Source organism: Muntiacus reevesi, chromosome 18 (genome assembly GCF_963930625.1).
Source record: "Muntiacus reevesi chromosome 18, mMunRee1.1, whole genome shotgun sequence".
NCBI classification, from domain to species: Eukaryota; Metazoa; Chordata; class Mammalia; order Artiodactyla; family Cervidae; genus Muntiacus; species Muntiacus reevesi.
Genome location: NC_089266.1, coordinates 18,706,616 through 18,847,744, shown reverse-complemented (window position 1 = coordinate 18,847,744; position 141,129 = coordinate 18,706,616). Strand labels below are relative to the sequence as shown.

General features: G+C 48.7%; 5 protein-coding genes and 1 non-coding gene across 17 annotated transcripts; 1 reads left to right on the top strand and 5 right to left on the bottom strand.

The window, feature by feature from the left end:
• Window positions 1–4,227: 4,227 nt before the first annotated feature.
• MPP3 (MAGUK p55 scaffold protein 3) lies at window positions 4,228–32,644 on the bottom strand. The gene is made up of 19 exons (XM_065909283.1): window positions 32,541–32,644; window positions 31,670–31,726; window positions 31,311–31,429; window positions 31,066–31,143; window positions 29,738–29,818; window positions 29,355–29,492; window positions 25,739–25,820; window positions 24,140–24,225; window positions 22,298–22,372; window positions 18,715–18,911; window positions 16,651–16,715; window positions 15,013–15,033; window positions 14,413–14,454; window positions 12,804–12,968; window positions 12,628–12,708; window positions 11,210–11,303; window positions 10,569–10,677; window positions 8,849–8,971; window positions 4,228–6,727 (listed from the first exon to the last, which is right to left on the bottom strand). Exons 2-19 carry the CDS (start codon window positions 31,692–31,694, stop codon window positions 6,551–6,553), a joined length of 1,758 nt encoding a protein of 585 aa, XP_065765355.1. The 5' UTR covers window positions 31,695–31,726; window positions 32,541–32,644; the 3' UTR covers window positions 4,228–6,550.
• Window positions 32,645–52,347: 19,703 nt separating this feature from the next.
• Window positions 52,348–64,874, top strand: CD300LG (CD300 molecule like family member g). 10 transcript variants are annotated; one of them, XM_065910149.1, is made up of 6 exons: window positions 52,350–52,553; window positions 53,417–53,743; window positions 54,345–54,843; window positions 55,686–55,798; window positions 57,890–57,942; window positions 61,420–64,874. In XM_065910149.1, exons 1-6 carry the CDS (start codon window positions 52,511–52,513, stop codon window positions 61,531–61,533), a joined length of 1,149 nt encoding a protein of 382 aa, XP_065766221.1. In that variant the 5' UTR covers window positions 52,350–52,510; the 3' UTR covers window positions 61,534–64,874. The 10 variants fall into 10 exon arrangements, with proteins under 10 accessions (XP_065766224.1, XP_065766221.1, XP_065766223.1 ...); XM_065910151.1 differs by having other exon boundaries at window positions 52,351–52,553; window positions 54,456–54,843; XM_065910150.1 differs by having other exon boundaries at window positions 52,351–52,553; window positions 54,438–54,843.
• Window positions 64,875–67,931: 3,057 nt separating this feature from the next.
• On the bottom strand, window positions 67,932–68,003 carry TRNAC-GCA (transfer RNA cysteine (anticodon GCA)). Its single transcript has one exon. It is a non-coding gene; the product is annotated as a tRNA-Cys (tRNA).
• An 11,740-nt stretch (window positions 68,004–79,743) lies between these two features.
• On the bottom strand, window positions 79,744–123,678 carry MPP2 (MAGUK p55 scaffold protein 2). Of its 3 annotated transcripts, none has more exons than XM_065910645.1 (13): window positions 123,579–123,678; window positions 104,669–104,719; window positions 99,821–99,939; window positions 87,246–87,398; window positions 86,985–87,134; window positions 86,443–86,670; window positions 85,539–85,670; window positions 85,341–85,446; window positions 85,191–85,259; window positions 84,810–84,971; window positions 83,944–84,146; window positions 83,476–83,604; window positions 79,744–82,235 (listed from the first exon to the last, which is right to left on the bottom strand). In XM_065910645.1, exons 2-13 carry the CDS (start codon window positions 104,697–104,699, stop codon window positions 82,059–82,061), a joined length of 1,659 nt encoding a protein of 552 aa, XP_065766717.1. In that variant the 5' UTR covers window positions 104,700–104,719; window positions 123,579–123,678; the 3' UTR covers window positions 79,744–82,058. The 3 variants fall into 3 exon arrangements, with proteins under 3 accessions (XP_065766717.1, XP_065766716.1, XP_065766715.1); XM_065910644.1 differs by lacking the exon at window positions 123,579–123,678 and adding an exon at window positions 107,545–107,796; XM_065910643.1 differs by lacking the exon at window positions 123,579–123,678 and adding an exon at window positions 107,186–107,348.
• A 3,756-nt stretch (window positions 123,679–127,434) lies between these two features.
• On the bottom strand, window positions 127,435–128,085 carry PPY (pancreatic polypeptide). Its single transcript, XM_065910889.1, has 3 exons — window positions 127,895–128,085; window positions 127,615–127,686; window positions 127,435–127,459 (listed from the first exon to the last, which is right to left on the bottom strand). Exons 1-3 carry the CDS (start codon window positions 128,083–128,085, stop codon window positions 127,435–127,437), a joined length of 288 nt encoding a protein of 95 aa, XP_065766961.1.
• A 7,814-nt stretch (window positions 128,086–135,899) lies between these two features.
• Window positions 135,900–136,486, bottom strand: LOC136149950 (peptide YY). The gene is made up of 3 exons (XM_065910650.1): window positions 136,299–136,486; window positions 136,129–136,209; window positions 135,900–135,989 (listed from the first exon to the last, which is right to left on the bottom strand). The coding sequence occupies exons 1-3, from the start codon at window positions 136,484–136,486 to the stop codon at window positions 135,965–135,967; spliced, it is 294 nt and encodes a 97-aa protein (XP_065766722.1). The 3' UTR covers window positions 135,900–135,964.
• Between the last annotated feature and the right edge of the window lie 4,643 nt (window positions 136,487–141,129).

Genomic DNA, 141,129 nt, shown 5'->3' with positions numbered 1-141,129 from the left:
CATGTGTTTTAAAGCTGTGGTGTTTGTTGCATACACATTTAGGATTGCTCTATCTACTTGGTGGAGTGATCCTTTTACCGTTATATAATATTCTTCTTTGTCCCTAGTAATTTTCTTTCTCTGAAGTCTACTTTATCTGATAATAATACAGCCTTTTTAAATTATGCTTTTAAAAAAATTGTTTGCATAGAATATGTTTCCATTCTTTCCAACTACTTTTGTATACTTGTAGAGGACATATAGTTGGGTCATTTTTTTTTTTTAATTTTTGGCTGCTCTGGGTCTTCCTTGCTTTGTGCAGGCTTTCTCTAGTTGCTTTCTCTAGAGCAGGGGCTACTCTTTGTCGTGGTGCAAGGGCTTCTCACTGTGGTGTCTTCTCTTGTTGTTGTTCCCAGGCTCTAGGCGTGGAGCTTCAGTAGTTGAGGCTCCTGGACTCTGGATTTCCAGCTCAGCAGTTGTGGTGCATGGGTTCAGTTGCTCCACAACATGTGGAATCTTCCTGGGCCAGGGATTGAACCTGTGTCCCCTGCACTGGCAGGTGGATTCTTATCCATTGCACCACCAGGGAAGTTCAGGTCGTGGTTATTTTTAATCCACTCTGCCAATACCTTCCTCACTTTTAGAATATAATTATCTTATGTATTTCCTCTATATACACTGAACACTGCATCAGATGGTGACATAACTTTTGTTATCCAGAAAATACGGATAAAGAAGCTCAAGAGGTGAAGAATAACCTATTTACTTCTAGTTTTACATATTCAGTTGATTTTTTCCTTTCTGAATGTCCCAGCCTTCTGCCATTCTGTTAATCATTCTTTAAGGGTTGGTCTCAAGAAATTCTGTTAGTTTCCTTTTACTGGAGAATGTCTTTATTTCCTCTTCATTCCTGAGGGATAGTTTCATCACATTTAGGATTCAAGGATGAGAGTCTTTGCTGTCAGCACTTGATAAATGTCATGTCACTTTTTCGGGCCTGCACAGTTTCCTTTAAAGTAATATTAAAATAGAATTTGCATTGGTGTTCCTTCCCATTGTTTCTCCCTGTTCTTAAGTTTTGGGGTTTTTTTTTTTTAGTCTTTAGTTTTCAAGAGATTAATTATGATGTATCTTGGTATGGATTTCTTTGGGCTTATCCTATTTTGAGCGTATCAGCTTCTTGAATCTGTAGATTTATATCTTTCACCAAACTGGGGGAATTTTTGGCTATTATTTCTTTGAGTACTTTCTGGCACCAAAGTGCCTCCTCTCCTTATGGGACTCTGATGACTCTGTAAGGCTTTTTTTCCAGTTACTTGTTCACATTGCATAAATTTTATTGATCTGGCCTCAAGTACCCTGATTTGATCTTCTGTCACTTCTACTCTACTACTGAGTCCATCTAAGTTTTCAATTTTTCAATAACTTTATGTTTATATCATTTCTATATAGTTATTTTTCATAACTTCTATTTCTTTGTAAGATTTTCTGTTTTTAAAATTCTTTCTAGAGAGAATTTGTTATTGTTAAAGCATTTTTATTACAATTGCTTTAAATTCTTATTAGATAAATTCCAACATCTGAATCATATCATACTGGTATTGGTTGATTTTTTTTTTCTTATTTAGATTGGGGTTTTCTTGGTTTGTATTATGATGAGTAATATCTCATCACATTTCTCTCTCGTATCCTGGCTATTTGGGTGATTGTCTTAGGGGTCTCTTAATCCTATTTAAATCTTCTATTATAGCAGAGAGTAGTCCAGTTTAGGTGTTGGTATAAATTTCTGCTTCTTTTGTGTGTCTTATTTTCAATGAAGTATGGTTTTCTGAGCCTTTGCAATACTATTCTCGTCTGGTTGTTCTTTGGGGACTGCCAGGACTCCCACTCAGTCCCTTCTGGTGTCCTCTGCAGTGTGGGAATGTGCTTCCCTGGGCTGCACAGGGTTGCTGGGCTACCTTCTGCAGAGGGGTGGGCAGACACTGCTGGGCCTGGGTCTCCTTTTGTCACTGGGTGGAAGGCAGGGAGACATAAGGCTTCACTCCTGCTATGAATGAACTGGGCCACCTGCTGGTACCCTGGTGTGGAGCTAGGGCTGGGGCTCCCCAGTAGGTCTCTTCCAGGCTTCTTTCCTCTTTCCTGTCCTTTGGCAGAAAAAGCAAACTTTTCTTTCTTTCTTCCTGCCTCACTCCCCCCTTCTCTCTCTTCCTTCCTTCCTCCATTTCTTTCATTATTTTTCCTTCCCTGTCTCTGCTATCGGTGGTTCTGGGTTGTAGGCCTTTCCATGTCTCAGTTGGGTGTGGGAGATGAAAAGAAAGCCCAGGAAAGTCACCACATTGTTGTTCCTCAAATCCTGAGTTTCTCTACTCAACCCATTTTCTTTCCATCTTTCAGAGTCCTTTTATCATTGTCTTTTTAATAAATTCCTAAGGTTTTAAGTTGTATTTGGAGTTGTGGTGGTGGTGTGTACATACATGTCTGTGCTCAGTAGTGTCCAACTCTGCAATCCCATGGAATGTAGCATGCCAGGCTCCTCTGTCCATAGAATTTTCCAGGCAAGAATGCTGGAATGGGTTGCCATTTCCTCCTTCAAGGGATCTTCCCAACCCAGGGATCAGACCCAAGTCTCTTGTGTCTCCTGCATTGGCAAGTGGGTTCTTTACCACTGTGCCACCTGGGAAGCCATTTAGAGTTGAAAGTGAAAGTCACTCAGTCATGTCCAGCTCTTTGCAACCCCATGGACTATATAGTCCATGGATTCTCCAGGCTTAAATACTGGAGTGGGTAGCCACTCCCTTCTCCAGGGGATCTTCCCAACCCAGAAAATGAAACCAGGTCTCCTGCATTGCAGGCAGATTCTTTACCAGCTGAGTCACAGGGAAGCCCAAGAATACTGGAGTGGGTAGCCTATCCCGATCCAGGAATCGAACGAAGGTCTCCTGCATTGCAGATGGATTCTTTACCAACTGAGCTACCAGGGAAGCCAGATTTAGAGTTGAGGAGGAGGGAAAAAATGATTCTACATCATCTTGCTCTGAAACCATAAGCCTGACTTTTAAAGGAAGCAATGGTTTGAGACTGTATTCAGAGGACAGAAAAAAAAAAATAGATTCATATTGACTCCACCAGATACAGAAATGCTGCTTATTGTTTCTAAACTATATGATTCGAGAGGGCTTTGTGCATATGTTGGTCAGTAGTTAATAAAAACGTCAACAAATGCTTTCTTTTTTCTTTGACACGTGATCCTGTGATTGGTGGCATAAATGATGTAACTCTGGATAAGTGGATGTAAAACTGTGATGAGTCACATGTTTTAAAGCATGTATGTATTCAATGGTAAAAGCACAATTGGCCAGTGTTTAACATAGCTAAGCATCGTCTGTGAAGGACAGATGGTTGCAATTTTTAAAAATCCACTTCCTGCAGGGAGTGGAGTAGATGACAGAGAAGGTTAAAATTGCTGGATCAAGGATGGCAAACAAGATTAATTCACTTGCCGGTTCTGCTCAATTGAGACCAGATACTATATTCTGAAATATCCAAAAGCATTATCTACATTCAGCAAGGGAGTGCTGTGATCAATTAGTGATGTCTGCCATGGGTGTAAGAGTGGGTGGTGGCAGCTTATTTGCTCTACCCGTCTAACATCCTTAACCTAGATAAAAGCCCTCCAGAGCTCACCATATTCTCTCTGGTTGGAGACACAAGCAGAGACCTTACCAGCCATTGAGGGCCTAAGTGGGAGAAAAGGGACATATTGAAAGGTATAAAATAAGTAGATTTCTTGGCGTGAGACCCAGAAAGACAAACATGCAAAAATTTTGCCCAGAGGCTCAGAACGTATGTGCTATTGGCTAGAATGGGACTAGGAACTGAATTTATATATATTCCACCAATATATATTTGTAAACAGGTTTGTGTTTTTTTAAAAACAAGAGTTTTATTTTTATGAACAGCAAAAACACTTTACAAATGACCTGTCTCTGGGGCCCTATCCATTCTACTCTCACACATTTTGTAGCAGCCAAACAGCTGTCAACACAGTTTGCCTTCAGGGTAAGGAGGTTGCCTAGACAGGAAATAAAGCAGGCATCACAATTTAATGCCTTGCTTCACAATACACATGAAGAGAAAGATGAAGAGATGAAATAGTCATCTGACAATCATTAAGAAAATATTAAAAATAAGAAAATGCTGAGTTGTTTGAAATTTTAAAAAAAATCTGTTATTCAACCATTGTGCTCCTACAATGGGGGAAAACCACCCAGTTGGACCCTGCTAAGGGTTGGTTAGGATCTCCACCAAGGGACCACCCTAGAGGACTTTTCAAGAGTAATTTTGACTTACATGTCTTTTGCCTGAGGGCTAATTTTAATCCTTCTCTCCTGTATAATGGGGCTTCCCTGGTGGCTCAGAGGTAAAGAACCAGCCTGTGATGTGGGAGAAGAGTTTGATCCTTGGGTCAGAAGAGTCCCTGGAGAAGGGAATGGCTACCCACTTCAGTATTCTTGCCTGGAGAATTCCATGGACAGAGGAACCTGGCGGGCTACGGTCCGTGGGGTCACAAAGAGTCAAGACATGACTAAGCGACTAACATGTTCACTTTTTTCTTTCTCCTGTATAATATACACAACTTGGTATGTGCCACTCAGCTTCAAAGAGCAGCTGCCTTCCCCACCTGGTTCTATGTGGAACAGCTAAGACTAATTTAACTTGGTAAGAATCCAGTACTTTGTAAATACAAAGAGGTCCTCATCCTTTTGCTAGAAAGGTCTGAAGAATGTGATCCTGTTCCTCGGACCTACCAGGTTCATGAGCTATGTGAGTTGACCAAAAAGTTTGTTTGGGTTTTTCTGCAACATTGTAATGGAAAAACCTGAACCAACATTTTGGCCAATCCAATAGAAAGTGGAAAAGGTATCTTTGTATAAGAAGGCAAAATGGAAATTTCTAAACAGGCAGCAGATCTTCTCCTTGGTGCTTTGCACTTTACCTCGCCTCCTTTTTTTCTCATGAGGAAGAGCTCTTTCAGGAGCTGTAAGCAGCCTCTTTCCAGTCTTAGAAGTTGCAGCCATATTGCATATTATTGTAAATTCTAGCTGAGAGCACATTCCTCACTTCTAAGTCAATGGCTTAACAGGCAGCCTCAGTTATGGGGCCACAAAAGAGAGGCAGTATAGTGATTAATGACCATCATTGGTATTAGAGTTGGACTCTAATATTATGGCTCTGCCATTTTTTAAAGCTGTGTGAACTTGAACACATTATTTAAACTTTCTTAGCCTTGTTTTTCTCATTTGTATAATAGGGATGATAAGAATCCTACATCAAGGAATTCCCTGGCAGTCCAGTGGTTAGGACTCTCACTGCCAATAGTACTAGTTCAACCCCTGGTTGGGGAACTAAGATCCCACAAGCAATGCTGTGTGGCCAAAAAGAAAAAGAACACTACATCATTGGCTTGGTGCATTACCTACAAAGTCATGTAGGTAAAGGCCTTAGCGTAGACTCCTGGCACAGAATAAAGGTTTATATACATTGGCTATTAAAAAGAAAATTCTCTGAAGCTAAGATGTATCACAAATCTGTTGTGATATTAAACACTTTTGTTCAGAGACAACCCATCAGGCCCACACTCAGAGTCTATATACTTAGATTTTGATGGTCAGGACTGATTTATTGTGGTTTAGACATAGATGTGATGAGGGTAGGGCTGGAGGTGTGGGGATCATCTGTTTTTCCATGACCTAGCATGTCAGGAGCTCCTATAATCTGAAGGAAGGGACAGGTGAGAACCAGGGCAACTGTCAGTAACAAGAGAGACAAGTGACAGAACAGAATAAATCAAAGCAAGCAAGGGTAAATTTTTGGAGTCTGAGGATATATAGAAAAGGCACAAGCAGCCTTACATTCCACAAGAGTCCCTGAAAACACCACCGTATCATAGAATAGTACAATAATTCATGGTGACAGGGAAGCATACCTTAGTCTGTCAAAAAAGTTTGTGAATGCTCACTATTCAAGAAGGCAGAGAACCACATTTTCCATTGCCAGGCAAACAAAAACTTTCAAAAACTTTAAAAAGATCAACATTTTAGTGCCTGAAGACAGGCGAACTTCAGTTGCATGTTAAGTCCTCTTGGGTAAAACAACTCAACTTCAGACAAAGCCTGATAAATGAAGTGTCGGTCTGTTTATAAAGCTTAAATTACCTCTGCAAACTGGTACTGCATACATTCACCACTACCTCCCCCGCCAAAAGACAGTGGCTACTCAACTTTGGTACAGAGAATCAGGGTCAACTTGCCTGTGATACTTTAATGAATGACATGTGTTATATTGTGATATATACCCCCTTTTGACTTGTGTTTTCTGCTCCAAAGGAGTGCAGTGAAAAGCAATGGACAAAAACCAATGACAAACAAGACTTCCCACAGAGACTCTTCTTGAGGATGGAGTTTATGGAAATTTCTGCCCCTCTCACTTGAGATTCCTTGATGGTAGCATGGGGTAGGCTGGGCCAGGTGGTCTTCCAGGTCCCCTCCAACCTGGATGTTCTGGGATACAGTCACCTGACCCAACTAATAGGTACCCAGTGAGTGTCCTTGCTCAGCCTCTCTAAGAGCGCTCTGAGCTGGCTGTACGCACTCTGGAGGTCCTCCTTAACCAGTACAGCATCCACCAGGTGCCCATAATGCTGGTCTATGAAGGAGGCAGAGGCGGCCATCTCTTGCTGCTCCTCATCCTGCAAGGAAAAGGGGTAGTTAAGGAACAAGTGGGTTGTTATCCCCCTGACAAGTAATGGACCTACAACCTTTGTCTTGGGCAGTGCTACAACCTCTAAATTTTAAGCAATAAGTGGATGAATATGGCCCTTGAATAACCAACTGGGTACACAAGAACAGGGCGTAGTGATGCTAGCCTATCCAACGTCCAAGAAAAGTTCATGTATTGTAGCCATAATCACTGTTCGGTCATCAAAAGATATCTACTGAGGACCTGTTAGCTGATATGAAGTGCTTTGGGTAGATGCTGAGTCTATATCTGTGAGTATATATGTGTCACTATCACACTTCCTGTCCAAAGGTATTTCAAAAATAGTACAATTAAGGTGCATGGCAATTTGGTTAAAATAATTACAGGAAAGAACCATAAATAGTATTCACTATACAAAAGCCAAGCAAGCATTTCTGGAATCAATGAAGGTGAAAAGGAAAAGAAGTAATTTGAATGCCCTCAGAGGATACCTTAATTCACCCTGTAGAACTCAGTTCTTCTTTTCATTTCCTCAAACCAGAGCCAAACACTTGCACAGTAGACAAAGGAGAGTTATTTAAGAAAGTCTGGGACAACCCTGACTCAATGCCCCATTTCCTTAGGATACCTGACTTCTATCAGATTGCTTTTCCGATAGCTAACACTAAGGCATAGACAGCCAATGAGCCCTCCTTCACCCAACCTATGCAAGGGTCTGCATCTTCATTCAGAAATACCTCTAGTAACTAAAATTCCAAGCAGGTGGTTCACTGACAATGAACATGGGTTTTGGAAGACAGGAAAGTGGCAGGATCCACTCTTAAGTAAAGCTGCAAAGTGAAATTTCTCACCGGCATTCACCCACCTCCCTTTCTATCTCTTTCCAACCCTCTGTTGCCTTTTCTCCTCTGCTTCTAGGGCTCAGTGTTTCTATTCTTCCATGGTAGGGGGTGAGCTGTCTCCCCCTAAAAGGACATTCCAGAATATTGCCTCCTCCTCTTCTGTCACCAATCAAAACCAGATTCCTTCTTTAGTGACAGTGTCCATACTTTTGGAAAATATGTTCTAAAGGGCTAGGAAACAGTTTTTGCCTGCTACCGCAAAGATAGTAGAGACCTACAGAAAGGCTGAGATGATTTCTTCTTCTTACTTCTAACCCCCTAGGAGGGGGAAAAAAAAACTATTGAGTTGGCCCAAAAGTTCGTTCAGATTTTTCCATCACATCTTACAGAAAAACCCAAACAAATTTTGCCAACCTAGTAGATTAAATTGGGCCAAGCTTCCCAGTTCTTTATGGTATCTTGCAGGGCTCCTCTCCTACTCAAAAGCACCCTGCAGCATCCCACTGCTGCCCTTGAATCTAAAATTCTGCTTCTCCCACCCCCTTACACACACATATCCTATAGACCTGTCCACCACTTCTGGAGTTTCCTCTCCCCCGGGCACCCTCACGGTTCCTCCTGGAAGCATGTACCTATTTGAGAAATTATAAAAGGGACTTTTTCTTTTTGGCCCCTAAATCCCTCTATCTTCCTAATAAATGTCTGTCTCTTGAAAGAACTCAAGTAAACCTGTAATGGAGTAAAACATGTGACATTTGTTTTGCAGCCGTCAATCCCTTGAACCCTTTTCCTGACCTGTAAGGGTGGAACTCAACCACCTGCAGCTTCAGCAAGAGAGCCTCAGCCCTGAGCAGCACGTAGGGAAGACTCCCCCTGCTGCCCCTTGCCTCCATCTTGGATTAGCTTGCTGGACCTGAAGTTGGTGTTTCAATTAAAAATTATGCGGGTTTGACTTAGGAGTTCAACAAATTCTTGTGGTTCGCCACACTCAGATCAGGTGCCTGAAAGAGGTCAGTCCTTTATTTTCTGAGAGGATGCTCATGTGAAGGGGTGGAGGGTGGGAAACCCCGGTTAAGCCACCCCTGTGTGAATCAGGTGGTTCTTCCAGCTGCCCCAGCTTAAGCCTTCCAATCATCACATGACATCTGAGTCCGGGCAACAGGCAAAAACGGAAAGATGGTCTCATGCAGGAGGTACGTCTGCCCACATGCAGCTGAAACAGGCCCTTTTAGGCCTTGGGAGATGAAACGATAAACTCGAAAACTTACAAGTGGGGCTGCTGCATCCTCACAAGCTGGAGACATGGGTGGCGTCTTCCTTTTTTCCTGAACTGCAGGCTTTACAAATATAACATAGGGTTTAAATTCTGAGGTCCTCAGTTGTTGCAGTGCCTGAAAAAGAAAGTTCAGGAATGTTATGTACTTCGAGAGTATTTTATTGTGAAATGTATTTCTCGCATGCTCAATAACGGTGTGCTTCATCACATCACCCCAATGGCAAAGGTCCTGACTATATGGTCATATGACAGTTGACTTCAACCACGCAGACCACCTGCTCATTTTCCCACTCTTCACTATGACACTGGGCTCAGCTGGATGCTGGAAGCTCACTCGCTGAGGACAGAGATTCCAAAGCCTCAGTTCCGAGAGCTGCCATCTTTCTGAGCTCTGCCCACCCTCCCCCAAGCTCTAACTAGCCTTCATACTCCCTTCTTTGCCCGCCTACTCCTGAAGTAAGAACCAGCAGGATTCAATGTGTGTATCTATTTAGTCAGACGTCACCAATTTGGACTAGTGCAAAATTTGTGCTCCTTATGATATTCAAATAAGAAAAAGTCTGTTAAGCAAATGAAGAGACTAAGAGATCCCTTGAAGTAACTGTAAATATTTTAAAGGTTTTCCATATGCAAATTGTCCTGTTAATTAGCTCATTTTATTTATGATGTGAGGGCCTCTATTTGGACACACTGGTATTAAACTGCTATATATACAGTTTGCATCCCCCCACCCAAATCATAAAATCACTTCTCAAAAAATTTTTAAATTCAGACTTTTAATTTCAACTACCAACTTCCAGAAAGTGCAAATTAGTGAGGATTTTTCCTTTCCGGACATAAGGTGCTTTGGGGAATCTGTTTCAAGTCTAGCTCTGTAAAATAAAACCTAGTTTATGTGATAAAATCAGAACTCTGTTTCCACACAGGGGGAAAAAAATGCCCAGACTGAGTTCAAAGCTTAGAAGTTTTTCTCAAAGACAAGGTGAAAAAGATGGCTAAGCCCCTGCGGGGTGTGCGGGACTAGAAATGTTTCTGAAACACTTCACAAGGTCAAGTCTGCCCTTTTTCCCTTTCAAATTGCTCTCCTGACTGCCTCCCTCAGTGGTCCTTGAAACCACTGACTTCACTTGTTCTAGTTGGGAAGGGGGTGGCCCAGCTTTTATTGGTGCATTTATATCTAACTGACTGTCCAGAAGAGCCTGGCAGGCTACAATCCACGGGGTCACAAAGAGCCGGACATGACTTCACAACTAAACAACAACCCTGACTGTCACATCTAATGGACCAGTTGGTGCCATCATCTGCGTGATTTACTGCATGTAGTCTATCCCAGGTCTGTGGGCCACCAAGAGGGTCCCTCCAATTAAGGGAGTTTCTGCATAGAGGTGCAAATTTTGGGGTACAAAAACTTTCATTAGTCAAAGGGATACCCAAGGAGATGTCTGGGGTTTTATTTGCTTTGGTCACACCATGTGGCACGCAGGATCTTAGCTCCCCAGTCAGGGATCAAACCTGCACCCCCTGCAGTGGAAGCACAGAGTCTTAACCACTGGATCACCAGGGAAGTTCCAAGGAGACTCAAAGAGATGTTAACACTCACTGCTCTGGAATAAAAAGCCCCTGCACTGAGGTTGAATGTTCTGTAAAATGTATAACCCCCTAGTTTACAAATTCCATTAATGGAAAATTCCTAACTGGCCCCAGGAACTCACATCTGGCTCCACGTCCACCAAACAAACTTTGTTTTTGGCCATCACAACCCGAATGGCTTCCAAGCTGGTTCCGTAGAGGTTTTCCTTATATTCACCATGCTCCAGGAACCTAGAACACCAACCACCACAGGGGAAAAAATGGCTTTCAGCTCCCGAGCCTGCTTGAATTCACACCAAAGGTAAATGTGAAGTGAAAGTCGCCCAGTCGTGTTCGACTCTTTGCGATCCTGTGGACTATACAGTCCATGGAATTCTCCAGGCCAGAATACTAGAGTGGGGAGCCTTTCCCTTCTCCAGGGGATCTTCCCAACCCAGGGATCGAACCCAGGTCTCCCACATTGCAGGCAGATTCTTTACCAGCTGAGCCACAGGGGAATCCCAAGAACACTGGAGTGGGTAGCCTATCCATTCTCCAGTGGATCTTCCTGACCCAGGAATCAAACCAGGGTCTCCTGCACTGCAGGAGGATTCTTTACCAACTGAGCTATCAATGGCCCGCCACGATTATCACCCTCGCCCACCCCGGCCCCACTTCCTCTGCTTTTTCCGGGAAGCCTTCCCGGGAGGTCAAGTGGAAGATTGGCCAGATGAAGAAACACACAGCTGCACGGAGGCCCCACTGGCCCATCAAGATGACATACTTGTTGTGATGCAAGTCGGCCTCAAATGTTTGCTTAGAGACAAAGTGATACTCTACTCCTTCCTTCTCATGGCTCTTCCGGGGCCTGGTGGTATCTATGGAAGACAGAAGGACCACTGGGCAGCAAGGCTCGTTCCTTTCAGAGCTTCATGGCTGGTTTGTGTACAAACACCCACTTCCCTTCACCCAGGGTCCCTGTGTGCAGGTACGCCATTGATTTGCACAGCTCTGTGATGTCGGCAAAAGGAGGCCCCAGTTTTGCAGGTGAGGAAGCTGAGAGGTGCAGAGGTTAAGCCCTGTTCTGAGGTCCCAAGGCTGGCAGGGAGCAAAGCCAGGCTGAACACACTCTGTCTCAGGCCAAGTGTATGCCCCTAACCACTCAGCAAAACTGCCTCACTGATGCTTGCAGGTTTTAAAGAATTGCTAAAGGAATTCCTAGTCCTCTAAGTTTTTATTTCCCAATTGCTCCTCTTTTAAAAAATATTTTAATTTATTTATTTGGCTGCACCAGGTCTTAGTTGTGGCACACAGGATCTTCTGTCTTCACTTCAGCATGAGAATTCTGTTGCAGCATGTGGGATCTAGTTCCCTGACCAAGGATCAAACGCAGCCCCATGCATCAGGAGCTCAAAGTCTTAGCCACTGGAGCATCAGGGAAGTCCCTCCTAATTGTTTTTCTTTTTGAGAGCCAAAGAGGCAAAAACTCAGATGACCCTGCTGTATGCTTTTAATTCTTTATTCAATTATTTCTCATTTTGAGAGGAAAGGGGACATGAAGACAGTCCCCTTATGGACTGGATGTTTCTGCACAGCTGGCTCTTACACAATTTTAAAGCACAGAGTGCTTTCCCTCTGATTTCCATAATAGAATCAAGGTGCACACCTCTGGGGAAAATCAGATTCCCCATAGAACAAGGAACACACTCAAAGCTGTACACAGCTTTTTCCAGAGCATTCTGAAAGAAAAGAAGGGGGTCTCAGAGGGCAGGCACCCAGGGGATGCTCTGCACTTTAATGTGTGACCTCTTTGTCCAACCTCTGGCAAAGCTGCTAGGGTCACTTGTGACCATGTCCTTGGGTTAATACTTTTATTCACTCACTGATTAGATTCCAAACACTTTAGATGAGTATATGAGACCCTCTTGATCCATCCAGCCTCCCATTCAGCTTCATACCCCACCAATCACCCACACGAAGCTCCTCACTCCCTCACACTGCTCCTCTGGGTCACACCTTCAAACCTTTGCATTTGTTCTCTTGATACAGAGAACTCATTCTTCTCTGCCTGGAAAACTCCTACTTCAAAACCCAGCATAAAAGTCACTGCTGCTGAAGTCAAGGCCCCAGGAAATCTTTGCGTGCACACACATGTGCGTGCAATGCACATACACACAAACACACACACTCGGACCCTCTTACGTGGAATGGCAACACCAAAATGCTGAGGGTTCTCTGCCACCACCCTCTGTTTCAGCTCGTGTAGTCGGGCTCCCAGAGACCCTGAGAAACAAGAGAAAGGCTGCCAGGTTCCAGCTGGGCTCCCTGCCTTCCCCTCCAGGGAGGAAACCCGCCCATTCTCTGGAGATGTCACCTACCGATCAGAACCACCAGGCGGGGCCGCTCGCCAGGCTGGTGCTGGTACCTGGTCACCTCCTCGTAAGTCGGCAGCTCCGGAGACTCGGCCACTGCAGACGTCTTTCCTTCCTGTGGGCTTCCCAGTCTCTCTCTGCGGCCCAGCCGGAAGCTCCTCCGAAGACCAGCTTGGAGAGAAGGGCAGGAGGACACCGTGGCATTTGTCCCAGCATCTCCCTATAGACTTTCTCTACCTGGTCAGACCTGGAGGTGCGACTGAGACCCACTGGCCTCTCCCAACCACCTCCTGCTGGAGGAGGCACAGTAATATGATGAAAGGGGGACCACTTGGCATCCAAAATTAGGGTTCAAGGCTACTATCTTACTTGGCATGTGACTGACCCCAGGCAAGTCATCACCCCTCTGAGCCTCAGTTCCCCATCCATGAAAGGAGACACAAATCTATAAAAGCAATGGGTGCTCCTAGATTGGATCCTGGGTCAGGGGAAATGCTCTAAAGGACATTATTGGGACAATGGGGAAAATGTTGATATGAACAGCATAAATTAAAAAAATAAAATAAAATAAAAAAGAAATTCCCATAATTTGGTAATAGCCCTGTATTATAAGAAAATGTCCTTGTCCTTAGAGAACACATGCTGAGCTATTTAGGGGTGAAGGGACATGAGGGCCGCAACTAGCTCTCACATGACTCAGGGTGGAGGATTAAATGTGTATGTGTGGGACTTCCTTGGTGGTGCAGTGGTTAAGAATCTGCCTGCTAAGGCAGGGGACATGGGTTCAGTCCCTGGTCTGGGAAGATCCCATATGCCTCGGGGCAACTAAGCCCATGCACCACAACTACTGAAGCCCATGCACCTAGAGCCTATGCTCCACACCAGGATAAGTCACTGCAATGAAAAGCCCTCGCACCACAACTAGAGAGTAGCCTCTGCTTGCCGCAACTAGAGAAAACCTGTGTGTAGCAATGAAGACCCAGGGCAGCCAAAAATAAACACCTTTAAAAAAAAAAAAAGACTTAATAGTCTTAAAAATGTGTATATGCAGAAAAAGAGAATGATAGAGATAATACGGCAAAGTGTTACCGTCTGGTGAACCGAGGTGTAGAGTATATAGGAGTTCTTTGTACAATTCTCACAGCTTTTCATTAAGCTTGAAATTACTCCTGAATGAAAAGGTTAAAAACCCTTCACCTGTCTCTAGAGGCTTTTGAAAAGATTTACCAAAATAAAAGAAGCAAAGGTACTTCAGAGACTGGTAAAAGGCGCCACTGCCATATGGGGGTGGAAGAAATGCTGAATAAACTACAATTGGGGTTATGGTAATAATAAAATTGGTACTAAAGTAGGGGTCCTTGTCCAGGGTGCTGCTCCCAGTGGCTGGATGAAAGCTGCGGGCAGGCTGGGGACCCCCGGGCCAGGGCAGGCTCAGCTTGGCCTCTGGCCGACAGAGACTGAAGGGAAACATGGGTCCCACAGACTCAGCTGCTTGGGAGGGGCTCCTGGGTCTCAGGCACCTCTCCCTGGCCCAAGAGCCCGCGATGGGCTAGGTGGGGTGCATGGGTGGGGAGGGGTGTTAAGGCAGGGGCGGAGGAGAGCCCCCATTACTTACCCACGTAGTGTCCTTTGAAATACCCCTCACAGTCACAGGTCTCTGGGAATCAAACAGAGAGAGGGAGGCCGGTGAGCCAGGCTGGACACACGCCCCAGCCCAGAGGTACCCGGCTGCAAGTGGCCAGGCAGGACCCTCTGGGATGGAGCCTCAGAGGGGCTTGGGACAAATGCCATGTCCCAGTCAGCCCTAGGTAAACATATTCCTCTGTTTCACCCAGTGCTCCACGCTTAGGCCACAAACAGCCCTTCCAGACCTGGTAGGGGTTCGGGGTCAGCAGGCCCCATTCCAGCCCCTCTGAGTTAGGGCCCGTGAGGATAAGGAGGATACACTCGCCCTGCCCTCCTGTCTCCTGCCCGCTGCCCAGGCAGGTCACATGACCAGCCCAGCCAGAGTCCGGGGAAAGCTGGGCCCGTGTCCCCACCAGCTCTGCATGCCTGAAGGAGCAGATCGGTCCGGCTGGCAGAGCCGGGAGAGAGATGCCAGGAGGGATGCCTGAGGGGCACAGCCCCCCAAGAGGAGGGGGTGGAGGGGCTTGTTCAGACAGTCTACAGAAAAGGGACCTTGTCCATGCGCACAGGGGACAAATACCAGGCCTACCTTTGTCACAGGGCTCATCATCTGCGGTTTGCACAAAAGACAGATGGAGCAGCGTTAGCAGAGGGGAACCGGGAGGCCCTGCCACCAAGAGGCAGCCACAGCCTCGGGTCCTCAGGAGCCCTCCATCTGTCCCCTCTCTCTCTCCTCCAGCAAACCTGTGATCTGAGCTGCGGTGCATTATTCAGCCAAGACTTGCTCTAATTAGTCTTCCTGTGTGTGTCTCATTAGCGGCCCAAAGAAAGCCCGCTCATTACTGGCGTAAGCAGCCTCAGGGCCAACGTACTCAGCAGCCCCTCCGACTTGACAGCAAGTCTGGAAAGGCGGCCACACAGCCCAGAGAGCAGCTCGCTGAGGGGTGTCTGCGGCAGACCGGGACCTGCCCCCGCTTTTCTGGGGTTCAAGACTCGCCTGGGCGAACGCAGATGCCAGTGATGGCAGAGCACAGAGCAGGGCAGCAGGCCAGCTGTGTCCAGTCACCTGGCGTGGTTCTAAGCCCTCAACTTGGCCCCGAGCCCCACTCTCGACCCCCGGCTAGAGAGGCCATCCCCTGACGTTTCTTCACCACCAGGGGCTCTAACCTGGGGCTCTGGAACCCTGTTCCCAACCCCACTCCCTTGACCTCATGAGCCTCTGTTTAACTATCTTGGAAAAAAGGATGACCCTGACTCCACTATGAACCAGAGCTGTTGTGATGATTACAAGGCAAGAAGGTAAGTGTTTTGTAAAAGGTAAGAGCTGGACAGAGTAAAATTCCCAGGTAAAATACAAGACACTAAGTTAAATGTGAATTTCAGATAAACAATAAATAATTCCTTAGTATAAGTGTGTCCCAAACTACTTTATTTCTTTTTCCAAGCTTTAAAGTTTTTATTTTGTTTTGGGGTATAGCCGATTAACAATGTTGCAGTAGTTTCAAGTAAACAGCGAAGGGACTCAGCCATACATATACATGTAGCCATTCTCCCCCAAACTCCCCCCCACCGCATCCAGGCTGCCACATAACATTAAGCAGCGTTCCATGTGCTATATAATAGGTCCTTGTTGGTTATCCATTTTAAATGTAGCAGTGTTTACATGAGAATGTCCCAAACATTGCATGGGATATACTTATATTAAAAACCGATTCATTGTTTATCTGAAATTTGAATTTAACTGGGCATAATAAAAGTCCTTTACTTTTATTTACCAAATCTGGCTGCTAACACAGAGGCGTGAGATCACTCACAGCCATTTCCAACCCCTTCCAGCATCAGTGGTTCTTACATTGTCAGGGTCAGGGGGCCCCCTGGGGATCTAAGGAAAGCTGTGGAGCCCTCACAGACAGACCTCACAGACACAGCCCAACACACACCTGCACACGATTCTGGAAGCGGCATCACCATGCCCTGCAGTGTTTTCTATGGGCCCCCGATACAGTAGCTCCTCTCCAGGGAATAGCTCCCGCCACCTACCCCCATTTCTCCTCCTCACCCCTCTCCCCAGCCCCTCTCCCTCAGGAGGCCTGAGAGCTCAGCCAGGAGTACCCGCCCCAGCCCAGCGCGCGCTTCTTCCCCACATGACGTCCCAGGGCCCTAGGGTCCTAACCACAGCCCCTCTCTGAACTGCTTCCCTGAAGTGCCATCCTGCCAGCCTACTCACAGGGGGGCTTCTTGAGGCTCTGGGGACTCGGCAGGGTGCCCGTGGCTCTCCGGTAGTTCAGTCGCCTGTGGGGACAAAAGGGGATGGGCAGGCCAGTGAGCTGGACCAGAGAATCAGTCAGAGGGAACCTTCTGGAAAACTCAGGGAAACCAAGGCCTGGATCCCACAGTGGGGTACAGCCTGGCACTCCAAGGGCCTGCTGGCTTCACAATGAGTTCCAGTGAAGAGGGACATTTGCACCGGTGCTCACAGGTTCGTGAGGGAAAAGCTAAGCTTCTTGCTCTGAGAGAAGCTTGCCCAGCCTAGGATGGTCATTCACACACAGAGGGGACACAGCCCAGTGTCCATGGTCAGTGGCTGGTTGTTACTTTCCCAAAGCTGATTCTCAAGGAAAGGAAGCCCCTTCTCCATAGTAGAACAACTCTTGGGAGAAGCCAAGGGCAAAAGCTACTCTAATTTAATGCTTTAACCACCCTCTACCCAACCCAATGGAGAGCTCAGCCTGGCACTTTATGTGGCCTTCAGTGGAGAAGCGGCTTCTAAGGCCTCATCTCTGAGCTGAGAAAACACCCAGGGCTCCTGGAGGTGTCTAGATTTCCACAATTAAATGCAGCAAGAGCGCCCTCCCCCACAACCTGTGAAGCCAAAGATGCAGATGGGTCCGAGGCTGCCCTGAGGAAACAGAGCAGCAGTCTTCAAACCCCAGCCCCTCAGAATCACCTGGAATATCTGTTAGAACAAGAGCTCAGACTCTGGCTCTGGGGTCTCTGATTCAGCAGGTCTGGGGCAGGGCCCAGGCAGGGACTGGCTTTTCTAACAAATTCCTAGGGGATGCTAATGCGCCTGGGACCACACCAGGAGAGCCACTGAAATGGATGAACCCTGAGGTTTGTAGATACAGCGTCATTCCACACCCCTAAAATGGAAGAGGGCTACAAATCTCAGGAGAGGCATTGCAGGCATAAATGCCACACCCTCTGACCCAGGGTTTACACTTTTGGAAATCTAGCCTAAGGAATCAATTTGAAATATGAGGACCAGACTATGTGCAAGATAATTATTACAGCCTTGTAGCAGTGAAACATTGAAGAGAGCTTCAAAGTACAGCCACAGGGAAGAAGAGAAGTCATTTGAGGTATGACCTTTCTTCCATGAAGCCTTCCATGCTGGCCCAGACTAGGGCCAGTCGTCCTACTAAGACCTGGTATCCTCCACCCTCACACCCATCACATTTATATAAAGTGTTCATCTGAACCATGTGTGACTCTTCAGAAACCATAGTTGCTGCCTGTGAATAAATAGTACATCTCCTGATGAAATATTATATTACCATTAATTAATATTATATTGTGATTAATTGGGCTTCCCTGGTGGCTCAGATGGTAAAGAATCCACCTGAAATGTGGGAGACCTGGGTTTGATCCCTGGGTTGGGAAGATCCCCTGGAGAAGGAAACGGCTACCCACTCCAGTATTCTGGACTGGAGAATTCCATGGACAGAGGAACCTGGCAAGCTATATAGTCCATGGAGTCACAAAGAGTGGGATAGGACTGAGTGACTTTCACTTTCACACTCTTCACTATTAATTAATAGTATAGAATAAATACTGTTATTCTATAGTAATGTTGGAAACGTTCACGTCAAAATGTTAAGTTACCAAAAAAAGAAAATGCAAGACCTCAAATTCTATATGCACCACTCACATAACAGGCACAGGAAGGAAATTAATTATGCTATTTAGATAGTGGTGAGACTGGGTAATTTTCTTTTCCTTACTCTCCTCTCCTGTATTTTTATTTTTAATTTTTCAACTTGCCCTAAGTAGGCATTATAAAATATACATTAATTTAATAGTACAGATTTATATATGCTGACTCAAATCTCAAACAGCCATCACTACCGATGATAAGAGAAGAGCCAACACAAGCAAAATTGGTACTTTGCTTAGAGAAGGACACCCTGTGGGCACCCCCACCCCGGGGTTTGCTAGCAGAGATTTGGGGCTCTGTTATGCCTCCAACCACTCTAGAACCACACCCCCTTATAACATGCCCCAGACCCACCTTTCCTGGAACTGCTTGGAAGGGATGAGGCCAGCTCGAAGGTTGGTGTCCCCCACTCGCTTGGCCTGCCACCACGTGGGATCATCCTGACTCACCACCTCCAGGACCTGCCTGCGCTGGAAGGGTAGGCCTGCCTCCTGGCAGGGAATGGCCCGGTCTTCCCGAGGGTTGTAGTGGAAGAGGGCCCGCATGAACACCTGCAAGGGAGGAGCTAGGTGAGACGACCCGAAAGCACTGACGTGTCTATGCCTTATGGAAGGCCGAAGGAGGCTGTTCACAATTAGGAAGAACAAGCAATATCAAGAATAGAAGTCTAATCAGAAACCCACCACACCTATTTTCTTACTGTTCTTCAATCATTTTTAATATCCCACTCGAGAAATCCATCAAGAATCAAAAAAATGGAGACCTCCCTGGTGGTCCAGTGTTTAAGACTCTGCCCTCCCAAATGCAAGGGGCCCAGGTTCAATCCCTGGTCGGGAAACTAGATCCTCCACGCTGCAACTAAGGGTTCACCTGCCACAACTAAAGATCCTGCATGAGGTCGCAGAGAGGAAGGAGGATCCTGATTGCTGCAGTTGGGATCCAAGGCAGTCAAATAAATAAATAAATGCTTTAAAAAACATCAACTTGCTAAGCTATTTAAAAAAAGAAAGAATCAGAAAATGATTCATGGATTTTCATTTCCAACCTAAACATCTCCTTATGAACCTGAACTGCTGTCCTTACAATAGCCTCTCAGCCTACACAAAGCAACCGTTAGTCCTGGGAGCAAAAAAGCAAAGGAAAGCACAGTTTCTACCTCAAATGTTATTTCTGATGTGCTAACTGCCCCTAATGATGTCAGCAGCCATCTGTTAAATAAGTAGTCTAGATGTTTTGATAAGAGCACAAATATCAATGAACTACTGTTACCGATTCATCATCACTTTTCAGTGGGTAACTGACAGTCACATCTTTGACAGTTCAGTCCTGCCTCATCAGTCACATAATTGGCCAACCCCCAGCTCTCTTCTGTACCCAGAAGTCATCCCTCTTGAGAACAGGATGGGAACAGAATTTGGTCCCATTTCTTCATTCTCTTCTATAATTCAGTGGCATGGATTTATTTATTCCTACTTCCAAATCATTATGGCCCACTTGCTTTAACAGCAAATAGGGGGGAAAAAAGCCAGAGGTTTTCTTTAGACAAATCCAAATCCTTTAGGTGCCAAGCAAAGGATATTCAGTTAGACAATAGTACGAATTTTCTGGCCATATATTAATATTATGAGGACAGGGACCCTCATTTCGCCATACATGTCACCAGGCTCCCAGGCACTCAAAAGAAGGCCAGCCCTAACCAAGCATCTAACTAAAAGAAAAATATCCAAAAAGGATGGACTAAGAGATAGGCTACCCATTCTGTCCTCCAGGAAAACCATATCCTCTCCCTATATCATGTTAGAATCTGCAAAAGCTGAATATGGAGACCATACCAGCTTGTCCCAGGAAGAACAACCTTCCATCAGGTATTATGTGTGCCCCGGGATTCAACTGAAGGTGCAAATAAGAAATTGTCATATGAAAATGATTTCTTCATTTGTGTAAAAAAAAAACACCATTAAAGACATTGTCTTCTATTAATTGCCATTCATCAAAATATTTATTGACATCTTACTCTATGCCAAGTGTTTTCATGCCCTATCTTTCCTGCTCCTGATCCTGGGAGGTAGGGGCAGGAAATTAGTTTTCTTGAAAAATCAGCATGCTTCCTTCCATCTTCCGATGAGAAGTATGTAATTCATTATGTTCTCCTTTTTGCCTTGGCTGCCAGAAAGTTCAGATCCAAGTTTACTGGGAAGTCAGAGTAATGCCTCTTCCATCCGCCCTACCACCACTTCAGCTCAGGGCTTAACAATCTCTCACCTGGGCTTTTACAACAGACTCCTACCACTTGCCCTGGACCCCATCTCCACCCTCCTCCACTCACTGCCCTAGGGAGCTTTGTAAAACACAAATGTGATTTCCATTACTTCCCTCTCAGAACCTAAACAAGCAAAGAACACCAAAAAACTAAATACCTTTAGGAGCTTCTCACTGCCTATGAGGTTGTTACTTGGCCTGTGGGGTGCCTTCCGTATTCCCCGGGACCTTACCTTTTCGGGGCACCCCACCCTGACTGCCTGACGACTTCCTCCAGCCACTGGGGTCTGCTCTCCCCTAATCCAGGAGGGAGGAACTGCTGGGAATTAACCCCTTGGGTACAGCCTGGTAAGAGTTGGTGTCTAGATTCCTCCCCCACAGCTGTCCCAGCTCTTAGGAGGAATGGAGAAGGCATGGTCTACACGGGATGCCGAATTCTGAAGCAGGATTAAGCTCTGGTTGTCTGCGGTGGTAACTTGCTCAGAACACACCCTTTGTTGCACTGGCTGCCCTCCCTTCCCCAACCCTGTTCTGGTGTTTCCTTCGGTCACTGCCAAATAAACAATTTGCACTCAAATCCTTGCATTGGGGTGGGCTTCTGAAATCTAAGCAGGGATTATGCCAAAATTCTGAACAAAGCATTCAAGGCCATTCAGACAGAACCTTAACCCATCTCCCCAGCACACCCCACCCTCCTCCTGGAGCCCCACACAATGCACTTTCTCATGGACCTCACACTCCTCTCTGCCATGTCTGTGAGCCCCTGCTTATGCAGACCCTTCTGCCTGCCCTTCTCTTCTCCCTCTTCTTCTAGGTTCACTGCCAACCTCCTATTATGTGCCACCTTCCAAAGTGCCTAGGGACTTCCCTGGTGGTCCAGTGGTTAAGAATCCACCTGCCAATGCAGGGACACGGGTTCAAGCCCCAGTCTGGAAAGATCCCATATGCCTTGGAGCAACTAAGCCCATGTGCCACAACTACTGAGCCCGGGAGCCCTATGCTCTGCAATGAGAAGCCATTGCAATGAGAAGCTCGTGAAACACAACCAGAGTAGCCCCTGCTCACTGCAACCAGAGAAAGCCCACATGTAGCAACGAGGACACAATGAAGGGGGAAAAAAAAAGCGCCTAGAACTCTGCTGCAGTCCATGGGTCACAAAGAGTTGAACACAGCTGAGCGACTGAACTGAGAACTCTGCACAGAATTTTCCTGAAGCACTTATCACATAACAAGGAGACACTGGGTCCCCGGCCTCCCCTACTGAACCAGGAAACCTCTAAGCTCCTAATCATCCTGGTCTCCAGCATCTGGCAGGGCGCTTGGCACAGAGCAGGTGCCCACCAAAGGTAGGCTCCACCAGGAATTAAACAAATGGCAGTTACTTAATTGGGCCTGAAGCCGGAACATTTGGTATCTTCTCCTCTTCATGGCCTGGCTTTTCTACTTCAATTAGAAGAACTTTGTCTTTTATTAGTAAGCTACGTCAAATCCTGTTTAGAAGAGATGGGGTACAAACAAATGAATCACTAGGTGACTGAATTACAGGTCTCTACCGAGCACTTGCTCTGAGGACCAGATGGATGATCTCTTCCCGAGTGACTGTTTCAAAGACAGGGCTGGAGTCCCGCCACCCCCACCACCCCCCTTGCCCACTCCCCTGCCTTCAGCTCCCCCATACCTTGCTGTCCTTTAGGCGGTCTTCCTCCTGGGTGGCTGGGATGATTTTCAGGGTGATGGATCCCTGGGACTGCGCCTGAAAGGAGACAGCACATGACCATATCATCTCCCAGGTCTAACCCTCCAGGACATCACATGTTACCTCCCAGATCTGGAAACTCACATGCAGAAGGAAAGTTAGACATGCGGCCTCCCCTGTGACCCGCCCTTCTGCAGTGGCACCCAGCTGAATTAACTCAAGCATTTTTATGGGACAAAGGGACAGAACACTTTTCTCTTTTTTGGCCACGCCATGCAACTTGCGATATCTTCGTTCCCTGACCAGGGATCGAACCTGAGCCCCAGAGAATTGAAGGCGTGGAGTCCTAAGCACTGGAGCACCAGGAAAGCCCCCAGAAGATTTTAAATGAGAACTCAAGAACAATGCATACAACAAATACAGCTCTCCCTCTCCCTCCTGACCTCTAGTGCCCCCAAGCGCTGCCCTTCTTTTCTCTTGGGTTATTTTCACATCATCGTTCAATTTCATTTTCCTGCTTCTTGCCTGATTTGGGGCTGGTTCCCAACCAGCACTTCCCTGTTGACCTGCATCTTCCCAGTCGCAGGCCACTCCATCTTCCCCAATCTCAGGTCCCCCTCCCTTCTATCAGAGACAGATCCTGCACCCCACGTGGGGACCCATGGGGAAGCACATGTCGGCCCACTGGAGCACATCTCACCCAATGCTGTCCCTGATCCCGCCTCACTCTGGAATATGGGAGGCTGGTGCCCCGAACCAGGGGAAAAGGAGAAGGGGGCAGAAAGACTGAAGGGTCTGCCTATAACCAGGGTCCCCTATAGCAGGGGTCTTAAAGAGTGGGCCTCCAAACTTGAGATCCCATTTCCCATTGAGATCTCATTCCATTTCTACCCCTGCAAACCATTAGAAGTTAGCAAACAGTGCCGTGTTGGGAGAGGATGCCTGAGGATTATAGAGGTCAGAACTATGACACGGGCTTTTTATAATTTCAGTTTCGACTTGAATTCCCAGAATGGACTGAGAAGGTTGTTTCCATCCCAGCACTGGCTACCCTAGAATCCCCTCGTAGTTGTGAAGTACAATGCCCTCTTCCGGATGTTTACATCCTAATGACAACCACGTCTTGGTTGAGAAACCATCCCTACCCCTATTGTACAGGAAAGGAACTTAAAACTTGATGATTTGATGACTTGTCCATCAAGGTTGCACAAGGCACCCCTGGTAGCTCAGTTAGTAAAGAATCTGCCTGCCAATGCAGGAGATCTGGGTTCAATCCCTGGGTCGGGAAGATCCTCTGGAGAAGGAAATGGCAACCCATTCTAGTATCCTTGCCTGGGAAATCCCATGGACAGAAGAGCCTGGCGGGCTATAGTCCATGGGGTCACAAAAGGGTCAGACACAACTTAGCAACTAAACCACCACCACCACCAAGGTTGCACAACTGTAACATGATGGAGACAAGATTCTAACCCAGGACCAGCTGACCCCAAAGCCCTTGCTCTCCTGTGCTACAGCCTTTTACTCCATATTCCTCAGCTCTTTGGAAGAGGGGACCCTTTCAAGAGGGTCTTCTAGAAGGGTCCTCAGAAAACAAGGCTGTGGGTAGGGAGGACAGCTAAGCTGAAGACAGGGTCTGAGAGGCAGGTGGTCTGGACAACAACCCCCACCCCCTGCCCCAGTGCAGGGCACACGGTTAAGGTCACTAGGCCTGCAATCTCCCCATGAAAACAGAGAAACTGGGCTAGATCAGCCCTAGCTCCAGGAAGCACCCAGCTCTGGATCTCTGAAGAACCACCGCACCCCCAGCTCACGCATGGCACGGACCAGAATCTGGCTAATCTCGTCGGGCCGCTTGTGCAGGACTGTGATCCCGTTCACTTCCCGGAGCTCGTCTCCAACGTGGACCAGGCCTAGGAGACACAGGGGCTGACCGTCAGCACAGCAAGGGGGCCAAGGTTCCCAGAGTGTGAAGTTTTGGGCACCTCTGGCACCCACCTACAGAACCCAAGCAGGGGAGATTCAAGGCTTAAAGGTAGTGGATGGGACTGGGATGAACTTATCCCCAGGTATGCTGGGTGGCTCACCCCGAATCACAGCCTCACAGCAACCTGGTAAAACCCCTCAGTTTACAAAGAGTCAGCTGAGATTCAGAAAAGCGATGCAGCTTGCCCAAGGCCACACTGCTAAGAAATAATGGAGTCAGTGCACAGACGCAGTTACTTGGCTATAGAAAGCCTATGTTCTTTCTGCTGTCACCTCTGCTTCTTTAAAAATATCATTAACTCTTCCCCTTCCTGTGTGTACAGACATAACTCCAAGGACAGCCTTCTCCAATTTTACATGAAAACTGAAGGGCACCAGAGAAGATGGAGTCAAGAGTGTCAGGCACACCCGTCTGTTGGCCTCTGCTTTAATGGCAAGCAACTCTGCATATGGGCCCTATTTGCCACTCAACAGACACCGGTCCAGAAGCAGCAGCATCACCCAGGATGCAGGAAGGGCTGCAAAAGTCTTGGGCATCCCCCCCCCCCCCCAAGAGCTGCTGAGTCAGAATCTGCATTTTAACAAGACACTCGGGCCATTTCCGTGCTTGTCAATGGGAGGCACTGGTCTTAGGGCTCCCACCACAGTGGGCCCCAGGCTTTCGGGGGCAACACTCCCCTACACCAGGAGATCTGCCTCCCCACTTAGTCCTCCACACACCAGAGATTCTTTTTCTTTTAACTTTTTATTTTATATTGGAGTATAGTTGATTAACAATGTTGTCAGGTTCGGGTGTACAACAAAGTGGTTCAGTTACATATGTTCATGTATCTATTCTTTTTCAAATTCTTTTCCCATGTAGGATATTACAGAGTACTGAGCAGAGTTTCCTGTGCTATATACAGGAGGTCCTTGTTGGTTATCTATTTTAAATATAGCAGTGTTTACATGTCAGCCCCTAACTTCCTATCCCCCATCCCGCCCATCCTCTCGGGTAACCATAAGTTTGTTCTCTAAATCTGTGAGTCTGTTTCACAACAGTAATTCTTAACCTGTTTTCTACTCAAACAAATCTGGGCCATGAACACCCTCCCCGTGGTAACTGAGGCTGGCTAAGACAGCTGGGGTGTCAGGAAAGGGTGTCTTGCTCCCCAGTTAGGATTTACCCACCAAGCTCAACTACCACAATCCCCACGCTAAGTCAACGCACAAGCCCTCCTGATCACCCCCAAACGACTCCATGCCGGACCTATTTTCAAACAACTAAATTTTCTACTGGGCTTAGGAAGGAGAAGAGAATTCCAGTCCCACTCCCAGAAAGTAAAGCACACCCCGAACAGGTGAGCCAATGGGAGAAGGAAAGGAGACCCATGACCAAAGGTGGAAGGCTGGGGGGACCATAGCCATCACCATGGCCAGGCCGGCACTGACGCCACTCACCGCTCCGGTCTGCTGCACCCCCTCGCATGATCCTGGCCACCACAACAGCCCCTGAGTGCTCATCCCGCCGGATGGTGGCCCCCTGCATCAGAGACAGAGCAGGCAGGCCCCTGAGAAGCAGCCTCGAACCTCATGCTCTGACTCTCTGGACCGGAGAGAGCCTCCCCCTCCCACCCCTGCCCCTCCCTCTGCCACCCCAGGGGGGACAGCCCAGCAGGCACCCTGCCAAGGTGAGGGCAAAATAAAACCAACATCTCACGCTGTCACAGCCTCATGTGACAGGTGAGCGACAGGGGCACAGAGAAGGTAAGCAGCTTCAAGGTCACCCAGCTTTCTGGGATGCCGAATGCAGTGTTTCCTCTATCACATCACAGCCCTTGCCTCTTGCAAAGACATTTAATCATGAGGAGAATACGTGCCAGCAAATTCTCAACCTGCCTTGAGCCAATCACGGGGTTGCCAGGCCTTCTGTTGTTGCCAAGGGGAACCAACTATGCCCCAGCCGGGGCTTTGGGACCAGGACGTGTCCCCTAAAACATGGCAGAGATGGTGTCTAGGATGAGAAGGGCACTTAACGAGCTCTCATGCACCAGGCAGGCTGGGCTATGGCGGGGCAGGGCAGCAGTCAGGAGCTGGATGGCCCTGGGTGTGAATCCACTCTGTCATTTACTAAGAACAATGGCCTTTTAGCAAGAAAGCCTCTCATCCTCTCTGCAACTGTTTCCTCTGGGGTGTGGGAAAGCATTTGACTCTCAGGGTTGTTGCAAGGTTAACATCAGATAATGCAGTCCAGGCACTTAGTACACAGTAGGTGCTCAATATGGGCTTCCCCGGTAGCTCAGCTGGTAAAAAATCCACCTACAATGCAGGAGACTTCGGTTCAATTCCTGGATTGAGAAAAATCCCCTGGAGAAGGGGTAGGCTACCCACTCCAGTATTCATGGGCTTCCCTCGTGGCTCAGACGGTAAAGAATCTGCCTGCAAGGCAGGAGACCTGGGTTCGATCCTGGGTCAGGAAGATCCCCTGAAGCAGGGCATGGCAACCCACTCCAGTATTCTTGCCTGGAGAATCCCAATGGACAGAGGTGCTTGGCGGGCTACAGTTCATGGGGTTGCAAAGAGTCAGACACAACTGAGCGACTAAGCACAAGTGTTCAATACATGCTAACCACTAATTATTGGCTGTAAGTGCAAACACACTGGCACACTTAATCATTAACTTCATTTGAAGTCCTTAAAATGAATGTTGCTGGAAAGAGAGACCAGCATCTAAGAACCCTGTGGCTTCTTGCCCCTCAGACCATCAAACTTGGCAGCATCTCTATCCATCCTCTCCTCCTCTTCCCCAAGTCAGCCGAGGGGATCCTCCTGGCTAGGCTGGTCCCTCCATCTCCCTCCCTCCCTCTCCTGCATTCTCAATGCCCCCTCCCCAGTGGCTCCTTCACCTGGTCCTAAAAATATTATCAAGCCTGTCCCATCATTAAAAATGTGGCAGCCCCATCCAGTGGATGCCAGTCTCCATTCCTTCAGAGCAAGCTTCTCAAAGAGGCAGCACGCATCTGCTCTGACTCACTCCCTGCCAGCCTCAAGTGCACCAGCAAAAGGACCAGCGACCGCGAGCTGCCATCTCAATCGCCATGCTCAGTCTCCTCTCTCTGATCTTGATTCGCCCTTTCCCTGGAATGCTGTCTTAGCCTGGGCCCTGGTGACATCCCTCTCACTGTACTTCTCAGTGACCAACTGGTCTCCTTGGCTGAGTCTTCCTATATCTGTCTTTTAAATGCTGATTAAAGGGCCAGCACTTGGCCTCTCCTTGTCTCTTTCTATACATGCTTCACCCAGGTGGTCTCAGCCTCTCAGGTGGGATTGTAACCCCTTCTGGATGCTGGCAGCTACCAAGTCCACATCTCTACACACCTAAGCCTTTATCTCCTGGACATCTCCACTTGCGGGCACCCAGACCTGTTGAATTCAATGGATCCTAAGTTTCTCTTTATTCCCCCTTTTGAATCACGGTCCCACTGCCCACCTGTCATCCCAGCTGGACACCTTCGCCTTATATCCAAAATGCCTCCACAGTCTCCTGCCCAAACTGGGGCAGTCACAAAGTGACATTAGTTTTATTTCTGCTGTATTTCTTGGATTCCTCTTCCCTCTTCCCACAAACCAAGGTCAAGCTCTGCCTCTGAACCATATGTATGGTTCAGAGGCAAATAAGTCCTCTGCAAATAAGCCCCCTGCTTCTGGTCTCGCCCTCCAGGTGACTTTCTACTTCATAGCCAAGGTGATTTTTCAAACTGAAAATCTGACCATTTCTTACTTAAAACCCTTCAGTGGTCCCCCACTACCTTCAGAGTCCAGGCAAGCAACTGTGGGTGACAATCCAGGCTTTACACTCTCCTCATGATCTGGCCTCACCTCTGTCACGCCTGACCTCCAACTTGGCCAGTTCCCTGAATCTACCACACCGTTCACCTTCCCATGGCTCTGCTCATGCATTTCTACTGGTAGAATGCCCTTCTTCTCCCCCTTCCCTCTGGAAAAATTCTGTTCTTTTTCTAAAAACAATTTAGCATGGGCATCACCTCTTCCAGGACACCCCAGTTACCACCTCCTATAACTCTTAGAGGGCGACGACTAAGTCTGTTAATTTTTTTGGCTTTGCCATGGAGCACATGGGCTCTTAGTTCCCCAACCAGGGATTGAACCCGCAGCCCCTGCATTGGAAGGATGGAGTCTTAATCACTGGGCCACCAGGGAACCCCATAGACTAAGTCTTTATCCTCTCTGAACTGCCCGCACCTAACATGGTGCCTGGCACACAGGAGGGTTTGCTGAGTGGATGGATGACTGCCCCCATTGTGAAAGTAAAGAACCAAAAGCAGAGGAGAACCCTGGGCAGTTTGCAGAAGTGGTTCATCTGAGGTCACTCGGTGAAAGTTGACAGTGAAGAAGGCCAGCTGTGGTATTCTCTAGGGCACGCCCTCCATTCTCTGGACTGCTGCTACTTCCCTCCATCTAATAAACAAACCTGTCCCTTAGCTCGGTAAATCAATGCTGAACCGGGACCAAAACGATAACAATCTGTCAGCTGCAAAGAAGAATGGCTGCTACCCTAGGTTTCCTCGGAACTCAGAATAGAGGTTGGCCAACTTTTTCTGGAAAGGATCAAGTATAAATGTGTTATGCTTTGCAGGCAACACGGATTCCGTTGAGTCTGCCGTTGTCATGTAAAGGCAGGGCCCCCAGACGACATGTAAATGAACTGGATGGCCAGGCACCAATAAAACTTTATTTACAAACACTGACTGGGTTGGGTTTAGTTGTTGGATCATAGTTTGCCAGCCTCTGGTTCAGAGCATGATGATCAGGGCTCCCCTGAACAGTTGTGCAGGTTCTTGACTGCACAAAGGAGGTTGGCCACAGCAAAGGGAGGCTGAATCCACCCAGAGAAAGGAGTACTCTGCACACAGTGGTGTCACAGGGACTAGCGGCAGCCCTGACAAAGCTGCCATCACTTATTCCAAAGACTGCAGTGGGGGGTCCCTTCCTGGGTTTCTCAGTGGGTGGGTGGGAAACAGGGAGAGCATGGGGAAGAGAGGTGAGAACCACATACCAAGGGTTCCTTGTTTTTCACCAGGCGGACAATCTTCACTGATTCTTCATCAAAATCCTCGTCGATGTTGTCGGGCAGAGGGGGGAGAACGGGGTCAAAATTCTTCTGGGCAACTGTGTCGTGTACCATGAGCATGGCCTGTCATGAAAGCAAGATAACAGAAGGGCTAGCCTCCAAAGCACACGGGGGTCTGGGGGACCTGGCCAGGGGGCAGTGGTTTGGGGTCCCGGATCTCATGCCAGAAAGATGACCTCCCCAGACACTTAGGCTGAGGAACCCTAACTCCAAAATCTCCTTTCCTCAGTTTCACGGCCAAGCACTCCTCCTATCCCCACCCCAGGAGACACAGATGCATGGGTGGGCAGGGACTGTGGCGTGACTACCCTGAGGTGGGGGGTGGACAGCAGCTGGAGCAGCTCCCTCTCGTCGCTGTGCACGGAGGCAGTCTGCAGCTCCTCCATCACCTGCAGGGGAAGGAGAGAGAAGGCCACAGATGGTTGCAGGTGCTGCAAGCCTCCTGGGAGTCACCCAAGCAGAAACCCTGCTCCCTGGGTCCCCCAGCCGCGACTACAGCACCAGGGGGCATTGGACCCTCAGTCACCCCAGGACTGTGGCTCCCAGGGAAGTCATTCCAGGGATCAGAGAGCATGAGAAGCCTCTGTAGGCTAATCCTAATGGGAGCTAATTTATGAAGGCTTTCCTGGGTGCTGTTTGCCTCACGTGGATTAACTCTCACAACAAACTAGACGGAGCAGGTATTATTATTTGGCCATTTCACTGGTGAGAAGTAAATGAGAGAGATTAAATATTCTGCCCAAGGTCCCCAAGGTAGTGAGTGGCACCACCAGGACTTGAACCTGGGCTTATCTAGCTCTATTGTCTCTACCCTCACCATATTTTCCAGATGAGGAAATTGGGGCTCAGAGAGGTTGAGTGATTTGTTTAAGGCCACACAGCAAATATTAGAAGCAGTGCTGAGCCTAGGAGCCTGGCAACCTGACCTGCTCCTAATGGCATCTCACAGGCAAGAAAGGCAGGGAATCTGCCCCCATCCCTCACTAGGCTATCTGTTGGGGTGACGTGATTTTATTCAGAAACAGGCTTTAGTAATCAACTAGGATAGCTTTTTCAATCATGTGACACAAAGGACAGGTTCACAAGAAATAAGGAAGGATTCCTTTAAAAAAACAAGAAACCTGGGAATTCCTTGGCCATTCAGTGGCGAGGACTCGGCATTTTCACTGCCTGGGGTCCAGCGATCAAGGCCCAGGGTTCAATCCCTGGTGGACCCCACAAACCACACAGGAGCAGCCAAAACAACAAAAAACAAGAAGCTGCAAGTCCCTGGACCCAGGATGTCACACTGGGCCTCCACAAAGCACAGATATGCAGTGTGCATGTTTGACCTGTTCTTGTCGCCAGGCCTCAACTGTTTGGGAACTGCTCTCATCACAGCTGGGAAAACAGACTTTCTCAGGAACACACAGTAAGTGGGTGTCACCATGTCGCCACGGCCCCTGGCCCTGTCCAAAGCTCACCAGTTTCTCCCTGACTATTAGGAGGCCCAGGGAAGAGGTGAAGGGGAGGAGACTTTCTTCACCTTGGGGCTCCTGAGCCTGATGGTCCCTTGCTAAACAATGGCAAGCAGGCCAGATGAAGGAGCTAGGGGTGGGAGAGGGGCTGAGGCCAGAAGGAGAAACTGGGGGCTTACATCCTCGGCGAGGGCCACAGCGCTGTGCAGGACGGGGGTTGGACTTTGCCTCTCGTAATAGCGAAGCTTCTCGTGAATCTGCAAACATAGCCGAACTCAGGCTGGGGCCTCCCAAGGCAGTTGCCCAGATGTACCCTGGATGTCACACAACCCACCCACAGCTGTGAGGATGCCTGGGGCTGCAGACCAGGTCATTCAGAGGGCAGCATAAGGGAAAGACTTTCCTGGGGCAGAAAGGACTTTACCTTCATTAAATAACTGAGGCTTTTTTCACTGAAAACATCCCTCAGAAAGCCCATCTCTTCCTTGTGGTTGGAGTCAGGTCTCAGCTGAGAGGTCAGTAGTGCCAAGGTTTCATGCAAACCTGAGGATGGGGTGAGAAAAACACAGTAGAGTCAATTCAGTGGCTACTTCCTGCCCCGGGGACCCCGAGCGGACCCTCCAACCATACGTCAGCCCTGCCGGGGGCACATTTTCTCCCCCGGCTCTCATTCCCAGGGCTCCGAGCCAACACCGCTGGCAGCTGCTTTCTTTGCTGCCCCGGGTTGCTGGGCAGGCTCTTGTCTTCAGGACTGTGGCAGGCCCGGCCCCGAGAGACACTCACCAGAGTCCTCAGACAGCACCGGCATGTCTGTGCTGCTTAGATCTCTGCCTGTGGATTCTGGGAGAAAAAGAGGGGATGGGGTGGGATCTGAAACTCTGGCAAGCTCATTCATTCAACAAACAGTGATTACGCGTGTACTGTGACTGTCCATGACCAATTCGGGGACAGAAGGGATGGGAACAAATCCTCCACTCAGTTTTTTCAGAGAGGAAGGAAAGAAAACCAAGTTTGCTGAGTCCTCCCAATGTGTCAAGCACTGTCCTGGTGATTTCATATGACATTTTTCTTAATCTGTTCAAAGCCCTGAGGAACGGACGTTAATATTTCCATTTACCTGATGAAGAAACAGAGGCTGTGGAGAGGGGCGCTCAGTAAATTGTAGATCAGAATCTATACTCCATTGGCCCTTCCAGGCAGGTATCAGATGAGAAGTGGTCCCTGCCTGACAGCGGGTGCTCTCCTCCACAGAGCCCCCTCCTCTGTGGCCTTCTAAGGGGCCTCTCTCAAGTCTCCTGACTGTCAACAAGTACCTGGCTGGGCCTACAAGCCCCTCCTTCCCCACCATTCCCAAGCCCCAACCAGAAGCGATCCTGCCCCCAAAATAGAGCGTAGAGAGGAGGTGGAGAGAGGAGAGTCGTGTCTACTATGCCGGCGGGGGGAGCCCTATCTCGGCAGGCCCCCCAACGTGTTTTGCAGCACGTGGATCTCAAAAAGTCCTCTTCAGAAGGGGATAAGGAAGAGTAATGATTCATTCATTCCGCAAACATGGAGCCAGCCCCGCAGCGCCCGCCCGAGTCCCGCGGACACCAAGATGCAGAAGAATGGTCCCCGGCCCTCCAGCCACCGCCCCGCCCCCCTACGCCAGACTCACCCTCTGGCTCCTTCGAGCTGTGCCCCCCACTCCCCCAGGCAGCCAAGCACAGACTCCGGCTCGCTTTGGGAAGGAACCTGTGGGACCACAAGGAGCGCGGCTGGGAGAAGGCAAGGCAGGACCTGGGGGACGCTGGGGGCTGTCTCGGAGGATCCGGGCCGGCAGGAAAGGAGCGGTGCGCATGGAGGAGGGGGTAGGCGCGGAGAGGAGGCCAGGGACGGAGGGGCGGGGACTGAAGCCCCCCCACCCCCACCCCCGCTCTCACCAAGCTGGGGGGCTTCCCTGGGCCGCGAGGCTGCCTGTGCCTGAGAGGTGGGTCTCAGCCCATCCTCCCCTCCTGCCGGACCCCTACGGCTCCGAGTCCGTGGTCCATCGCCCGCGCCGGTTCCTACCTGGACGAGCCGGGATCTCAGCTCCAGACCCGGAGCCGCGCGGGTGCCGGGAGCCTCGGCGGCCGCTGGCTCCGCCTTCCCGGCCCCTCCCTGCCGCGGCCGCGCGGGCGGGGGTGGCGGAGCTGGCGGAGCAGGAGGAGGCGAGGCGTGGGGAGGAGGAGGAGGAGGGGGAGGGGGGCGCGCGGGGGGGAGGGGGAGGGGCGGAGGGCGCCCGCGGCGTCTGGCACCGCCAGTCCCCTGCCGGCCCCGGCTTCGCTCTCCCGCGTTGTGCCCCCTCCTCCGTATCCTCCCACCCGAGCCTGGAGGAGCTCCCTGCCTGTGTCCCCAGTCCGGGCACACAGCCAGCCTTCTGTCCGCCCCCGTCGCCCGCACATTACCCACCCCCGCTCCCCACCCCCGACACACACACACACCGGGTGCTGAAAGGTGGACGCTTGCTTAACACAGATTTCGATTTTGCAAACATTTATTGCGCGCCTTCCAAGTGCCAGGCGCTGTGCCAAGGGCTGGGGGTTCCGCGAGCACCCAGGCCGGGATCCTGGATTTGAGAGACTCCCCGGCCCGGAAAGGAGGACCGGTCAGACGCCAGGGCAACTCGCTGCAACAATACAACGATGCTGGGAAAGATTTATCGGTGCGCGGGGCCCTGGGGGAGCGGAGAAAGGGGAGAGGAGAAGTCGAGTCGGGAAGACTGCAAGGCTCGATTCTGCCCGGCTGTAGTAGGCGGGGGTGGATCTGCCGGGAAACGGCGGCTCGTGTGCAGGGGCTTCTCCTGGGGGACCTGCTCTGAAATAGCCCTGACCATCACTGACTTTTATTGTGCTGTCTCTATGCCGGAGATACTCCTCAGACCACTTCGCATCGCATTAACTCCTGTGCTAGAGACAATTATTGTTTCTGCTACGTGATTGAGGAAAACTGAGGCTCAGGGAAAAGGACGTGTCTGGAGCGAGAGGGTAGGAGCTGCGGGATGAGTGAGCAGGTGGTTGTAGGTATTTGAGGGTGAGGAGTGGGCCAGTGAACCTCCTCCCCGCGCCCCCAGCACGCAGCACGTACCCCGAGCATGGACCCAGGGGTTAAGCATGGGAGTCCATCTAGCGCTTCATCATGGAAAGGAAATGGATCCACAGGCCTCCACAGCCTGTGTGCCTGGGGAGGCTGTCAGTGGCAGAATATGTCATGATCACATTTCCCCTCCTTCCTCAAAAATTATCTACACCAGTGCTTCTCAAAATGTAATGTGATTACAAATCATCTGGGGGTTGTGTAGGGCTGGCGTGGCGCCAGATGCTGCATTTCTAACAAGCTCCCAGGTGATGTGATGCTTCTTGTCTTAGGACCTCACTTTGAGTAGGGAAAGACTACTTGAGACACGTTTTTACTAGGGATGCTTAGTCAGAGAGATATCATGAGCAGTCTAATATAGGGTCAGCTGACTTTTGACATGAGCACCAACAAATGTGCTGGAAAATCTAGATATTCTGGGATGGAGGAGTCAAGCCCAACCTCACACCACGTACAAAGTTCAATTTGAGTGGGACCATAGGCATAAGCATAAACTAAATTGAGAAAGCATCTAGAAGAACGCATAGAAGGATATTTTCTCAATCTTTTGGAAGCCGATGATTTCCGAGAAAGGACATAAAAAGCATGGACTCAAAAAATCTGACAATCAAAATTTTAAATTTCTGTTTATCAAAAAAAAAAAAAAAAAAGTCAAGAAATTAAATAGGCAATCAGCAGACTACTCATAATTTATATATGACAAAAGATTTGTACCCTGAACAAAGAACTCCTGTAACTCCATGATAAAAAGGACAAACAACCCAACCAAAAATCAGGCAAAAGGTATAAACACACACTTCACAAAAGATGATGTATAAACAGCCAATAAGCAAACATATGAGAAAGTGCTCAACCAACATTATTTGTCTTCAGGGAAATGCAGAGTAATCCACAAGCAGGTACCACTTTGCATACACTGGAGGAGAATGAGGAACACGTGAGGACTGGAAGCATTTGAAACCCAAACTGCTCTGTTACGAGTATTTCATGGTACAGTCACCTCCAAAAGCTGTTTGGCAACATCTTCAAAAACTTAAGCATACAACTCTCCCATGATGCAGCAATTCCACCTCAAGATATTTGTCTGAGAGAAATAAAACCTCTGTCTACAACACCTGTACTAGAATCTTCAGTACATCTTTATTCATAATAGCCAAAAAAGGGAAACAATTAAGGAAGTCTATCAACAAGTGCATGGATAAATCGTGGTACATCCTACAGAGGTATAGTGACTCATCAGTGAAAAGAGACTATCAACATTATTCAAAGATTATCCCCACAGTGCAATAACATGGGTGACTGCCAAAACAAATTATACTGGGTGAAAGAAGGAAGACACGAAAAATACATACTGTTGGATTCTTGTGGGGTTGTGATCTTGATGTTGTCACTGTACTCAGAGGCCTTGACTTGGCTGGCCCAGAAACTCAGTTTATTATTATTATTACTATACAAATTACCCCCAGAAGAGAAATACTAACAGTCTGACTTTAAGGGGAGGTGTCAAAAAATTGTTCCCTCAGGGAGCACCAGATAGTTCTGCAGAAGAACTCTACCAAACATTTAAGGAACAGTTATCCTGAACTCTTCTAGAACACAGAAATAGAAGGAAATCTTCAAAATTCTTTTTATGAAGTGATTGATAGCATAGCATTGATACCAAAATCTGCCAAAGAAAGCAACACACACACACATCAATCCTAGACACCAGTCTCATTTATTAAAAAAATCCTAAAAACTATATTGGGCTTCCCTGGGGGCTCAGACGGTGAAGAATCGGCCTGCTATGCAGGTTCAATCCCTGGGTTGGGAAGATCTCCTGGAGAAGTGAATGGCTACCCACTCCAGTATTCTTGCCTGGAGAACTCCATGGACAGAGGAGCCTGGTGGGCTGCAGTCCATGGGGTCACAAAGAGTCAGACACGACTGAGCAACTAACTTAAAAACTGTATTAGCTGACAATATCACCAAAACACCAGAAGAATAATACAAAAGTTCAAGTAGAGTGTATTCTAAAGTTTTAATACCTGGAAATTAAATGGCTTAATATCTGGAAAATCTGTTAACTCCATATAAGGTAATCCATTAATAGAATAAAAAGTGAAATTTTCATATTATTATGTCCATAGATTCTGTAAAGGCATTCATATATGACTTTTCAAATATGTCTTTCAGGGAATTCCCTCACGGTCCAGTGGTTGAGAATCTGCTCTCTCACTGCCAAGGGCCTGGGTTTGATCTTTGGCCAGGGAACTTAGATCCCACAAGATGTGTGGCAAGGTAAGCAAACAAACAAAAAACTTTCAAAACTGTATATCCTCTCCTACGTATATACCCAAGAGAAATGAAAACACCAAAACTTATACAAGAATGTTGAAGCAGTATTATTCATCATCGCCAAAAGCGTAAAAAATCCAAAGGTCCATCAATTGATAAAGAGATAAAGAAAATGTGGTATAACCAATCAATGGAATATTATTTAGCAATAAAAGGAAATGAAGGGATGTCCGTGGTGGTCCAGTACTTAAGAATCCATCTTGCAATGCAGGGGACACTGGTTCGATCCCTGGTCCAGCAAGATTCCATACGCTGTGGAGCAACTAAATCTGTGCACCTGTGCTCTAGAGCTGCTCCACAGCAAGAGAAGCCACAGCAATGAGAAGCTCACACACCACAACAAAGAGTAGCCCCTGCTGGCAACAACTAGAGAAAGCCTGTGTGCAACAAAGACCCAGCACACCCCAAAATAAAATTCATTAATTACTTTTTAAAAAAGGAAATGAAGTATATGTGCCACAACATGGAAGAACCTCAAAACATAATGCAAAGTGAAAGAGGTCTGTCCCAAAAGACCACATATTGTATGATTTCAATAATATGAAAATTCCAAAATGGGCAAATCTATAGCGACAGAAAGTTGGGAGAATAAAGGCTGGGAGGGATTGATAATGGGCGTGAAGTTTCTTCCTAAGATAATGACAATGTTCTAATTAGATTTATAGTGATTGTTTTACAATCTAAAAAACCATTGAATTGTATACTTTAAATGCATGAAATTTATGGTATGTAAATTACAGCTCAAAGTTGCTTTTGTAAAAAGTAAATGATCTATATCCTCCAAATAAAAGACAGAAACTGTCAAGATAGATTTAGAAAGACTTAACCATATGTTAGCTAGCAGAAACTCACTCTAAACACAAAGACACATGTGTTAAAAGAAAATGAATTAAAAAAAAGACTTAACTGGGAAGTACAGAAAACTGAATAAGGAATAAGAAAGCTGGAGTGACTACATTAACATAAGGCAAAGTGTTAGGCCCTCAGCCGTGTCCGACTCTCTTTGACCCCATGGACTGTAGCCTGCCAGCCTCCTCCATGGGATTTTCCAGGCAAGAATACTGGAGTGGGTTGCCATTTCCTTCTCTAGGGGCTCTTCCCCACCCAGGTATCAAACCCATGTCTTCTGCATTGGCAGGTGGATTCTTTACCACTGCATCACCTGGGAAGCCCCAATATAAAATAAAGTGGACTTCAAAACAAGGACTACTGCCAGGGATAAAGGGATAAACTGATGAGGGATCAGTTAATCAAGAAAAAAATATATATATGTATAAAAGAAAATGTATCAACCCCAAATGTGTGTGACTGTAATAGTCAAATCTCAAGGTGCCTAACCACCACCAGAGTAATTTAACATCACTCTTGGTATGTTGGCCAATATGGGTAAATGAGAAAAAGAAATAACAGGCATAAATACTATAAAGAAGGAGGCAGCACAGATGATACATGTTATGTGTAGAAAACCAAGGGAATTGACTAAAAGTAGAAATAGAAATGATGGGAAAATTAAATAAGATGTCATAGGACACAATTGATATTAAAATTCAATGACTTTTCTATGAACAAAAAGAATTATAATTCATAATGAAAGAAAAATTCCAAACTAAAATATTTAATCTACCAAGATTAGATTAAATACCAAGTTCTAAACTGCATAGGAAAAGTAATAATAGAAGACCTGTTGATATATGGTAAAGGACAGACACAACAAACTGCAACTCAGGGAAAAGTGCAGTTCAGTACCATAAATACATCAACTCATTCCCAGATAATCTCTAAACCCAGTGCAATCTCAATTAGAATATAAGGAGAGTTTGCAAAAGGAACTCATTAAATGGTACAAAAATTCATCAGGAAAAATATGCATTGGTGAGTAGCAGGAAAATTCTGAAAAGGAGAAGTTATGGGACTGGACTTGGGGGTGGGAGTGGCACTAGCCCTTTCAGATATGGAACATTTCTGAGATGAAAAGTATTTTTTAAAATTTTGTGCAGAAGAAACGATCAACGGCTAGACAAATAGAATAGAAAGTACAGAAATAGTCCTCATATATATGGTAATTTAACTTTTAAGAAAGATGACATTATAAATAAGTTGGTGGGGAGAAATTACTAAAAAAAAATAATGTAACTACTTGCAAAAGAATCAAACTGGACTACTTTCTCACACTAGATACAAAAATTAGCTCAAAATGGATGAAAGACAAATGAATCCATCAAACTTCCAGGAGAAAACCAAGGCAGCATACTCTTTAACGTTGGTCTTTGCAATATTTTTTTGGATTTGTCTCCTCAAGCAAGGAAAGCAAAAGCAAAAATAAACAAATGGGGCTACATCACAATAAAAAGTTTTTGCACAGCAGAGGAAACTTATCAACAAAAAACTGCCTACTGAATAGGAGACAACTTTTGCAAATGATATATCTGATAAGCAGTTAATATCCAAAATATATCAAGAATTCATACAACTCAACATTAAAAAAAAACTCAATTAAAAAATGGGCAGAGAACTAGAATAAACATTTTTCCAAAGACAAGATGTAGATGACCACAGGCACAGGAAAACAGACTCAACGTCACTAATCATCAGCGAAATGAAAATCAAAACCACAATGAGATATAACCTCACACCTGTGAGAATGGCTACTATCAAAAAGACAACAAATAAATGTTGGCAAGGATGAAGAGAAAAGGGAAGCTTCATGCACTGTGAGTGAGAATGAAAATTAGTGCAGCCAGTATGGAAGACAGTAAGGGGGGGGTCCTCAAAAAATTAAAAACAGAACCATACAATTCAGCAAGTCTACTTCTGGATATTTTTCTGAAGAAGAAAAAAACACTAATTCAAAAAGATATACGAACCCATATATTTAATGCAACATTATTTACAACAGCCAAGATATGGAAGCAATCTAAGTGTCCATTGATAGATGAATGAACAAAGAAGATGTGGTATATATGTGTGTATATATAATATATAATGAAATATTACTCAGCCATAAAGAGAATAAAATCCTGCTATTTGCAACAACATGGATGGGCCTACAGGTATTATGCTAAGTTAAAGCCAGACAATGACAAGTACTATATGATTTCACTTGAATGTGAAATCTAAACAGCAAAACAAATGAACAAACCTAAAACAGAGAAAGACTCATAGAAAAAGAGAACAAATAGGTAGATACCAGAGTTGGGTTTCCCTGGTGGCTCAGATAGTAAAGAATCTGCCTGCAGTGTGGGAGACCTGGGTTCGATCCCCAGATTGGGAAGATCCCCTAGAGAAGAGAATGCCTACCCACTCCAGTATTCTTGCCTGGAGAATTCCATAGACAGAGGAGCCTGGCGGGCTCCAATTCATGGGGTCACAAAGAGTCAGACATAATACTTCTACTTTCAGAAGGGAGAAGGTAGAAAAATGAATGAAATATGTGAGAGAGAGATTAAGAGGTAAAAACTTCCAGGTAAAAAATAAATGTCAGGGAAATGAAATGTACAGTATGGGGAATATAGTCAGTAATATTGTAGTAACTTTCTATGGTGACAGATGGTAACTAGACTTATCATGGTGATCATTTTGTAATGTATGAAAATATCAAATCCCTATGTTGTGCACCTGAAATTAACATAGTGTTAGATGTTTGGATGAATGAGAGATTAGAGCTGGAGAGCTGAGGAGAGGGCCGAGCCCCAGGACAGAAAAGGTGACTCAGGGCAGTGTTGGCCAAGATGATCGGAAGCCCAGCAGGGTCACCCACCCACAACTTGGTCAAGACACTCCAGCCAGGGCAGCTACAGATGGAACAGGAAGATGAGCTTGATGCCAGAGGAATGAATGACTTGGGTGGGGGTGTATCTTTGGAGAAAGAGAAGAGTACAGGAAGCGCACAGTTCAGTGGCCCCTGATCCTCAAAGAGGTGACAAAGAATCTGCTTCAGGCTATAGACCTGCATCCTTTGGTTTGGCATTCATCCCAGACACTGAAGAGAACAGGGAATAATTCCAAGAGGAGAAATGGGCTGATGCCCAGACATGGGGCTCACCAAGAGGGTAAGTCAGAAGGTCTGAATAAAGGGTGGGCTCAGCCAATTTACATCTCAGTGAGAATTAGGGAAAGTACCGTAACTTTGTTGGGGGGGGTGAGATTTTTTTTCGAAGGAGTTAATTTATTTATTTTTGGCTGTGCTGGGTCTCACGGCCTGGGTCTCAAAGCTGTCCGTGGGCTTTCTCTAGTTGTGACAAATGGGGGCTACTCATTGTGGTGCATGGGCTTCTCACTGCAGTGGCTTCTTGTTGCGGAGCACCGGCTCTAAGCACTGGCTCAGTAGTTGTGGTACACAGGCTTAGTTGCCCAGCGGCATGTGGGATCCCCCCGGACCAGGGATCGAACTCATGTTCCCTGCATTGGCAGGCGAATTCTTAAACACTAGACCATCAGGGAAGCCCCCCTTTTTATTTTTGGAGATTTCTGACAACTTTTTCCTCTTTGTTGTTTTCCTTACTCCATCTCCAAAAAAACACAAAGTTTAGATTTGTGAAATAAAATGGGCTCACGGAGCATAAACAAGACAATTTCACAAATTAATACAATGTGTTTTGGGGCTCCAAAATCACTGCAGATGATGATTGCAGCCATGAAATTAAAAGACGCTTACTCCTTGGAAGGAAAGTTATGACCAACCTAGACAGCATATTAAAAAGCAGAGACATTACTTTGCCAACAAAGGTCCGTCTAGTCAAGACTATGGTTTTTCCAGTGGTCATGTATGATGTGAGAGTTGGACTACAAAGAAAGCTGAACACCGAAAAATTGATGCTTTTGAACTGTGGTGTTGGAGAAGACTCTTGAGAGTCCCTTGGACTGCAAGGAGATACAACCAGTCCATCCTAAAGGAGATCAGTCCTGGGTGTTCATTGGAAGGACTGATGCTGAAACTGAAACTCCAATACTTTGGCCACCTCATGCGAAGAGTTGACTCATTGGAAAAGACCCTGATGCTGGGAGAGATTGGGGGCAGGAGGAGAAGGGGACAACAGAGGATGAGATGACTGGATGGCATCACCTACTCGATGAACTTGAGTTTGAGTAAACTCCGGTAGTTGGTGATGGACAGGGAGGCCTGGCGTGCTGCGATTCATGGGCTTGCAAAGAGTCGGACATGACTGAGCAACTGAACTGAACTGAACTGAAACATCTATGTAGCCACCCCACCTCAGAAGTCCCCGAGTGACCTCTGGAGATCACATCGTCCCACAAGGACAGCCACTACACTACCTTGACTTTTTTTTTCCCTACCTTGACTTTTGTAGGAATCACTTCTGCTTTCCAGTTTTTCCATGTAAGTATATATGCGTGCATGCATACGTGCTAAGTCCCTTCAGTCATGTCCGACTCTTTGCAATCCTACCGACTGTAGCCTGCGAGTTTGCCTTGTCCGTGGGATTCTCCAGGCAAGAATTACTGGAGTGGGTCACCACTTCCTCCTCCAGGGGATCTTCCCGACCCAGTGTTCAAACTCACATCTCTTCTGTCTCTGGCACTGGCAGGCAGGTTCTTTACCACTAGCACCACCTGGGAAGCCCAAGTATATATATCTGTTTTTACATTTCATCTAAATGGAATCAGTCTTTTATATGCCTGGCTTCTTCTACTCAACATTATCTTTTTTTAATGCGCTATCTATGTTGTCTGTAATGTGCATGACACTCTGTGGGTGTGTCTCTTTGCTCTTCATGGCATCTTTTGATGAACACTTTTTCATTTTAACAAGTTCTGATTTATCAGTCTTTTCCTCTGTGGTCTGTGCTTTCTGTGTCTGGTTGAAGAACTCTTTCTCTACCCTGAGGCCATGAAGATATGTTCTATAATCTTTGAAAAGCTTCATCATTTTTCCTTTTACATTTAGTCTTGTAATCTGCCTAGACTGACTTGTGTATGATGGGAGGCAGGAATCAAGCCTCATATTTTTCCAACATGTCCCAATAGTACTTACTGAAAAGAATACCCGGCCCCCATTGCTCTATTGTGCAACCTTTGTCACCCCTCTAATGTCCATATTGTACCTCCTTTGGACCTAGGGAAAATGGGTCATGCCGCAGGACACAGACTTTAGCACTTCACATATTATAAGCAACAAACACCTGTTAAAAAACATTGGCGGTCCGGTGGTTAAGAGTCCACCTTGCACTGCAGGGGATACAAGTTCGATCCCTGGTCTGGGAAGATACCACATGCCACAACAGCTAAGCCCATGTGCCACAACTACTGAGGACTCTAGTGCCCATGAGCCGCAACTGCTGAAGCTCATGTGCCTAGAGCTTGTGCTCTGCAACAAGAGAAGCCACCTCAACGAGAAGCCTGCCCACCAAAATGAAGAGTAGCCCACTCATCACAATTAGAGAAAGTGTGTGGAGCAACAGGGACCCACCACGGCCAAAAAAAAATTAAATAAATCTAAAACAAGAAAAACACCGAGTGTGTTTCTTCACATTTGGAAGAATGTGTAAATATTCTCATTTATCTATTTCCCATCCTTTTGTTTCTATCTGCTTCATCCTGGGTTGTTTCTTCTGATACATCTTTCTGTCTATACATCTTTCTACACTATAATCATTTCAGCTGTGTCTAATTTGAAACTCATCAGTTGGCTTCTTAATTTAAATGATTGTATTTTTTCAGTTCTAGAATTTTATGCTGCTCTGTTTCCAATCTGCTATGTCATTTTTTATACTTTCCAGTTCCCTGCCAAAAATCTCTAGCCTGACTTTTACCTCCTTGAACATAGTGAGGATGGTTGTGTCAAGGCTCTTCCTCATGTTTTCAATATCTGGACTCTTCAGGGGTCTGTCTCTGTTGTCAGCTGTCTCCGCTCACTCTCACTTATGGAGGCCTGTCTCCTCATACACCTGGTTATCCTTGATCATATATTGGGTTTTATTTGAAAAAAATTTTTTTTAATTATTGGAGGCTTATATTGATGCTATTTTCCTTCAGAAAGGATGTTTCATTGGTATCTTTATGATACCTAGAAGTAGGGGCCAGGAGAGTGTTACCAGACCAGGACCCTTTTATTATTATATTTATTTGAGTTTAGTTGATTTACAGAGTTGTGCCAGTTTCTGCTTTATAGCAAAGTGACTCAAATATATATATATATGTATATATATTCCTTTTAAAAACCTTTTTCCATTGTGCTTTATCCCAGAAGGTTGGATACAGTTCTCTGTGCTGTAACTGTAATAGTTAGCTTCTATCAACCTCAACCTTCCTGTCCATCCCTCTCCCTTCCCCACTCCCCCTTGGCAATCACAAGTCTGATCTCTATGTCTGTGAGTCGTTTCTGTCTTGTAGATAGGTTCATTTATGCCATGTTTTAGTTTCCACATGTAAGTGATATCAAATGGTATTTGTCCTTCTCTTTCTGATTTACTTCACTGGATGTGATAGTCTCTAGTTGCATCCTTTTGCTGCAAATGACATTATTTCATTCATTTTTAATGGCTGAGTAGTATTTCATTGTATATATGCACCACATCTTCATTACACATTCATTTGTTGATAAGCATTTAGCTTGTCTATGTTTTGGCTATTATGAATAATGCTGCTATGAATATAGGAGTGCATGTACCTTTTGGAATTATAGTTTTGTTCAGATATATGCCCAGGAGTTGGATTGATGGATCGTAAGGTATTTCTATTTTAAGCTTTCTGAGGAAATTTCTATTTTTAGCATACTGTTTTCCATAGTGACTGAACAAACTTACATTCCCACCAACAGTGTGGGAGGGTTCCCTTTACTCCACATCTTCTCCAGCATTTGTTATTTGTAGATTTTATAATGATGGACATTCTGACTGTCCCCTTCATGGATCACAGCCTTGTCGTGGCAAAGGGGCTTGAATAACTCAATGAAGATATGAGCTATGGCATGCAGAGCCACCCAAGACAGATGGGTCAAACAAGAGATAAGAAAGCCTTCTTAAGTGAACAATGAAAAGAAATAAAGAAAAACATAGAATAGAAGAGACTAGAAATCTCTTCCAAAAAATTGGAGTCATCACGGGAACATTTCTAGGAAGGATGGGCACAATGAAGGACAGAAACAATAAGGATCTAACAGAAGCAGAAGAAATTAAGAAGAGGTGGCTAGAATATACAGAAGAACTATACAAAAATGTCCTAATGATGCAGACAACCATGATGGTGTGGTCACTCACCTAGAACCAGACATCCTGGAGTGTGAAGTCAAGTGGGCCTAGGCATTACTACAAACAAAGCTAGTGGAGGTGATGGAATTCTAGCTGAATTATTTAAAATCCTAAAATATGATGCTGTTAAAGTGTTGCACTCAATATGTCAGCAAATTTGGAAAACTCGGCAGTAGCCACAGGACTGGAAAAGATCATTTTTCATTTCAATCCCAAAGAAGGGAAATGTCAAAGAATGTTGAAACTATCATACAGTTGAGCTCATTTCACAAGCTAGCAAGATTATGCTCAAAATCCTTCAAGCTAGTCGTCAGCAGAACCTGAACTGGGACCTTCCAGATACACAAGTTGGGTTTAGAAAAGGCAAAGAAAGCAGAGATCAAATTGCCAACATTTGTTGGATCATAGAAAAAGCAAGGGAATTCCGGGAAAACATCTACTTCTCCTTCATTGATTACACTAAAGCTTTTGACTGTATGGATCACAACAAACTATGGAAAATTTTTTAGGAGATAAGAATACCAGACCAACTTACCTGTCTCCTGAGAAACCTGTATGCAGGTCAAGAAGCAACAGTTAGAACAGGATATGGAACAACAGACTGGTTCAAAATTGGGAAAGAAATACATCAAGGCTGTATCCTATCACCCTGCTTATTTAACTTATATGCAGAGTACATCATTTGAAATGCTGGGCTGGATGAATCACAAGCTGGAATCAAAATTACCAGCAAAAATATCAACAACCTCAAATATGCATATACCACTCTAAGGGCAGGAAGTGAAGAGGAACTAAAGAGCCTCTTGATGAGGGTGAAAGAGGAGAGTGAAAAAACTGGCTTAAAACTCAACATTCAAAAAACGAAGATCATGGCATCTGGTCTCATCACTTCATGGCAAGCAGAAGGGGAAAAACTGAAAACAGTGACAGATTTTCTTTTCTTGGGCTCCAAAGTCACTGCAGATGGTAACTGTGGCTATGAAACTAAAAAACGCTCGCTCCTTGGAAGGAAAGCCATGACAAACCTAGACAGCGTATTAAAAAGCAGCGACATCACTTTGCTGACAAAGGTCCGTATAGTCAAAGCTATGATTTTTCCAGAAGTCATGAATGAATGTGAGAGTTGGACCATAAAGAAGACTGAGTGCTGAAAAATTGATGCTTTCAAATTGTGGTGCTGAAGAAGACTCTTGAGAGTCCCTTGGACAGCAAGGAGTTTAAACCAATTAATCCTAAAGGAAATCAACCCTGAATATTCATTGGAAGGACTGCTGCTGAAGCTGAAGCTTCAACACTTTGGCCACCTGATTGGGAAGAGTCAACTCATTGAAAAAGACTCTGATGCTGGGAAAGATTGAAGGCAAGATAAGGGAACATCAGAGGATGAGATGGACATGAATTAAGCAAATTCCAGGAGATAGTGAAGGACAGCTAAGCCTGGCGTGCTGCAGTCCATGGGGTTGCAAAGAGTTAGACACAACCTAGAGACTGAACAATAATAAATTCTGACTAGTGAGAGGTGGTAGCTCATTGTTTTGATTTGCATTTCTCTAATAATTAGTGGGGATTTCCCTGGTGACTCAGCAGTAAAGAATCCACCTGCCAATGCAAGAGATGTGGGTTAGATCCCTGGGTTGGAAAGATCCCCTAAAGAAGGAAATGGCAACCCACTCCAGTATTCTTGCCTAGGAATTCCCATGAACAAAGGAGCCTAGTGAGCTACAGTCTACGAGATCACAAAAGAGTTGGACAGGACTTAGTGACTAGAACTGCAACAAGAAAAATAATTAGTGATGTTGAGCATCTTTTCATGTGCCTACTGGCCGTGTATATCTTCTGTGGAGAAATGTCTATTAAGGTCTTCTGCCCACTTTTTGATTAGGTTATTTGTTTTTTTCATTGTTGAGTTGTATGAGCTGTTTCCATATTTTGGAGATTAAGCCCTTGTTGGACCAGGACCATTTAAAATTCAAGTTCAAAGCTTGAAGTTTCCTAGGACACCCAAAAGACAGGAAGCTGAGTGAAGTCCATGGTGGCTTGGTTTATTTGCAATTCATCCTTCTCCCAAAGTGCAACTCTTTGAGGTCCTAGCCTAAGATGATAAAAATACATACATAACAGATTCCTCATCTTTAGAGGGCCCTACACTCTTAGCTCACTTCTTCTAAATCAGTAAATGCTCCCAGAGGCAAAGGCAACTTGCCTGCATAGCTTATCTTTCTGGGTTTTCTACATGCAGATCTCAGCTTGGTAATCCCTCATGCTCTTGTTTGCTCTTCGCTGCTTGCTTGTTTTTTTTTTCTTTAACAAATAAACTTTACATTGGGGAATGACTTTAGATTTCAAAAACTTTGCAAAGTTAGTACAGAAAATTTCTGAATACCATTCATTCTGTTCCCCCTAATGTGTGTTTCCCTATCTTACATAACCATGTACACTGGTCACATCTAAGAAACTAACATTGATATATTACCATTAACTAAACTCCAGACTTTAATAGTATTTCACTAGCTTTTCTAATGTTTCCCTGGTGGTTCAGTGGTAAAGACTCCACCTGCCAATCCAAGAGACCTGGGTTCAATCCCCAGGTTGGGAAGATCCCCTGGAGAAGGAAATGGCAACCCACTCCAGTACTCTTCCCTGGGAAATCCCATGGACAGAGGAGCCTGGCAGGCTGCCAACCATGGGGTCTTAAAAGAGTTGGACACAACTCAGCGACTAAACAACAAGCAACAAGCTTTTCTAATATTCTTTCTCTGTTCTGGGATCCAATCCAAGACACCACATTGCAGTTAGTCTTCAATGTTTTTGAGACTATTTTAAAAATATGTCTGTTGCATCCAGCTTCTGAGAGAGGATGGTCCTAATTACTTCCATCTTACATTGCTGCTCTCCCCCAGCATTTCACTGGCATTCCTAGAAATGAAAAAGAAAATCCTTTAAACAGTCAACATAAGCAGTTTTCACATTTGTACAGTGGAGGAAGTTGAACAATTGAGTTTGCCATTGGCTGGGGACAAGGGAGCGGTAGGTGGAATAGAGGATGAAATGTATGTGAGAAAACAAAAAACTTTGTGTTGGCTTAAGCTACACCCCAAGGGCTTCCCTGATGGCTCAGATGGTGAAGAATCTGCCTGCAATGCAGGAGACTAGGATTCAATCCCTGGGTTTGGGAAGAACCCCTGGAGAAGGGAATGGCTGCTCACTCCAGTATTCTTGCCTGGAGAATTCAACAGACATGGGAGTCTTTGGGGCTACAGTCCATGGGGTCACAAAGAGTTGGACACGACTGAGCCACTAACACTTTGACACTTCACACACTCCAGAAACAAACAAACTGCAACTTCTTTAGCCATCTAATGTGTGGCTAAACACATTAAAGTCTATCTTTTGCTCACACCAAGTCTCTGCCACTGGCTTGGAAGAGAATCAGCTCTCTTCCAAGTGGTGACTCAGGGATCCAGGCTCTTTCCAGCCTCTGGCTCAGTCATCTTTGTTGGGTATAACACCTTTGATCTCTCTCCACACCTTCACTTATTTGACTGATGAATTGGAAGGAGGAACAGGCATATGTCACCCAGCCCTCTTTTCTTTACTTTTTCTTTAGAGCTGGCTTGCCTGCAGAGAGCATGTGTTCTGGGCTGCCTGTGACTGTTGTTTAGTCCCTTAGGCGTGTCCAACTCTTACGACCCCATAGACTGTAGGCCTGCCAAGCTTCTCTGTTCATGGGACTTCCCAGGCAAGAATACTGGAGTGGGTTGCCATTTCCTTCTCCTTTCTTCTGCCTGTGACTAGAGTCTTCCTAACTCTGAGGTTCAGGATTGGAAAGCTCCCTCTCTTACATCTAAAACCTGGTTACTGTACCTGTGTAAACACAACTTCAGCTTCTTTTTTTTTTTCAAAGATTCATGCATCATCTAAGACAGTGGTTTTCAACCCAGAGTAATTTTGCCTCCCAGAGAGACATTTGACAATGTCTAGAGAGTTTTTGATTGCCTGTACTTGGGGGGCAGAGAGGAGACTGACAGCGTCTAGTGAGTAGTGGCCAGAGATGTTGCTACACACAGGTTACCAACCCCCCACAACAAAGAACTATCTGTCCCCAAGTACCAATCGTGCTGATGTTGAAAGCCCTGATTCAGGGGGAACAAGTGACCATCTTAGATCAACAGAAGTGACTTAGTCCAAAGAAATTCCAAACCAGAGGGAATGGATGGGAGTGGCAAAGTGGCACGTGTCAATCTAGGCCCTTCTGGGGCCAGATTTTGTCTCCCCTCCCAACAGGCTTTTTCTAAATCCTGCCCAGCAACTGGGACTTCCATTTCAATCTGGGGTTTCTCAAATGGCTCAGGGTAAATTTGGTCCCTTTATAGTTTTCTCTGCTCCTTCCTTCCCCCTGTGTGTGTGTGCTGAGTTGATTCAGTCTTGTCAAACTGCAACCCTAAGGACTGTAGCCCGCCAGGCTCCTCTGTCCATGGGATTCTTCAGACGAGAACACTGCAGTGTGTTGCCATGGCCTCCTCCAGGGGATCTTCCCAACCCGAGGATCAAACCCGTGTCTGTTACTCTCTGCCACATTGGCCAGTGGATTCTTTGCCGCTAGTACCACCTGGGAAGGGACTCTAAACCTGGAGGCCTTTACTTGCCATCAGGGCCTGGAGCACTAGAGGGCAGCCTTCCTCAATTGTCCGCCAGTGCCGTCAGCCACTGGGCTCCCCAGCTTCTGGTGGGCTGCACTGTGGCTGTTTCCTCCTCCCCTCGCAGCTGCCCCGTCCCCTCACCCCAGCCATGGCACCAGCAGGCATGGCCGAACCACCTTTGGGCTTCTGGATGTCGCGAGGATGTACTGAGGCCTCCACAAGCCCTTTGGTCCAGGAAAACTTTTGCTCGCCTGCTCTCCTATCCTGGGATGGCAGGGCATCTCCTAGTGCTCCAGGTAGGAAGCAGGACACAAGTATCCTCTCTTCTCAGATCCCCAAACCTGTTGTGTACGGAGGGGTTTGTATCCATTGTCCACCCCTCATACACCATGGGGCAGGATCAGGTGCAGGGACCAGACCAGTGCCTCACTCCAGGGTCTTCTCCCTAGGATCTTTTCCTTTTTTGAAAGTAATTAATGCATTTACTTATTAAAGACATTAATTTAAAGGTATTAATACATTAATTTAAATAATGTGTTTATTTTTGGCTGCACTGGTTCTTCGTTGCTTCGTGCAGACTTTCTCTACTCACAGCAAGTGGGGCCTACTCTCTAGTTGCTGTGCTCAGGTTTCTCATGGTGGTGGCTTCTCTTGCTGAGCAGCGAGGGCCCTAGGATGGACGGGATTCAGTTGTTGCAGCAGGCAGGCTCAGTACTTGCACCCTGGAGGCTCTAGACCCCATGCTCAATAGTTGTGGTACTTGGGTTTAGTTGCTCCCTGGCATGTGGGATCGTCCCAGACCATGGATCGAACCCATGTGCCCTGCATTGGCAGGCAGTTTCTTAACCCCAGGACCTCCAGGGAAGTCCTGCAGCCTGTACTTCTAACGGACTTGTCAGACCTCCCTCTCTCCTGGCTAAGTGTGGAGCTGGTGGGGTGGAGGGGAAGGACATCATAATACACATGAAGGGAAGAGGGGGGCGCACAGGAGACACCACTCCCTCTCCCTAAAATAAAAATTTTGGCACACTGCCTTTATTCTCCCAAAATATCATAAATAACATGCTTTCTCACATACTTAATTTTAAAAAATGACAGTATAATGCCTGGGCTGTAATAGAAGGGGAAAAAAAATCAAAGGAAAACAATTTGTAACCAAATAACACATATTTCAAAGTGTTGAGTTCCCTGGTGGCTCAGATGGTAAAGCGTCTGCCTATAATGTGGGAGACCAGGATTCAATCCCTGGGTTGGGAAGATCTCCTGGAGAAGAAAATGGAAACCCACTCCAGTACTCTTGTCTGGAAAATCCCATGGATGGAAGAGTCTGGTAGGCTACAGTCCATAGGGTCGCAAAGAGTTGGACACGACTGAGCAACTTCACTTCTTTTTTCAAAGTGTTAATGTTGAGGCCCCATGACATAGGAATAACACAATGAAGTGTCAGATGCTTGCCCCAGCTTATAACAAATAAGTTAGGATTTAAGGAAAACAAGACCAGAAATTATTCTGTATGAGGACCAGCCCCCCAAAAGAGCTGATAACACTATTAAACACTAGAATTAAAATTATTTTGATTGGTGTTTTTAAAACTGTGATTACCTTTCATAGTCTGAGATCATAACAGAATTCTCACCCTTTTGAACTCCCGTCCCTGCCCATTAAACACCAGCAGCTCCCCCCACAATGTTGTGGAGTTAAAACATATCTCCTCATTGACACAACACTGTAAGTCAACTATTTTGTTGTGGCTTAGTCGATAAGTTGTGGTCCAACTCTTTTGAGAGCCCATGGACTATAGCCCACCAGGCTCCTCTGTGCATAGGATTTCCCAGGCAAGGGTACTAGAGTGAGCTGCCATTTCCTTTTTCAGGGGATCTTCCCAAACCAAAGAACCCATTGGCAAGCAGATTCTTTACCACTGAGCCACCAGGGAAGCCCCCAAATCAACTATACTTCAATGAAAAATAAAAGAAAATAAAACATAACTCCCACATCACCAGAATCACACACACAACAATCTCCCTTCCCAGAACCACTGAGTTAATTGATGCTTCAAATATTAGCCCAGCAAGTGGGTAAAAGTTCCACCTGTACATATGGAAATATATATGCCAAAATATTAACAGTGGTTTTCTAAGAAAAGAGGGGAATAACCAACACTCCCATTCTTCTCTCTCTCTCTTTTTCTTTTTAACATTTCGGCATTATGTAAAATTTTGCTTACAACATGTATGACTGGAGTCAGAAAAAACAACCAACAGAGCTATTTTGGAAAAACGATATGCCGGGACTCCCTCCAGCGTGCGTGTTTGTGTTGTCCCAAGAAGGATTCGGTTCCACCGTGGGAAACCTCGAGCTCACTTTTTAAAATGCCAAGAGAATTCAGTGCGCCTGGGGAGCCCAGCCTTTCTGCGTGGCCTGCAGGTGGCTCCAAGTACCCGCCCGGCCCAGCCGGACAGCTTCCCTCACCTCCGTCTGCACCGCCGCCTAGTGGCCGAGGGCGATACTGCGCCCTTCGGGAAGCGAAGGGGTCAAGGGGCAGGTGGCACTGCCTCTGAGTCCCTGCCCTCTGTACCATGGGCCATTGTTGAAAGTTATGCACCACGTCTGAGAATAACGGTCTTTTAAACGTCTAAAGCAAAATATACGTGTAAAAGAAAACCGGTAATACTGAAGAGGTTATTAAAATATTTATAATTATGTAACGCTATAATAAATGTGCTTTTTCATTAGCACTTTAAATAACTTACTGTAGTGGCAGATCCAATAACTAAGTGGGAAGGTGCACACACAGTATTTCATGCCATCGGTGACAAGTTGAAGTACTAGAGTCTGTGATTTTTAATTGGTGACAGTCACAGAATCCCCATGGACAGAGGAGCCTGGCGGGCTACAGTCCATGGGGTCGCAAAGAGTTGGACACGACTGACTAAGCACAGTACGCCCAGCAAACCCGACTCCTAAGGAAAAGATAGATGTTACTTCAAGGTTAGTGAAAGTAAAGATGTACTATTTTCCCAGCCAGATTCACGGACTCCCTGAATTCTACACACAGGCCCTCTGGAGTGCTCGGCGGTGAGCATGGGTAAGATCTCCTGCAGGAGTCTGGGAGAGGCGCTCCGTGGGTTTTCAGGGGTGGGGTCGGCGCGTGCTGAGGGTCAGTGGAGGGCACCGCGGAGGCGCCTCCTCCCTCTCCAGGACCCGCACGGCCCCTCCCCTCCCTTCCTGGTCTCCAACTGCCTCTGGAGGAAGTGAAAGCCCCGTGTAGCCGAGAGAGGAGCTCCCAGTTGCCCAGGCGTGCGCTCCCGAGTGGCCCGGCGCTCATCATGCGGCCTCTCCTCCTGCTATGGGGCTGCCTCGTGCTCCCAGGTGAGAAGGGGGCGAGGGTGGACGGATGTGGGGCTCATCTCCAAGCTCGCCCCCTGGGTCTGCTAGAGGGACCTCCTGAATCTACATTCGCTGTGGCTGTGACGCAGCCCCGCCGCCTGATCCTTCCAGGCTTCGCCCCACCGTACTCCTCGTCCTCAACCCTCAGAGGGGCCACTTGCTGTTCGTGGAACGGAGAGCCAGGTCTTCCCCCAGACCTGTGGGTCCTGGACCCCTCATGGCTGAGTGGCTGTGAGTGTAGCTTTGCCTCTTTTGTCTTCATTTCCTGACTCGGTGCCAGCCAGGGAGCTGAGAAGACACCCCTTATACTGAACTCAGCAAATATTTCTTGAACTTCTGCTGTAGCACTCACAACAACCCTGAGAGATGAACAATTATTCCATTTCATCAATTCACAAACCTGCTTTTCTTTTTTTTTTAATTTTTTAACATAAAATTTAGGATGTATAACTGATGTCATTTCCATTGACTTTTTTTTAATGTTACATGAAATCATGGTAGCTCTTAAATATGATGGCATCTTAATTCGGTGACATAGGACATATTATCTATAGGTGAGAAAACAGAGAGGTCAAGCAGTTTTCCCAGGATCACGCAGCTACTAAGCAGCTGTGCTGGGATTCAGACTCCGGCCTGTCTGAATCTAGAGTTCCCCCATCACCAGGCTTCAATACGCCAGGTAGGGAAACAGTAACAGCCCTGCCCCGAGGTCCCTCAGTGGCAGAGTGGAGTACCAGCTCTTACCAGGGTTGTCCCAAGAAGGGAGTGACTGGGGAAAACCTTCTGGTCTTGACCTTGGGACTTAAATCAGGGAATTCCAGCCTTCACACATGCTGCGGTTTCAGGTTACGGATCGGTGGTGGACCCAAAGGAGATCAGTGGCTTTGAAGGTGACACTGTGTCCCTGCAATGCACCTACGGGGAGGAGCTAAAGAAGAACCCAAAATACTGGTGCCGCGAGGCCGGGATCTTCCTCTCCCGCTGCACTGAGACTGTCTTCTCTGGAGAATACGGCCAGGAAGGAAGGGTGTCGGTCCACGACAACCCACGGGAGAACAGGTTCACGGTTATCCTGAGGAACCTCACCCTGAAGGACATGGGGAAGTACTGGTGTGGGGTCAAAAAACTGGGCTTCGATAAGACTATATTAGTCTCTCTGCTTGTCTTTCCAGGTAACAGACATCCCTCCTTCCCTGGGAGGGATTCAGGGTCATGGAGTTGGGGGCAGGGGAATTGCACCTCTCCACAATAGAGGACAGACTGCACCACAAAAGAGGGGTGTTCCTGAGGTGTGACCTGCTTGTTCAATACAGTTTCTTTCTTCTTTTTTTTTTTTTTTGGCTGTGCTGGGTCTTCATTGATGTGCCCAGGCTTTCTCTAGTTGCAGTGAGCACGGGCTTCTGACTACACTTCTCATTGCCGTGGTTTCCCTTGTTGTGGAGCACAGGCGTGTAGCCCCAGTAGTTGTGGCTTAAGGGCTTAGCTGCTCCAGGGCATGTGGGATCTTTCCGGATCAGGGATCAAACCCATGTCCCCTGCACTGACAGGCAGATTCTTAACCACTGGACTACCAGCGAAGTCCTCAAAACAATTTCATTGAGACCTCTGTTTGGGGTGCCCTGTAGCTGGGGAGGTTCTGAGTAATTGGTCCTAGGAAGACTAGGGCTCAGGGGTCAAGGGTCAGAGGTCTGAGGATGCTGGGAATCGAGGATCAGGGAAGGTGCTGAGGCATTGCTTTTGGACTTGTACCTTCTCCTGGTCTCCTCCTGACAGTCACCACAGCCAAGGTGGGGAAGACAGAGGCTGAGGCCTCTCCGTTCACAGGGACCTCCCTGTCCAAGCACACAGCAGCCTCTCCGTACGCAGGGACCTCTCTTCACCCAGCAACTTCTCCGTTTGCAAGGATCTCTCCTCACCCAGCAACCTCTACGTATGCAGGGACCTCTCTCCACCCAGCAGCCTCTCCGTTCACAGGGACCTCTCTCCACCCAGCAGCTTCTCCGTTTGCAAGAATCTCTCCTCACCCAGCAACCTCTCCATATGCAGGGACCTCTCTCCACCCAGCAGCTTCTCCATTTGCAAGAATCTCTCCTCACCCAGCAACCTCTCCGTATGCAGGAACCTCTTCTCACCCAGCAACCTCTCCGTATGCAAGGACCTCTCCTCACCCAGCAACTTCTCCTCCTGCAGGGATCTCGAAGCCGGTCACACAATTGTACTCTACCTCAACAAAGGACACCAGTTTTGTCCCCAGCAGCAGCTCCAAGTCCAGGTGAGCCCCAGGTGACCAAAGCCAGCTTTGGGGTCAGCACTAAACTATAAGATGCCTCTGAGCCAATAAGTACCCACTCCTCCTTCCTCTGGGTTGCAGCTGCTCACGAAGGGCAGATTCTGCACCATCCCACCCCCTACCCAGCACTACAGGGGCCGGCAGCCCTGTTGCCTTGGACATGCAGGCCCCCATGGCCCCCAGTCCCCACCTCACTCCCTGCTCAGTTTTAGGGAAAGCCACCCTAGTCCAGCAGCTTTTGCCGGAACACTTTGCACTGGGCCCTATGCCAAGCATGAAAACGTGGAACCAAACAATATGATTTTTTCTTACCCAACTGGATTCCCAGCTGGAAGGATTGGCTCTTGGGGGGTTATATACAAACTATGCTTCTCAGGTGGCATGAGTGGTAAAGAACCTGCCTGCCAATGCAGGAGACATAAGAGATGTGGGTTCGATCCCTGGGTCGGGAAGTTCCCCTGGAGGAGGGCATGGCAACCCACTCCAGTATTCTTGCCTGGAGAATCCCATGGATAGAGGAACCTGGTGGGCTACAGTCCATGGGGTCACAAAGAGGTGGACACAACTGAGTGATCACGCACATGTACTCCATTACTGGTAACCAGGCAACTGCTCACGGGTTCAGACCCTGCCGAAAGTGTCTCCTGGAGTTGGTGATGGGGTCTGAGGCCCCTTCCATTGGGACTAATCGGATGTTGTGGTTCCTGGTGCTCTCTGATCTCCTTGAGAGACATGAGGGATGTGACCAGGACTCAGAATAAGAATGCCCCGTGTGTCACTGACATCTGGTGACAGCCACCAGGCTCCTTCCATCTCACCCACAGGGTGTCCATCCCACTGATCCGGATCTTGGCCCCGGTCCTGGTGCTGCTAGCCCTTCTGCTGGCCACAGGCCTGGCCGCCCTCGGCAGCTGCGTGTTTCAGTGGAGAGAAAAAGGTGAGCCATGTGGACGGGAGGGGTGAAGGGCTGTCAGTCAGCGGTCTCCCTGAGACCCTTAATCCCCCCACGACCCCGGAAAGACCTCGTGGGACTCAGTGTGTGCATCTCAGACATGGGTGTCAGGAGCCCTGCTCCTCTTTTCTGAGGGACCCACAGGGCAGTCCATAAGCAGTTCAAATGGGGGAGCAAGAGACTGGGGGGCTCTCATTTTGCTCTGATCTGTCCAGTCAAGCTCATCAGCCACATCACTACCTGTTGATCCCATGAACCCATCCATGTCTGGTCTCTGCAGGTTCTGACCTTGTGTGAGGACTGACTGCAGGGTGGAGTGCTGGCTGGAGCGCTTGAACAGGATGTATCTTGAGGCCCTACACCTGCTGCTGGGTCTCTAGAGATGCTTAGCCCCTTTCAAGACTTAGCTTCAAATTCCCAGCTCTGCGATTTTTTAGCTGTGTGGTCTTGGGCAAGTCACCTAACTTCCTTGAGTCTCCCCAGATATATGGCCTACAGAAATAGAATAAAAGCCACGTATATGGTTTAAAATTCCCTGACCGAGTAGCATGGAAACATATACACTACCTTATGTAAAATAGATAGCCAGTGGGAATTTGCTGCATGACTCAGGGAATTTAAACCAGGGCTCTGTGACAGCCTTGAGGAGTGGAATGGGGTGGGCGGTGGGAGCGAGTTTCAAGAGGGAGGGGACATATGTATACCTGATTCATGTTGATGTACGGCAGAAACCAGCATGATATTGTATAGCAGTTATCCTACAATGAGAAATAAATAAATTTTTAAATAAATAAAATTTTAAATTAAATAAATTTTTTAAAGATTTCCCTCATAGTCACATACAAAAAAGAAGAAACTAGTGGTTAATTTTAATAATAAACTTTATTTAACACGATATATCCAGCACTTTATCATTTCAACATACAACCAATATAAAATACTAACTATATATATTCTACATTCAGTTTTTCATAGCGTCTTTGAAACACAGTATAATTCAAAGTGGTCACATTTCCAGTGCTCAATGGCCGTATGTAGCTCCTGAGGTGGAAGGCACAGATAAACCGGGTTTAACTAAAATAACAGTACTGAGAGATACCTTGTGCCAGGCACTGTGGTGTGGCTTATGTTGTTCTATCTCCTTTAATCTCAATACTGTGGAGTTCGGAACTGCTTATTACAAAACCTGGGCTTCCCTGGTGGCTCAGTGGTAAAGAATCCGCCTGCGGTGCAGGAGCTGCAGAAGTCACGAGTTTGATCCCTGGGTCAAGAATATCACCTGGAGGAGGGCTTGGCAACCCACTCCAATATTCTTGCCCAGAGAATGCCATGGACAGAGGAGCCTGATAGGCTACAGTCCATATGGCCGCAAAGAGTCAAGGTATGACTGAAGCAACTTAGTATGCACGCATTACAATACCTACAAATACCCCCATTTTACAGGGCAAGAAACTGAGGCACAGAGTGGTTAAGCAGTTTGCCCTTGGTATAGCTGGGAAGTAGTACAGCCAGGAAGCCAAATTTGCAAACTGGCAATGTTGTGCCAGTGCAAGTGGCCGTGGTGGGAAATGATGGGCCTGCCACCCACCTCCTCCTTGTGTGGCCCCCAGGAAGAAATGTCAACTCTGCCCATGTCCCTAGACCCACTCAGAGGAGTTGGGAAGAGCCCACAGGGTGAAAACATTCCAATCACAACCTCAGAGCCTCATCGCCCCTTGCCTCTCAAATTGCAGTCCCCAGCTGGCAGCAGTGGCATCCCCTGGTAGCCTGGTAGAAATTCAGACTCTAGGGCCCCAACCTCAACCTACTGAATTAGAATCTGCATTTTAATAAAATTTCCTATACACATAGTGAGGTTTAAGAAGCAATGACCTGAGCACACAGAATCACTTCCCTAGCCAGTTTCTGGCCCACACACGGGGATTTCCATGTACCAATCTCAAAAGTCAGGGTCACTGCCAAGGGGTTGGGCTTCTCTGCCGAATCTTCCTGCCTGGAAAGCCCCAGGTGCAAGGGGCCGTCCATCTCTGTGGGAGCAGCTCCCGGCTTCAAGGTGCTCCTTCCTGTCTCTTTCAGCTCAACTGGCCTCGGAGACACAGAAGAAGGACAAGGTCCATCTCTCCCACTTGGTAAGGAAGGAGGCAGGCCCAAGCTCAGATGCCCCTGAGGCCACAAGTCAAGACTCACCCTGAGTTCCCATTAGGTGCCAGCAGGTCTCTGCTTCTGGCCTAGGGCCCATTCTCATCCCTCTCCTTATAGCATCAAGAGAACATTGGAGCTGGATCCACAGCAGGTCTTTGAGATCATCTAACCCAGCCTTTCTCTAAGTTTGGTACAAACTCCCTTTCAAAACACCTGGGGGTGGGGGCCTATTAGAAACATTCTCTTCTACACCAGTCTCAACCAAATCCTCTAGGGGTGGGGGCCAGGAACCTGAATTTTAAACACAGCCCCGGGGGATTCCGACAGCACACTGGAATATGACTACCAATAGATGCTAGTCTGCTTTTGCAGAAGCGAGCACTGAGGCCCAGAGAGGGAAAACATCTTGCCCAGGGTCACACAGCAGGCGGTGAGTGGCTCCAGAGCTCTCGATCCCCATTTCTCCTCTTTCCAGAGCATCCTTTTCTGAGCTTCCTTGGTTCTGAGACCAAGGCGGTGTGCTACCCTGACGTTCAGACTGAGGGGCCAGGGGCAGGAAGAATGGGGGGGGGGGTCCCTGCCAGGCCCCTCCTTGACCCCTGCAAGGAGAGACCCCCCACTTTCCACATCAGCACCCCACAGAGAAGGTCACCCCTTAGAAGAGAGCAGCCCCGCCTGCCTCCCCCCCCCACCCCACCTGATCTCTCCTTCCTCAGCTGTTTACTGAGATGCCTCCACTCTGATTCCCTTAAACACTGGAGCAGGAAAGGGGGACTGCCATCGCCTTCTTTCCTGGCGCCAGCAAGGACAAAAGACTCAGAGCGGATCCCCCCAGGGAGGGCCTGCGGTGGGATGGAGTACTGGGCTGTCCTTTGCTTAGGAAGCAGCTGTTATTGTCACAGGAAGTTCAACAAGACCAACGGGGTGGACGGGAGTGAGAGAGAGGTCATGGAGATGGATGCAGGGGCTGACATGGCCACCGCCAGGACTCTCCTCCTGGCTCTATATCCCGGGGCTCGCCCCTCCCAACTCAGAAGGAGAGGCTGGGCTGGAGGGAGAATCTCCATGCTGCCTCACTACTTGTTTTTCTAGAAGCTTCCCAGGTGGCACTAGTGGTAAAGAATCTACCTGCCAACATAGGAGACATAAGAACTATGAGTTCAATCGCTGGGTCAGGAAAATCCCCGGACACAGCAATCCACTCCAGTATTCTTACCTGGAGAATTCCATGGACAGAGGAGACTGACAGGCTATAGCTCATAGGGTTGCATAGAGTTGGACACAATTGAAGCGACTTAGCACACATGCTATGCAGAAATAGAGGCTCATATACCTCTTGTATAATACAATCCAGAAAATGCCTCCACGCTTGCTGGAATAGCCCAGGGTCCACCGTGTGGGCAGAGGGAACTTTGAGAGATGCAGATGCTCCTGGGGCAGAGGGCAGTGGTCCTGGCCACAGCTACCTATGTGGTTTGGTCTCTGCCCCCCTGAAGCTCTTTCCTCAAATTCGGTCACCCCTGTGTAGGTGACATTTCTGCAGCTGTTGATGGTCAGTGGTCAGCAGTGGCTGGGTTTTGACCAAATCCCAAAGCTGTCGGCATGGGATCCATTTGAAATGGAAGTGACCTCGGGGGCTCTCTGGTCCAGCCCATTTCTGCCACGTCATCCCCACAGGCAGGGCTGGGGCGGACAAGGGCCACGAATGGCAGCATTTGTGACATCTCTGTCTTCCTCCCCCATGCCTTCAGGCCCTCATTCCCCCTAGTCACGTCTCACCTGAGAAACTCTGTCCTGACTCTTATCTTGTCGCCATCAGCCTGCAGGTGTCACTAGAGGGGGCTCACGCGTCCACCTCTACCCTCACCCCCCACAGCTAGGGTATTGCTCAAAGCCAGGGCCCAGTTAGTAGACAAGAGACACTGTCACTCAGAGAAGTGTGCATAAGGCCCTACCACTATGCATAGCATAGGAAACAGCTTGGATCTGAGGTCAAATAGTCACAAGTTCAAGGCCCGGCTCAGCCACTCACCTGCTGTGTGATGTCTGGCGAGTGACATCACCTCTCTGAGCCTCGGTTTTCCCATCTCTCAGGACTGTGGTTAGAACAAGTGAGATGAGCCATCTCGTAGTTACGCAGGAAGTGGGAGCTTCTTTCCTTGGCTTCAGTGCCCATCAGACCGTGGGATCTGCTCAGGGCAGCTGATCCAACTCAGGGCAGCTGTACCCTTAGGAGAAGTGGCTGTGGGCCTCGGCCAGCTCCAGCCTCTGCTCTGCCCAGCTGCTGGGCAAGAGAGTGAGCAGTAGAGGGCCCCAGCACTCAGACCTGAGGGCCCATGGGAGCAGCTGAGTGTCAGGAGATGGGCTGCCTCACTCGTTCTAGACTACCCGTCTTTCCTCCCTGGGCCTCGGCTTTCTCATCTCATCAATGGGGGAGTTGCTCAGATGGATGATTCCTAAAGAATCTTTTCCTGTGCTGTTTGTTATTAGGTGAGTCTTTGAAGTATCCAACTTGGCTGTCTCCAGCCTATGACAAAAAGCCTGCAGCCTGCAGTCTTCCTGCTTAGAGGAGAGAAATAGCAATCATGGAAACAAATTAATCACTGCAGGAGTTTCCAGTTGTCGAGTGTGATAAAACATTATCAGAAATGTTTATTATTTTCCTAAGGGGAATATTTCACTCTCTGTTTTACAGCTTGGGAAATGGGGCCCCAGAGAAGTTAGATGTCTCACCCAAGGTCACACTGAGACGTAGTCAATTGGCCGTAAGGACTCTGACTCCTAGCCCACCCCGCTGCCTGTCCCTCCTGCTGCTCCAGCTTGCAGCCCATCCCTGCAGCCGAGAACAGGCTGCTCTGACTGAATCTGTGTTTCAGGCTCTGGGTCCCAGAGTCCGCTGTAATCAAGCTTGCAGAGCCCACTGGGCTTCTTGCTAGCCCCAAGCCCTCCGCTGGCCCCAACACGGAGATCCGGTGACTGAGCCAGGTGTGGACAGAGGGCTCCGGGGGCCTGGAGCCGCCTAGGCTGGCTCCGCTCTAACAATGCAGGGAAGTGGGGGAGGGCCCTGCTCTCAGCGTCCACCCACCGCCCCCCCCATAACCAGAGTCTTGGCCATTTCACCCGGGAAGCCAGGGCTCCTGACTTCACAGCCTCTTTTTTTTCTGACCCAGAAAAATTCTTGAGTAGCATGATGGGAGTGACAGCTTAAAGAGTTCTGGGCTGGCAGGATTCCCACATCTGCAGTCAGAACCAGGCCTGAGGCCATAAGGATGCTCCCCCAGGGAATGGGGAAGTGGGGGCTGTGAAACAAAGCCTGGGGGGTCCTGGGGAGAAGGAGTGGTTAGTCCTACGTCTCTTAGATGGACAGAGGCCCAGAGCTTGTGGGAATGGTCAGAGTGAACCCAGTAGCTGCCTGGAGATCCCCCAGCTGGGCTGATTTTCACCCCACACTGTTGTCTTTACAGACTTCAGAGGACGACAAAGCCTCTTGGCGGGACCCTGAGGGAGACATGACCCGAGCCTCTACCCTCCCCATGTCTGGGGACGAGCCAGGCTTTCCAAAGTTCAGCTCAGTCTAGCCACCGAACACCCTTATTGAATCTCTGGAAGAGCTGAACTTGCACTAACTTGGACAAGCTTTCTGCTATGACTTCAGAATCCTCCTGCCAGAGTCCAGGTCTCTCCCCTACCCTCCCCAAGGTTTCCTCCTGCCCATCTCAGCTGACCCTGAAGGCTTCATCAGCCCTGGAGCCTGGTGCGGTGGCCTCACAGTTCCAGCTGGAGACTGGGACTTCCCCAAGATGGTCACATCCTTGGGCAAAGCACACAGCCACTGGACCTTCAAGGGGTCAGGCAGGGCTCAGGGCGTCTGGTCGAAGTTTGTATCTGCTATGGGGGGGTCCCCTGGGCCTGGGTGCCCAGTCACAGGCCCCTCCTAACTCCCCTTCCAGACCCCGCCTTCTCCTCCCTTCTTCCGTCCTCAGACTCAGGGCTGAGTTCTCCCACATAAGCTGGTGAGGAGGAGGGAGCCTGCAGGGTGAGCTTGGATCCTGGTTTCTCAAAGCCAGTGTGAGCCACCTGTGTTCCAGTCCTTCAGGAAGCTGGTTAAAAAGATGATTCTGGGGCCCCATCAAGAGCTGCCCAAACCAGGATTTCACTGGTGGTTCAGTAATTAGGACTCCATGCTCCCACTGTAAGGGGCACTGGCATTGTACAGCCGAAAAAAAGAAGGAAATAAACCAAAATCATCTCTGAGGCTGGGCCTGGGACTGTGCATTTCTTCCAAGTGCACCGGCGATTCTAACACTGGTGTTTGAGTACCAGTGGGCTGGTTGAGCTCTCAGGTCCCTCCAGCTTAGAGAGTCGACGCTTGGTGTGTGGAGTCTCCCCCTACCCCCTATAGGGCCTGCTTTGCCCACCACACCATGGCTCAGTCGAGGGCTTTCCTGGACCTGCCTGAGTCCAGGCTCAGGTCAAGTGCACATCGGAAAGACCGAGCCCAAGACTGGCCAGAGTGGTTGTCTATCCGATTTTGAGGTAGGAGATAGATGGGCTCCAGGCTAGGCATTTACAACTGGCCTCCTCCTATTTAGATTTTTTGGGGACGAGAAAAAATGGGCTTCAGGTCAGACACTTTCAACTAGCCTCCTGTTTGCATTTCCTGAGACAGGAGAGAGGTGGGCTCCAGGTTAGGCATTTATAGTTAGACTCCTGTTTGCTCTCCGAAATGGAAGTAACAATAGAAACGGGGTAAACAGCCAGGATTTGTCTCATGTGGACACTTCAAGATAGCAGTCTTGGCAAGAACAAAGAGGGACTAAACCTTGCTGGAGCAAAAGATCAAGAGATCCCATATTCCTCCTCCTTTAACCTCAGATATGCAGATGACACCACCCTTATGACAGAAAGCAAAGAACTAAAGAGCCTCTTGATGAAAGTGAAAGAGGAGAGTGAAAAAGTTGGCTTAAAACTCAACATTCAGAAAACTAAGATCATGGTATCCTGTCCTATCACTTCATGGAAAATATATGGGGAGACAATGGAAACAGTGACAGACTTTATTTTGGGGGGCTCCAAAATCACTGCAGATGGTACCCGCAACCATGAAATTAAAAGATGCTTGCTCCTTAGAAGAAAAGCTATGACCAATCTAGACAGCATATTAAAAAGCAGAGACATTACTTTGTCAACAAAGGTCCATCTAGTCAAGGCTATGGTTTTTCCAGTAGTCATGTATGGATGTGAGAGTTGGACTGTAAAGAAAGCTGAGCGCCAAAGAATTGATGCTTTTGAACTCTGGTGTTGGAGAAGACTCTTGAGAGTCCCTTAGACTGCAAAGAGATCCAACCAGTCCATCCTAAAGGAAATCAGTTCTGAATATTCATTGGAAGGACTGATGCTGAAACTGAAACTCCAATACTTTGGCCACCTGATGCAAAGAACTAACTCATTGGAAAAGACCCTGATGCTGGGCAAGATTGAAGGCAGGAGCAGAAGGGGACAGACAGAGGATGAGATGGTTGGGTGGCGTCACCGACTTGATGGACAAGAGTTTGAGCAACCTCCGGGAGTTGGTGAAGTACAGGGAAGCCTGGCGTGCTGCAGTCCATGGGGTCACGAAGAGTCGCTCACGACTGAGCGACTGAACTGAATCTGAATCTGAATGGGGCAAGGGAGGCAAAAGGAAGGGAGGTCACCCCATAGGCCTCTGGGCTGGAATCCATCTTGGCTGAGGGGTGCGTGCTTACCTAGGGGAGGGTCCTGAGACAAATTAGCCGGGGGGACAAAACAAGACAGTTGACCAGAGGCAAGACAAAGACCTGGATAACTGCCTCTTTATAAAGGATTTAAACTTCCCAAAGGCACGGCTCTCAAGACTCTCGGAGTTCACCCATGCTTCTTTCTGCATGTACTCTGCTCTTCCAATAAGCGTTTACTTTTCTCTTTACCTTCTGCCTCCTCTTCAGATTTCTTTCTTGTCAAGGCAGGCAAGGACTGGGGATTTAGGCCCAGTGGTCTAGCAGTTAGGACTCCTGGTCAGGGAACTAAGCCAGCTGCTGCTGGCTGCTGCTTACTGCAAGCTACTGTGCACTGTTGCGTGAGTCCAGAATCAGTCTTCCTACTCAGCATGCATTCCAGGCTTTGGAAGGAGGATGGAAAAAGTCTCGACTCCTTCCTTGTCAAGAAAGGATTGATTGCCTGTGGGTTCTGGCAGCTGGGAGGTGGGTAGGAAGACACCAAGCGCAGGTGGAGGTGGATATCTAACAGGGAGGAGGGGGACTTCCCTGGTGATCCAGTGACTAAGGGTCTGTGCTCCCAATGCTGGGGGCCCGGGTTCGATCCCCAGTCAGGGAAGTAGATCCCAAATGTCCCAACTAAGATCCAGGGCAGCCTAATTAATTAATTAAAATATCTAAAATAAATAAGCAAATAAAGGCGAAGGAGGGGACAGGACAGGACCCTAAGGGGAACCTGAAAGTAACCCTGAATTTGGTCCCCTGGAATAAGGGGAGGGGAGGTAAAGTAGCAGTTTCTATTTTCTTTGAAAAATGAACCAGGAGCTGCTCAGTATACAAAACCTAGAAATACGGGGAGATAAAAAGGAAAAAACATATCACTCATTGTCTCACGGCTACCCAGAGACCATCGTTACTGCATTTTATTGTTTCTTTCCAGAATTTTTTCTCCACATCACTTGCCGATGTGTTTTTACAAATTATTTTGTTATACAAGTTTATATCCGGTTTTTCACACTTAATTATTATATCATTAAGCATTCATGTTTTTGCATAAGGTTTTCACAAACATACAGTTTATCGGCTGCATAATATTTCATGTCAATTTATTTCAGTTCTCTCTCACTAGATACTTGTTTCTATTTTTGCTATTATAAATAAATGTGGTGAATCTTTGCACACTGCTTTGTCTGCATTTGGAGATTTCTTTCAGAAGGATTTGCATATGTGGACGTGCCAGATCAGAGGGCACAAATATTTTTGAAATTACTGAACAGCTTTCAGAAATGGTAAAACCAATTTCAGCATTTCTCAAAGTCCTCAACAGCCTCCACCCCTGCCCCTGTGGCTGTGGGAGAAGAAACCACTTATAAGGCCCCAGAAGAGAGGGCCTAGTGGGCTGGGCAAGGTGGAGCCGATCTTTTGACGCTAAGGAAACTCACCAGAAAGTGGCAACCAGTGCAGGGTGGGGGTGGGGGGTGTCACATGGGGAGCACTTCTTACCTTTTCCAAGTGGAAAGGGAGCCCCAGGTCTGAGCTCTGGGGACTCTGCCCAGGATCCTGGCAAAGTGTGTGCCCAAATATTGGGGGAGATAGGAAGCAGTAAGTTACAGGTGGTCTCAGAGAGACCTCAAAAGTTCCTCCAAAGCAGGCTCCCCCCATGAAAAATCCGTCAGCTAGAGGCTGGTGAGAACGGTGGCTTCTCAGGAGGGAAAGAACTTTCCCGTCCTCTCAACCTGTCACCTACAGCAGCCAGAGCTTTGGGGGGGACTCAGAGTGGTCAGCCAAGTCATCCCTGGCCCACCCCTTGCCCATTTTCAGACAATGTGCCCACTAAAGAGATTTTATGTCTTTTAAATATTTATTTATTTATTTGGCTGCACTGGGTTTTAGTTGTGGCATGCAAACTCTTAGTTGAGGCATGTGGGATCTAGTTCTCTGACCAAGAATCAAACTTGGCCTTCCTGCCTTGGGAGCTTAGAGTCTTAGCCACTGGACTGCCAGGGAAGTCCCAGACTTTATGTCTTTCAGAGGTAAAACTCTCCAAGGTAGCCTAGGATTGACATCCTCAAGATTCCAAGTTTTTATGGATTTATTAGAAACTTGAGCATCCTTCACAGACCCTGCCACACTGTTCTAGCTCCCAGCACTGTCACAGAGCCAGCCTGGGCACGGGAGGAAGTCCAGCTCCTCACCAACTGTCACTCTGCAGGCCCTCATCTTGATATATCTTGGTTTTATATTTGTACACCCAAATCTTCAGCTCAACAAGCTGAATTGCAACAAACCACTGTTCACCCATCCTGAGAGGAAGAGTTTCCAGCCTGGGAACCTGCTGAGAGGTAAAAATTAGGGGACCATCAACATGGCTCATGTTCTGTTTTGCCAAATTGGGACATTAACTATAATAATAAGCTATCCTTTATCATCTCATTTGTTTCTTTCAGAGAAATATTTTAACACCAAAAAGATTATTGATGGTGAAAATAAAGGATTTAAGATTTAGGTCCTTCCCTAAACTACCCTTCTACAAAGATTTAGATGCTGTGATCCTAATCCATTGAAAACTACTGAAGAGATTTTCTATAATCTTTCTGTTACAAAAGGGGAAGGATGAGGAGAGATAAATTAGGAATTTGGGATTAACAGATACACACTACTATATAGAAAAGAGATAACAAGGATTCACAGTATAACACAGGGAACTATACAGCGTTCAATATCTTGTAATAGTCTAGAATGGAAAAGAGTCTGAAAAAGACACATATAATATATATACTTTTCATAGAGGCCCTTTATTGGGTTGAGAAAATTCCCTTCTAGTCCTAGCTTACTGAGGTTTTTTTTTTTTTAATCAGAAATTGATGTTATGCAGGGAATCCAAAGCCAGAGAGTGCTCTGTGACAACTTAGAGGGGTGGGTTGGGGAAGGAGGTGGGAGGAAAGTTTAAGAGGGAGGGATCATAGGTATGCCTGTGGCTAATTCATGTTGATGTATAACAGAAACCATCAGAATATTGTAAAGTAATTATCTTTCAAATAAAAATTAAATTAAAAAAAAACTGATGTTGACTTTATCAATGATTTTTTCACAACTATTGAAATGACTATATGTTTTTTCTGTTTTCTCTTTTAGTCTATAAATATATCTCCATTCTTTGATTTTCTAAAATTAAACCAACCTGAGTTTAACTTGACTTGGTCAATACTGGTATGTAATTTTCTTTTCTTGTTAAGATCTCTACCTGGTTTTGGTATCAGGGTAATGTTCAAAATTCTTCAAGCCAGGATTCAGCAAAATGTGAACCGTGAACTTCCAGATGTTCAAGCTGGTTTTAGAAAAGGCAGAGGAAACAGAGATCAAATTGCCAACATCCACTGGATCATCAAAAAAGCAAGAGAGTTCCAGAAAAGCATCTATTTCTGCTTTATTGACTATGCCAAAGCCTTGGACTGTGTGGATCACAATAAACTGCGGAAAATTCTGAAAGAGATGGGAATACCAGACCACCTGACCTGCCTCTTGAGAAATCTGTATGCAGTTCAGGAAGCAACAGTTAGAACTGGACATGGAACAACAGACTGGCTCCAAATAGGAAAAGGAGTACGTCAAGGCTGTATATTGTCACCTTGCTTATTTAACTTATATGCAGAGTACATCATGAGAAACGCTGGGCTGGAGGAAGCACAAGCTGGATTCAAGATTGCTGGGAGAAATATCAATAACCTCAGATATGCAGATGACACCATCCTTATGGCAGAAAGTGAAGAGGAACTAAAAAGCTTCTTGATGAAAGTGAAAGAGGAGAGTGAAAGAGTTGGCTTAAAACTCAACATTCAGAAATCTAAGATCATGGCATCTGGTCCCATCACTTCATGGCAAATAGATGGGGAAGCAGTGGAAACAATGGCTGACTTTATATTTTTGGGTTCCAAAATCATTGCAGATGGTGATTGCAGCCATGAAATTAAAAGATGCTTACTCCTTGGAAGGAAAGTTATGACCAACCTAGACGGCGTATTAAAAAGCAGAGACATTTCTTTGTTAACAAAGGTCCATCTAGTCAATGCTATGGTTTTACCAGTGGTCATGTATGGATGTGATAAGTAAGTAAGTGAATTTGCTCAGTTGTGTCCAACTCTTTGCGAGCCCATGGACTGTAGCCAACCAGGCTTCTCTGTCCATGGGATTCTCCAAGCAATAATACTAGAGTGGGTTGCCATTTCCTTCTCCAGGGGATCTTCCCAACCTAGGGATCGAACCTGGGTCTCCTGCATTGCAGGCAGACGCTTTAACCCCTGAGCCACCAGGGAAGCCCATAGTTGGGCTATAAAGAAAGCTGAGTGCAGAAGGATTGATGCTTTTGAACTGTGGTATTGGAGAAGACTCTTGAGAGTCCCTTGGACTGCAAGGAGATCCAACCAGTCAATCCTAAAGGAGATCAGTCCTGGGTGTTCATTGGAAGGACTGATGCTAAAGCTGAAACTCCAATACTTTGGCCACCTGATGCAAAGAGCTGACTCATTTGAAAAGACCCGAATGCTGGGCAATATTGAAGGGAGGAGAAGAAGGGGACGACAGAAGATGAGATGGTTGGATGGCATCACCGACTCAATGGACATGGGTTTGGGTGGACGTGGGTTTGAGTTGGTTATGGACAGGGAGGCCTGGCATGCTGCAGTTCATGGGGTCGCAAAGAGTCAGACACGACTGAGCGACTGAACTGAACTGAACTGAACTGATGCTGAGAAGTGGTCCCTCATCTTCAATTTTCTGGAAGAGTTTACGTAGAATTGGTAAATGTTTTATATGTTTGGTAGAAATCATCAGTGAAGACATCTGGGCCTAGAATTCTCTTTGTGGGAAGGTACAAACTAGACATTATTGCTCATTGCTATTTTACATAGACAACATTAACTTGGATTCTTACATATTAGCTTTTCTTTTTAAAACATCATGTAAATGGTAAAGTCTGTCAGTTTTTATCTGAAAAACTCTACTTTATCAAAATTCTTGGAAGGATTTTGTTGGGTATACAATCCTAGGTTTACAGCCATTTTCTCTCGGCATTCTGGAAATAAATTGTTTTGTTTTCTAGCTCTAAGTGTTGCTGCTGTCAGACAGAGTAATGTGCTATTTTTTTTTTTTTTTCTCAGACTGCTTTTCTACTTCTTTTGGTATCCTGAAGTTTTACTCCTGGCTGCAAACTTCAAATTTAAAAATATGTATATTTCCTTATTTATTTGGCTGACCTGGGTCTTAGTTGCAGCACCTGGGATCTTTCTTGTGGTGTGCAGGATCTTTTTAGTTGTGGCATGTGGGATCTAGTTCCCTGACCAGGGATCGAACCCAGGCCCCCTGCATTGGGAGCTCAGAGCCTTAGCCAGGGACCACCAGGGAAGTCCCCAGATTTTTCTTGTTTAGTACAAATCCTTATATCTGTGGGTTCATATATTTCATCTGTTCTGCAAAAATATTTATCTTCAAATATTTATCTGTACTTCATTTTTTTTCATGTCTCCATTGATCAGGATAAAAAAATTTTAGACCTTACCTTTATACCTGCTTTTGCCATCTCATATTTCCCTTCTTATCTCTCTGCTATTCATTCTATTTTTTCAGCTCTTTCTTCTAGTTTAGTACTTCTTAAACTTGAAAATGCCTATTAATTACCAAGGAATCTTGTTAAATCTCCTTAAAAAAATGTTTGTTTGGCTGCACTGGGTCTCAGTTTGCAGCACTCAGGATCTTCGATCTCCACTGGGGCACACAGAATTTTAAGTTGCAGCATGTGAGATCTTACCTGTGGCATGTGGAATCTAGTTCCCTGACCAGGGATTGAATCTGGGATCCCTGCACTGGGAGTGTGGAGTCTTAGCTACTGGACCACTAGGGGAGTCCCTAAAATTCAAATTTGATTCAGTAGTTCTGGATAGGACCTGAGAGTCTGCACTTCTAACAAGTTCCCAGGGTGATGATGCTGCTAATCCAAGGACCATACTTAAGGGAGCAGCTTTTTTATTCACCCACCTCTTTTCAGTTGTGTTTGATTTGCTGTTAGCTCCCTCCAATTAGTTCTTGTTTTAATCGTTGTATTTTTTTATTTCTATAAGTTCTGGATGGTTCTCCTTCAAAACTTACCATTCTAGTGTCTTGTTGCTTGTTAATTTTTATAATGCCATCTTTTATTTCATTAAACATTTACACACACGTGGTTAGTTTACATTTTGTGCCTAATATCAGAAGTCCTTGGGCCTATAAATATATTGTTTATGTTGACTGTTGCTTGTGGTGGTCTGTTTCTCTGTGTTTTGTGATCTCACGTTGTAAGCTTGTGTTTGGATGAATCTATGGAAAATCTAGAGGCTGAAATTGAGGATACTTTCTTCCAGAAACAATTTGCATTTGCTTCTGTCCAGAGAGGTCCAGAATAGGATAGCAGCTTGGGACCAGGTCCCTAATATACCAGAATCTTAGGTTGCCTTACCTTGACCCTGGGTTAATATCTAACTTACCAAATGTGATGCTAATATTGGCATTTGCCTTTAGCACAACTCCACCTTTCCTGTCCATTCACCATGCCTAAGAGGGTTGTTTTGTTTTGTGGCCTCTTTGAGATTTCCCTTCCCACAAATCCCAGCAATGCAATAAAAATTGTTTCACATTGGATCTCATTCTTTAAAAGCACAAGGTCCCCCTGAGTTTTGATGTCTGAGTGATTTAGTGCATAGAAGCTTAGTTCATATTTTGAAGCAGATCCCTAAAACATTGTCTGCATTTTCAAAACAACTGAGGATTTGTAGATATGAAGATACATGCATGAGTGTACATGATCAGTCATGTCTGACTCTTTGTGACCCCTTGAACTGTAGCCTGCCAGGCTCTTCTGTCAATGGGATTTCCCAGGCAAGAACACTGGAAGGAGTTGCCATTTCCTCCTCCAGGGGATCTTCCCAACCCAGAAATCAAACCTGCGTCTCCTGCATTGCCGGCAGGTTCTTGACCACTGAGCCATTGGGAAAGCCTGTGAAGATACATAGGGACCGGTCTGTAGCAGCAAGTACAAAGGGAAAGAAGAGCAGCTGGAGAATGAGAGAAAGTTGTTTTTTGTTTGCTGTGCTGGGTCTTCATCGTAGCATGTGGGCTTAGTTGCCCTGAAGCATGCGGGATCTTAGTTCTTAGTTCCCATACCAGGGATTGAACCCATGTCCAGTGCATTAGAAGGGGAATTCTTTACCACTGGACCACCACGGAAGTCCTAAGAGAATTTGTTTTGTACATAACTTCTAACAAATGCTTGTGAACGTGCCTTAGCCATGCCCTGTAAGTGTCAAAGAGCATTCTAAAATTTAAAAATTAAATAAAATAAGTAAATAAAAGCACTAGGTACCTTGTTCACTCCACCTGAACTAGAACCCTGACTCTCCTTGTCCAGGCACCTCGTAAGGTCCTTTAATTTTTGTGCAACTCTAGGAAAGTGAAGAAACTCTCCAAAATAGGGTGGAGGTCTCATTTCTTTTCACTCTGATGAGCAGGGATTCAGGGAAAGATTTCATTCAGGTTAGAAAAATAATGGGGTGTTTCTTAACATCAGTGTGTGATGAAATAAAATTCATAATCACCACATCACAGTAAAGGATAATCCTTAAAAGATACATTCAGCTTAATGATAAACTTTCCTTTTGTTCTTAATTTTCTCATCTTGCTGCCAGTGAAAATGTCCACAGACTAACACTTGAGTACTAATACTACACAGCGTGAGGGCAGGTTTATGGGAAACAGCAGAGAGAAAGGAAGATCTCTTTCTGGAAGGGAAACGAAGCCCTGATGAAAATAAAAATGGGTGGGAGCAGGCTGAAACACTCAGATTATTTGTGAAATTGTCAGGCACTGTGCCAAGACTTGCACACATGAAATAAGAGAGGAGAAAAATACAAACACCCAGATACTGCCCACTCCTTGGTTGGGGACGGCGGTCAGAGTCGTACACTCATGCCTCACACCTGGCATGTTTGGTTCCCACAGCTCACTGCGGCTCCAGGATGGCATTTCTTCGAGGACATTCTGCTGCTCCCGCGAGCTGGACTCCTGCCAACTGAAAGATGTCCTTGGTTAAGTGGGTTCAATGAACCCTCTTAATCGTCAGCTCCATCTTCTGGCAACTGTCCATACATTTACCCTCAGGGCTCACTTCCTGATAGCTTTTCTGCTTGATTCCTTAGCCTAGAATAATTTTTCTAATTCACTCATGGCTGAAATCCTGAAAATGGCTATTGTTATTCATAACTATTACGGTCATTATTGAAATGAACAAGTAGATTGAAACATCTCTGCAGTTGACTGGACCCCTCCCAGGTGTGGGGATGTAGCTGGGAGTGTTTGTGTGTGCCTTTAAAGTTTATCTGATTTGGGCCAAATTTACCTTTATTCTTTAGTGTTGTCCCAGAAAGGTCATACTTCAAGGTGTTTCTAGGTCCTTCTTCATGAATTTATGCTGACGTTTGATTAAGTTAGTGGTAATAAAAAGAATGAAGCCTCTGTTCCTAACCAGTTTCAGAATTCAGAACTTACACACCCCGGGTCTACTTCCTCCCTGTAAAAGAGAGACATCACACTGCATGTTATAAAACCCTTTTCTGTTCAGAAGGACAGAGATCATTGCCAAACTCTTAAATATTTAAAGGAAGAAAATGTTTACAGATGTCAGCCGATTGTTTTTATTTGTTAAAAGAAAATGGTTTTCGCTTGATTACAATTGCATATACTAAGGCTTTGTGCCAAAGGACAAGAAAGCTTAGCCTCTGCCCTCTAAGAACTCTCAGTTATAGGGAGGCCAGGAACCATATAAACAATGGCCGCGGTGTCCAGATGGAGTCGATGGGGTTCTTGGAGGGTCACAGAGAAAGTGAACAGCAGGCACTTGAAACTGTAGCTTTGGGTCTTAGAAATTTTCTAAGGGACTTAGAAATTCTACAGTTCTTCCAGGGGCTTTCTCAATGCAGGGGGCATGAGTACAATCCCTAGTCGGAGAAGTAAGATCCCACATGCCACGTGGCATAGCCGAAAAAAGAAAAAGAAGTTTGTGTATGTAGGGATATGTCTCATGAGCAGTAGCAGGTAGGGTTTGGGAGTCTTAAAGTGTAACTGAAGCACGCAAGTTAACTGAGGCTGTGGATCCACTGGCCCAGGAGCCCATGTAGCAGAGAAGAAACGAGAGGTGAAGGCAGTGTAACATTTCAGAGGTTGGCTTATGGGTAGTCTCATTTCTTCCCGCTGTGTCTCTCTTAGAACACAGCTTTATCTTCTGCATTAAGTATATGGAGACACACCTTAACCCCGACAGGCAGTAAGAGGGGCAGTATCTTAATCCACGAAGTCTTAAATCTGGCCCCAAACCAGGGTGGGCTGACGAACTGAGGGGCGGGACACTCCCTTCCTAACTGGGACATTTGCGACTGGAAGGTAGAAGGGAATCAGTGATCTGTGCCTTAAGCAAAGACTCCATGACTGCCACCCTCCCCTCACATATGTGCATACACACTCGGAGCCAGGATTCTGGAGTAGAAGAAATTCAATATAAAAAATACCAAAATACCTATCCTTTTCCAGTGTGCAAAAAGCATTCATTCATTCATTAACTTATTAAACATCCCCGTATGTTTGAGAGTTCTCTCCAGCATCAGCACCTCTTGGAAATGCTTTTTGATGCCCCCAAGGGTTGACTGAGTAGCCATTTCTTGGTACTCCCATAACAGCTTCTCATTACAGAGTGTTAATCAGGACCTTCTTCCTATCTACTCCCTTAGACGCTGGGCCTCTGGATGTAGGGACCCTGCCTTGATCAATGGTGCTCAGTAGATGGTTGTTGAATGAATACATCCACCCCAACCTTATCCATGGTTTTGATTACCTGTGGTCAACCATGGTCCAAAAATATTAAATGGGAAGCTCCAGAAATAAACAATCTTGAAGTTTTCAATTGCATGCCATTTTGAGTAGAGTGATGATGCCAGTCCCAGAGTATCTTGGCTGCTAGTCACTAAGTAGCCATCTAAATTAGATCTACTGTCTTGCTACCACATTGCTTGTGTTTATTTTTCTCAAAATCACCCCAAAGCACCAGAGAAGTGATGCTGGTTATTTAGGTTTGCCACAGAGAAGCTGTAAAACACTAATACCTCATTTAACTGAAAAGGTGAATGTGCTCAACTTTAAAAGGAAAGAAAAAAAATCAAACACTGTGGTTGCTAAGATTTATAGTAAGAATGAACCTTCTGTCCCAGAGATTGTGAAGAAGGAAAATGAAATTTTTAGCTTTGCTCTCACACCTCAAAGTGCAAAAGTTACGGCCACACTACGTGATAAGTGCTCAGTTAAGATGGAAAAGGCATTAAATTCATACAGTAAGATATTTTGTGTATATGAGAGATCACATTCACATAGCTTTTATTACAGTTGTTGTTGTTTAGTCACTAAGTTGTATCCGACTCTTTTGCAACTCCATGGACTATAGCCCTCTGTCCATGGGATTTCCCAGGCAAGAATGCTGGAGTGGGCTGCCATTTCCTTCTCTGGGGGATCTTCCCAAACCAGGAATCAAATCTGTGTCTCCTGCATTGGCAGGCAAGTTCTTTACCGCTGAGCCACCTGAAAGGCCCACTAGGATGAGTACAACTTCCCAAAGTGGTTTTTAACATGCAACCGAGTTTGAGACCCTCTGCTTTGAACACTTGCTAATTCACATGTGTTCCATGAAGAGCAGCACACGGCATGATCAGGCACTGTTTAAATATGCAAAATCTCTGGTCCCACCCAAGATCTACAGAATCAGAATGGACATTTATTACAGTACACTGTTAAAATCATTTTATTTTATTATTGTTGCTGTTGATCACTTACTATGCCTAATTTATAACTTGAACTTTACCATAGGTATGTATATATGGGAAAAAACAGTATATATAGGGTTCAATACTATCATGGTTGCAGGCATCCACTGGGGGTCTTGGAATGTATCCCCCACAGATAATGGGTGACCACTGGACTTAAAGTTCATGCTACAATTTTTAAAGGAACTGGATAATTTATTAGAAGATATAATAGGGGGTAAAAAAATCTTGTTCACAATAGCAACCCCAGTGCAAAATACTCAACAAAATTCAGGACACCTATATAACTAAACCTAGCAAGGGATCTAATTCAAACTTTGAGATTTCACAGATAAGCAAAACTTCCAAAATATATGTTATCAACTTAAGCATTCAGAAATAAGAAAATAACTCTAGGGACTTTCCTGGTGAACAAACTTCTAAAAAAAAAAAGGATTCTAATGTCAGAGCCCTTTTATAAAAGGAAGACCATTTTAACTCCAAAGAGCAGGGAGAGGAGAGAGAATCTTGGGACAAAGGGCAGTTTGTGTTGTTGTTGTTGTTGTTTCTCTGGACACACAGTGAGGCTGGTGGGATCTTAATTCTCCCACCAGGGGTTGAGCCCAGACCCTTGGCAGTGAGAGCACCGAGTCCTAATCACTGGACAACCAGTGAAGTGCTAGTCGCTCGGTCATGCTCAGCTCTTTGTGACCCCGTGGACTGCAGCCCACCAGGCTCCTCTGTCCATGGGATTTTCCAGGCACGGATACTAGGATGGGTTGCCATTTCCTTCTCCAGGGGATCTTCGCGACCCAGGGATTGAATCCAGTCTCCTGCACTGCAAGCAGATTCTCTGGACAACCAAAGAATTTCCAAAATGGCAGTTCTTTGAGAGGAATGAATTTTCTTTAATAAGAAAGTCACCGTGTTGTCCTTTTTATCACATTGCCACTGCCTGGAAACACGCCAATCTAAACAGCATTGCCTAGCAGACAGGCCGCTGGGGACCCTGGGCTGGAGGGAGGCCTGAATATGTGGAGAGGCAGAACACAGTCCTGGATGGCGAGATTAAAGAGCCCTAATTCCTCCTAGATTGTTGTTCTGTCACTAAGTTATGTCTGGCTATTTGAGACCCTGTGGGTTGCAGCACTGTCCTCCACCATCTCCCGGAGTTTGCTCAAATTCATGTCCATTGAGTCAGTGATGCTATCTAACCATCTCTTCCTCTGCCAGCCCCTTCTCCTTTTGCCTTCAATCTTTCCCAGCACCAAGGTCTTTTCCAGTGAACCGGCTCTTCACATCAGGTGGCCAAAGTATTGTAACTTCAGCTTCAGCACCAATCCTTCCAATGAGTATTCAGACTTGATTTCCTTTAGGATTGACTGGTTTGATCTCCTTGTTGTCCAAGGGACCCTCAAGAGTCTTCTCCAGCACCACAATTTGAAAGCATCAATTCTTCGGCACTCAGCCTTCTTTATGGTCCACCTCTCACATCCGTACATGACTCTTGGAAAAACCATAGCTTTGATCATATGGGCTTTTGTCAGCAAAGTCACATCTCTGCTTTTTAATACGCTGTCTAGATTTGTCATTGTGGACTGTTTTAATGCAATTCCAGTTAAGATCCCACTTGGGAATACTCCGACAAAATGAACCTGGAGTTCCCCCTTCTAGAATAAACAAACAAGACTAAGAAAAAAAATAATTAAGAGAGTAACTGGAAACGTTCCTTACTATTAGGTTGGTGCAAAAATAATTGTGGTTTTGCATTGCTGAACTTTGCTGTTTGATATTGAAATGCATTCTTGAATAAATGTGGTTATGTTATACATCATTTTAATGTGCATTTCTTCCCCCCCCCATTTATTTTTATTAGTTGGAGGCTAATTACTTACAATATTGTAGTGGTTTTTGTCACACATTGACATGAATCAGCCATGGATTTACATGTATTCCCCGTCCCGATCCCCCCTCCCACCTCCCTCTCCACCCGATCCCTCTGGGTCTTCCCAGTGCACCAGGCCCGAGCACTTGTCTCATGCATCCAGCCTGGGCTGGTGATCTGTTTCACCCTCGATAATATACATGTTTCGATGCTGTTCTCTCGAAACATCCCACCCTCGCCTTCTCCCACAGAGTCCAAAATTCTGTTCTGTACATCTGTGTCTCTTTTTCTGTTTTGCATATAGGGTTATCGTTACCATCTTTCTAAATTCCATATATATGTAATATGCATTTCTTATTTTATGGTTCTGGTTTTTTGTTTTTGTTTTTTTTTTTTGCTAATGACATTACTTGCTGTTTATTTTACATTTGTTTTAAGCTAGGGGAATGATGTTAGACAAAAAGCAAATTCAAGAAATTTTCTTATTTGAGTTCAAAATGGGTCATAAAGCAGCAAAGACAACATGCAACATCAACAAAGCACTTGAGCCAGGAACTGCTAATGAATGTACAGTGCAGTGATGGTTCAAGAAGTTTAGCAAAGGAGACAAGAGCCTTGAAGATGAAGATCACAGTGCCCGGTCATCAGAAGTTGATGACAACCAATTGAGGAGATTATCGAAGTTGATCCTCTTAGAACTACACAAGAAGTTGTCAAAGAATTCACTGTCGACCATTCTATGGTCATTTGGCATTTGAAGCAAATTGAAAAGGTGAAAAAGCTCCATAAGTGGGTGCCTCATGAGGTGACTAAAAATTTTAAAAATGGTCATTTTGAAGTGTCGTCTTCTCTTATTCTTCACAACAAACCATTTCTCAATCAGATTGTGATGTGCAATGCAAAGTGGATTTTATATGATAACCTGTGATGACCAGCTCAGTGGGTGGGCTGAGAAGAAGCTCCAAAGCACATTCCAAAGCCAAACTTGCACCAAAAAAGTCATGGTCACTCTTTGGTGGTCTGCTGCCCAGCTGATCCACTAGAGCTTCTGAATCCTGGTGAAACCATTACATCTGAGAAGTATGCTCAGCAAATCAATGAGATACACTGAAAACTTCAATGCCTGCAGCTGGCCTTGGTCAACAGAAAGGGCCCAGTTCTCCACAACAATGCCTGACCACACATTGCACAACCAACACTTCAAAAGTTGAACTAATTGGACTACGAAGTTTTGCCTCATCCGCCATACTCACCTGACTTCTCACCAACCGACTACCTCTTCTTCAAGCATCTTGACAACTTGTTGCAGGGAAAACATTTCCACAGCCAGCAGGAGGCATAAAATACTTTCCAAGAGTTCATCAAATCCTGAAGCGTGGAGTTTTACGCAACAGGAATAAACTTATTTCTCATTGGCAAAAATGTGTTGAACGTAATGGCTCCTATTTTGTTAATGAAGATGTATTTGAGTTTAGTTATAATGATTTAAGGATTTCCCAGGTGGTGCTGGGGGTAAAGAACCTGCCTGCCAATGCAGGAGACACAAGAGATACCGGTTCAATCCCTGGGTCAGGAAGATCCCTTGTAGTAAGAAATGGCAACCCGCTCCAGTATTTTTGCCTGGAAAATCCCATGGACAGAGGAGCCTGGGAGGTTACAGACCATGGGGTTGCAAAGAGTCGGACATGACCGAGCGACTTAAAAAAAAAGAAAGAAAGAAAGAAAGAATTCAACTGTCTTTATTAGGAAAATACCTTGCTGCCAATTTGGAACTAAAAGGAAATTCCCTCCACCTCAAAGGTATGGCTAAAACAGACAGGCAGTGGTTGGCAGATTTGGCTACATATTAGAATCACTAAATGGCAACCCACGCCAGTATTCTTGCCTGGAAAATCCCATGGACAGAGAAGAGCCTGATGGACTACAGTCCATGGGGTCGCAAAGATTCGGACACAGTTGGGCTGCTAACACTTTGACTTAGAATCACTTGGGGCACTTTAAAACATACTGCTTCCCAGGTTCCATTCTTAACCTCAGAGAGGTTGGTTAGACCCTGTTTCCTCTTCCGGAGCACTGAGAAAGACTACATTTCCCAGCTTCCCTTGTAATAATCCAGGCGACTAGATCCCTGAATCATTGTTAGGAGTGCCACCCCATCTCCATCAGATGTGATGTGAACAAGAAATGAATAATAAAGTTGTTAAACTATTAAGCTATGATCTTCTGATTGTTAGTTAAAACTGATAGCCTTTCTTGAATTTCTGATTTAATTGCTCTGAACTGGCATCCAGACAATTGTTTTTTGTTTTTTTTTTTAATTCTCCAGGCAATTTTAATGGGTAGCCAGTGTGGAGAACCACTGAGGTGGGCAGAAATACAAGTACAGAGTTGCTGGTATAGTAAAGAAAGACTGAGTTTCCAGGGGTGCCCCAGGAGATGGGAAGAAGTTTGTCCACAATGAGAGAAAGAAGGAGAGGGACCAGCGACATGAAGGGAGGACCCAGGGAGGGACAGTTGGCTAAGAAAACATTCCCTGAGCTGGGAATGGTCAAGGGATATTTTGGAATTGGAGTGTTTAATATTCGGTTCTCAATTCTCGTCAGAGCTGTTAGGTGGGTGATATGAGGCCCCATGGCTGTCTCCAAATCACCAGTCAAGTTGGCCCCACACTAGTCCCTGTGTGAGTGGATGCTTTGGAGAAATTAAAGGAAGGCAGCCAGTCCAACATTTGGTCGTCATAGAAGGGAACAGCCAAAGCCCTTCTTGAGAATGTTCAGTGAGCATCCTAGGATCCCCTGAGGAACTCAGGTGGGAAGGAAGGTGGACCCCTCAACCACATACCCATGGAGACATTGGGGTGACATTTCAACCACTCTCTACGGCCCCTGCTGCTCAGCACCTAGAACCAATCCTAGCATTACCCCAGGAGAAGCCACGACACCTTACAGAGGATGAACCTGAGCTCCAGAGAAGGAGAGGAACCTGCCTAAGACCACACAGCAAGTTCTGGGTAAAGCTGAGTGGATTAACTACGGGTTCTCCGGGTTCCCCGGCCCCCACGGATGCTCATAGACTCCTGGATACAAGCCTTTAACCAGAGCATCTTCTGGGGCTGGGGAGTGTGGAACAGTGGGACATCACAGAACACAAGACCTGTCACTCCAGCTCCCATCCCAGAATCATCTATGCTGTGCTCCCCCCACTCTACACCTTTCCTGAAGCCATCCACTCGATCCCAACAAAAGACAAACAGAGCCCAGAACCTTTGCTTTCACATTTAATTAAAGGAAAGAAAACCAGTCAGAGAGAAAGCTTGGGAATTAGATGGCTGAGGGATGGGACGGGGGAAGGACAGCTGGTCTGGGACTGGGTGTGGACAGGGGGACAGGGCCCTCATTATCCTGAGGTTCCTCAATACAAGCGTCCACAGTGGGAGGGGGAGGATGAGCACACACACCTGTTCCAACCCAGCCCTGGTCCCTCAAGCGGGGCTGAGGCAGGGAAGGAAGGATGCTGTTCAGAGAGGGATGGAGACAGGAAAGGAGGGGCCCAGCCCTGGCCCTCAGGCATCACCAGAGGTGAACATGGAGATTCACCCTGAAGAACCAGGTATCAACTCTTTAGCAAGATGTCCAGCGCCCATTCCCATCCAAGAGGATGGTCTTCTAATCAGGGCGCTCTGGAGCGTAATCAAAGGGCAGGGGGTGGCTGCCTCTATTCCCAAGTCTTCTGAGTGAGGTGGGGATGGATGAACAAAGGACGCCATGGCCCCGGGCCAGCAGGAGAACACCCATTTTCCTCCGACTCCCAGTCTCCTTGGGCTAAGGGTTAGGGTGAAGCAAGGGAGAGCTGAATGAAGGATAAATTAAAAGAAAGTTGACTAATGGGAAAAGAGGAAAGTAGAGGTGCATAGTGGATGCAGAGCTATGCAAATGAGATGGGAGCAGGCTTGACTGTCACATCCCACTTGTATACCTAGGCAAATGCAAATGAGATCCTTAATATAATAAATATATTTCTAACTTTGTAATAAATATTCTGTTTCTTCTCCCTCCCCTTCCCTAAGAAATGGGCACACAGTGGTTCAGGGGCCAGCTTGGGCTGACACTGCAGCGAAGACAGACTAGACACTCAGGAGAACTGGGGAGCACAAAGGCTGGGGGCAGGGGGAGTGGGGGAGGTCCCCTACAAGGACAGGTTCACCCCAGGAAAGGTCACAGAGAAGGATGAGGGATGAGATGCCTGGGGAAGTCGAGGACAGCATTCTTTTCTTAAAAGGGATTCTCGTTTTACACCGGCGCCCTCCCCGAGGACTGGAGGGCAGGCATTTAGGGTCAGGAGACAATAGCAGAGTTGGAGGGAGATAGCCAGGGAGGGCCAAGCCTCTGGAATCTGGGAAAAGGGTCTCATAAGAAAGGGGAGCTGAAAAAAGGGGGCCCCCAGAGAGTAACCTCCAAAGCAAAACTACCTTTTGCTTCTCCCTCTCCCAAAACGAAGCCTGACACACACACACACACCAGTGGCAGAAACAGACCAGGCACCGCCGCAAGGGGAAACAGAAACTGTGCAGACTTCAGGGCGAATGGCGCCCCCTAGAGTCACGCGGGGAGCCTGCTGGGGCACAAATGTCCTCCGAGCCCACACCTCACGGCCCGGCCCTCACCGGGCCTCAGCCCTCAGGCAGCGCTCATGCCACCTGGACCCGGCCAGAGAGGCCAAAACGGGCAACAACTACGGACAGGGAGCTCAGACATCCCCCGCCACGCGCCACGGAGGGCTGGGAGTTCTCCCGTCAGAAGCTGCAGGCTCCTCTCCTCACGGGGCTTGGCCTCCAACCCACTCCAGCCTGGGCTGAGCCCAGGGCCCCTGCCAGCCTTGCCCTGCGGGGAGCAAGAGCTGCCCTGTCAGGGTCACCTTGGAGAAGTCCGTGGAGAGACTTCGGCAGTGAAAAGCTGTGGATGAGGGAAGGGCAGGGACCCAGCCCCGTTCCGCGGGGGGCTGAGAGCCGCACGGCTCCCTGGCTGTGGCAGCTAGCTGGTGCTTTGGCTCCTCCAACCTCTCGGACGGCACCAAACTGGCACCACCGCCCGGCCTGCCTGGTTGCCAGGGAGTCATGTACCCCCCTGGTCACAGGGAACCAGCCTAAGGCCTGCTCCTAGGCTGCAGAGGTTGAGAAGTAGGAGGAGCCTAGGGATGGGGAGGGGGTGGGGCCGGTCCAGAGGAGGAAAAGTGATTGGACAGGGGACTGGTGGGAAGGGGGCGGGCAGTGTACCTATGACCACGTGGTCCCAAAGCGGCTTTTCTCTCCTCTGGACTGAGCATTATGGAGGTGACTCTGACACCCTCCTGGGCACGGTCTGGCCCCCAGAGAGGGACATCCGGTGGCCAATGGACGTAGGGAGTGGGCAGCACCTGGGCACAGGGGTACCCCACGAACACCCACCTCCCTGGCAGTACACGCCTCTGCACTGAAGCCAGATGAAGGGTCGAGACCCAGGAAGAGCCAGAGCGCCAGGGACGGGAGCTGAGGATGGGGGCTGGGGGGTCACGGGTGGGAAGGGGACGGATTCAGGGTTTGGTTATGACCCAGAGAGCCGAGGTCCAGGTGAACAGGCTCAGTACACCCAGCTGACAGGCACCCACTGGGGCTCCGTGCGCAGCTTCTCCATGGCGGCCTGGAGCTCACGGAAGGTCCTCTCCAGGTTGCTGTTGACCAGGCAGAGGTCGAAGTAGTGCCCGTAGCCCCTCTGGATGCGGCTGCTCTCCTCCACTGTCCGCCTCAGGTCCGCCTCCTGCCGGCACAAGGGGGCCTACCCCCTGTCAGCGTCTCCCAGGCACCCCCCCACTACGTAGGGGACCCAGAGCCTGCATCATCTAGGCCCTTCCCCAGAGCCCAAAGTACCAACCATGGTGGCTCAGAGTTTAGAGCCCCTCTCTGGGGAGGCAGCAACCCCTCCCTGCATGCTCCATGGCAGCTCTCCTGTAACCATGGACAGGCAGATGGGTAGAAGGAAGGAAGGAAATAACCTTTAGGAAGTGACAGGCTCAACACTAAACACTGTAACCTGCATAATCTTCACTACAGCTCTGCAAGTAGGACCAATTATTCCCATTTAAACAGAGAAATCTCAGACACACAGAGGTCACACAGACAGCCAGTGGCTGCACAGGGTCTGCCTGACTCCAAAACCAGTGCTCTCTTCAGTCTGAATAGGCCCCCTTACCTAGGCAGCCTGAGGGGCACATCCCTTGTGTGGCCCGGGACAAACCTGGTCCCAGACCCAATCCAAGCTGGTGGGGCAGAGGTGGGAGAAGAACTTGAATACTGACTTAAATAACCCCAGGAGGGAGCTCTAGGACTGGCCCAGCTTTGTCTGAGGGGCTCCAGTAGGCCCTGTTTGTGTTCAGGGGGGGCCTGTAGCAGGGCGGGGGCTTGGCGCTGCAGCCCTGGGGAGCCCAGCCCAGACCTTGCTCCTGAGACTGAGCCTGAGAGCTGCAGTACCCAGGTGTGGCCAGCAGAGGGACCCCTGGGTTCAACTCTCTGCAAACTGCACCTGCAGGGGAAGCCTGTTCTCTGGGGTCCCTGGGAGCTAAGGGGTGCCCTGGAGTCGTGCAACACCTGACTTGAAGCCTCTCCTCCATGCACTGCCTCCTCCCTAATGCTACCTAGTCCCTCCAGCCAGCCTTCCAGGCTCTAGCTTCCTCCCTCCCTTCAGCCTTTTCCCCAGCTCTCAACAACCCACCTCTGCCCTCCAGCCCTCTGGGCTCCCTAGAGTCAGCACTCTGTTCGCAGAGTGGACTGGGCAGGGCACCTGGCAGAAGCTCCCGTGCCCTGGACTAGCTGTGTTCCTTGCTCAGACCTCCATGTCCACACCTATAAAGTGAGAATTGTTAGTCCTACTTCACTGGGTGGGTGCCTGGGGTAGGCGCCTCTCCCCTTGAGGACACCATCTGCTTCTCTTCCTCAGCTCTGGCTGACTCCCATGCCCAGGCAGCCGTAGGCCCCTCCCACCATGCCTCAGAGGGCCTCACCGTGAGCTGCTTGGTGGACACCCCGCTCTCCAGCGCCGCCCGGTTCATGGCCCGCAGGGTCTCGAAGTCAGGGGCCTCGATGAACACCACGTAGGGGACGAACTCAGCTGTTCTCAGCACCTTCACTGCCTGCAGAAGAGGAGGGCCGGAGTATATCCCCAGGTACATCTGGGGTGATGGGGTGAGGACAGGTACCTGGGAACAGAGGAGAATGAGGTACCTGGGCTTCTAGAACATGAAACCCAGGAGTGAATGGCAGGACAGCTGACAGCTGGCTGAAATGGGTGAACTGGGGGAAACTAGAAGAGTGGGGTGCAGGAGGCTGAGAAAGGGGTTCTGGGTGGGCTGTCGCCCTAGGAGTAATTGAGGGGTTATACTGGGTTGCGTGAAAATATATGGGGAAATACTGGGGGCAAGGAGAATACCGAGAGGTACCGAGCAGGCTGGGAAGGAGCGGACCAGCAGTACCTGGGGGTTGACATCCAGCACGCACACCCGGCCAGCAGCCACCACGCCCCGGATGGAGTCGATACGTGTGCCGTACAGGTTGCCCTCGTATTCACCATGTTCCAGGTATCGCCCAGCACGGATGTCGGCCTCCATCTCCGCACGGGACACAAAGCTGTAACCCTGGCCTTCCCGTTCTGAGTCCTTGGGCCTCCGGGATGTGTCTAGGGGGAAGGAGGGACTGATGGGCACAAGCAGGACGCATCACCTCAGACACAAGGGCTCATGTTCTCTGAGAGCCAAGAAGTTCTGTGCCCTCCTGCACATCTGGCCCTCGCCCTCAGCATTGGCACCCACAGACTCAAGATGTCCATATTGAGAGGACCTGCAGAGATCGCTGCTCTAACCCCGTGTTCACAGATGCAGGGCTGAAGCCCAGGGAGGGCAATGTGCAGCCCAAAGCCACACAGCAAGGCCAAGCACACCTGGAGTCAGCGCTCAGGTCCCTGCCTCTAGGAACCAGGAGCTTTCACACCCCAGCTGCCTCTGTCACCAAGAAACCCTGTCTTATACAAGCCCACGCACAGATCATAGCTCTGTTTCACTATGGGCTTTTAGCCCAGCTGGGCATTTTTAGCAAGTGAAACGTGAGGGAGGGAAAGGCAAGGCTAGCACCGCCCACCTGGCCTGAGACAGCTCTCTGCGCCCTCCCAGTCTGCAGTTCCCACACTCACCCACAGAGGGCGCACACCCTACACCTCTCACCCAAAGGTATCACTTCACCTGGGGCAGATGCCCATTGAGAGGACCAGCCCTGGCCCCCAAGACAGCCCCCGCTCCCTCGCCCCCAAACCCCCCCCCCCCAGCAGGACCCGGCTCCCACTCACAGGGCACTGTGGTGCCGTAGCGATCTGGATCCCACATGATGAGTTTGTTCTTCAGGCTGCGGCGACCCACACCCTGAGCCCCGATCAGCACCAGGGTTTTCCGGCGGAAGGGGGGCATGCGGGCCACCTCCTCGTAAATGAGCAGCTCATGGCGGTCAAACTCTGGACACAGGGAGATGGCACTGCTCATCAGATGGAGGGGGTGCGGCTGGGCTCTCAGGGAGGCCGAGGGTAAGAAGGCTGGGGCCAAGGGCAGCAGGGAGAAACCACGCAGGACTTAGGGACAGGACTGGCAGCCTCAGAACCAAGAGATGTACCAGTTATTGGTGGGGAAACGGGGGCACTAGAGGAGGACGGGGGAAAGAGGTGCCCAACACCCACCTGCATTCTTGGTGGTCAAATACATCATTCTCTTCTTTTTCTTTCCTGAAAGGCTGCCACATAGGGTCCCTGGACATAAGAAGATGGACCAGTGAGGCCAGGCAGGGCCACATCAGATCTCAGATTTGGGGTCTTGGGGGAAGACTGTACCTGAGGTGGGTGTCAGTTCCAGGTCCCGCTTGACAAAGGCTTTCCGCTTCTCCTCCAGCAGCTGGCTGGGGATGAGCCCTGCACTGCCCCCTTCCACATGGCATGCCTAAAATAACCGTGAACAAAGATCTGCTAAGTGAGCCCTCACCTCCCTGACACGCTATGCCTGGGGAGACTGCATGGGCGCCCAGCACTCACCTGCCACCAGTTGGCATCGTCCTGGTTTACAATCTGAAGCAGGTCCCCAGCACTGAAGCGCAGGCCTGCCTCCTTGCAGGGGATCAGGCTGTCTCGGGTCGGGTCATAGTCAAAGTGGCATTTCACAAATACCTGGGCCGGTGATTTGCCGAGAAGAGTTAAGGGCAGAAGCAGGGGGAAATTGGAGGGGTCGAAGCCCTGTCCCGTTGCCATCCCCTACACCCAGAGTGGGAACTGGGAGTATCACACAGTCCCCCTCTTTTCACAAAGAGAGAGCCTGGCACTGCCCATCTAAAGGCATGATGCCTGCAGGCCTGCCTAGCCCACCTCCCTGGTACCAACCTCCCTTTGCATCCAGAACAAAAGGACTCAGAAGCACAGGGTATCTGCTCAGGCCTGGGGCATGCATGACCCTAATGCAGGACCCCTCTGTCCCCCCTACAACCTCCCCTCCCCCAGAGGAGAAGGCTTTGACAAAAAGCCAGACAACCAATAGAAGAGAAGGGCAGAGCAGCGAAACCTCCACAATCCACCAACCAGGAGGCAGCTGTATGGGACACAAGGGACCACCCAACGCTGAGCACCCTCGCATACACATGGCACATAGGGGGCTGCAGGCGATGTAGGAATTCACTTGTACACGTGGGTAACCCAGGCTTTAGATGTGGGCATGTCCCTTGCACATGCGCACGAGTGCTCAAGCCAAGAGCAAGAATGCAAGTGTGTTCACAACGTGTACAAGCCTGTAGGTGGCTGGATCTGCCAGGTCCCGCCCCCCACTCGCTCTGAGCACACTGATTGAAGAGGAGGCGCTCCCACCCGGAGGCCGGTGACCCTGGTCACTGAGAGGCTCAGCCACCCCTTGGGCCTTGTGCTGGGGGTGGGGCTTGGTGGAGGGGCCCACCTGGCGGGGCAGATGGGGCTCCTGGTAGCTGGGCAAGATCTTGAGGATGACGCTGCCGCTGGCGCTGCGCAGGAGCTCCTGCAGCGCGCGGGGGTCGCTGCCCACCGGCTGCCCGTTCACCTCCTTGATTATGTCGCCTACATGTAGGAGTCCTTGCTGGGCCACCATGCCCCCATGCAGAATGCGGGCAATCACCAACTCGCCACCTTCCACGCGGAATGTCACGCCCTGGGAGACGGAGGGCAGGTATGTGAAACCCCAATTGCTCCAGGTCAGAATCTTCAAATGGGTGTCTTAAGGGCCCTTCCATTCTACCCTTCCACCCCCACCCTCACAGCCACTTTCTCTGCCATCCTCTCCCCAAACTCTTCACCTACAGGAGCACTAAAGGACCAAAAGTGGGCAGAACAGAGATGTGTGCGCCCGACCCTGGACAAAGCTGACCTTGTCTTCAGGCCTCCCCTGACCCGACTTGATCCTGCTGCTTACTCTCAACCCCCACCCCCCACGATTCCCCCTCTGGCACGGCCAGGCACCCTCACCAGATGCTCTCCAGCTGTCTTGCGGATGCCCACCATGCGCACAGCGTCGGGAGGCACAGGCTGGTTGCTGAACGTGGGGTCCAGGCCAGGGCTAGGGGGTGGTGTCTCATAGGTCTTTGAGGCCACAGAGTCATGTGTCTCCAGCAGGGACTGGAGAGGTGGGAGGAAGGGGAGGAACCATGGGAAGTGCTCTGAGGTCCCTTCCCATCCCAGTCCTAACTTCCTGCCAGCTCCATCCCAGGACCTGGGAGAGGACCAAACCTGGAAGTGGGGCTCCTGGAGGATGCGGGCCAGCTCGGCCGCGGTGCTGCTCTGCTCCGCCAGCTGCGCCAGGTCCCGTAGGATTTCCTGCACCAGCTCCAAGTTGTTGTCCCGCACTGCCTCCAGCTTCGTCTCCTCCAGCCGCTCATGGGCCTGGGGGTGGGGGCGGAACAGGTGAGGTCTGATGCCTCCCCAAGGGCCCCAGGGTACCAAACTGTGCCCCCTCCTCCATTCCCAGGCATCTTCCCACCCCCAGATCTGGACTTTAGACCCTACCCACAGCACTGCTCGTGGTATTACGAGCCTCACTCACTCAGTTATAAGCACACTCACAAATATGCACATGTGCCCTGCTATCTCCTTTCTCCCCCAAGAGCGATTGGGACCCAGTTTAGGGAAGAGAGAATCCAAAAGATAACACCTCATTTCCATCTCTTGCCACAGAGAGCCATTAATGTCATCAAACTGTCCCCAGCCACCAGAACCCCATAAGCATCTGAGTTCAAGGACAGCTTCTCCCACCCAAAATCATGGTAGGGTGGGGTCTTGGACACCCCGTGGCCCAGGATAAGGAAGCCAGGGAAGTGATGTAGCTTGTCCAAGGTCACAGGGACTCATACTTGGGTCTCTAAGCCTTGAGCTCAGTGTTCCCAGGGAGGAAGGGGACAAGATGTCAGTACATGGCACCAGGAGAAGGCTCTGCACCTACTTGTTGCTCAACTGACTCTGGGCTCCATGACAAGATGCTCTGAAAAGGGAAAAGGAAGTCTCTGCCAGTGACCAGCCCAGCAGGGAGAGTTATGTTAAGTGGGAAGAAAAGAGTCCCCTTTCAAGGATATACATGGAGACTTTTTTTGCCCTCTGAATCATTTGTAAGATAGTTGCAGAGACAAAGTACTTCACCCCGAGGTACTTCAGTATGCATCTCCTAAGAACAAACAGGATATCCGGTACACAAACTACAATACCATTATCACATGCAAGAAACTCAACATTTGCACAGCAATATAATATTGTCTAATAGATAGTCCATGTTCATGTCACTATTGCCTCAAAAATATTCTATAGGGCTTTATTTTTCTGATCCACAATCTAATCAAGATCAGATGTTAACTTTAGTTGTCACATCCTCTTATTCTCCTTTAACCTAGAACAGACCCTTTAGTCTTTCAGGACATTTTTAAAGAGTCCAGGTCAGTAGTTTGTGGAATGCCCCACAGCACGATTTATCTGTTGTTTCTACATGTTTAGACTCAAGTTAATCTTTGTGGCAAGAGTTCTATATAAGTGATCTTAAGGTTTCCCCACACTTTGAGACCACGTGACTATTTGGTTCCCCAATAATCATTCACTGATGGATTTAGTCTCCATTTATGGGTTTTTGCCTGAATCAATTGTTATTATGTTGGGGTTGCAAAATAGTCATTATCTAATCCCATAATTCCTTCTACATGCATTAGCTGGCACTCTATTATAAGAAAGAGCTCTTTTTTTCCCCTCCCACTCCTCCTCCTTCTCTCTCTTTCTGCATCACTATGAACTTTTTTATTCAGTGTCTTCTAATCCATCATCATTGGTATCTTCATTGTCTCAGTTTACCCCAAATTTGTCCAGGGGAGCCCGCAGCACGCCTTTTGACTTGTTCCCATTATGAGCGCCTTCTTCCTTCCATCACCAGCTCACCTTGTACTTTCCCTACTCCAGATGTGGAATCAGCAATTTCCCCACGGAAACCTGTTTCCTTTTGCTGGGGAATGGTATTCAGAAACCAAGATCTGGGCACTCAGTGCTCACTGATTCTGGGTGTCATTACTTCAGTAGACATTAGCTGATACTGACCTAATTAAAATCAAACTCCACACGATTTTCCTTGCCTTCTCCCATTCCATATTTGTATCTCCCTTCTCCTTTGGTGAGAATTTTCTCCCAAGAACTTTAATATATTTACTTACTTATTCTGTCCTTCAATGTTCAGAAAGTTTTAGAATTGCTAAACTATTGCTACTACCTATCACCTTAGGTATCACCTTCTGTATATTTTACCCAAGTAAAATTCAAGATTTATCTGCATTCTTTTTGTCCCCAGAATAGTTTAAAAAACTTACAACGTTAATGTAAATATTTTATATCTGGGCTGTCTACTGTGGTAGCAACTAGCCACACGTGGCTGTTGAGAAATATGACTAGTACAACTATGAAACTGAATTTTTAATTTTATATCAGCATTTTAGCTGAAGTATTTTAATTTAAATAAAGTATTTAAATAAGTACCTACATGGGGCTGGCTAGTGGCTACTAATATTAAATAGTACAGGCTTAGTAAATATCCCACTTAAGGCATATAGTCAGAATTTTGTGAAGTTACTTAAATTAATTCCTTTTTCTGTCCTGCTAACAATTTGATATATGAACAGATTCACTTATCTGCACTTAATTTCAGGGTTAGATTTTTTTCATTCTTTTTAAATTTAACCTTATTTAAATAAATAAATAAATAAATTTAACCTTATTTTGAATATGTACAACATTCACATGGCTGCAATCTTAAATCTATATAAAAAGTAAACTCAAAAAGTCTTATTTCCATCTTCATCCCTTCTACCCCATTCATAACAACACTCTAAAAGGCATCATTTTCATTAGAAAGTAAACTCAAAAAGTCTTATTTCCATCTTCATCCCTTCTACCCCATTCATAACAACACTCTAAAAGGCATCATTTTCATTAGTTTCTAGTTTATTCAGTAGGAGCTTTTTCTACAAAAATAAATATTTCCCTTTCTCTCTTATATGAAAGGTATGTATACTCTGATACTTTGGGGTTTTTGTTTGTTTAAGTGGTTTGGTTTGTTGTTTGGGTTTCTTTTTGTTGTTTTTTCTTGTTTTTTGGCTGTACCACACAGCATGCAGGATCTTAGTTCCTCAACCAGGGATCAAACCCATGCAATGGAAACAAGGTTTCTTCACCACTAGACCACCAGGAAAGTCCCTGTTTTTTTATTTAACAATATGCCCTGGAATCACTCTGTGCTGCTCCATGGAGATCTTCCTCTATTACTGTTATCTTTTAATCACTGCATGTGCATGATTTCAAGACTGGAGTACCATAATTTATTCAACTACTCTCCATAGGTATGGAGGTTGTTTCTAATATCTTACTATTGCAAATAAAACTGCAGTGAATAGCCTTGGCATGGCCATTCTATATTCATGGAGTAGATCTTTCATGTAAATTCCTAGAAGTCTTGCTGGGTCAGGCAGTAAATAAATATGTGGTTTTGTTAGATATTGACAAACTCCCCTCCACGGGACATGTGCCACTTTGCCTTCCCACCAGCATTAGAAGAGAAACTTTCCTGAAGCCTTGCCACCAGAGTGTGTGATCAAACCCTTGAATGTCTGCCAATCACATAGATGAGAAGCCATCTCTCAGTGGGGCTTAATTTGCATTTTGCTTATTATGAGCGAAGCTGAGCATCTCTTCATATGTTTAAAGGCCATCTGTATATCTTTTTCTGTGATCTGTCTGTTCATATCTCCTGCCAATTTTTCCATCAGATCTTGTTTTTTCTTTTTCTCACTTCTTAAAACATTCTCTATATTAGGAAGATATGCCCTTTATCTGTAATACCTCTTGCAAATATTTTCCCCCAGTTTGTCATTTATCTTTTGACTCAGCTTATGTTTTTTTGTCACTGCAAAAATTATGTATTTAATTTAGTTAAATTTATTAATATTTTATGCATCCAAATTTCGAAGCATAGTTTTTAAAAAAAGGCTTTCCTTTACACACAGACCTATGTTTTCTTCTAGGATGTATATGGTTTGTTTTTTCGATCTCTGAGCTGCTTGGAAGTTTATTCTGATGAATGGTGTGAGGTATGGATCTGCTTTGATATCTTTCCAAATGACTGTCCAGGTATTATAACACCATTTAATAAAAATCTGTAAGAAAATTATTGCTTAATTTTCTATGTGTAATAATGGTAGTGCAAATTTTTTTTAAGAACTTTTAACTACAAATATTGAAATACTTACAGATAAAATTATGTCTGAAACTTGCTTCAAAATAATTTAGGAGAGAAGGAGGTGGAGGTATGGATGAAATAAGACTGTTCTTGAGTTGTTCAGTGTTGAAGTAGGGCAATGGATGATGGGGGTTCTGAAAACATTTTTGAAAATTTCCATAACAGAAAGTTTTTCAAGCCCATGAGATGAGGAAATTTTAACATCATCTCATAAGGATACTCTGAGGATTTGATGAGATAGACACAGTGCTTGGCACACAGCAGTTGCTCAATAAAGGCTAGCTCCTTTTCTGTCTTCTCTACCCCAAACAGGCCAGGGAAACAACTTCCCATATAGGGGGGCCCCCTAAATCATCCTCCCCTGGGAGGGCAGCCTTTCAGACTGACTCCCACAGCCCAGCTGGACACAGCGTTCCTGCTGGGGAAACAGACAACTGAAGGAGCAAAGAAGTAGTACTCAGAGACCTGTTACACCTTGATGATCCTCAGAAGCCAGAGGGCAGAGAAATGCCCCAGAAGTTTCTACCAAACGCTGTGTGATCTTCAGTCATTAACTCAGCACAACCCACGGAGGCCCTGGCTCTGTTACCAGTGTCTAGACAATACTAAGAGCCCAGGGCCGCAGGAACTGTGCTTCAAGAATAAACAAAGGCACTCAGACCTGCAGCTCCCTCACCATTATCTGGCCAGGCTCCTTCCAGATAATGGCTAGCTCTGGCCCAGGTGACATGAGTAGCCTAGAGGTTGTCCATTTTAGCTTTAGCATCTTCTGCTCTATGGATGTGGGCATCAAGTTGGAGCCCTCACCTAACCAAGCAGGAAGCCAATGTGTCTTCCAAGTCATTACCTCCCTTCTTTTACTTAATGACCCCTCACCCTAGGCTGATCCATTCCTACCCCTGTGGCTGCCCCTGGAGATCTTCCCCACAGACAGAAGAACACAGCTCTCCAAGCTCAACCTTCATGGGCCAGAGGAAACTTTAAACATTTAATCATTCCTATACAAAAGAAACACTACCAGCAGGCTGACTGACCAATACTGAGAACACCCAACATGTATCACAATTTGCAACACTCTTTGCTGGGACTTTGAGAACTCAGAATTGGATTAATCATATCCTTGGCTCATGATATGTTCTCATCCTTGGTTCCTGCATGACTTGTTTTTAGTTAGCTGCTATTAAACTAGGTACTTTTGTAATAATATAACAAGGATGCAAGAACCCATCACTTAAACCATAAGGATCTTGACACTATCCTACGTCTAAGCACATGCCCCCCACACCCATCCACCCACCTCCCCAACTCAGAAACCACATCTTGTTTCCCTGTGTTCATCATGCCCTGGCTTCTCATTTTATATAGTTTTTTTGTATCTATACATATTCAATATATTCCTCAAATAAGTACTGTTTTTAGTTATTTTTACTTTTTAAAAAAAGGGAATTGTGCTATATATAATTCTTGAAGGCCTGATTTTTTTCACTTAGTATTAAGTAAAAAATTATTTCACTTACTATTTTTTGCAAAGATTTGTTCTGATTTTTCATATTAAGTGAAAACATATTCACTTAATATTATTTTCCATTTAATGTTATTTTGCTATGATCCATTCTTTTTTCCCATATTCCATTAGTTTGTTCATTTTAATGGCTATATTATATTCCATCATGTGACTATGCCATATTTGATTCATCTCCTCTGTCTCTGAGAGGCCTCTGGGTCATTTCAGGTTTTTACCATTCCAAATGGCAATGAAGAAAACTACTAGAAACACTCTGGTCTGTGTCTCCTGTTGCACATATGAGAGTTTTTCCCAGAAGCAGAACTGCTGGGCCAAGGAAGTACTGAGGGCTCAGTCGTGTCTGACTCTTTGCAACCCCATGGACTGTAGCCCGCCCGGCTCCTCTGTCCATGGGATTTCCCAGGCAAGAATACTGGAGTGGGTAGCCATTCCCTTCTCCAGGGGATCTTCCCAGCCCAGGGATCAAACCCGAGTCTTCTACATGACAGGCAGATTCTTTTACCATCTGAGCCACCAGGGAAGTCCAAAACTTATTTGATAGTAAAATAACACACTTAAAAGACTTTCCATTTATTTTTTCTATAAAAATAGTTGTAGATTTCAACACTCCTCTCTTAGTAATCAGCAGAAAAAGTAAATGGAAAATTCGCAAGGATATAGAAGATTTTAAAAACACTATCAACAAACTTGACCTAATTGACATTTATGGAGCACTCTACCCAACAGCAGCAGAATCTTCCTGGTACACATGGAATAGTCCTCAAAACAGACAATGTTTGGGATCATAAAACAAATCTCAAATGACTCCATTTTTTAAACATTTAGTCATATCTAATATGTTCTCTGACATATGGAGTTAAATTAGTAACCCATGTTTACAATAGTCAAGATATGCAAACAACTTAAGTATTCATCAATAGATGAATGGATAAACATGTGGTACATATAAACAACAGAATATTACTCAGCCATAAAAAAAACAAAACAATGCCATTTGCAGCAACATGGATGAATCTAGAGATTATCACACCAAGTGAAGTAAGTCAGACAAAGGCAAATATTAGATGATGTCACTTATATGTGGAATCTAAAAAAGTCCTACAAATGAGCTGATTTACAAAACAGAAACAGACTACTCACAGACACAGAAAACAACCTTATGGTTACTAGAGGGGAAGGGGAGCAGAGATAAATTGGGAATCATGGGATTAATAGACACATACTACCATGCAAAAAATAGATAAAGAACAAGGATTTACTGCATAGCAAAGGGAACTGCATTCAATATCTTGAAATGAATAGCTATAATGAAAAAGAATAAAAAAGAGTTAGACATATATAGTGAGATAGATAAAACTGAATCACTTTGTTGTACACCTGGCACTAACACAGGATTGTAAATCAATTATACTTCAATAGACATCTCATTTAAATGTCAAAATGATGGTAAGATTAACAGTAGAAAGGCCATTTTCCAATAAAGAATCTGAGGCTCTAGCAGGTAAAATGAATTCCTTTTCACAACTCCTGGGTGTACAGCAGAGATGCAAGTCAAAGTTTCCTGAGCGCCCCCACAGTTGTGGTGTCACTATCTGGGTGCTTGTTTTTAGAAACTGTTCTCTTGCACAGCACACACTATAATATTAGGAACACGAGGGCCCACCACCAGGAAAGCAGTTTTTAACATCTGTGGTAACCACTTGCTTAATTCTGCTCTGAGAAATCACCCTCAGCGCAGCATACCCTAAAGCTCCTCACAGGCCAGAAACTTGGGCCAGGTTCACACCCGGCTGACGGAAGAGCTGGTTCTTAATCCCAAATCTGCCAGCTGCCCATGCAGAGTCAGACGGAAACTGCAAATGCAGAAACACGCCACAGCCTTTCTTTGGAAAACTTTTCCCTCCACCTTTCCACTCCAACTTCTCTGATCAGGAGATAGAATTCCCACTTGAAGCCCAGACTCATAATTAAGTAATTCAAAATCTGAAAGTAATTCAAAATCGGAAAGCATGGTGAGCCAGAGGGTAAAGGGACTCTTCCACCTGAATTTGGCCACGTGATTTGCTTTGGCCAATGAGACGTAAAAACAGAGGCTTGAAAAGTGCCTAGGACTGGGGGCTGGTCTTTCATTGCTGCTGAGACCACCATGGGAAGCAACCTGGGCCACCCTCCCAGAGGATGAGACACCACACTGTCCCAGACAGGGCAGCCTTCCTGGCTGAGTCACCAGTCACATGACTGGGGCTGTTCTACCCCATCCCAAATGAGCAAGCCCAGACCAGAAAACCACCCAGTCAATCCACAAAATCATGAGACACAAGTCATGCCACTATGCTGTGGGGCGGTTTGTTACGCAGCAAAAGCTAACTGATGCACTGGGCTCCCCACCATGTCCCCTGGTCAGAGTCTCCATCTTGGTGACCCTCCTGGCCCCTCATTCTTTTAAGACCCCACCTTTCTTCCCTTTCCGCCACCACCACAGGACTGAGTCTTCCCTCTGAATTCCAGTCCAGTGGCCAAACACTTCCACATCCATGACCTCCCTCTCTCCTGACCACAACTCTGAGAGGTAAGTATCGTTATCCCCGTTTCTCAGAAGAGACGACTGAAGCTCAGAAAGGTTGTCAGTCCTACTAAGGTCACACAACCGACCAATGAATCTGACTTCAAACACTGTTTATTTTCCTCTTCATCTCATGCAGCTTAGTTCACAGGCCTCCAAACTGGCAGCTGTCCCCACTGATAACAGTTTGCCTAAATTTCTGAATGTCATCTGCCTTTGATTCCTCACCGTGGCCTTGCCTGTTGTTGGAACACCTGCTACTGGGTCCATGTCAGTGCTCCCAGATGTCACCCACCTGCCAGGACCGCCATCTGCTCTCTGTAGCCAACCCTATGGATTTCCGATCTGCCTGCCAGAGTTGACTTCCTTCAGAGCCTGTAACTCTCTGGGTGTGTCCCCGCAGGGCCTGCTCCTCCCTGGTTCCAGATCTACCCAAGGCAGCCCCTCCCACATCGTCTGGCACCTCCCCAGAGAGGAGAGTCAAGTCTGTGTCATCAGGAAAAGGGAAGGAGGTGAAAAACTATCACACGGGTTTCTACCTGGGCTCCACTCCTGTGGGTTTCTGGGCTTCTAAGCTTTTGCTGCTATATCTTTGATCAAAGTACTTTGTCTAATAGGTTAGAAATTGATCTGTGTATACATAATCATTAAAATGGGTGAGAAGGAGTAAGATGTAGGTCTGGTAGTCCAAAGCAAGTCATGTGGTCAAGCCCAGATTGAAGAGTGGAGAAACTCTACCTTTTGATGAAAGGACTGGCAAAGTTCCATTGCAAAGGGTCACATGTATAGGGGTCGGAGGAATTTTTCCTGAGCCAACTCTTTGCAACCCCATGGACCATAGTCTGCCAGGCTCCTCTGTCCATGACGATTCTCCAGGCAAGAATACTGGAGTGGACTGCCATGCCTTCCTCCAGGGGATCTTCCCAAACCAGGGATCAAAACCAAGTCTCCTACATTACAGGCAGATTCTTTACTGTCTGAGCCACCAAGGAAGTTCTTACTGAGCTCTGATGCTCCCTTATGGAGATTCATTTCCTGTTTGTTTCACAGCTAGATGGAGAGAACATTCCTGGAGAAGGAAGTTTACTTATGTAAACTGACACAGTACATTGGTAACTTATCCATCAGGCTGTGGTCCCAGGACGAGGACATTGCTGAGCTCAGTGAGAAAATGACAGACTCAGGGCTCCCTCAGGAGAAGAATAACCTATCTGACATTTCATTGCCATCACCCTAGCACTGTGTCTGGCCTTGGTGAGCACGCAAGAGATATCTGTTGAATAGAGGACGGATGACGGAATGACCAAATGAATAACAGAGCCATCCAGCCATCAATCTCACCTTTGGAGAGCTGTCAGATGGGTTCCAAGAGGCCACTAGAGACGAATGCTATGGAGGTGGGGACGGGGGGGGGGGGGTGGGACGTGTCCCACTCTGGAGGGTTCTGGCTAAAGGACCTTCTAACCCCGAGGTTCTGCATCCCGAGAGAGCCTCCTTATTTCACTGGCTGTCATGCTGTAGAAGCAATAGCTGGAGTGGCTCAGAGATGGTGTGGTTTAATAAATCATAAATCCAACTGTGAAGTCAGCTTTGGAAGGTTATAGATGTTGAATTTCAAATGCAGGTCCTCAGCAATTCCACTGCCAAGTGTCCACCCTAGAGAAACTCTAACCCACGTGTAGAAGCAGATGGATGTAAGGATGTTCACTGCCGCACAGTGCTTAACAGAGACAAGTCAGCAACAGCATACCTGTCTTTCAGTAGGGGAACCAGAAAACAAATACACGGGGCTCTGTTCACATACTGGAGAACTACACAACAGTCCAAACGAATCTATATCTCCGTGCATGTCAGTAACTATATTACTTATATGAACTAGAAATCTCAAAAACCATAGCTGCTTCCACTATCATTCCATTATGTAAAGTTTAAAAACACATATAACAGGGGCATGTAGTTTACATCTAAACACATATGTAGTCAAGATGGGCAAATATTCAGGGGCACGGTATCATCAACTCTAGGCACGGGTCACCTGAGGGCAGGGACAGCAGTGGAAATGAGGAAAAGGGGAGAGGCATTCACTGGCTTGCGCTTTTTATTTCTTAAAAAGAAAGAGCAAGAACTAAAGCAAACATGATCAGCATTCACATCCTGGAGGTGGGTACTATGTGCTTTTTCTGCACACTTTCTTGTATTCATTCATTCAACAAACATTCAGTGAGGACCTATTATGTGCCAGGCACCGTTCTAGGCTCTGGGGACACAGTAGCAAACAAAGCCGACATCACTGTCCTCAAGGAGCTCATATTCTGTTTGAAACATGCATAACTCCTTGTTTTGATTTTTAATGCATAAGTCCAATCCTTAGCCACTGACTGAGAGGCAATCTGCCTTTTTCCAATCTCCTCCAATCGGCTCGGTTTTCCCTTCCCCAGAACCTCCCACTAGCATCTGGTCCCCTTCCAAGCCCCATGCCAGGAAAGGTCACAGCTGTCCTGTGACAGTCCCCACCTCACCCTGGGGAAGACCCACCACCTAGCTGTACTGCCCCGCCCCCCACCCTAGCCATCACTATCATCCAACTTCCTGGTCACACCCACCACCATTTACCGGAAACCCTGGGGCTGCCTCCAGTGTCTGCCCACCCTCAAGCCTGTGTAGACAACCCATCCCACACCCGACCCATTCATTCCTAGAAATCTTTATCACTGATGGCCTCTTTGCCCCCCATAGCCACATTCAAAATGTTATCACCCCCAGAACTGCCCTCCTTGGAAACCTTTCACTTCCCACCTTCCTCTCTGACTCCGGCCGTCTCCTCTTCCAGCTGTATACTCTCTCCCCAAACACTGACCCCAGAGAGCCCTCAGGCCTTTGCCTCCAGGTTCTCCCTGCCCTTCTGTTTCTTCCTGGCCACTCTCCCCTCCCCTCCCAGCCTCAGCTCCAGAAGTGATGCTCTGAGCCACTCTCACCTCTCCCTGCATCTCAGCCTCCCACAGCCCCCATCCAGCACAAGCCCTGGACCAAAGCCAACCTCAGTGTCTCTGGACTGAGTCACCCCCACCCTGGATTGATGATCTGGGGCCCTGTTGATCCTGCTCCCTGACTTTTGGTGGGTTCCCTCACTCCCCTTTAGTAATTATTAGTTGAACCTTCACTTCCAAATCCCACCCTCCACCCCCACTCCACTCAACTCCTGATCCTTAATTTTCAGCTGAGAACCGCCCACCCCCCTGAGAAATCTGAGCAATTAACATGATTCCCTGCAACTCCCAGCCTTGCCTCCAACACAGCTAGTGGCATCTTTCTCACCTCCTCTGCTCCTCCTCAGCAAAGGGGTCACCCCCTCCCCTGGTCCATCCTTGCTTGCTGTCTCAGTTGAAGGTGGCACCAGCCCTTCCCCAGTACAGAATCCCAAGTGCCTAGCTTCCCCCACCCCTGACCGTCCATACCCAAGCATCAGGTACTGCCGATTTATTTCCTAAATATTTGTGTTATCATCCCCTCCCTCAAGAACTGTTACCACAGGTCTAATTCAGGATGATACCCAACTCCAGTCTCTCCAGCTTCAGTCATGACCCTCCAACCATCCTCCCTGTTGGCTACCAGAGGGATGCTCCCAAAACATCCATGTGCCGTCATCACACGCCTGCTTAAAATCCACAAAAGACTCCAAGTTGCTCACAGGGCATCACAAGACGATGCCCAGGCCCCAGGCACAGCTCCTAAGGCCCTTCATCAGCTGCCAAGAGCTGCCAACATCTCCACAGCTCACACTCCCTGTCTCACACCTAAAGCTCCAGCCTCACATCAACAGTTACAGCCCCTGTACGTTTCTAGCTCTCTCACCTCTGTTCCTGTTGAAGTTCTTCTCATCGCCTGGAATGCACTGCCCCTCCTCCTCAGTCTCCAAGACTCAACACAAGTGACCCTTCCTCCAGGGTGGCTTCCCTGCCCACCCTGGGTTGGGTCAGGCGTCTGTCCTTTACCCTCCGCAAACACCTAGTCCATCTGCCTCTATCACGGTCATCACCAAAGTGGTTAATAACTTTCTCTTTCAGTGAGTCTCTCCCCTGCCTGGTATGTGGCGAGTGACCTTAGAAAGATGTCTGCACAAAACGTCCAGAGGCAGAAAGATAAGCAGCCTGAACTTTAGAGATTCTACAGCGCAGGCATGCTCGTTCCCAACCAAGCATACCCTCCATAAGCTGGCAGTCACCAAACATCCATCCACATGGGCACGTCTCCACACTCAACAGTCAGGAACGGAGGTGGGCCCCCACCACCTACAGTGGTTCAGATTGATCACCTGGGCATGGATGTCCATGCATACCCCCCTCCCAGGGTCACAGGTGCCACCTGCCCCATTCCCAGGGCTCCCTGTGGCTAACATCCCAGCCCCTGCTATGCCTCCCCAGGCGCAGTACCCTTATGTCCACCTCCCTGGAACACACTACCTTGGCCAGGGATCTCACTATAGGACTTTCCATAATGCCTCGAAGGAAGATCAGGTCCAGTTCGGCCGCTCCCGTGGCATTGGGGAGAGATCCCAGGTTGTCCAGGACTTGCTGCATGGCTGGAGGGAAGGAGCAGACAGTGAGACACACAGGCGCCAGCTGAGCACAGAGGACCCAAACACACCATAAGAACCCCACCCTCTTACCCTCCATCCCACAGAAGACAGCCCCTCCCCGCAGCACATCCTTCCTTGCCTGGCACTCCAGGCCCTAGAATGCCTGGGGCAGAGGCCCTAAGAGGGGAAGGACAATTTCCTTGGCCTTTCTCTAGGCCCTAAGTAATACTAGCCTGGGCAGGTGGAAGGCTCCCAGCACCAGGAAGTGGACTTAAGAGGTGGGGGGAGGGGAGAAACGGATGCAGATGTCAGGTTCCAGTTTCTGCCCTAAACCAGAGAACCACATGATTCAGTCTCTGGATGGGCTGAAGCCACAGGACTCAGCCACCCACACGTGGTAGGCTCAGGGGTGAGAGAGATGACGCTTGGAACATGTCGCTGGAGTGCGGCCCTGGAGTCAGCAGGCAGCCATGCAGGAGGTCAGGGCCTACCCGCCATCCACTACCAGCTGTGCCACTAATTCAGGGTGATTTTGCACAAGTCGCTGTCCCCCATGAGCCTCAGTCTTTCCTTCATGTAAAATGGGTGGGTTAAACTGGATGGTATCTACAGGCCCTTCAGTTCTGAAAGACAATGACCTGGAAATTAATACAGATCATAGGAAGCCAAGGCTGAGGCCCAGGACACTGGTAGAAGCTGGGGAAAACAGGCACTCTGGGGCTTGGGATGGCTGTAGACATCCCAGGGCAGAGGTCAGACCAAGTCATCCTAGGGATCAGCAAACCCTCAGCCTGGGATGGGACATCAGCAAGGGGAGAACACCTGAAGCTGAGCCACTGCTGAGGGGCTCAGCCTCAGGTAGGGACTGTCTTCCCCCACCAGCAGAAGTGTGAGCTACAGGCTGTGGCAGGTTCTGGGGGAAGGAAGGCAGAAGCAGAGTGTGCCCAGCTGGGGGCAGAGATGGGCAGGGGGTATCATTACTCTGCCACCCTGCCACCCACGCCTACATCTGCATAACAGTACCCAAGCTGGGAAGGAGGGGGTGGGTACAGTCCCTGGCACCTCTCACTGTTCTCAGCCATGCCCCCTCCTCCAGGAAGGAATGGGGGTGGGCTGGAGGAGGCTCTGAGATTGGAAGCTGGCAGCCACTGGTCAGGGACCCTTGGCCTCCCACCCTCTTCCCTCTCATCTTCCCTACCTTTTCCACAAATGACATTCATGCCTGCCCTCCAGACACCTCCTGCTCATGTCTGGGCTTGGCATTGGTCAGAAACCTGCAAGGTCCTCAGTGGCCTCAGAAAGAGGGCAGGGCAGGAACCCTTCCCACTCTGCCAGGATATCCTAGGACCCTGTCTCTCCCGTCATCTTCACACACAGATTCCCAACCTGCCAGCTATGGGAGGGGACTGAGCCAAGGGAGTTGGTGCCCTCAGTCCAGGTCAGCTCTCCTGGGGGACCGCGCCCCGAGACCCTTAGGCTCTGGAGAGCCTGCTCCTAGGGTATCCTCTCCAGATGCCCTAAACCCCTCAGGACCAGACCCCATCCTCGCCACTCCACCTTTCCCTACCTTCCCTCCGGAGCTCAGCTTCCTCAGAGGAGCCCAGGGATATACCCTCCAAAGACGCCCCGCTCCCTGGGCTGCCGGCCATGGCTGACCCCCTCCGGGACCGGGACTGTGGAGTAGCCTCCACGCCGCGGCAGCCTTCCCAGCCAGAAGTGGGCAGCGCTGGAGGAGGTGGGACTCGGGGAGCGCCCTCTGCAGGATCAGCCAATAGTAAGGCTCAGCCGCCTGACCGCCTTGTTGATTGGCCAAAGCCCCGACTGGGAGCAGACAGGCGGGAGGGGGCCGTGCAAGAGTTGGGAGGGGACCATGGAAGGGTTCTAGTCCCACGGAGGCCAGATTCCCCTGTTTGAACACCTACCACTAAAAGGGGAGGAGGCGGCTGAGGAAAGGTTTCCGGCCGGGGGGTGGGGGTGGGGGTGTCGTTAAACTTGCCCCCCATCAAGACTGGAGTGGTGCTCAGAGACACTCCCCTCCCAGAAACCCAAGGTAGGTGGGGACTTGGCCCCATCTTATTCCAGTCCCCCTCTTCTAGAAGTCCCTCCTCAATTACACCGCTGGCCACCTCCTCCTCGAGGCTTCCGACCCCTCCTCTCGGTCCCCTCACCAAGCCCAGTTTTCTTTACACTGACTCCCCTCAGGATCAAAGGAAGCCCCCAAGAACGACTCTCCTGAGGAGGCAGTGGCACAGCCCTCAGACCCCACATCTCAGGAGCAGCTTCTCCATCCCCATCTCCAATTGCGCCCCGCCCCACTTGCTTCAGGGGGCAATGCCTGTGGGCAAGTCAGGCATCTTGAAACTGGGGTACTGGGGACTTGGGAAAAGGTGAGGGAGTATTCATGCAGCAGAGACTAGCAAGGGCAGGAAGGGAGGGGTTTTGAAAGCTACCCCAGCCCAGGGCCACCATTCCTTCCTTGAGACCCTATACCCTTGAGGCCACCACTAGGCACTGCCGCTGCCACCAGACTGCCATTCCCTGAGGAGTGGCACAGGGTCACAGCACACCCTGGTTGCCATGGCAGCAAGCAGGATTACACACTAGAACATTAACCCAGAGATTTAAAGGGACAGGTCCACCTGAAAGCCCCACATCCCAGCCTTAATTCAAAGAAAGGAGGGAACCCGGTGAAGAGGCAGAGCTTCAGTCTGGAGTCCAGGGGCAAGGTGTCTAAACTCTCAGCCCATGCCAACACCCACGCATCTCCAACCCTCAGGGAAATAACTCCTCCACCTTACTAGAAATGGAGTTAGGGTCTCTCTGCAAGAGGAAAACACCCACATCATCTCGCTCCCTCCACAATGATAGTGGCCATATTGATATGCGGATCAGGGTAGAAGGACCCTGCTAGCTTCAATCTCTGCAGAGGCCAAGGCAAGGATCTCTGGGGGAAGGTAGAGGGGAGGGGGCGTGAACTTGACCATAGGGGCAAGAGTACAGCTGTCTATCAGACCTGTGAGAAGTGTAATGACCACCAAATGAGAAGGGGCAGAAGCCAGCATTAGAGTTTTGAGGCCAGGAGCCAGTCCACCCCAGGGCAGGCACAGAGGGCCACCTGAGGGAAAGACAAAGCTTCTGGCCTTTAAGTCGCCCACCACCTCTTTACAGAGGAAGAAACGCAGCTTCCAAGAGGTTAAGCAACTTGCTTCTATCTTTCTCCCCTTGGAAACAGAAAGTCCGTGACACAACACCCAGGGGAGCGGGTGCCCCAGGAGTCCTCAGAGGAAACAGACCCTCACACCTACCTCCTGAACTCCACTCCCTACCCTGTCCCCCACCCCACCAGGGCCCATCAAGTGGCCTGCAGCAGGGAAACCAAAGCGCTGGGCCTTCCCCTCCCTCTACACCCCTGCCAGGCACCATTAATGGGTTTACTGGACAGCCCCAGATTGACAGGCCTTTAATCACAGGCTCAGGGATGGGCTTAATTAACCCCTAAGCAGCTTACAGAGGGGCCCAGGCAGGCTGGAGCAGTAGGGAATGCACTGAGTCCTCCAAGGCTGCAGCAGCTAGGGGACATTGGGACAGTCTGGTCACTGCATGGAGAAGAGGCCTTTCCTGGGGGGACAAGGGTGTCACAGTTTAGTTCGGGCCCCTCACAGGAGCCTTCACTTTCCTGCTTCAGTTTTTCAGAGGGGAGGACACAGAGGAGTCAATCTAACTGAACTGGAAGGTCTGGAACATCTTGCAGAAGCAATAGCAGCGCCTAGAGAGAGGGAAGGGGCTACACGGTCAGGAGGCACCCAGACAGGGATCAATCAGAGAAAAACAAGAACAGCTCACAATTGTTAGGGCCCTCTGAGAGCCTGAGCACAGGGCACTTCACCTGGTGGGTCTCTGCATACACACAGGGTGCGATCCCTGAACCCCTGGAGTGGAATGCAGACTTCGTGCATAGAAGCCTTTGTCTATGATGAAGGCCCTCAGTTTGCATCAGATTCTCAGTAGGATTCAGGATCAATACAAGTTAAAAACACTGATCTCGTCCCATCACCTCATTCCACAGATGGGGAAACCTAGGTCCTCAAAGCGAGGTGACTGACTCAGGGTCACAGGTTAAAGAGGTAATAACAACTCAGTAGCACAGCATAGTAACTGTGACTATCCCTAATGGTAACATGCTTTCCCTGTTACAGCCTTTGAGTTTCACATCACCTCTTGATAGGGAAGAGACACAGGCTCCAAGGATCTAAGCAGATTGTTCCTGAGGCTTCCTAGCTTGTCTGGGTGGCCCACAACCTTGCCCTAAAACTTCCTACAGAACTAAGCCAAGGCTTCTCGACCTGGCATTCTCCACAGCCTAGCACACACACACTCCCATGTGTTGGTCCACTTTACCTATCTGGGGTGGGGGGGGCACTGCAATGTGGATGTCTCCAGAGCAGGCATCCCCCTCCATGGAGGTGAGTTGTGCTCTGTCTCCAGCCCCACCCTGGGGCAGGTGCAGCAGGGTGATAGGAGTTGCCCAGAGGAAAGGCTGAGCAGCTGGATGGAGCAGCTGCAGCAGGGGTCTTAGAGGGAGCTCCTACAGTTTACTGTAGGTCTTACAGTTTGCTCTTACAGGGAGCTGTGGCAGTGCCTGACTGTGCTCCTCAACCTGCCTGTGCTCCCCAACCTGCCTGGAATCCTCTGAACCACTGATATAACTGACATCCCTACTCCCACTTCTTACCTGTCTCGGAGTTGGTGGCTGCAACCGGCATGGTGAAATCAGCAAGGGCTCCTGGAGGAAGGGAGAGAGGAGGTTGAGAAGGCAGAAGGGCAAAATAATGGGGAAGGAATTAGGAAGGACCTCCCCCTCAGGATGAGCCAGTGGGGTAGGGGAGAGGGTACCGCCCTGACACTCCCATAGTTCTGGGAGGCCAAGAAGAGCAGACATGACTCACCCATCTCTCCAAGGAGGAGGAGACAGAGGATCAGAGAGGTTAGTTCATTTGTCCAAGGTCACAAAGCTAATAAAGAGAGTTATGGGGACTTCCCTGGTGGTCCAATGGCTAAGATTTTGGGTTCCCAATGCTGGGGACCTGGGTTCGATCCCTGGCCAGGGAACTAAAACCCACATGCCAAAACTAAAAATCCCACATGCACAACTAAGATTCAGTGCAGCCAAATAAATGAATAAAAATATTTTTTTAAAGAAAAGGAGAGCTACAATGAAACTCCAGATTTTATGACTCAAAAAAAAAATTGTTTCTGCCTACCATCTGTCTTTTTAATTTTATTTATTTATTTTGAGAGAGAGAGAGGATGGGGAAAAGTCCAGTGTGAGTAAAAAGGTAAAAAGTAAGAAAATGGGTGTTCCCTGATTTTAAGCTCCATGGGTCAAGAATCACATGTGTTTTATTTTACCTCTGGATCCTAGACCTAGCACAGTGAAGATGCTCCATAAACATCTGTTCATCTGTCTGGCAGAAATGATGTCATACCTCACTAGGGCCTCTCTTGCTTCCTCTTTCTCCCTCTACCCCTTCTCAGCCCAGAGCTGGGACAAGGAGAGCAGGGGGCTCTGGGCAAAACCCATCACGGAATTTAAAGACCCAGTTTCCATCCCAGGTCCTCCTGGGGTTGGATCCCTTATTCTCCAAAGAAGGGTGCAGGTGGGTAACCCACCATCCTTCATCCCTTTGCCTTTCTGGGCCTGTGCCGCTGGAGAAAACCCTAATTCTCGGTTGCCATGACAACAGGAGGCGCGCTGGCTCCCAGCATGGGTGGGGGAGTGGAAGAAAGCATCTGGCAGTGCCCACTTTAGGACTGAATGCTACTGGGCTCTGGGGGGCGGGGAGCCACGATATCACCTCCTCCCTCTTAAAAGGTCACTAGAGTGACCACTACCTGATTTTAATGAAATCCTTTCTCCTCCTATCACCTTCCCAGGCCTGGGCAGGTCATCTGAGCTCCCTGATACTTGTAATTTCAAGTAGCAGAAATTACAAAAGTGGAAGGATGGCTCCCCTTCCTCCTGGATCTGCCCCTGAGGACAAGGAACAAAGGAGCTTTGGGGGAGAGGAAGGACATCCCCTGTCAGGCTAGCACCCAGGCTGGGAGCAATGCCCAGGATCCACTGCGCCAGCTAGTGCCCTGGGCACAACCCCTGCCACCCCTATTCCTAGAGAGCATCAGAGAGGGATCCCTTTCTCCCCACCCCCCAACCCCACCCCCGGCCCAGCCCTCGTCCTGAGGACCTGGAACCTGCAGCTCTCTCCAGATGGTACTACTTACTCTCCCAAGTCCTACTTCCCCAGAGGGTGGAGGGTGGGAAGAGGCAGGGAAGATCCGGTCCCCAGAAGTCTTGCTCAGCCTGCCTGGGTTTTCTCCCTGAGGAGTCGGTTCCCACGGGCATTGGCTAGCTCTGCCCTACCCCCACCCAAGCCTCTGGGAGGGCGGGGCCGGCTGTGCCCACAGGAGAACAGCAGTGCCAGGCGAGCCGGCCTGGCTCCGAGTCAAGGTCCGGAGCCAGGCAGCTGAGAACTCGCACCTCAGCTTCCAAAACCCTGGGCCCACGTGCCCTCTCACCCCTATCTCCAGGCTACCCATACCATCCAGGGTCGGAGGCCGATGTGGGCCCACCGAGAAAGGGGGAGGTTTCCTCCAAGCTCTGTCAATAACGCGTACAAAGAGATATAGAGAAGAAAGGTCCGACAAAGGAGCTTTGAAGAGCGACAGGTCGTGGGGAGGGGTAGACAGACTGAAGGATGGGGTCTAGCGGCCAGGCGGGCCGGCACGCACCGACGATCAGAGCGCCCCCGCCCCAAGAGCCCAGCCCTAAAACGCTGGGCGCTAGGACCTGGGAGGAGGGGGGTGTGTTGCGAGCCATCAAAGAAGACTCTCTGCGTGCGCGCCCGGCGGAGACTAGGGGATGAGGTCACTGAATGGCTGCACACACACACCCCCCCCACCCCCGCCCGCGTCCTCACGCTCCCCGCTCCGAGTTGACCTAACTTTCTGGCCCTGACTCCTCGCTCCTGTCACCGACCCCTTCCCAGGTCTCCAGATCCCAGTCTTGGCCCCCGACCCAGACCCGCCCCCTCTACAACCTGGGAGGCGAAGAAGCAGCACACCCCCTTCGCAGGACCCCCTCCCAGGAGAGATTGAGGTGTTAGCCTCCCTAGGTGGCAGGGGAGCCAAGGGGACGCACACAACCTCCGTCTTGCGCCCCCACCCCCGGAAGAGCTAATAACGCGGTTCTTACGTAATGCCCGGCTCCGAAGTCCCCAGAATCCGCACAGTCCCCGGAGAAGCCGCACGGACACTCGGGCCCCCGCACAGCTCACCAGGCTCTGTGCCTGACGTCACGTAGGTGCCCTCACCGCAGGGGCGGGGGGCCAGTGTCCTCGGGCAGCGAGGTCTGATCTCTCTCTAGGAGCCCGGAGAAAGGGGGAGTGGGGGCGGGAGGGTGAGAGAGAGGGGAGGGGCCGGAGGGTGAGAGAGAGGGGAGGGGCCGGAGGGAAGAGGCCAGGAGAGGTGTGACGCAGAGAAAGGGCCCCAAGTGCCGTGCCAGGACCAAGAGGGCCCTAGGGTGGGTGCTGGCCCGGGGACCGGGGGGCCTACCTGCCCCGGGAGAGGCCCCTAGCTCCGGTGGCTCCCGCGCAGCCCGGCGCTCCGCGCTTATTGCTTGTCAATCGCTACCCCGGCTCTTAAAGCGGCGAGGCCTCCTCTGCGCGAAGGGGCGGAGACCGAGAGAGGAGGTGAGAGGGAGGTGGATACGGACGCCGCGGGACCACCCGCAGGAAAGTGGCCTTTCCGAGCAGCTAGTGGGTAGGCGGGGAGGTGGTGACTTCGGAGACACCTCACTGCCCACGATTCCCCGACCCGCAGCTGGCTTCCTACTCGGGGAAGCAAGGACTGGGACCTGTACCCACTAGTCCCTCGGCGTCCAGCGATTCCCTTAAAAGGGCGATGGTAAGAGACCCGCCCCCTTCTCTCAGGTTAGACCCCCGTTCCAGTTCAAGGCTTGCCTCACCTTTCCTCATTATCCTGCTTCCCAACTGGGTAAGGGAGCAGGAGGAGTTTAGGGAGACCCCTCAAGGAGCAGGAGACCCACCCCATAGGACCTCAAACTCAGGAGTAGTTTTTAAGGATTCATTGGTGGATACCTGGATCCCAGACTCGCTAGGCGAATTTGCAAAAAAAAAAAAAAAAAAAGGTGGGGGGGGGGGGGCGGGGGTCGCTGAGACCCTATTTCAAGCCTGGACCGGACAGCTGGTCCATACCCCAGTCTACGGAATACAGAACAAGGTGACTCGCTATCCTTCTTTGTGGTTCCATCTCAAGAAATAGACAAACCCAGTTGCCCGCCTTCACCCCAGCTTCTGGCTCCACTGTAGACCTGCACTTAGTTCTAGCCTTGGAGTACTGAAAGCTCAGCCCGAAGATTACGCTTCGCTAAGTGCGCGGTGCATTCAGGGTCAGCCAAGGTAATACTCTGGCTGCGGTATTCCCCGCCCTGCACCCTCTCCAACTGCTTTCTAGAATATGCAGATCTCCTAAGATCAGAAATGCACTGCATTCTGGAAACTTGCTTGGAAATCTCAGAAATGGGTTTAACTTGGAAACTGATCCTGGAAGCAGGGGGGACTGGTCCCCTTGTTGCAGGAGACTCAGCTTGCCCTGAGCTCCAGCGATCATACGTTTGAGTATTGTTGTTTAGTCACTAAGTTTTGTCCGACTTCTTTGTGAACCCGTGGACTGTAGCCCGCCCGGCTCCTCTGTCCATGGGATTTCCCAGGCAAGAACACTGGAGTGGGTTGCCATTTCCTTCTTCAGGAAATCTTCCCAACCCAGGGATCAAACCCGCGTCTCCTGCATTGCAGGCGGATTCTTTACCACTGAGTCACGGAGAAAAGTCAGGTTTGAGTATAGGTAAAGAGTCTGCCTGCGGTGCAGGAGACCTGGGTTCGATCCCTTGGTCAGGAAGATCTGAAGAAGGAAATGGCAACCCACTCCAGTATTCTTGCCTGGGAAATCCCATGGACAGAGGAGCCTGGCGGGTTACAATCCATGGGGGTCACAAAGAGTCGGACACGACTGAGCGACTAACACAAGCACACAACACAAGCCACAAAACCACTGGCATGCTCTACAGAAAGCCCTGAGGTTTTTCAGTGGTCTCCTCCCTTATTACTGAGCAAGGACAGGAAAGTTAGCTAGCGACCCCAGATGGCAGGGACTGGAATTACAGGCTTCCGTCTCCAACCAAAGAACTTGCTGGAGCAAAATGCCATCTGCCCTCTCTTCTGCCTTCAAACCAAAAGATCTTCCTAATTCAACTTAGGAAGAAGTCCCCGGGAGTTCCCTGGTGGTGGAGTGGCAAGAATCTGCGTCACCAATGCAGGAGGCCCGGGGTTCGATCCCTGGTCGGGGAAATAGACCCCACATGCTGCAACAAAGAACAGGAGTAGCCAAATAAATTTTTAAAAAAAGAAGAAGTCCCCTTCCCATCATGAAAGCTACCCTCCACTCTAGCCTGTCCACCTGGTATTTGGTGGTGGGGAAGTGGAAGCATCTTGAATCTCTCCATAGTATTAATTACTTCTCAGTCAGGCAACTATTACCCCATAGCAACATACAGCAAACTTTTAGTTTCATTCAAGATCCACAGAACAAGGATCCCTGATTTGGGCCCTCTAGGAAGATGGAGCCGAACTCATTACTCTTACCAGCCGCCTCCTCGCACTCCCCTGCCCCCCATTAGTCAGTCAGCAAGCATCTCTCTTATAAGGGCCTTATAGAATGCCAGCTCCTCACATCTGTTCAAGACCTTACAATTGATAAATTGTTTAATTCTCACAACAGCCCCATGAGGTTACAGAGAGAGGAGAAACATTTCCTGATACAGAGTAGGATGCTCTTATTCTGGTTCAGATAGGGTGCCAGCCTCACCGATACTGTCAGATACCAACTACAGGGCCAGCATCAGTGATTCCTGAAGGTGGAGGTCCGGAAGGGGGAATGTCAGACACAAAAGCTCTTTCTAGCGGTACAACTGAATGTCATAATAGACATTCATAATAGACACACATAATGTGTTCTAAGCAGGGCCCCAAAGGAATGAGGGTGTTACTGATGGGATATAGGGTAGCTGGAGCAGGAAGCAGGTTTGAGGGGTCCACAATGCATTCCATGGTAGTTAGAGACTGCCCCCTCTGCCGGTGGGATGGAGGAACGGAGGGAGTAAGGAGAAATGAGGCGGTGGGGGTGGGGAGGAGACAGGTGGAAAAGTGAGAAGAATCAGTCCTCTTCCTCTGAGGTCTGTATTTAGCTCGGTCTTCCTCCCTGCCTCCGCCCCAGAGGTCACAACGGTGCAGGCAGTGTCTCTGCTTACCCTCAAATAGAGATATTCCTCTGGTGGATATTCATTCCAAGGCTTCGGGATTCAACGCACAGAAAGAGATAAAACTAGGAGCGGCTGTTCTAAATTTTCAGCAGAAGTGAAGTGAAGTGAAGTAAGTCCCTCTGTCGTGTCCGATTCTAGTCCATGGAATTCTCCAGGCCAGAATACTGGAGAGGGTAGCCTTTTCCGTCTCCAGGGGATCTTCCCAACCCAGGGATCGAAGCCAGGTCTCCCGCACTGCAGGCGGATTCTTTACGGGCTGAGCTATCAGGGAAGCCCTAAAAGAGCCTATATTGAGTGATGTTGCACTTCCGGTGATGACCAGCAGGGGCCGCCAACAGTTACCCCGAGTCTCTTTCTACACCCACCCGCTCCGATACCTTAGCCCACTACCGCAGAAATTCACCAGTCTTGTTTTAGAAGCCTTTTCTACTGTCTGTATCTCTCAGTTAAAACAAAAAAGTTTAGAACCATCACTGTAAGCATACTTATATTTATATATTATTATATGCATGCTACTGAACTATTAATATATATATTAAAAATCACACTCAAAAATTCTAACGATTATTTTTAAACTATAAATAGAAGTTCCAGTATTTTCTTACCACACCCTAAAGGATCATCTGATGCACCCATAGGTGCACAGGTGCACCCCCCACTTCGGAAACCAAATTTCTAAAGAAAACCAAATTTCTATGAGAAAGGATGGTCTTATTCTGTTCCAGATAGGGTGCCAGCTTCACTGATACGGAGTCAGATACCAACTTCAGCACTAACATAACCCAAGCCTCAACAGGGCATCTGGACAGCTAGCTGTGGCCCCCCCTCCAGGATCAAACCAAATTCTCCCTGGAGAACCAAGTGTTCTGGGCCCTGACTCGCATCAGGGCCTCAGACAGCCTGAAACCCCCTCCACCATCATCAATCACCCGTCAGCCACACAGCAACCGGCCCTGCCCCCACATCAGATACCAGTCTAGAGGTCCAAAACTTCTCCCAGAAGCCGCTGCATTGCCCTCCTCCCCCGACCCCACCCCTGGTCCAACATTTGCACTTTGCCCTGCCTCCTTGCTTTACTCTGCCACAACCCCACGGGGTGGGATGTTCTGGAACTAGAGAGCTCTGCGTTGAAATCCTGGCTCTGCCATGTGGTGTATGTGTCCTAGGTCAGTTACATAACCTCTCTGAGCCTCAGTTTCCTCATCTGGACAATGGGGATAACAGCCTCCACCTTGGGAGAGGGCACGGAGTGGATGCCACGGTACCAGGCAGACAGAAAACGCCCTATAACTGCGGTTCCTTCCTGGGAGCAGGTCTGAGCAGGCTCGCACTAGGCGCCAGCTGAGAAGTGGGTGGTTAGTCTCTATCTCTGGCTGTCTGATGTGCCCATAACTGACCTCAGGTCCTCCTGGGGAAGACGGTGGTCCCCCCAGGGCTTCTGGAGCCCCAGGTATCTGATACAGACAGCATGTCCTCTTCCTTCCTGCCCACCTGTTAGTGGCATCTTGCCTAGTCCTAACTGTGCCACCCACCACACTTATCCTCTTTCCAGCGCCCAACCGAGGTGGCAAGAGCTTTGCTTCAGGCACCATGTAAGGGGACCAGGCATAAGCAGTCCATCGACAGAGTAGGGATGAGCTCACAAAAGGCTTCCCTGGTGGCTCAGATGGTAAAAGCATCCATCTGCAACGTGGGAGACTTGGGTTCGATCCCTGGGTTGGGAAGATCCCCTGGAGAAGGGAAAGGCTACCCACTCCAGTATTCTGGCCTGAAGAATTCCATGGACTGTATAGTCCATGGGGTCGCAAAGAGTCAGACACAACTGATCGACTTTCAGTTTCACTTCACAAAAGGCAGTGCAGGCTCTGGGCATGGGAGGAAGTCCTGCTATCTACCCCAGTAACCCAGTGTCCATTGCTGGAGACTCCCACATGCCAACTGGGCCTCGGCGTGCCCCTGCAGACCCTGGACAAGGCAGGAAGGTGGGAGGGTCAAAGATGAAGGAATGAAAGGAGGCCGAGTTTAGGAGAAATGAGGGAGATCTTTTCTTTCCTCTGAGTCTGACGTACCTGCCTCCTCACATTTCACCCCACTGGTTAGATCTGCATTCTTCGATTTTCAGAAAGCTTGCTCATAATTCAAAATTTTATCTTGCAATTGTGAGCTGATACTCTGTGCTCTAAACATCATCCCTGCCAGAGCCACTATTTGTAAGCACGCTGCCAGGCACAATTCCTGTCTCTTCACATGTGTTCATTTCTTTGATCCTCATAATTACATACCGAGGTGGGGGATACCATCACCCCATTTTACAGATGAAGAAACTGCACACAGAGAGGTTAAGCAATTTGCCCAAAGGCATTACGTTGCTAAGTGGTAGAGCTGGGATTTGACCCCAGGTCAACGTGGCTCTGCTGTATGCATGCTGCTCCTCACTTCATAGCTACTATTATTAGCTTCCTTTTACAAATGAAGAAACTGAAAGCCAGAGAAGTTCAGTGACTTGCCCAAGGTCACCCAGCAAGCAAGTGGCAGAGCCAGGCTTAGTAGGTTTGGTTAGTAAAGAGATTTGCTTGGTTTCTCACCAGTTATTCTTCAATTTCCAAAAACATGGTAAGTCACAAAAAGAGCTGAACTTAAATTACATTTAAATTGGACTTAGTTTAAGATCACTCATATAATTATCAGCCTTAAAAGAAATAAATACTTAAAAGCAACTGTAATCTTCCTTGCTAATCCTTAGCTGTTATTCATCATAGCTTAATCTAATCTTTAATTTATCTAAACTTGATTACAATACTAATGCGCCTTAAATCTTTTATTAACTTGGCATCAGATACTGGATTGAGAAAGGATTAACAGCTCTTGGGAGCACCTGGCAGGGATACCATACTGCAAGAGTCTTCTAGTTTTTGGAGAACACCATCCACCTCCTGCACAGAAAACATGGCCATTTGGCCTTGGTTTTTTCATCTGTAAAATGGGAGGATTAGTTAACTAAAATCCCTTCCGACTCCATCCATCCATGTATCTCAAGAGATCACCTTCCACTCTGCTCATCAAGGAGATAAAAACCTTCCCAACAGGGATTTCCAAAAAGTAGCCTCTTGATAGATATTTTTTGAAATATTAATTATTCTACTAAATAAGTACCTATTCCCATTCCCTCATAGCTCAGTTGGTAAAGAATCTGGCTGCAGTGCAGGAGACCGGGGTTCCTGGGTCAGGAAGATCCCCTAGAGAAGGAAATGGCAACCCACTCCAGTATTCTTGCCTGGAGAATCCCATGGACAGAGGAGCCTGGTGGGCTACAGCCCATGGGGTTGCAAGAGTCAGACAAGACTTAGCGAATAAACCACCACTGCCGCCCACTACTGTAAAGTTCTTTGAAGATATTTTTTGAAATATTAATTATTCCACTAACTAAGTACCTATTCCTACTACTGTAAAGTTCTTTGAAGATGTTGACTTCATCTTATTAACTGCTGTAATTCCAGCCCCTAGTGAAGCGCCTGACGTCAGGTGGGTGCTCTGCTAACTTGCATGCAGGCTCTGGGGGCGGGGTCACACAAAAGAAGTTTGAAAAGTTCCCAGGGTATTCCAAGATACAGCCAAGGCTGGGAATAGGTTCAAGGCAGGGATTGTCAGCGGAGATGTAGCCTGAGGCCCTTGGGTGTGAGATTGGGGCTACAGCGTGGACAGGTGAGGACTGCCAGGTGACTAGATGCAGAGATGACCCCCAAGCCTCTTTTCTGGGAAGGCAGCTGTGAATGTGGCAGGCACTGGTGACAGCAGCAAGAGCTGAGGGAACTCAGGAGAGGGAGATGAATGTACCCCCAGAACCGAGAGAAGAAAAGAGGCCACCAAGAACTGATGCTCCCATCCGTGCTCTCTTATCCCACCCTGTGAGGGGAGTTTAAGTTTGGTGTCTAAGGACTCAGGAGCCCAGAGAGGTCCACGACTGGTCTCTGGCCACACCCAGCTGGGGGCTGCAGGGTCTCTGGTCCTCACTGTCCCCAGCACAGCATCTGAGAGCAGGGGCAGAGCTGATGCCCTCAAGAGGAGTCAACTCACTCAGGAAGACTGTCCCTCTCCTTCCAAAACTGAAAGTGAAAGTCCTACTCTTTGCCACTCCATGGACTGTAGCCCGCCAGGCTCCTCTGTCCATGGAATTCTCTACGCAAGAATACTGGAGTCAGTAGCCATGCCCTTCTCCAGGGGATCATCCCAACCCAGTGATGGAACTCAGGTCTCCCAAATTGCAGGCAGATGCTTTACTGTCTGAGCCAAAAGGGAAGCCCTCCTTCCAAAGGGACATGCAAAAATGATTGATTGATATCTGCGTGATGAAAGATGTTTCCTTGTATCCTGCTTTGTGTGAAAATTGTATAAATCTTAATTATGTTGAACTGGTTAAAAAAGATGTTTCTTTTTATGAATTTTAAGAATATGTACTTTTATGTTTCATTAGACTCTGTTTTTTTTTAATTGAGGTATGGGTTTCCCTGGTGGCTCACACAATAAAAAATCTGACTGCAACGCAAGAGACCCGGGTTCAATCCCTGGGTTGGGAAGATCCCCTGAAGAAGGGAATGGCAACCCACTCCAGTACTCTTGTCTGGAGAATTCCATGGACAGAGGAGCCTGGTAGGCTAGAGTCCGTGGGGTCAATAAGAGTCGGACACGACTGAGCGACTAACACCTCCACTTTCACAGTTGATTTACAGTGTTGTATGAGTTTCTGGGGTACCGCAAAGTGATTCAGTTATAAATATACTCTTTTCCATTATAGGTTATTACCAGATATTGACTATAGCCCCCTGTACCTTAGAGTAGGTCGTTGTTGTTTGCCTATTTAGCATTTTTATTAAGTCAGTGCCAAATTCTTTCCCACTTCTCCTGGGTCCGATGTGAAGCTAACATTCCTCTTAGAGGCACCCCTATTTGGATGGGAGATGGGGGCTGGGAAAGGGACATATTAGGCATTTGTTAGTTTGTAATACTACGGTAAGGGAGCTGTCTTCCTTCTCTTCTTGGGTCTGGGGATGAAGAACAGGAGGGACTTCTCTGCCAGCAAAAATTCAGTCAAAACAGCTCCTCCTCCATGTATTGTGCTATGTGCTAAGTCGCTTCAGTTGTGTCCACCTCTTTGTGACCCCATGAACTATAGCCAGCCAGGCTCTTATCCATGGAATTCTCCAGGCAAGAACACTGGAGTGGGTTGCCATGCCCTCCTCCAGGGGAATCTTCCCAACCCAGGGACCAAACTCCTCCATATATTAAATTAACCTTAAAAATGCATTCCAAAACACACTGGATGTGGACAAATACTGTTTGATTCCACTTATACAAGGTACTGGGCTTTCCTGGTGGCCCAGACAGTAAAGAATCTGCCTGCAATGTGGGAGACCTGGGTTCAATCCCTCGGTTGGGAAGATCCCATGGAGGAGGGCATGGCAACCCATTCCAGTCATGGCAATCCACTCCAATGTTCTTGCCTGGAGAATCCCATGGACAGAGGAGCCTGGCGGGCTATAGTCTATGGGGTCGCAAAAAGTCGGACATGACTGAGTGACTAAGCACAGCACATACGAGGTACTAAAGTACCTAGAATACGGTCAAATTCATAGAGTCAGAAAGTACACTGGTCGATCCCTGAGGCTGGGGGTTAAGGGAGAAGGGAGAAGAAAGGGGAGTTAGTGTTTAATGGGGACAGAGTTTTAGTTTAGGAAGGTGAAAATTTGGGGAGATAGATGATGGTGAGAGTTGCACAATAATGCGAACGTATTTAGTGCCACTGAACCGTAAAGTTAAATATGGTTAAAATAGTATGTTTTACATTATGTGACTTTTACCACAATAAAAAGCTTTTTAAAAAATAAATAAAATACAATTAAAAAAAGAAAAAACAACCCAGGGATTTCCCTGGTGGTCAAGGAGTTAAGAATCTGCCTTGCAATGCAGGGAATGCAGGTTCAAATCGTTTGTGGGGGAGCTGAGATCCCACATGCAGCTGGGCAACCAAGCCCGCACACCACAGTCTGCAGTGAAGACCCAATGCAACCAAAATAAATAATAAATATGTTTTTAAAAAACCCAGCTCCTCCCCCTCCTCTGCCTGCACAGGCCTCAGGAGTCACGCACGTGGGCATCTCACCACTGCTCACGCTGACAGTGAAGCCAGAACTGGGCATCCCGTGGGACTGAGAATTGGCCCAAGATGGAAGGTTCTGGAGGAGGCAGTTGTCTGTGGTGGTTTATGAGAGAATGTAGCTATCAGGTTAAGAAATCAAGTAGGTTACATATTGAGGCCTCAGTAGTAGGCTAAGTATTCGAATGACAAGAATGCAGATAATATCATCTTAAATTGAGGCTGGGAAACTAAACGCTGGTTGGGAAATTACTGGTATTTTGTCTTACAGGAAAGATGACAGTCAGCTCACTAGTTCTCACTCTAGTCTGGCCCAGGGGAGGCCTCCCTCAGCGAGAGTGCATAGAACAGATGGTACACCAGCCCCATGGGAAACAGTCTGGCAGTTCCTCAAAACGCTAAACAATGAATTACCACATGATCCAGCAATTCCACTCCTAGGTGTGGACTCAAAAGAAATGAAAACCTGGGTCCACATATAGCAGTATCATCCATTATAGCCAAAAAGTAGAAACAACCCAAGTATGTATCAACTGAGGGATGGATAAACAAAATGTGGTATAGCCATGAAATGGAATGTTTTTCAGCTAAAAAAGGAACGTGTGTTGTAAAGAACTTAACTTTGCAAAGTTGACGGCTGGCTGTCTAGGGCTGGGAAGGATACAAGGTGACTGCTAAAGGGCATGTAGTATCTTCTGGGAGGTGATAAAAGAATACTCTGAAATTGATTGTGATGACAACTGCACAGCTCTGTGAATATACCAGAAACCAGTGAACTGTACTCAGTAAATGGATGAATTCTATATGAATTATATCTCAATAAAATCTTTGAAAGTGAAAGTGATAGTTGCTCAGTTGTCTCTGACCCTGTGACCCCATGGATTGTATCTCACCAGGCTCCTCTGTCCATGGAATTTTCTAGGCAAGAATACTGGAGTGAGTAGCCATTCCCTTCTCCAGGGGATCTTCCCCACCCAGGGATGGAACCCCAGTCTCCCGAATTGCAGGTGGATTCTTTACCGCCTGAGCCACCATCCCCCAATAAAAGAGTGTGAGTGGGACTGAAGTTCCTAGAAGGAGAACCTTACTGATTTCATGATGTGCCCCAGTGCCTAAAACCCCTGCAGGCAGACAGGTTATCAATGAACACTGTGCAATATACATGCCAAGTGGGAACTTCCCTAGTGGTCCAGTGGCTAAGACTTCATGCTGCCAATGCAGGTAGCCCAGGTTTAATCCCTGGTCAGGGAACTAGATACCATGTGCCACAACTAAGACCCGACGTAACCAAATAAATATTTTTTTACCAGCTTGTCTGCTAGTAAAAAAGCACTCTTTGCCCCCTTCTGATGTCTGTGTCAGAAGCTTTTTCTATCCCTTTTTCACTGTAATAAAACTTTTGCCACAGGGGGGAAAAAATGCTAAGTGACCTCTTGAACTAAAGCAGGACCCTGAGGGCTCCCGACCGGGATTTTCCAAACCACTCCCCTTTGCTTAAACAAGAACTGTTTTTAGAACACCTGCACCCCATCTCTGCTTTGGGATCCAGTCAAAAGGCTTAGCTAGATCAGGTCAAGGCCTGTGGCCTAAGAGTGAGGTCAAGACAAAGAGGGTGGAAGGATATCCAGAAGATTGAGCTACTGAGTCCCAGGCATGGGAGCAGCCCCGCCAGCCTCCCATGAGTTAGCCCAGATACCCACATCATCAAAGAGATTCCTTAAGGCAAAAGATTTGAGTCTGAAGCTATCAGCTCCATAGGCTGTGAGGAGAGAGCTAGGCCTGCCCCCTTTGGAAGGAGTCTCAGGCTTGAGCAAAAGGGTTTGGATGTCATTGCCAAGCTCAGGCAAGAAGAACCAGACTCAAGATCTGGCTCCCTCAATTCTCTCCGAGGTTCTCTGATCCTTCCCCGGACGAGTTTGGCCCCTTCTGGGAGGTGGCCGGCCCTGCCCTCCCTCATCACTCTGGAAATATTCAAAGAAGTGAAACTCACATCCTGATTTTTCATATTCTGTCACTCAGACAAGGTAGTTAACATGCGTTCTCTCAACTAACCCCAGGCATCTGTTCTCCAGGCACTGGTCCCTATCCGTGGGATGGGGAATGACTAAGGCACCATTCCCTCTGCTGGAGTTCGGGCTGGCATAAGAACCAGACGTGGGCATCACCTGCCAGCAGACCCCATAAACACCATCACAGTCACCAGAGCAGAAAGAGAAGCCCCAGGAGCCCAGAGCAGGGCAGGGAAGGGACCAGGGAGGCCTCACCAAAGCAGAATTGTCCCTGGGGCAGGGGGGCAGGGGTGTTTTACCAGGCAGAGGAGCAGAAACAACTCATCCCAGACAAGCAGCAGCACAAGCAAAGGTGAAGGAATGTGAAAGAGCAAGGCTGTCTAGGAGACCATTGGAATCCAGCAGGCAGAGGGCTAGACAGGTGCAATGAGCCAGGAACAGTGGGAATGTGGTTGAAGAAAGTGGATTGAAAGACCAGGGGGAAGATAAACAAACTGTGATACCGTTCACAAAGGAAGAGTACCACTCAACAAGAAAAGGGAACAAATGGCCAAGATGCCTAACACTACAGAGAAATGTCAAAAACGTGATACTGAGTGAAAGAAACCAGACACAAAGAGAACACACTGTTTGATGCCATTTATATGAATGGCTAGGGACAGGGAGGCCTGGCGTGCTGCAGCCCGTGGGGCTGCAAAAAGTCAGATACAACTTAGCAACTGAACAACAACAGTATGAATGGCAAAACTAAAATAAAATAGGCAAAACTAATCAATGGAGATCAGATCAGTGCTGGCCTGGGGCCATGAACTGAAAAGCAAGAGGGAACGTGCTGGGGTGGTGGAAATGTTCTGAATCTAGACTGTGGGGGTGACTACATATTTGTCAAAATGCATTCTGTTGTATATTTTAAATGGGCAGATTTTTGTGTTTAAATTCTTCTATAAAGTTTTTACAGGTTTTTCTTTTTCTTTTTTTTAAAGTAGGTTGAGTTCAAATTGTGAAGGACTTTAGACATCATGCTAAGAAGACTGGACTTTATCCAGGAAGTGATGGGAAGTTTTTCAGTTTTCTTTGGTTTGGTTCATTAGTCGCTCAGTCGTGTTGGACTCTTAGCGTCCCCATGGACTGTAGCCCACCAAGCTCTTCTGTTTATGGAATTCTCCAGGCAAGAATACTGGAGTGGGTTGCCATTTCCTTCTCCAGGGGATTGGATCTTCCCAACCCAGGGATGGAACCCAGGTCTCCAGGACTGCAGGCAGATTCTTTACCATCTGAGCCACCAGGGAAGACTTTGGTTGCAAGCAAAAGTCCAACTCAAGCCAGTTTAAGCAAAAGAGGGAATTTCTCTGAAGGGTATGGGGGCGACTCACAGAATTATAGGCAGATTTTCAGCTTAACGCCTGAGGAGCTTCCTCTCAGCTTTGCCTCCCAATAACCCCATGACCTAGCTGTGTGTACCGGCCATAGCTGAGGACATCGTGCTCAGAGAAGCAAAGTGACTTGTCCAGGAACATACAGTCAGCAGGCAGCATAGCAAACTTGGAGCCCAGGTCAGTCTGATGCTGATGCCTGTGTCCTGCCTGGAGGAGCAGGGAAGCAATCACTCGAAAAGGCCCCTGGGAGAAACAGCCAAGCAGATGGAAGGATCCTGGGAAGCGGGAGGGAATGTGACCAGCACCCCCACGGGAATTAGGAGCAGTAGACGGGTGAAGGAACTGGGAGGCAACAGAGCGGGACTCAGGACAGCAGACGGTTGGAGGCCGGAGGGAAAGGTAGGCATGCACCTGGCTAGGGGCAGCTTTCCAAGAAGATGGGGCTGCTCCTCCAGATCCAATTAGGTAGGTCTCAGAACTTCTCTGTTTCCTCACATGCAAAAAGCAGTTAACAACACCTGCATGGATCATCAAAATTATAGCTGCTGTACCAGAATGCTCCTCCTGGTACCTGGCACTGAGCTGCTGCAATGATTATCAGTTATCAGTATGTAACTCTATACTCACAGAGTTACTGTTAGTGACAACAATACAGAGTTCTTTAGGCCTCCTCCCCCAACCTGCTCACCCCATCGAGCATTTTCTCTTATCCTGGCTCAGGACGGAGGGGAGCCGAGCACCAGCCCTTGAGCACCAGAGCACCAAGCACCAGAACTTGAGGGTTCCTGGAATGAACTAAACCCAGAAGAGTGAGGGACTGAAGCCCTGGGTGCCTGAGGAGGAGCCCGGGGATCTGTAAGGGCAGCCTGGGTTCTCACAGCCAGCGCTGCAAGAGGACACATACTAGAGATCTTTTGGAAACGGGGTATCAGAGCTGGGCTTGTGCATGCATGCCAAGTCACTTCAGTTGTGTCCAACTCTTTGTGACCCCATAGACTGCAGCCCACCAGGCCCCTCTGTCCATAGGATTCTCCAGGCAAGAATACTGGAGTGGGTGGCAATGCCCTCCTCCAGGGGATCTCTCCAACCCAGGGATTGAAGCTGTGCCTCTTACGTCTCCTGCATCGGCAGGCAGGTTCTTTATCACTAGTGCCACCTGGGAAGCCCTGGGCTTGTGCCTAAGTGGAATAAATAATAACCTGTTTGTTGGGATTTGAGGTACACTGGCTCCTCGATCTCTCCTCTCACCTGTATTGTGGAATCTTATCATAGGAATCTCATTTCTTCTCCTGGAGATCCTTGGCTCCATGGAAATGTAGTCCTGGTCTCACTTGGGTACTGAGCCACCCCATGAATTTCTATTACGCTGACACTGAGTTTCTCACCACTTCCCCTGAGGGAGAAAGGCAGATGGAGGTGGGGAGAGGGGGGAGCATATCTCTGAGTGGGGGGCCTCACACTGGCTAGTCGCTTATTTGTGCCAGGAGTTGTCCAAGGGCTTCAGCTGCATCATTGGACTCAGTTCTCACAACAGCTCTGCGCTGCAGATGCAGCCAGCGCCATCACACAGACAAGGCTGCAGAGGCTCAGGGGAAATAATGTCCTGTGATCACGGTCACATGGCCAGGAAGTAGTGAAGTCCGGATTCCTACCCAGAAGCCCCTGTTCTTCCTACTGTGCCCCTTCTGGGGATAGGGTGGGCATGAAAAAGCATCAGCCTATATTTCACAACCTTACCCCAGAAAAGCGGCAATGCTGAGCAGTTGGAGAGGCTCTGACAGGTCCAGACAGCCAAAACTCTGTGACCTGAGGCAACCCAAGGCCTGAGTTCCTCCTTCAGGCAGGCAGCCAAGATCTACCACCCTTCAGAAGGCTCTGCGGATCACACAGCAGGGGCTCCAAAGTGGCTGAGCAGGCCAGAAAATCCTCCAGGATGAGCAGAGAGGTCTGCGATCCTGAAGGCAGAAACCTCAGCTTCACTGCCACGCACCCTCCCACCAGGCCAGAGGCCCAGAAGCCAGGAACAGGGGCGCTGAGGCCTCACAGTAGCCCTGTGGGGAAGGGAGGCATCCTGGAGGCTGCTAGATGGTAAGGGGCACCTGGCCTCTCAACATAGCTTCCCTCCTGTGCTCAGTCGCTCAGTCGTGTCTGACTGTTTGCGGCCGCATGGACTGTAGCCCACCAGGCTCCTCTGTCCTTGGGGATTCTCCAGGCAAGAATACTGGAGTGGGTTGCCATGCCCTCCTCCATGGAATCTTCCCAACCCAGGGATCGAACCCAGGTCTCCCGCATTGCAGGCTGATTCTTTACCATCTGAGCCACAAGGGAAGCCCTCCTATCCCTGAAAATAGCCTCTGGGAAAAGCACTGCCCCCTTTCAACCCCAGAGACAGTTCCTCCCTGGGATCTGTAGGTGTGGAGCAAAATTACCTTACTCCCCAGTGCCCCTGCCTCTGCCACCCACACCCCTGGGCCTCTGGCAGGGACTGTGCCCTGCTCAGGACAGCTGGCAGCCCATGTGCTTCCACCCCCACCCTCTCCCTGTTCCCAACTCTCAGGTTATGACACAGGGCAGGAGGAGGGGTGGAGCCTTAGAGGGAAAGAGGGCATGGATGCCGAGGAATATAAAGAGCCAGGGAGGTCCTGGGCAGAGATCCTTTTGCTGTGCCGATCTGGACCTGCCCAGCACCATGGTAATGCCCGGTGGTCCCTGTCAGCTGTGCTCTCCTGGAGCTTGGGATAGAGACTGGCACCCAGAGGCCCTCCTCAAGCCATTGAGGGCATGAAGGAGTGAGGCCAGGGCAGCCCCCTCTGCCAGGACAGCTGCCAGGGTTGCCTGTCCTTGCTTTGGGTGGTGGGGAGGAGGGGAGTTCCTGGTCAAGAGAGGGTTAACAGTCTCACAGGCTCCAGCCATAAGTAGCATGTATATGGGCATCATAGTGTGTCGATCACTGGATGTGTCTGAGTGTTGCCAGCACAAAAGTCTCTGTGTGTGTCGGTTGTGCATGGGGACTCTTGGACCATCATCCCTGTATGCAACTGTGTTAAATCTTTCATTTAACACGTACTATTGAGCACCCGGGATTCCCTGGTGGCTCAGATGGTAAAGAATACGCCTGCAGTGCTGGAGACCCCGGTTCAATCCTTGGGTGGGGAAGATCCCCTGGAACAGGAAAAGGCAATCCACAACAGTGTTCTGGCCTGGAGAATCCCACGGGACACTAAGTGTCAGGCACTGTTCTAGGTGCTTGTGATACATCGGTAAACAAAACAGGCAAAGGGCCCAGCTGCCCATCGCCTTAGCTGCCAGGTGCTTACACTGGTGGAGGGGTTACCACTGGGGATTTACTCACTTGAAAAAAAAAGCATAGAATACAGTAAGTTAGAAGTTGCAAGAGAGGGAGAATAGAATAAGATGAAGAGATGAGTTGCAATGTTAAATAGGGTCATCCGAGTAGGGTCCATTTAGAAGGCGAATTTTGAGATGGAGGGGAGGAAGTTGGTCATATGGATATCTGGAGGAAGCCTCCAGGCAGAGTGAATGGCATGTCTGACACTTTTGAGCAACAGCAAGGAGGCCGGAGACCCAGGAGTGAGGCGAAAAGGAGTTGCAGAAAGTCAGTGAGGTCACGGAGCTGGCCAATGGCTCTATACCATCCCGGTGTGTCCATCTCAGGGTGTACCTCCCAGTCCATCGCCAGGGTTCCCGTGTACCTGGTGCTTTATGTCCATCACTGTGCGTGGCCAGATGTGCACCATTCGGCCTGGGTACCTGGAAGTCCCTTACGGTGCTCGTGTACCTGTCCACGTCCCGGGTCTCGGGGTCTGGATGTCACGTGACCGCCCTCCTCTGTCTGCCCCGCCCCCTCTAGCCTACGGCTCTGCGCTGCGCGTGCGCACTCGCTCTGGTGTGTGTGCTTCTGGGGCCGGACGGGGCTGTGGGGGAGGAGCTGCAAGGACAACAGCATCTGATGCCCCGGGTCGCCCGTTGGCTGTCCAGCTTAGGCCAATTCAACAAGTACATGGAGAAGCTCTTCAATAGCAGGTGGGAAGTGGGGAACGGAAGGGGATGGGAGGAAACGGACGCCACCTGCCCCCACTGCCCCACCCGGCTCCCTGCTCATCGCAGCCGGGAACTGGGCTCGCAGAGTAGCCCCATGGCCTCTGAAAAGACGTGTTCCTCAGCATGAAGTCTAAGAAAACCAAGAACTCCAGTGACGCGAACAACCCCAGGAATAGTACGAAACCCCTATCAGCGAATGCGACGAAACCTCTGCCAGCGAACGAGACGAAACTCCCCGGACGGAAAACCACGAACCCCCCACCGCCGAACGCCGCGAAACCCCAACCACCAGCCTCCTCCCAGGGCCCCAGGTAGGAGAGCCTGGGCCCGGCTGGCCCCAGTCGGGGTCCTCGGAACTGGGGGCAGGTTGGGCGGGAGCGAAAGGAAGCCCTGGAGGCTGGAGGGATCCAGGGGACTCCCGGGGACTTACTTCTCCCGGCTGGGCTTTGACTTACAAAGCCCAACTCAAGTCTCCCCGCCCACCGACCCTCTATATATTATGAGAGGGGCCCTAACTCCTGCCCAACCCGCCCTCAGTGAGAACAATAAAGAGAAACGGAATCTCTGTTGCTTCCTTGACTTCTGTGAACCCTGGGCGGGAAGGGACCTCTCCTTGGAGGGGAAAGAGAGGTTCCTGAAGGTCCTACCGTAGGAAGGAAAGACCTGGGTTTAGGGGTCTTCCCTGCCTCCTTCAGGCAACCCATCCACCTTCCCCCACCCCAGGCACTTACACTACTTCGGGGTGGGGGAGAAGGCTGTGGAGGCCCTAGCCAGGAGGGTTTGATTTTAAACGCGATTGCACTGCTCCTACCATCTTGCTGCAGCTTCTCCTTTGCCTTTGGACATGGGGTATCTGATGCTAGGAAGGATCGCGGGCAGGAGGAGTAGGAGACAACAGAGGATGAGATGGTTGGATGGCATCACCAATTCCATGGACATGAGTTTGAGCAAACTCCAGGAGATAGTGAAGGACAGAGAAGCCTGGCAGTGCTGCAGTCCACGGGGTCACAAAGATTTGGACACGACTGAGCAACTGAACAGCAACCAAGAGGGAGAGCATAGGTGAGAGAAGTGGATCCCAGCAACCTCAGAGGAGGGGCTCCAGCCGGATTTAACACGGAGCTGCCCCCCCCCCCCAAGTTTCTACAGGGAGCAGTGCAGCTGTGATGCCAGCCTGCAAACAAACCACCCACCCACCCCACCCCCCACAGTGTGCAGAGCATAAGTCCTGCCTTGGCTCTGGGGATCATCTCGGCCCCTCTGGCTGTGAGCAGAGCAAGGGGAGAGCAGGAGCTTATCTAGGCCCGTCCCTAAGAAGCTGTCTCCTCTGGGGCTGGGGGCCATCAGAGAGGCCTGGGTAGGGGCAGAGGCCCCATCCTCATCCAACTCTCACACAGGGATCTTCTGCGTAGAGTCCTGATTCCTGCCTCTGGGAAGTATCTACACCTCTCCCCACTCAGAACCCATCCTCTTAGCTGCCAGAGAAAATTCTGGGACTTCCGGCTCCATCTTCCAAACTGTTCTTCTGCTGAAACCAGCCTCCCTCCCAGACGCCCCCTTGCCTGAGCCATGCACTTGCCCAGTGTGGCATCCTTGCCAGCCCTTTGACTTTTAGGGCCTAGGTCCCCTTTGGAGTCGTTTGCACAGCCAGAACTTGAGGGAAACCATGACTCTGGTGTCATTGCTATGCGTTCAGTATGAGGTGCTGAGCCCAGGAAAGCGGATCCCCTCATTCCCCAAACCCACAGGCCTCATCCCTTCAGGCAGAGCATGTGAGGGAGGCAGGAGGAGGCATTCCAGGAACCAGAAAGGTTTGCATTCTCTCACTTCTCCCTCCCAGCCCCACCATGACTGTCCCTTACCCACAGGTGCTCCCAGGCCAGGAAAAGAGGAGAGAGATGAGGTCGCTCCCTCTCAGTCACACATAGACACACATCCCACCCCACCCCCCGTTACTGAAGATGCCTGAGAAGAGGGAGGACTGGCAAAGGCCACTAAGACCCCTGCCCAGCCCAGGTCTCCCAGGCAGGGTCCGGCTTCTCGCCCTCCCTGAGCTGGAGTATGCAGACCACAGATTGGTCTCCCGGAGGTGGCCATCGCTCAGCTAATCCAACCTCCTCCCTGTAATGTCAGCTTCCTCCTGCAGCCTCCCCTTCTGCGACTTGACTTGGGGAACCCTTAAACGCCCCGGAGTTCACTGCCTCTCAGGGCAAGTTCTTCCCAGTTTTCTGGTTTTTCAGTGATGTTTCCTTACAGTCAAGGAAAGTCTGCCTTCCGGAGCCCCTTTCGGGAGACGCACGGAGTTAACCCTAACCTCTTCCATAAGCTGAAGCTGCGTTTGTTTGAAGACCAGTCATCCCTCTGTTCATGTCCTTCTGCCACACTTCATGGAAACAGCTGCTTGGCTGCAAGTCTGCCCCTCAGAAGCTCTGGTCTGCTGAGAGCTTTCCTGGGTTAAGGGCCATGCTAAAAACTTCACATGCATCATTTCATGTCCTGCTCACTGCAACCCTATCATTCTTCCCATTTTACAGATGAGGAACCTGAGGCTCAGAGAGGTTATGGTGCACACAGAGGAATATGGCCGATCCGGGATTCAAACCCAGGTTCATCTGACTCTAAAGTCGATGCTGTGTCCCTGTATTGGATTACCATCTGCTGCCAGGCCTTGGACAAAATGCTGAACCTCTCTGAGCCCGGTTTCCTCCTCTGTAGAGTGAGAATAACAGTATCTCTCCCCTCACAGAGTTGTTGAGAGGGTTAAATAGCCCTGGCACACAGAAGCTCATTTTCCCAACAATTTCACTTGACACTATCTCCAGACTCCTCCCCATCTCTGTCGCCCTCTTCTGGCCATGCCTCTGCTATGTGCTGTGCCTGTGAGGGGCCCCACTTCAGCCCATCATGGAGTGAGCCACCTCTCACGGCCCCAAAGAGGGCAACTCCAATGCCACCAATGTAAACCATGACTGTCTTCACCCCAGTCGTTCCTCTGGGCTGGGCTCTCGCCTCTAGTACAAACTAGCACTTCACCTAGGCTAGTTATAGCCTAGGCTATAAGAAAACATTGGTGGGGATCCATTTGGGGGCAGGGCTGCCATCAAGCCAGTGATCAGGAGGCTCTAGAGGTGCTGAAATGGGACGGCTGAAGATTCACTGACTTGCTGAATGACCTTGGGGGAGTCCCCTTCTCCCCCTGGGCCACAACTTGCCCCTCTCTGAAGGGGACAGGATGAACTCCATGGCCCGAATGACCTTCCAGACATTCTGGATCAGTCGTAACGCCCTCGGTTCCCTTCTGTCTGCCTGTCCCTTTCTTCCTGTGCATTTGGCCTGCTCCTGTCCCAACCAGGGGTCTGCGGAGACACAGAGAGAGTGAGGCCAAGAACTTTGATGTGCTTTATTTAGCCAGTATGGGAGCAGGGAGCAAGCTACAGCCAGAGCCAAGGGTGCAGATGGGAGACCTGGGCCAGCCTCGCCCTGGAGTTGGAGGAGCAGGAAGTGGCGTTATGAGTCCATTGTACCGATCTCCCTGCAAGAAGAGGGCAAACACGGCAGTGTGAGTGGGTAGTCCTTGTGCCCTCAGGAGACCTCAGGCCAGCCCTAGGTGCCTGTTCTCTCCCATCCTACACACCCACATTTCCTGCCCCAGGCATCTGGGCACACAGGACAGAGAACAAAACCCACCTGGGGACTGCTGAGTGGGGAGACCCACACTCCAAGAAGTCCAGCGTGCCTTCTTTGTTTCTTTTCCCATACCTGGGAAGGGAGAGACAGCCGGGGCCAGCGCTATGCCCAGGTACCAGTTCACCTGCCTCATGCCTACCCCTGGGCACCATCCTGCCCGGGGTACAGGGGCCCCGGCTAGACCATAGAGATGCTCTGCTCCCAAAGAACATGGAAGGGGCTGGGCCTGGGGTCTTGAATGGGGCCTCGGCTGGGGCCTCTCTGCCCGTCTCACACTCACCTGGGCCTGGTCAGCCTGTTGATGTATCTGCGGAGCTCAGCCGCATACTGGGCCATCTGCTCTGCTGTGGCATTGTCCCCCGGATACTCTGGCTCCAGCGGGGCCCCCAGGGCACCCAAGGGTGGCGGCAGCAACAGAGCCACGCACGTGGACAGGAGGAGCAGGAAGAGGCAGCGGTGCGCGGCGGCCATCTGAGAAGCCAGGATCAGGGAGATAGAGGGAACACAGAGCCCACCCCGCCCCCCTCCGCAGCCCATCACCCATTTCTCCAAGCCTGGAGACGAAGGGGCAGAGCAAAGGGCTACTGGGAGCTGACCACCCCACCTCCTAGACCCTGCCCTGGAGAGCTCACCAGCCCCCTCTTGAGAGAAGCACAGCAGCTGGAGCTTAGCTAGGGCCTAGGCAAGGCAGAAAAGTGTAGCAGAGAATCGGGGAGTTGGGTCTTGGGTAGGAGACCCAGGACTCCGGACACTCGGGGCCTGATGGCTCTGAAGAGGCAGCTGTGGGTGTGCTGTCCTTCCACCCCACTTTCCCCAGCCGCTCTGCCAGAGTAGACATGCAGATGCAGGTCCTGGAGAGGACACCGCAGCCGTGTCACCGAGCAGGAGGTATGGCCACACACACAGACTTGTGTTCACAGCCCCCACCCGCTGCCCGGCGCACACCTGCAGGCTTCTAGGCAGCAGGCTGCTCTCCCAGGGTGATGGATTTGTCCAGCTGTAGAGCCAGACCCAAGCAGGATCTCAGGCCTCTGGAGGTCCCCAGCCCTGCAAAGCACCACGTCCTTCTACACAACCCACCCCTGGCCCCAGAGCAGGAGCAGGCTGAGCCCACTTACCCTGAGTCCTGAGCGAGCGGGCGCTGGACCAAATCAGTGCCTGCCTCAGGCTGGATGGAACCCACCCCGTCCTTGACCCTTTTATAGTCCTCAGCCCCCCGAGTCCCCGCCTCCTGTCAGCCTCTCTCCCTCCCCAGCACTCACCCCCTCCTCCCACCATCTCCCTGGTGCCTGCAACGCCAGCACCAGGACCAGGGACAGGAAGGGGACAGGGCAGTGTTGTGGGTGTCACACTGGCAGCATAATGGGTAAAAGTGGGCCACGATCAGTCTCCTATAGGCCCCTGAATGCCTTCCAGCACCAGAGCAGGCTTAGTTCAAGAAGGATGGGGTCCTGGGAATGCAGGATAACGGAAAGGTTCTGATTGCAGAACTCGGAACAGCCCTGCCTGTCTCCCCAGGATTAACCCAAATACTCAAGCAGATTCCCTCCAGGCAGAAGATTGAGGCTATGGCTCTGAGACTCTAGGGATGAAGGCTGGAGACAGGACTTCCCGTGCATCTGTGATTAGAACAAGATGGAACGGGGGAGATGCCTCAGGGAACCAGGGAATGTGGAAAGGAGTGGGGACCCAGGTAGGGAGAAACCCTCTCCCTGGCTAGCAGATAGAGGCGGAATGAGAACTGGTGTGCCTGTTCTTGTTCCTGGGTTCAAGGGAGAGGGTGCAGGGAGGCCAGTGTCTGGTAGCCATTTCCCAGTGCCCCCTTTCCAGGGTAAAGATAAAGCCTTGAATTTTCTAAAGTGCTCCCAGTTCAATCACCTCAGTGAGTTCCTACAACAACCCATTTTACAGATTTAGCAACTGAGTCTCAGAGGCATTAAGTAACTAGCCTCAAGCCACATAGCTAGTCAGTGGAGATCCAGGGTTTGAAACAAAATCTAACTCCAAAATCTGTGCTCTTTTATTTTTCTAAGTAAGGCTGTTAAAGTATTGCTATAATTTCCCACTTTTTGACTAAGAAACATGAGGCTCAGAGAGGCGAAGATACTAGCCCAAGGTCACACAGCTGTCTAAGGCTCAAGTTCTGACTTAGATTTCCAACCCCACCAGTGCCAGCAAATCACCCCCGCCCCACCCCCTGCCCTGGTCCCAGGAGCCTGTGAGTCTTCCCTGCTCAGCATCCCTTCCCCCACCCCTGGCTCCCTCCCCAGCTCAAGGCTAGGAGCATAACTGGTTGTGTCTGAATGACTCAATGAAGCCTAAGTAGTGGGCAAGGGACTTCTCACCCCTGAGGTTCTGCCGTCTCAGATCACACCACCAAAAAATTGTGTTGGGAGAGGACCAGCGGCAGGGGTGGGGTGGGGTGGGGATGAGGACTGGAGGTGATGCTGCACAGATCGAAGCTTTGATTTTCCTCAAGGTAATGAGGATAAAGGAAGGCTCAGGAATTGCCAGAGTTCTACCTTTTTCCTCTCAATTCTGACTTCTGGCAACAAGAACAATAACGCTCCACCCAATTCCGCAAAGCAGAATGGAGATCGTTCTGTCTCCAAAAGCCCTGCTGGCCCTTCTCTGGGCCTCAGTGTCCAACTTGGTAAAACGAGGCTGGTGAATTAGTGGCTGGTCTCCTAGGCAGGCTGGGGCTGCCCTGCTGGCACTAGTGGCAAAGAACGCACCTGCAAATGCAACAGACATAAGAGATGTGGCTTCGGTCCCTGGGTCATGGAGATTCCCTGGAGGAAAGCATAGCTACCCACTCCAGTATTCTTGCCTGGAGAATCCCATGGACAGAGGAGCCTGGCGGATTACAGCTGGACACAACTCAAGTGACTTAGCACACACACCCCAGTAGGCGGGCCTCTGGTGAGGCCGGCAGGGGCTGCAGGCTGCCACCAGGGGGCGCCAGGCTCCAACCATAGTTCGAAGGGTCTGGGCTCCCACAGGACTCCAGCTGCTGTGGGACCAGTTACAGCCATTACCCAGGTCAGGTCCCAGCCCCTGCAGACACACGGTAGATCTGGAGATTGACTCAAAGCTGAGGCCATCTATAGTTGTGTCCTGTCACAGAGGTAAACAGCTTTGTCAGTGCCTACAATAATGACAGTTACTCTACAATGTCAGCAGAACCTACAGCTTTCATTTTTCTCCTTTGCCAACAAGACATTCCTCTTCTGGATCCTCTCAGTGACGCTGTGACAACTGAGAAGGAGTGGGCAGTGGATGCGCTTTCTCAACCGTATGGTCACATCCAGACTGGGCAATGCTTCTCACTCACCATCTATTCCCAGGGCTTGCCATGGAGCTCTGCTTCGAGGAGCACCAAGGACGTACCTGCAGACAGGCTAAGTGAAAGTGGTCCCCCTCCCCTGCCCAACCCCACGCTCTCTGGGACAGGGACGGCGGCCACTGGGCAGTGTTAGGATGGAGTGAAGGCTGCAGTAAGACCAGGAAAGGAAGACCCCAGAAACACCTGAGGTCACAGGGCAAAAGTGATCCCCACAAACGGGACTGCAAAGGTAGGAATGCAATTAGCATTACATACCCTCTCCAAGAATTCCTCCAAAGCAGCCTGGGCCAACTCAGGCCACTGTCTTATTCTCACACTGGGTTGGCAGCAGCGAGGGAGAAGGGAAAGGAAATGGTGGACAGCCCCAGATGCCAGGAACTCAGGGATCCCCCATTCCCTAGGGAAACCCTTGGGTTGAGGTTTATCTCTCTGTCTCACACACACACATACACACACCTGGGGTCCTTGTCCCACCCGCTCAGGACCAGCTCAGGCCCAACTAAGGGCTCAGTTCATTAATTTGAAACCTGGGTTCTGTCCCCACTCCTGTCCACCATGAGGATTCCATCTGCCTCCAGGGTCCCCTGAAGGCTCAGGAGTGCTCAGTAGCCCTCCCTGCCCACAGTGCCTGCAAAAGCAAATCCTATCATTGTCAGATCAAATTTTTCCAGAAGAGGAAGGCTTCTTTCTTCCTAAGAGAAGGCTAAACCAATCCATATAACAAATTACTACAGGAGAGGGATGGTTGAATGGGGAGGAAAGAAAAACTGGGTGTGGGTCAGGTAGGGGCTCTGGGTCACATAGGGGCTGAGTGTGGAAGGAGGGATTTTTCCCTTGGGGTGGTTGGAAGGAAGCAGTGTCAGAGCCGTTTTGAGATGGGTTAGGATTGAGTTTTTCCCTGGTAGTTCAGCTGGTAAAGAATCTGCCTGCACTAACAAACACATGAAAAGGTGCTCAACATTATTCATTATCAGAGAAATGCAAATCAAAACCACAATGAGGTACCATCTCACGCCAGTTAGAATGGCTACCGTCAAAAAGTCTACAAACAATAAATGCTGAAGAGGTTGTGGAGAAAAGGGAACCCTCTTACACTGTTGGTGGGAATGCAAACTAGTACAGCCACTATGGAGAACAGTGTGGAGATTCCTTAAAAAACTGGAAACAGAACTGTCATACAACCCAGCAATCCCACTGCTGGGCATATACACCAAGGAAACCAAAATTAAAAGAGACACATTTACCCCAATGTTCATTGCAGCACTGGTTACAATAGCTAGGACATGGAAGTAACCTAGATGTATGTCAGCAGAAGAATGGATAAAGAAGTTGTGGTGCTGTAATGGTTTTATTATTGTTATTTTTAAATGAATAAATATTTCAAACATTTATCAAAAAAATAATAATAAAATAAAGTTATTTGTGTATAAAAAAAAAAGAAGTTGTGGTGCATATACACAATGGAATATTACTCAGCAATAAAGAAGAACGCATTTGAGTCCGTTCTAATGAGGTGGATGAAACTGAAGCCTATTATACAAAGTGAAGTAAGTCAGAAAGAGAAACACTAATATAGTATATTAACGCATATATATGGAAATTAGAAAGATGGTGTTGACGACCCTATAAGCAAGACAGCAAAAGAGACACAGATGTAAGGAATAGACTTTTGAACTCTGTGGGAGAAGGCAAGGGTGAGATGATTTGAGAGAATAGCATTGAAACATGTATATTACCATATGTAGAATAGATGACCAGTGCAAGTTCCATGCATGAAGCAGGGCACTCAAAGCTGGTGCTCTGGGACAACCCAGAGGGATGGGGTGGGGAAGGAGGTGGCAGGGGGTTCAGGATGGGGGGAAACATGTACACCCGTGGCTGATTCATGTCAATGTGTGGCAGAAACCACCACAACATTATAAAGTAATTAGTCTCCAATTAAAATAAAGAAATAAATTTAAAAGGAAACAAAAATAAGAAACTTCCTGCAATGCAGGAGACCCCGGTTCAATTCCTGGGTCGGGAAGTTCCCCTGGAGAAGGGATAGACTACCCGTTCCAGTATTCTTGGGCTTACCTGGTAGTTCAGATGGTAAAGAATCTACCTGCAATGCGGGAGACCTGGGTTCGATCCCTGGGTTGGGAAGATCCCCCAGAAGAGGGCATGGTAACCCACCCCAGTATTCTTGGAGAAGGAAATGGCAACGCACTCCAGTATTCTTGCCTGGATAATCCCATGGACAGAGGAGTCTGGCAGGCTACAATCCATGGGGTCACAAAGAGTTGGATACAACTGAGTGATTAACACTTTCACTTTTCAGAGTGAGTAGGAAAAGAAAGGAAAAGAAGGGGGATATTCACAAGCATGTGCCAGGTTGTGTCGAGCTGACCTGTAGACTCAGTTCTCCTACTCACTAGCTCTGACATTCATTAGCTGTGTGACTTGGCAGTTTACATAATCTCTTTGGGCCTTAAAACAGCGAACTATTATTATTGGATTGGCCAAAAAGTTTGTTATAATTTTTCCATAAACTTATGGGAAAACCCAAATGAATTTTTTGGCCAATCCAATATTATTTAAGGTGTGAGGATCCCTGTTTCATCAGTGAAGAAATAAATGCAGTGACCTGAAATGACTAGGCCAGTCACACAGCCAGTGAATGATAGACATGGGACTCAAATCCAGATCTTTTGTCTCTGAGGCTTCTGCAGCAACTGTGGGGTTCCTGCCCTTGACTCATGGTGTAAGATAGAGCTGCTTTTAGGATAACTTGCTATACATCACAATAACCAGCACAACTACCCTTTCTCCTTCCCTCCCTTCCCAGTGGCTAGAACAGGGATGCAGCTATGAGCCAGATGGGTTATCTTCAGTCATTTAGATGAGGACTTGGGGAGACCACAGACTTGGCAAATGGGCTGTTAACACCCCCAATGGAGCAGAACTGCCAACGCCCAAGATGAAACTCGCATTTTATATAAGAGAGAAATAAATTTCTTTCTTAAGTAATTTTTAATTACATCTCAAGTTTAAAAGCCAGATCAATACCATGGCCATATAATGCATGTAAAACAATTAGCTTATTGTCTAACACATAAGTAAGTGCTTTTTTTGGCCATGTTGTGCAGCTTGCAGGATCTTAGTTTTCTGACTAAGGATCAAACCCAAGCCCCTACAGTGAAAGTGCTGAGTCCTAACCACTGCACCACAAGTGAATTCTCAGTAAGTGCCTTTTTTTTTTAAAGTAACTATTGATATTGGCATCATTAGTGTTATATCTAAGGTTACCTCCAGCTCCAACACTGGTTGAGTCTGATCAGCAGTGGATTAATCATCTCTCAACACTTCCCCCAGTGGACTTGAAGCAAACCCATGTCACCTATGGTGAACCAGACATGTTGAGCTGGGCAGAAATTGTCTGTGGCCATATAATTTGTACCAGGGGTCTCTTCTATTAGCTTCAAACTGACCACAACTCCCAGCAGACCAACAGACAGGAGACCATGGACACAAACACGAATTCACATCCTCCCACACCTCCAACCACAAAATGAACCGAAGTTTGTAGCAGCCATTGCATGCTCCCGTCCTACCTATCCTGGGGTTGGGCTGGGGGCTTGATCAGCTGGCTAGAATGGTTAGAGGAGAGGAGAGAAGACAGGAGGAACTGTGATGGAAAGTGGGTCTCAGAAGGTAGACTGTTCTAGGAAGAGGAAACCAGAGAGAACTAACTCCACCCCCCCCACCCCAAGCAAGCAGGACAGGCTTCTGGGAGGAGGCAGCCACTACCCTGAAACTGATCTCCAGAATGAAGAGAGGGAAAGGGATCTACAGCAGGGGGAGTGGCCAGGCCAAAGGCTTAGAGCATTGGAGTCTACACGACCTGTGACCTGACCAGGCCCTTGGCCTGCTTCTGTCTCCCCCTTCCACCCTACCTTCCGGGAGACTAGAGGGCAGTGCAGGGAAGGAAAGGTGGCAGAGCCTCAGGGACCCTAGGGCAGGTGGTGTCTGAGCAGGGGCCTCTCCTCCAGCGATGGCAGAGCCAGCTTGAAGCTCTTCTCCCAGAGCCACCTCAGGAGGGAATCCCTCTCATGACCTTGTCCCCAGGACACCATGCTTGGTGACTTATCTCCTGAGTGTGAATTCAGAAAGGGGAGGGCGGCACCTGATAGAAAGGGCAGCCTCCACACTCCCACTGCTCCTGTCCAGGCAATGGGGGTGTTGGAAGTGACCCCTTCCCCCAGCACACACACCCATCTCACTCCACAAATGAGTCTCCCTCCACAGCCCCAGCTGAGGTTCCATCTCCACTCCCAGCCACTACAGCCCCCGGGGTTAGTGATAGATCTCCTCGGAGTAACCTGGGGTGTTGGTGCCAAGCCCATTCTGCAGACACTTCTCTCTTTGGGGGATGGCACATCTCTGCCCCCAGCTACTCCCCTGGGCTGCCCAGCCTGCTCCTGTCCACACCTTTCACCCTCCAGCAGCAATTCTTCTTGCTCCTCCCTAACCCTTTGGAAGAACTTTCAACCTGCCCCCATCCCATCCGACTAGAGCACCAGGGGACACTTGCCATCCACTCCTCACTCTGGGGGGGTAGCGTTTTCTCTTAGTTCAGAGCAGAGAGGGGCCCTCACTCCACCCCAGCCCTGGCCTTGGGCTCCTTTGGTCTCAGGCGTCATCTTCTATCCTCTCAGCTCTCTCCCCTCCACCCTCCACTCCCACCTGGATGCCACCTCCACGAAGGACAAGAGACAAGATGTAGAAACGGACAATTTCCAGTTCAGTGAAATCTGCACTTTATTTAGAGATCAAGGAAGGACACATCCAGCCCTCCAGCCCAGGGGCGGGGAAACGGAGAAAATGGAAATAAGGACCCCAACCCGAACGAACACTCCTCAGACACAGCAAGCCTTGAGAGGAATCCAGGCTCCGGGGTCAGGAGCAAACATGGAAATGGGGTCGGTGTCTTAGCACATCTCTCTCTTGAGGCCGTGGGGGTCTTCACCACAGGTAGGCTCCTTCTGGCCTGTAGGAGGGAAAGGAAAGGAGTCATACGGAACCAAGTTCGGCGTCGGATCTGGGTAGGCGAGACTGGGGGAAAGTACTAGGCGGCGGGGATAGGCTGGCAGCAGGACCAGGCCACCCCCCAGGGGACGCGCTTTTACCGCGACTTGACCGGCCGGTCCTCGCCGTCTGGAAAGAGCAGTAAGGAGAGAAGAGCTTCTGAGAAATCGCGTTTCCCAAACCTGCGGGGCGGAGCCAGAGATGGGTGGGGTCGTGCCTGGCCACGCCCCTGGCGGCAGCCCGGCCCCACCCACCCCGCGCACGCTCTCACCGTTGCCGAGTGACCAGGTTGAGGTAGTGGCGCAGCGAGGTGTAGTAGCGGTTCAGCTCATCTGGCGAGGCGTGTTCTCCGGGAGCCTGGGGTTTGGCGGGGTAGGCGTCGACCAGCTCCCCCAGGCAAACGAGCAGGGTCAGTAGCACTGTGGCCATGGCGGGCCACGATCTGCGCCCCGACATCATCTGGAGGGGGGCACTAGAGTCAGTCCGAGCATCTACTCGGAAGCGGGAAGCTGAGGTTGACATCTGGTCCTAGCTTCAGCCACCTGTCTGTGGCTGGTTCCCGACCCAGGCTCAGTCACCTGCTGGCTGTGTGTTCTCAGGCACTGCACCATCTCTGGCCTCAGTTTCCTCATCTGTTAAAAGGGCAGAAGCCCTGCCTGCCTCCACCAGAAGGGCAGATGGAGGAACAAGGCTATGCTGGCAGCGGGGACTCCCCGGCTTTTCTCCTTCCCACGTCCGCTGACCCCCTTCCAAACCAGCTTCTCAACACTCAGTCCGTTTCCACCTTGCTAACCTCAGTTTCCCCACAAGATAGCCCGGGATCCCCCGACCAGACCACTGCTGGGTCCCAGGCCACTCACAGCGACAGCTCCAGAGGCAGAGTGGTCAGGAGATGGAAAGCCAGAGGAGTCCTAAGGGCTGGACTTCTGCAGGTGGGGCTGTGGCCTCCTCAGCTCAGTGCTTTCCGTGTGGGGCTTATATCCTCGTCTGAAAGGGGAGGGGAACTGGAGAGGGAGGGTTCTTCTTCCTCACTCCACCCAGGGGCAGATCGCTAAGCTTACATTCAGACAGTAAGTGATGTCTCCACCTCCAAGGAGCCAAGACGGAGCCCCCACACTTGGATTCAGGGTACCTCTGGAGAGGATGCCTAGTCAGAACCCCATCTTCACCCTACAGCACCTCCCCCCCACAGCAGGTGTAGCCTCCCAAGGAAGTGAACCATTCGGTCTAGATTCCTGGGAAGACCCCTAGGACCAGGGTTGACATTCCTTCTTTCCTAGCCAGTCCATGGTCGGGGAGGGAGGTGAAGGCAAGAGTTCAAATCCATATTTTCCAGCCTGTGGGACCTATGACCACTCTTTCCAAAAGCCAGACTTTTCAGCCTCTTCTCCATAATGTGTTGGCAGGACCTGTGGGGAAAACCTCTTGCTACTGGAGGCAGGATGGGAGCTATAAACTTGGCTCTTGACTGCTGTCTGTGAAGTCTTGGAGGAGGGACCCCTCTGGACACTCCACTATGTCTCCCTCTGTTCAAGAGTTGGGAGAGAGGTGGGAGGAGGCAAAAGTCAGTCCCCTCCTCAGAAGCAGCTGAGTCAGCCACCTGTACACCCAGCCTGACACATACACATTCATGTCCAGCAGGCCTGGCATACAGACCCCTTGCAAGGCAATGTGCCCCCATTTCCATCCAGGGGTCACTTGGGCACTGGTGTCTTACAGGACTGAGTGATGCCAGGAATGCCCAACAACATGCCACCATCCCTAGCCCATTACAGTCTTCACTGGGCTCAGGGTCAAAGATCCCCACCAAGGGAAGGACTCCTGTTTGTTAAGCACCTCCTGTGTCCTGGGCAGTACATGATTTCAGGGACAACAACACAATGAGCTGCATTTCTCCCCATTTTACAGATGAGGAAACTAATGCTCTGAGAGGTAAGGAAGCAACAGCCAAGGCCACCCAGGATACAAAGCAGAGAAAAGGGCTGAGGCTGACCCCAGGGAGAGGCCCACTCAATCATGATGGACGGAAAGGCTTACTATCTCAGACAACCGTGAGGCTTAGGCGTCTGGCATGCAAGGAGGGGAAGGGAAGCTAGGTAAGTATGGGGTCTACCAACCCCATCAGACCCACATGCCTCTAGCAGGAAGAAAGAGCGCTACAAGGAAGTCTCCAGTGAACATTTCCAGCTCCCTTCCTCTGCCCTGGCTGGAGCCTCAGCTCCAGACTTCCCCTCAGCCCATGAGAACAGGAGGGACCCTCTTGTTCAGTCCCCTAGTTCTGGGCCAGCCCTTCCGCCCTCAGGACAGATGGCCATGGGTGTTATTTTTAGAGCTCTCTCTGGAAGTGGAGCCCACAGCTCTCTCAATCACCTTTTTATGGGTTTAGTCGCCTGTACTCTCCGGAAATGGCTGCTTATCAGCTAGTTGGGCCCTCTGGGCCCCACACGTCCCAAGAAAGGCCAGGTGGGCACACTGGGCATGGATGTGGAAGCTGCCCTAAGGGTGAGGGGACATGAACCCCAGCCTCAGTGCAGGGAGGAAAATCTTTTTTCTTAGGAGGTCATGTCTAAAGGGTGAGGCCCAACCTTGTTCGGAAATCCCAGGTCACATTCTTGGGGATTCCCTGTCTATGGTGAGAGAAGCAGCAGCTTCACTGGGGAGCCCCCATCTGAGGGCAGAGATACTCCGTCGCCTTGTGCAGCCCCAACTGGAGTAGTTCCCATAACACAGGGACAGACAAAAACATGGGAACAAGCCTGTGTCCAGTTTGGAGAGGAAACAGCAGAAATAAAAGAACTCCACTCTTGCAGAGGCCTTGGGAAGACAAAGACAGTTGCTCACCGTAGCGATGGAGAGGGTGGCCACAGAGCTGGTGAGGACAGCTACAGTCCCGGGGTCAAGGTCTAGACAAGGAGCCTGCAGGCTAAAGGGGTCAGGGGCATCTGAGCCAGGGGCTGTGTGCTCTGCTAATACCACAGCACCAGCTAGGGTGGTGACAGGGAGCTTCTAGCATTCAGACCAAGGCAGAGAGTAATGACATGAGCTATGAGATGCCCACAGGGAATTTGTGGCATCCCTGGAACCCTCTGATATCGTGGGGAGGGTGGAGTCTGAGGGTAGATGGCAGAAGTTAAGAAGGCATGGGCAAAGCCCAGATTCAGGTTCAACTTCTCAATAAATCACTTTCCCTTCTACTATTAGAGTGAAAGCAAATGGGTCCAGAAGAGGTCCCTCAGGGTGGGCCAGAAGCCAGACTCCCACTGCACAATTACAGGGCCAGCCAGTTGATTCATTAATCACTACTGCCTCATTGAAGAGTCCATTAACTTGTATATTGGTGGAGAGGATATCTCAGCCATCGATCAATGGGCTCAGCTATCCCCCAACTCACACACCCACCATCACTGACACTTGATTCAGTCACTATGAGACATGTCCGGATGGTGGGGAACTGCCATCTGAGAGAGGAGAAACTTCCAAATAGCTGTTATGGTAGACTTGGGACCAGCACCTTCTTCAAACTTGTCCTCAAAGGGAAGTGGGGACAGAAACACTGAGGTTCCCTTGATCCCCAATCTCGGAACACCTAACAAGACCACCCTAGGGGTCAAGGAGGCTTATGGCTTATGCAAGAGCATGTTGACCATTGCTCTTGCCCAATGGGCTCAAGGGCTACTCATCAGGAGAGGGTAGCCCATGCCATTCACCCCTAGAGTCTTAATATCATATATCCCACCACCTGCCCACCCTCCCCACCTCCCCCGCACAAGGCCTCTCTCTGATATCCCATCCACTGAGCGACACTAGTCCATTACCTTCCACCCTCAGGGGGGGCCTCATGTCCAAGGGTCTACACACAGCACATGGCCATGTAGCAAGAGTGATTGGTCCTTACTCAACGAGCACTTCTTAGGTCCCTACTATGAACCAGACACTCTTCTAAGCACCAGGGACTGAGCAGTGAACAAACAGGCAAAATCCATACTCTCGTGGAGTTTACATTCTAGTGGCAGATGTCAATTACAAATTGGCACTTGCTATCTACCTCTACAAGGATTATCATGTGCTGCTGCAGCTGCTGATCTTCAGTACCCCTGAAAGGAGCTCAGGGTGGAGAGCAAAAGTGAGGCACTCTGTGCTCAGGGAAAAACTAACAGAACAGTTCTTCAGATAGATATTTTCAGGAGCCGATTTTATGAGACCAATTCCTCATATCTAGAAAGGCATTAAAGTCCTTTGTGGTAACATCTGTCCTTTGTGACTAGCAGAGACTTTCTGTCAAAAAATACTTGCTTGATTGTCTGTACTCCCCCTTGACCAATTTCACATGTATACAGACCTTCTCTCTCTCTCTTTCTCTCTCTCTCTCTCTCACACACACACACACACACACACACAAGCACTTCTTTGGAGCAGTTTTTCAGAGCTATCTGAAATGCTGCCTCAAATAAAACTTAACTCATGAAACTCACATTTGCATTTTTCAGTAAGTCAGTTGTTATGGGAACCATGAGGAAGGGACCCAGAGTGGATTTCTGTCCTTTGCCTGAACTCAGTGAGGATCCAGAGCCCTCAAACCAGCGGAGGTCCCTTGTGCCCATCTGCCTCCTTGGAGAGTTCAGACTAGTTTGGGTAAGTCTCTCCTGGTTCTCAGATCTGCCATATTGGTTGATGATCCTGAGTTTTATTTAGCAGTGCATAGCAGGTACCTAACTTCCCTGATAACTCAGTTGGTAAAGAATCCTCCTGCAATGCAGGAGACCCTGGTTCAATCTCCAGGTCAGGAAGATCTGCTGGAGAAGGAATAGGCTACCCACTCCAGTATTCCTGGGCTTCCCTTCTGGCTCAGACGGTAAAGAATCTGCCTGCAATTCGGGAGGCCTGGGTTTGATCCCAGCCTTTCCTTAGAGAAGAGAAAGACTACTCACTCCAATATTCTGGCCTAGAGAATTCCATGGACTATACAGTCCATGGGGTCGCAAAGAATCAGACATGACTGAGCGACAGGTACCTGCCCCACTCCAGTGAGGGATACTGGTGAGGTGGGGTGGGGGGGATGCCAGGGAGTGCTCAGTTGTAAGAAACTGAATGGTCTATGCTAA

Bases quoted from the DNA above. Each gene is read 5' to 3' on its own strand.
- CD300LG (XM_065910149.1), top strand. From the start codon at position 52,511: ATGCGGCCTCTCCTCCTGCTATGGGGCTGCCTCGTGCTCCCAG. The intron at 53,744-54,344 runs GTAACAGACATC...TCCTCCTGACAG, and splicing joins CTCTCTGCTTGTCTTTCCAG to TCACCACAGCCAAGGTGGGG. The intron at 55,799-57,889 runs GTGAGCCATGTG...TGTCTCTTTCAG, and splicing joins GTTTCAGTGGAGAGAAAAAG to CTCAACTGGCCTCGGAGACA.
- PPY (XM_065910889.1), bottom strand. From the start codon at position 128,085: ATGGCCGCCGCGCACCGCTGCCTCTTCCTGCTCCTCCTGTCCACGTGC. The intron at 127,687-127,894 runs GTGAGTGTGAGA...CTCCCTTCCCAG, and splicing joins AACAGGCTGACCAGGCCCAG to GTATGGGAAAAGAAACAAAG. The intron at 127,460-127,614 runs GTGGGTTTTGTT...CTCTTCTTGCAG, and splicing joins CCCCACTCAGCAGTCCCCAG to GGAGATCGGTACAATGGACT.
- MPP2 (XM_065910645.1), bottom strand. From the start codon at position 104,699: ATGCCGGTTGCAGCCACCAACTCCGAGACAG. The intron at 87,399-99,820 runs GTAGTGTGTTCC...CCCCACCCCCAG, and splicing joins TAGTGAGATCCCTGGCCAAG to GCCCATGAGCGGCTGGAGGA. The intron at 83,605-83,943 runs GTACTGCTGGTC...CCTCTTCTGCAG, and splicing joins TGCTGGATGTCAACCCCCAG to GCAGTGAAGGTGCTGAGAAC.
- LOC136149950 (XM_065910650.1), bottom strand. From the start codon at position 136,486: ATGATGTCGGGGCGCAGATCGTGGCCCGCCATGGCCACAGTGCTACTG. The intron at 136,210-136,298 runs GTGAGAGCGTGC...TCCGCCCCGCAG, and splicing joins AACCTGGTCACTCGGCAACG to GTTTGGGAAACGCGATTTCT. The intron at 135,990-136,128 runs GTAAAAGCGCGT...TCCCTCCTACAG, and splicing joins GACCGGCCGGTCAAGTCGCG to GCCAGAAGGAGCCTACCTGT.
- MPP3 (XM_065909283.1), bottom strand. From the start codon at position 31,694: ATGCCGGTGCTGTCTGAGGACTCTG. The intron at 16,716-18,714 runs GTGGGTCTGGGG...TTGTCCCCACAG, and splicing joins TCCAAGCAGTTCCAGGAAAG to GCGACTGAACTACCGGAGAG. The intron at 8,972-10,568 runs GTGAGTTCCTGG...TTTCTTTTTCAG, and splicing joins TGGTGGACGTGGAGCCAGAT to GCACTGCAACAACTGAGGAC.